Source organism: Antechinus flavipes, chromosome 4, assembly GCF_016432865.1.
Source record: "Antechinus flavipes isolate AdamAnt ecotype Samford, QLD, Australia chromosome 4, AdamAnt_v2, whole genome shotgun sequence".
Lineage (NCBI taxonomy): Eukaryota > Metazoa > Chordata > Mammalia > Dasyuromorphia > Dasyuridae > Antechinus > Antechinus flavipes.
Genome location: NC_067401.1, coordinates 303,267,495 through 303,411,673, shown reverse-complemented (window position 1 = coordinate 303,411,673; position 144,179 = coordinate 303,267,495). Strand labels below are relative to the sequence as shown.

Genomic DNA, 144,179 nt, shown 5'->3' with positions numbered 1-144,179 from the left:
TCAATTTCTATTTCTTTTTATTTCATGTACACATAGTTCATCATCACATCTTTGGGACCAATAACTAGGAACAATGGGAATCATCTGATAAACCAGTAGGTATTAATGCTTTCATAACCTTTAGTGAGAAAAAAATGGTATAATATTAAACTGTTGTTTCAAAGATAGAAAACAAGTATATTAAATCCTTTTAATTCATAGAGCAGTATTCCTGTTGTTCTGTCTCCTGGCATTCTCAGGAGAAACTATACCATCTCCATACCCCATTCTTCTGGTACTTGGTCTCAATTTGACCTTTCCTTTTACAGGAAGAACTTTATTAGAAGTCTCTCTCCAGGAAACAAAGCTTTTTTTATAACCAGGGCCACATAGAGAAAGAGGAACTTTATCCTTGCTCAACTCTAAGTCAATTTAGTGGAAAAGCATTTTATGGGATTTCAATAGGATAGATCATACCATAGATGGATCAGCCAAGAGTGGGGAAAAGAAATCAAGCTAAATGAGTAACTTTGTCCCTAGAGATTTTTTCTGAGCCTTCTTTAAAATCTTGGAAACTTCTGTATTTTGTTTTTTCATTTTGATCTTTTATCAGTCCTGCTTGAGGATGAATGTACAGAATGGCACAATTTTAATTTTCTCTGTTCTTGATTGTCCAGACTTAGTCCTTAGAAATAGTGTGGGTGGCCATTAAGGTCTTTTTAATGCCACAAAATGTTCCCTTTTTCTAATGGGATGATAACTACTAGCAATCATATTTAACCACACAAAGTGGTTAAAATGAATAGCTATGGGGTTATTTTATTCAGAATAGGTCACAAGTGCAAGGTTAAATGGGAAGATATTTTAGCAGGACATTGAAAGGAAGAATTCTTTAAAATAATTACTAACAGACAATATTATTGCTTGGTTATGAGATTTTCCTTTTTTGTTAAGCTTACCAAACTAGATTTTACTGACCTAAAGGACACAATGTCTGCAAGTCATCACAGAAAAGCTAAGGAAGTTTATGTGTTCTTGCTCTGTCTACAAAGTGTTTTCATGATAAGAGAAATGATTGGATCATTAATCTTATGAATATATGCAAATAATGCATTTTTTCTCCCATATAGTCTCATGGCTCTGTTTCCTATGAGGATGGTGGTAGGAGCCAGTTGTCCTTAGGTTCTTTCCCCAAACTGTAGCTCATCTTTCTGATCTTTTAGTAAGATAAAGTTGGAGTGATACTAAGTCATATGTGATTGGAGGTTTCAAGATCATTTAGAGGCGGTTTTGGCAATGCTAAAAATGGTATGGAGAGATGACAAGGCCCAGATCTTAAGGGAAACTGGAAAATAGGATTGACCTCTATGCCAAGCACAAAAATATGTATGAGATGGTAAAAGGCTTGAGGATTATTTTGAGCTCTTTGTGAAACTTAAACCTCCCTTGTTTTCTATGAATTCAGTGTAAATGAGAAGTCAATGTACTGGCTTGGAGTCAGTGTATTTGGGCTCAAATCCCAACCTTGATAATTACTGTGGACAAGTCACTAAGTTTCTCTGAGGTTAAATTTACATCTGTAAAATAGGAATGATGAAAATGTTGACAATAATAATGCTTTTATTCCAGGTTTTTTTTTTCCCAAAGACTATATAAACTTCTTGAGGGTAGGGTTGTTTTTTTGTTTTTTCTTTGTATCCTTTATTTCCAACACACTCTTGTATATAGCAAGGACTTTATAAATGTCTTTTGGATTAGATTATTTTATTTCTCTCACAAGGTTATCATAAAGATAATACTTTATAAACCCTAAAAAGTATTAACAGAGTTGATTTTATCATTCACCCAAAGGTAACAAAAACATAATTTGACACTAGGCCATTTTATCTTGGAGTGCTCATGATAAACAATTTTTTAGCATTGCCATACTAATGAGCTACTAATGAGCCAATATTTGACACATTTGGATTTGAACCCAGATCTTTCATTCTAAATCTTCCATGCCACACTATTTCTCTTCAAACACCCCATTTCATTGACTTTTTGCTCTCTGTAATTCTTCATTCTTTATTTTCTTTTGTTTGTATGACATTTTCTTTAAATATAAGTGCTTGTTATTATTTGCTATTTAGAAAGTAGAAGAATAGATATTTAAAGAAAGATCTTTATCTGAAAGGACTATATGAGTTTGAAAATTAAAGAGTAATACTAAATTGGAAGGAGCTTCCAGAAATCTTTCAATTCCAGGTAAAACTAAGATCATACTAACTTCTGATAGCCCTAAGGATTCTACAGAAGAACTATATAATATCTTTGTTTATTTCATCCTAGAAAGGACTAACATTAAGAATGTGTCAATATCATTAGGGTTTAGTGAAAAGACAATGACTAGATTTTTTTTTTTTGTCAGAAGCTCTGTGTTCAGAGTTCCAGAATTGCCATGTACTTGACGTGAGGACAGAGGCAAATCTCTTCAACTCTTTGTAATTATTGTAAAATGGGGATAATAGTCATTATACTCTATTTCTTACAGAGTTATTTTAAGGAAAGTTCTTAATAATTGCCTTATAAATATGAATTATTATTTGGCATGTTTGTCTGTTTCATGGATCATGTAGCCAAGATAAAAAATCCATCATGAGCCGGCAGTTTTCTGGTAATAAACTCCACTTTACTTAACTAGTTTAGTAGTTGGTCTCTTTTTAAAATGTTTTATTTTTCCCAGTTACATGTAAAATACTTTTTATATTTGTTTTTAAAATTTTGAGTTCCAGATTCTCTCCTTTCCTCCCTCTATACCCTCATCACCACATTAAGAAGGCACATGTGAAGTTATGCAAAATATTTTTATAAAAGTTATGTTGTGAAAGAAAACAGATCTCCCCTTAAAAAAACTCAAGAAAAAGAAAGTTTAAAAAATATACTTCAATCTGTATTCAGACACAATCAGTTTTTCCTCTGGGTATGGATAACATTTTTTATTCTAAGTCCCTCAGAGTAGTGTTAGATAATTTTATTGCTGAAAATAGCAAAATCATTCATAGCAGATCATCTCATGTTACTATTAGTTTGTACCCAGTACATTTCACTTTGCAAGAGCTCATGGAGGACTTTTCAGGTTTTTCTGAGAGCATCCTGCTCATCATTTCTTACAGAATAATAATATTCCATCATAATAACATACCATAATTTATTCAGTCATTCCCCAGTTGATGGTAATTCACTCAATTTCCAATTCTTTATCCTGAGAAAAAAGCTGCTATAAATATTTTTGTACATATAGGTATTTTTCCTTTAAAAAAATCTCTTTTGGAATACATGCCTAGTGGTGGTATTATTAGGTCAAGGTTTTTTTTTTTTTCTTTTTATAATCTTCTAGTCATAGATTATATCTTCTGATCATTTGTCAACAGGAAAATGGTTCATTCTCTCTCTGTCTCTCTCTCTCTCTCTCCCTCTCTCTCTCTCTTTCTCTTTCTCTCTCTTTCCCCTCCTCTTCCTCCTGCTTTTTATTTTCAAAACATATGCATAATTTTTAATATTCACCTATGCAAAATCTTGTGTTCCAAATTGTTTTTTCCCCTCTCTTCTGTTTCCCCTCTCCTCCCCTGCCCTCCCCTACATAGCAAGTAATCCAATATGTTTAATATGTGCTCTTCTATATGTATTTCCAAAATTATCATAATGTATAAGAAAAGTCAGATCAAAAAGGAAAAAAATGAGAAAGAAAACAAAAAGCAAGCAAACAACAACAAAAAGGTGGAAATACTATGTTGTGATCTATACTCAAGTCCCATAGTTTTCTCTCTAAGTGTCTATCATATAACCACTCGAACTGGCTTGAATCATCTCATTGTTGAACAGAGACACATCCATCAGAATTGATCATGGTATTATCTTGCTATTCCTGTGTACAATGTCCTCTGGGTTCTACTTACTTCACTTAGCATCAATTTATGTAAGTCTCTCCAAGCCTCTCTAAAATCATCCTATTGGATATTTCTTACAGAACAATAATATTCCATAACATTCATATACCATAATTTACTCAGCTATTCTCCAATTGATGGGCATCCATCCACTCAGTTTTCAGTTTCTTGCCACTACAAAAAGGGCTGCTACAAACATTTTTGTATATATGGGTCCCTTTCCTTCCTTTATGATGTCATTGGGATATAGGCCCAGTAGAGACACTGTTGTATCAAAAGGTATACCCAGTTTGATAGCCTTTTGGGTATATTTCCAAATTGCTCTCCAGAATGGTTGGATCAGTTCACCCCAACAATCCATTATTGTTCCACTTTTCACACATCCCCTCCAACATTCATTATTATCTGTTCCTATCATCTTAGTCAATCTGAGAGGTGTGTAATGGTACCTCAGAGTGGCTAAGACATATTTCTACACCCATATTGAGTGTGTATGCTATTTCTTTATTGAAATGAATGAAAGTAATGTTTACTCACTTTCCTCGTCTGTCCTAATTCCTCTCCAATGTAAAAGCTTTTTCTTGCCTCTTTTATGGCAGGTAAATTTATGCCATTCCATCTCTCCCTTTCCCTTTCTCCCATGACATTCCTCTTTCATTCCTTAATTTTTTTTTTAGATATTATCCTTTCAAATTCAACTCACACCTGGGCCCTCTGTCTATATATACTTCTTTTAACTCCAATAATAATGAAAGAATTCTTATGAGTTTCAAGTGTCAACTTTCCATGAAGTAGCATAAACAGATTAACCTATATTAAGTCCCTTATGATTTCCCTTTCCAGATTACTCTATGCTTTTTCTGAGTTCTGTATCTGAAAGTCAAATTTTCTATTCAGCTCTGCTCTTTTTATCACAAATGCTTCAAAGTACTCTATTTCACTGAATTTTCATCTTTTTTCCTGAATGATATACTTAGTTTTTCTGGATAAATACTTCTTGATTATAATCCTCACTCCATTGCTTTCTGGAATATCATATTCCAAGTCTTCCAGTTCTTTAATGTAGAAGCGGTTAAATCTTGTGTTATCCTGACTGTGGCTCTAATATATTTGAATTGTTTCTTTCTGGATGCTTGCAATATATTTTATTTGACCTGAGAGTTCTGGAATTTGGTTTTAATATTCCTGGGAATTTTTATTTTAGGACCTCTTTCAGGAGGTGATTGATGAATTATTTCAATTTGTAATTTACCCTCTGATTCTAGAATATCAAGATAGTTTTCTCTGATATTTCTTGAAAATGATGTATAGGCTCTTTTTTGAATCATGGCTTTCAGATAGACCAATAATTTTAAAATTATCTCTCCTGGACCTATTTCTAGGTCAGTTGTTTTTCCTTTTTTTTTTTTTTTTTTAAATTTAAATTTTATTTTATTTAATAATAACTTTGTATTGACAGAATCCATGCCAGGGTAATTTTTTACAACATTATCCCTTGCACTCTCTTATGTTTCGATTTTTCCCCTCCCTCTCTCCACCCCCCCCCCCCCAAGATGGCAAGCAGTCCTATATATGTTAAATATGTTGCAGTATATCCTAGATACAATACATATTTGCAGAACCGAACAGTTCTCCTGTTGCACAGGGAGAATTGGATTCAGAAGGTAAAAATAACTCGGGAAGAAAATCAAAAATGCAAATAGTTCACATTCGTTTCCCAGTGTTCCTTCTTTGGGTGTAGCTGTTTCTATCCATCATTTATCCATTCAAACTCAATTAGGTCTCTTTGTCATAGAAATCAACTTCCATCAGAATACATCCTCATACAATATCGTTGTCGAAGTGTATAATGATCTCCTGGTTCTGCTCATCTCACTTAGCATCAGTCCATGTAAGTCTCTCCAGGCCTCTCTGTATTCATCCTGCTGGTCATTTCTTACAGAACAATAATTTTCCATAACATTCATATACCACAATTTACCCAGCCATTCTCCAATTGATGGGTATCCATTCATTTTCCAGTTTCTAGCCACTACAAACAGGGCTGCTACAAACATTTTGGCACATACAGGTCCCTTTCCCTTTTTTAGTATCTCTTTGGGGTATAAGCCCAATAGAAACACTGCTGGATCAAAGGGTATGCACATTTTGATAACTTTTTGGGCATAATTCCAGATTGCTCTCCAGAATGGTTGGATTCGTTCACAACTCCACCAACAATGCATCAGTGTCCCCGTTTTCCCGCATCCCCTCCAACATTCATCATTATTTTTTCCTGTCATCTTAGCCAATCTGACAGGTGTGTAGTGATATGTCAGAGTTGTCTTAATTTGCATTTCTCTGATCAATAGTGATTTGGAACACTCTTTCATGTGAGTGGTAATAGTTTCAATTTCATCATCTGAAAATTGTCTGTTCATATCCTTTGACCATTGATCGATTGGAGAATGGCTTGATTTTTTATAAATCTGAGTCAGTTCTCTATATATTTTGGAAATGAGGCCTTTATCAGAACCTTTAATTGTAAAGATGTTTTCCCAGTTTGTTGCTTCCCTACTAATCTTGTTTGCATTCGTTCTGTTTGTACAAAGGCTTTTAAATTTGATATAATCAAAATTTTCTATTTTGTGATCAGTAATGGTCTCTAGTTCATCTTTGGTCACAAATTTCTTTCTCCTCCACAAGTCTGAGAGATAAACTATCCTATGTTCCTCTAATTTATTTATAATCTCTTTCTTTATGCCTAGGTCATGGACCCATTTTGATCTTATCTTGGTATATGGTGTTAAGTGTGGGTCCTCAGTTGTTTTTCCAATGAGATATTTCACATTTTTTCTATTTTTTTCATTCTTTTGGTGTTACTTTATTGTATCTTGATTCTCATGAAGTCATTAGCTTCCACTTGCTCACTTCCAATTTTTAAGGAATTATTTTTCTCAATGAGCTTTTGTACCTCTTTTTCTATTTGGCCAATTTTGTTTTTAAGATACCCTTTTCCTCATTAATTTTTAAAAAAATATTTCCTTTTATTTCATTCTCATTCTCTTCCCAATTTTTCTCATCCACTTTTAATTGATTTTCAAATTCATTTTGAACTCTTCCATGGCCTGTGACCAATTCTTATTTTTCTTGGAGCTTTGGATGTAGAGTTTTGACTTTATTATCTTATGAGTGTGCATTTTGAGCTTCATTGTCACCATAGTAACTCTCTATGGTCAAAATCTTTTTCTATTGTCTGCTCATTTCTAGCCTATTACTCAGCTTTTAACTCCTTGTTAAAATAGGATTCTGTTTCCAGAATGGAGTGTGCAACATTTCAAGATTCAGGGTTTTTGTGCAGCTGTTTTAAGAGATCCTTCTAGGAAACTGTACTGTGAGCTAGCAGTGCAATTCAGATCTGAGTATGAGAAAAGCAACAGAATCCTACCTCAATGTTAGCAAAGAGATGCCTGTAATCTCTTTATGACCAGCTGATGTCTTTCTTACCTTTGGGCTGAGACCTCTACTGCTTCTTCTTCTGACGCTGTTATTGTTGTTTCCATTGTTGATTCAGTGGCTCCCAAAGCCCACTCTTGGTTTGGTAGGGATCCTCTCACACTCTAGTATGATAAAGCTTTCCTGACAATCTTTCAAGTTTCCCTTGCATCTATGGATTGACAGGTTTGGAAACCACCATTACTGCCACCAATTTTAGAGAGTCTAAATTCTTCTTCTGATTTGCTGGAGCCAGGATTGTTCTATCAGGATCTGTACCATGATTATGTTCTAGTCCCCGCCTAAGGTAAGAGATATTTTCTGCTGACCTGAATTTTCTTTGGCTGGAAAATTGTTCCACTTTATCTTTTTGTGAGTTCTAATTCTCTAAAATTTATTTAAAGGTATTTGAAGGGTTTGGGAGGAGAACTTGGTGGAGTCCCTGACTTTATTCTTCCATCTTGGCTCCATCCTCACTTCTGGGTCGATTTTTAAGGCTTTTTTAGCTTGATGGAATGTGACAAAGTTTCTGCTTCACTGCCATAGTTTCTGGGAAATTGAGGTCTCTCCCATGCTATAATGAAGCATCAGAGTAGGTCTTCTAGAAATCAAAATAATATATAATCCAAATAGACCAATCATTTAATAAATCTTTGAACATTAATATAGTGCCTACTGTATGTAAATTGCTCTGCAAAATACAATAATAAGATAGGTACTTGTATAACAACTAGGCCTGGAATTTCATTAGTTAAGGGATCTTCTAGGTGAGGAAATTCTGCCAATTCAGATCAATACTTCCTCTGCTAATTGTAATCTTAGGGAATTATCTGAAATCCTTAAGACTTTGAGAGAGTTGTCCAGAGTTGAATAGCCACTTTGTGTCAAAGGCAGGACTTGAACCCAGGTATTCTTGTCTTTAAAGAAAGCTCTCTGGTGATACAAAGAAAAAATGAAAGTAAACAAAAGTATAATACTATTCTCATTTCTTTCCTAAATAATCTTCTTTGGTTACTTATTAGATGCTTCATGAATTTCCCTAAAGATGAGGTAATAATTTCTATAGTGTTTACTTCATAGAACTGTCATGAGAATTATCTGACTTAATAAATTAAAGAATTTTGAAAAACTGAAAGTACTTTACAAATTTCAGTTGTTATTACATCTCTAAAATCCAGTCTTTCTCTATTTTTATTATCATCTTAATACAAGTACTTGACCACTACTCACCAAGATTATTAAGATAGCCAATTCTTTCCTCATATCAATAATAAAATATTTCCTACCCTTTTAATTACATCATTCTTTTAAAAATATAGTGTCTTTCAATTGTCCACATTGAAATAAAAATCCATAACTGGTATCACCCCTCTTTACTAACCTTATTTGATGTTACTATCCTCCATATACTCTATTTTCCAGCCCAATTGAACTAGTCTTTGCTCCCAGAAGCATATTCTGTTCTTTCCTGTCTCCATGCTGTTCCTCATACTGTTCTCTATGCTTGCAATATTTTCCCTTTTCTTCATTTTCTATTGAATTTCTATGCATCCTTTAAAACTTAATTCAAATATCTTCACCCCCACAAAGCTTTCTCTGATATGCCGATGAAATTTAATGGGAAAAATATGAAATCCTTCACTTGAGCTAATAAAAAAAAACTACAACAAATGTCCTCAAGTATAGGATGGGGGTGATATGATTTATCCACACTTTGTGTGAAAAAGAACCAAATAGTGCAAAGTCAGTATATGAATTTGTAATGTGAAGTTACAACCTAAAACTTTGTAGTTTGGCTTGAAATAATGTACAATAGTTGAAGGGAACTGAGGGTATGGCATAGTGGTTTGAGTGTAGGATTTGGAGTTAGAAAGATTGGAGTTCAACTCTTGCCTCAGAGACTTAGCAGTGTGACCCTTGAAGAGTTAACAATTAAGCTTTATCAGCCAGTTTCTTCAATTGCAAAATAGGGATAATAATAGCACCTACCTCCCAGGGCTGTTGTGAGGGCAGAAATTAAATAATATATGTAAATTACTTTGCAATTCTTAAAGTGAAATATAAATATATAGAATGGAAATGCTAGCTCCTATTAACTATAATTACTGTATTGGCATAAAGTTACGGCAACTTTAGGATAGAGTGCACTCTTGCTGTGAGTTACCTTTGAAGAGTAGATATTATACATATATAGTATATATGCAAATATATCTATGTGTATGTTACTGTTCAATAGTATTTTTAAACATTTTTCAATTAAAGAAAAGATATTTCATTCATTTTTGTCATTATTGATTTCACAATCTTCATTGCTTTCATTGTTTTCTTCCCATTCTTTATTTCCATCACTTTCTTTCTTGTATTATGCCCTCTTCACTAACAATGCATTAAAAAAAACAGACCTTATTCCCCGTTAAATAGAAGTTCTTCTTCTTTTCCTCCTTCTCCTCTTCCTCCTCTTCCTCCTTTTCCTTCTTCCTTCTTCTTCTTTTTCTTCTTTTATTCTAGGAATTATAGGTAGCAGGGAACTTGGAAATTATTTAGATCATCACTTTATTTTATATATGTGGATAAAGGCCTTTCAAAGTTAAGACTTCTACTTTGTTTTACATCTTCAACACTGTATCTGAGAATAATTTGTAAAACCTTCATTAAGTCATTCTTTGTGCAGATCCCATCTGCTTTTGGACCATGTAGAAATGACCCAATATATTTGAAAATCTAATGACACAAATGTAATTTAATATGCTTTAGCTCTTAAGTTGGCCATAAGTATCTCAAACACCTCTGTTATTTGCTTTTGTAGCTCCAAGACAAAATCCAGACATCTGTTTACTCATTATATGACTTGATAAGCCATCTGATGATGATTTAAAAGGTCTAAGATACTAAGTGCTTAAGTGGAGCTTTAATTAGTAACTGGAAAATTTCAAAAAACTTCCATGTTTGGTTTGGATAAACCCTGATTAGCTTGAAGGCTTGGTTAGTATTTCACCAGCATTTCCCTACTTAGCATCTCATTCTCATTAGTTCACCAAATGTTTCCATAGAGTAAGAGTTGTGTGCTTAATAGACCCATCAAGTAATTCATTTTATAAGCAAATCTCTGCAAATCAGGTACACTATCTGACTTTCCAGTTATTTTTCGAAACAGTTGCATCCAAGTTCCTTGCTCATTCATATTCATTTCTTTGCCTTTTAGCACAGAAATGGAATTCAACATTTTCATTTCACAAATGAGGAAACTGGCCCAGAGAAATGGTAACTTGCTTAAGGCTACATAGATAGGAGGTAGCAGTCACTTATTAAATGTCTACTGGGTGCTAAGCACTGTGGTAAGTGCTGAGGATATAGAAAAAATAGTCACTTCTCTCAAGGGCCCCAGAATCTAACAGAAAAGACAACATGGGAATGACCATAAATGAAGAAGCAATATATAGAATAAATCGGAGATAATCAAAGTACTAAAATTAAGGGGGATTAGATAAGGCTTATTCTTCTATTTAAATGATTTATTTATAATATTCTGTTTTTCCAAATACATGAAAAGGTCGTTTTTCACATTTACCTTTGCAAACCTTGTGTTCCCTCTCTCCTCTTCCCAAGATAGCAAGCAATCCAATATAGGTTAAACATATGCAATTCTAATAAATATATTTCTATATTCAACTTGCAATGCAAGAAAAATCAGATCAAAAAGAAAAAATAGGAGAAAAAAAACACATGCAAACAAAAATAAAAAGGTGAAAATACTATGCCTCTATGCAATTCTTTCTCCATAATTCTCTCTTTGTACGCAGATAACATTTTCCATCCCAAATCTTTTGGATTTTCTTTATGTCACCTCATTATTGGAAAGAGCCAAGACATTGTAGTTGATCATCACATAATTGTGTTGTTACTACTTTCAATGTTCTCTTGATTCTGCTCACTCAACATTTCATGTTAAGTCTTTTCAGGCTTTTCTGAAATCAGCCTGCTCATCATTTCTCATAAAACAATAGAATACAATTACATTCATATGTCACAACTTATTCAAACATTCCCCCAACTGATGGGCATCCACTCAATATGAAAGGCTTCTTATGGAAGGTGAGAGTTTTAGCTGGGACTTGAAGGAAGCCAGTGAAGCCAGAGGGCAAAAGGGAGAAGGGAAAACATCCAGGTTCAGCCCTTTTTGTTTATACCAATAGAAAGGAAATGATACTCTCATTACACTTCCTTGCTCCCTTAATCTTTCCTCCTCCCTGCCTCTGTCTCAGTCTATTTACCTCTGTATTTCTTCGTCTCTATTCTCTCTGTCTCTCTGATTTCACTCTGTCGCTCTATCTCTGTCACTCTTTTTGTTTCTGTCTGTTGTTTCTGTCTATCTTTATGTCTATTTGTCTCCTCTCTTTGTCCTTTTTTCCTTTTTTGTCTTATTGCAAGGGATTTTTTCCCTCCATTGCTGGCAAACTTCATTTTTCTGGGGTTTCTTACTCAATTCTAATGGTTCTGTTTTATACATTTATTATAACAATTGCATACACAGGTTATATATTTCACAGAATCACAGAATCTCATTTGGAAGGGAAGCCCAATCTAATCCAACCCACATAGAATCTCCTCTTTTTCACTCATTCAAAGATTCTGCTCTAATGGAGATGCTATTAGATGCATCAGTGATTGGATATAGGACCAACAATTCTTTCAGCACTACATTTTAAGTAACAAGCATTTATTAAACACTTGTGTTCCTGGAACTCCTAACTACCAGAGATATGTGACATATGCACATTTATAAAATTAAGTATAAAGCATATTGCATGTATATTACAAATTTATTATATTTATATACAAGACAGTTTTGGGGTTAAAGGTGGAGGCACTAGCAGCTGGGGAAAGGATCGGAAAAGGTCTGTGATTGTGATTATGATTCTCTGGTTTATGTCTGCAGCTGCTGCTATATATCTACCATTACTCTTTGTTTAGTTTTTTTCTCAAATAAAAAGCCACACCATCAGTCTGGCTATGTCCATTAAATTCATTGACTCAAATATTTTAGGCCACACATATGTTTGGTGCCTATTGCCAAGATAGCAATTCAAACATGTCTACTATTTTAAGATGTTAGAAAGAAACTTATTATGAACTAGCAGATTGAACTAGCAGATAATTAAAATAATAATTATGATGCCTCACTGTCTTTTGAGATTGATTGCAAGGTCTCTGAGAGCAGGATTTTATTTTTGTCTTCATATCTCCAACAACCTTGAAGTCCCTGTCACTTAACAGTAGGTATTTAATAAATACTTATTAGTTGATTGATGTATATGGTGTTTTAAAAGCACTTTTCTCACAAGAAAATCCTGAGCTAGTATGCCTATCTATAACTGAGAAAAATCAAACTTACAGGAATTATATGACTTGCCTATGTTGACAAAATTAGTAAGTGCTTGAGTGAGAACACAAAACAAGGTTTCCTGACTAAGACCAGTGAATATAGGAACTGGGAATTAAAATCCTCCTTTAATGCTTCAGCAGGTGATGATGGTGTCATAGGCTCTTGAAGACAATACTAATAGATTAAAAGCCCTTATATCCTACCAAGTTAGAAAGGCATTCAAGTATGGATCTGACAGTGGGTTGTTATCTGGGAGTCAATGGTCATCAGATCTGCATCCTTTGCATGCTAATATCAGAGAAGATGGCATGTCAGTTAATTTTTTTAATTAAAGATTTTTATTTTTAAAACATATGTATAATTTTCAACATTAGACAATATCTTGAAAAACCTTGTGTTCCAATTTTTTCCCTCCTTCCCCCCCACTCTCTCTCCTAGATGGCAAGTAATAAAATATATGCCAAACATGTGCAATTTTTCTAAAAGTATTTCCACAATTATCATGGTATACAAGAAAAATCAGATTGAAAAGGGAAAAAATGAGAAAGAAAACAATGCAAGTAGACAGTAAAAGAGTAAAAATACTATATTGTGATCTACACTTAGTCCTCACAGTCCTTTCTCTGGGTGCAGATATCTCTCTTCACCACAAGACCATTGGAACTGGCCTGAATCACCTCATTATTTAAAACAGCCACATTCACCAGAATTGTTCATCATATAATCTTGCTATTGCCATGTACAATGTTTTCTTAGTTCTGCTCACTTCACATAGCATCAGTTCATGTAAGTCTCTCCAGACCTCTCTGAAATCATCCTGCTGATTTATAGCAAAGATTATAACAATAGAACAATAATATTCATATACCATAACTTATTTAGCCATTCTCCAATTGATGAGCATCCATCCACTCAGTTTCCAGTTTTTTTGCCACTACAAAAAGGGCTGCTACAAACATATTTGCACATGTGGATCCCTTTCCTTCCTTTATGATCTTATTGGGATATAGGCCCAGTAGAGACACTGTTGTATCAAAGGGTATGCACAATTTGATAGTTCTTTGGTTATACTTTCAAATTGCTCTCCAGAATGATTGGATCAGTTCATAACTCCATTAACAATGTATCAGTGTCCCAGGCTCCATATATTCCCTTCAACATTCATTATTATTTTTTCTTGTCATTTTAGTCAATCTAAAAGGTGTGTAGTGCTACCTCAGAATTAGCTTAATTTTCATTTCTCTGATCAATAGTGATTTAGAGTGTTTAAAAAATATTCATGTCAGTTAATTTTGAAGGGATTTGTTATGGTAAGTTGATCACCAGGTGATGAATTTTGAGATTTTAGCAACATATGAAACTTTTCTCCAAAAGGTGAGTGTTTTGATCTCCTTCAGTGGAAATCATATTGATTAATTCATGGATCTTTAGAAATAACTGAGGCATCTGTCTGTAATAGATTTCTTTCCTTACTAAATAGGTAACTCTTTTTTTCCCCCTCCTTTGTTCATTATGTGGTATGTTAGTTTGGCCAGATTTTGAACCCCTGTGGTTCCCGTCTGTACATTTAGCACTTTGTGAGCTATAAAAGCTTTCATTGTTTCAGTGCCAATATAGTCCAAAGATCTTTATACTTGTATATAGGTCACAACATAAATTAAAGTCTCTTACTTTAATGTTCAAATAATTTTTAAAGTCTATGCATATTAAGTATGTGAAAAAAAATTCCTGAATTTTTTTGGGGATATGTGTAGCATAAAAAGGTATGTTTTTAGTAGTGTTGGTAACATTATGAATTAAACGGTTTTTGGCTGTCAATATTTACAATGATATTTGTAACCTGAATCCAGCTAAAATTCCCCCTTTCACAGGAAACCCTTAATTCTAATGTCTTCCCTCTATTAATTATTATCAATGTATACTATACATAGCTTAATTGTAAATAGTTCTTTGAATGTTGTCTTCTCCATTTAATTGTGAGTTTCTTTAAAGTGGGATTTTTTTTTTTTTTGGCCTTTTTTGGGTATTCTCAGCATTTAGCACAGTTCCTGGAACATACGAAGTACTAATTTATTGATTGTCTGGAATGCAGTCATACATTTATAGGAGGGGACAAGAAATAAAAAGATTTCCTAATTTTACTATGAAATGAAAAATAGAAGAAAGTTATACCCGTCTTCTAAAATAATTTTAAGCTAAATATTCTTTGATCATTTTGCCTAATCTTTTTTTTTTTTGTTAAGCAAAAATAATTTCCAAGTGGTAATTAATTTCAAGATTTTATAATGTGGATATAATAAAAATGATTTATAAAGACTGAATTGGAAAGAAGGAATATATAGAAATTAGTTATAGATAATGTAGTGGCTGGGAGCACTTCTCCCTCTTCTCTAAGCACAGCTTATAGGAGAGGCTTTCCACATAAGACTAACCTAGTTTCAAAATACTCTGTGGGTCCGTATAAAAATATAGTTAATGAACCTCTATTTGAATGTTAATAGTGGATATAACTAGTTTAAAAGTAACTATATTTAATAAAATTGTGCAGCAACAAAAGTAGTTTAAAGGTAACCCGAGAGAGTATGACAATAGTAATGAAATATTTTCTCCACAAACTTGGGACACACTTTTCCACAAAACACAAATAAAAAATAGTTAACACAATTTTTATCTCACTTTCCAATTTCATATGATCTTCACAACAGAATCACATAGCTAATTGGTGTCTGAGGTTGGATTTGTAATCAGGTCTTCCTGAATCCAGTCCTAGTGCTCTATCCACTGCTCTACCTAGCTATCCTGAATATGGTCAATGGGAAGAGTGGACAGACACATGTAGTAAACACAACAGGGAAACACACAGGTAAGAAATATGTGAAGTTAAGGTGCACAGAGAGGGTAATTCATGTCTCTGCTGATGTTTTCTTGTAATCTGCTCCCTCTTCATTTTCTCTCTGCTGTTTCCCTATGCTGACAGATAATGTTATACATTGTTCTGTTGAACCTTCTTTTTTCTTCCAGCTTCTGGTTTTAGCTAAACTCTTTGATTATTTCCTCCTCAAGAGAAGAGTGGACATAGAGATAATTTCTAAAAGATCCAGAGACTTTTTCAGAAGCTGTTTAAAGAAAACAAGACACTATTGCCTTAGGATTTACAATAGTCTTAGAGGGGAAAAAAATGCCACAACCTTCTCAGTCTTCTTTTTCCTTCTCAGAGTGACCAGCTTTGTTCATCTCAGAATCTTGGCTATTGAGCCACTCAGCTCCAATTGGAGAGTCTCAGTCAGATGTGCCAAACTCTTTGAAAGAAAGAACAAAAATATCCCCTAGTTACTTTGCTAATGTACTCAGGTTCAAATCTATCTTTTCTTTGGATTAAACTTCCTGGTTGCTAGGTTCAGAGTATCTCTGGGTTATTCATTCTAGCACATGATAAACATTTTAATTTCAATCTTTGAAAGCAATATCAGATGGCTATTGATGTAAGGGTTTTTTGCCCAGTAAATAATAAATAGTTGTGGGTTTGCAGTTCCCCTGGTGTACACACACACACACACACACACACACACTTTCATCTTCATTCTTCTTCCAGGTAAATGAGTAGGTAGGGAAAAGACATAGAGACAAAACTAAACCAAAGAGGTGAAATCTATCCCTTCAACTCAGTCACAATCCTGGTATTGTTCAATGACAAAACCTGAAAAGCATTTGAACTCAGCTTTTTATTGCTCTCAAAGTTGAAACACTTGCAATGAGGATTTGAGTTGAAGTTCAGTCTTTGTCTTTTATTGCCTCTGTGATTTTGGGTAAGTCAGGGAACCTTTGTTTTATGAGGGGCTCTCTAATTCTCTAGATTGCATAGAAATTGCTGATTAGCTTTAACAGTGGAGTTTCCTCACCAAGAAGTCCTGTACACCAATAAAATCACAGATTAGTACCTTTCTCATTTCAAAGTAGCCAGTTTTTTATAATCCCTTAAGATTTCCAAAGAACTCTACAAGCAGAATGATGGCCTCCCTCAACCTATTCTCATTGTATAGGTTAAAAAAGCTCTGTTCTCTTTTCTTTGGATTAAACTTCCTGGTTGCTAGGTTCAGAGTATCTCTGGGTTATTCAATCTAGCACATGATAAACATTTTAATTTCAATCTTTGAAAGCAATATCAGATCACTATTGATATAAGGGCTTTTTGCCTGGTCTCTGTCCTCTAGCAAATAGATGGAAGTGTCTTTCAAGTAGAAATTGACTAAAATTAAAAAAAAATATCTAAAGTATTAGATTTAAAAATGTTAAACTAGGCAGAGAAAATATTAAATCTTGTTACAAGTTTGAAAATTTTTTTAACAAAGAGGAAAATAATTGTAATGGAGATAAATCCACCCTTTCCCCCCTTTCCTTCTCTAATATCTCTTGAAAGGTGGGACTGGAGAAAGCTAGGCAAGAAAAACATTTTCGTTTGTGGTATTAGGGTCCTCTCTTTGCACAATCTACACTCACTGATAAGTAAACTTTTGAGAGGACAAAAAGTTGAGATAATGTAGTTGACCTAGGTTAACAGTCACATAAATAACAAATGTAGGCTAATTTAGGGTACAGGTACAGTCACAGGAAATTAAAGGGCAGAAAGTTGGAAAGAGTTCTATGTTAATGACCATGACTCTCAAAGACCAAGAAATTTGATGAATTTTGGTCATCAAAAAGGTTATGTGAAACTCTAACGGCAGTGCATTGGTGTCCAAAATTGATGATTAAAGTATTCTGAAACTTTGTTGTAGAAGTTTAATGATGTGTTATTTTAATTTCTTTTAGAGAAGAGTTCAAGTGGAATTCATAGGATGTAGAAGCAAAGAATTCAAGAAATCGAGTCAGAAAAGAATTCTGAAGTCATTTAATCCAATTTGCACCTAAATTATTAATTTCTTCTTAAGCATTAGCAACTAGAAATGAGTAACTCAGTACCTCTTGGAGCAACACATCTGTCTTTGGATAGTTTTGATTGCTGGAAATTGCTTTTCCTACTCACATTCAGTCAACATTTCTTTTTTTATATTTTCTACCTAATATTTGCAAGCCCTTCAAGTTCTTAGGATGTCAGTATTTAGAGATGGAAGGTCCCTCCTTTTACAGAGACTAGGACTTTATGAGAAACTGTGATGGAAAGAAGTGAGAAGATTTTCTCAGGCTAAGCTTATCTAAGTTCCTTCAACTGTTGCACATATGGCATGATTTCTAGTTCTCTTACCATCTTGATTACCTTAGTGGCTATGTGTGCTAGTTTGTCAGTGATCTTCCTGAAATATGTTGTTAAGAACTGAATAAAATATTGTAGATGTAGTTAAAAATGAACAGGTTAGAGAAACCTATTACATCTTTCTAAATAGTTTGTTTCTATTGATTCTGTTTAATTTAGCTACTTTGTAATGTTATTGATTTATATTGAGCTTGTAGTCCACTGAGATGCACTTATAGAGTGAACAATCTAGTGAATCTGAAATATATATATATATATATACACACACATATATATGTGCGTGTGTATATGTATATTTATGTATATATGTAAACACACATCCAAGACAAGACAAATGACCACCTTTACTATGATTACCACTTTCTCACATCCTAATGGAGATAGCTTAGCACTCTTTAACCCAAGAGCATTGAGAATAGCACATCTCTCCCTTCTGCCCCTGACTTCTGGTTCTGCTTTCTGCCCAGCATTCATAGCTATTATCCTGAAAGCAACCTTCATAGTGATTATGCTTGTCAACTTCTTCCATAAGTACTATAACCACAGTGACTTAAGAGCTAGAAAAGAAAATTTTTATTCTCAAAATCCTTGGAGCTGTCAAATGTTCAATACCAGAAACTAATATTAATGTATTATTATTTGTTTTGCTACTGTACCCCAATGACCATGGGACCTTTTATTTTAGCTTGCAACTGAAACTTTATATGACATGTATTGTCTCTTCCATTAGAATCGGAGCTTCTTGAAAGCAGAGAACGCGTTTTCCTATTTCTGTTCCTAAAGCTTAATACAATGCTTTACACATAGTAAATTTTTAATAATATTTTATTTATTTATTTATACATTTGACCTGTAGATCTTTTTCATGAATTTCTGTCTAACCATGCCTCCTTTACCTTGTACTAGTACAGATGAGTTTTTGAAGCCATGTATGTTTTTTACATCTGTTCCTGTTTTATTTCTTATTAGATTTGTCCTATTTTTACATTTAATAACACTTGGTTACAAACATGTATAAAGTATCCATTCCAGGTTTTTCTAACTGTTTAAGTGTTTTTGGCTTCTAACTATCATTCAGCATGTTAATCATTATTTGAGTTTTGTGTCCTCCATAGATTTGATGAGCATGCTATCAATGCACTGGAATAAACCATTGGTCAAGACATGGAACAGATCTGGGATTAGGACACCTGGAACACTTCATTAGATATCTCCTCTAGTTTGACTTAGATTCAATTATTCAACTAATTGTCAATTTATTTAAATGTATTGTCAATAAGTCCATTTTCCTCTTTTCTCGTTCACAAGGATAATATAAGAGATTTTGTCAAATACTTTGATGAAATTCAATGTCTATGCTAGTCCCATGATCTTGAACTCATACTGGCTTCATCCTCTTATGTTTTTGTTCACAGAATAAATTACACTAAGTAAAACTTTATTTTGTTATGGGTCTTCTTATCTGAGGTAGCAACATTGGCATTTCTAAAAATAGTGCTAAGGATGATTTAATTACTTCAATTTTATAAAAACTTCAAAGTAGTAATATTTACATATTTGTAAAGTCAGTGGCAACATTTATGGTTAATCTTGATGATCAGTATCAATCTTCTACAATGCTGTTATGCTGTAACTAAATGGGTCTGATTTGTTTAAGTGCAACAGAGTCCATGGTTCCAATATTGAAATGATAATAGAGTAGAGATTATTTTAATAGCAAATGCATTTATAGAAGTTGTCTCTTGGGTGCTCGGAGAAAGTAGCAGCAATGCCAGTAAAGGAAGTCTTCTCCATTTGTTTCTTAATGTATGAATATTTGAATTGTTGCCAAGCCTACTTTGTTTACAGGAGTTTTAAAATAGCTTTTGTAGCTTATATGAAATTGATGATTTGAAAGAACATTAATAATGTGGCAGAAGGAATTTCCAGGTTAATTTGGAGATGCATTTATTATAGCGGTATTCAAGACAAAGAAAAATTTCTTTGACCTTTAAAATATTTGACTGTATTGTTCTGGAAAGTTCTACCTCAGAGATAGCCATTCATTTATAGAAATACAGACTTTCCTTAGAAAACTTGTCTTAACTCATATCTAAATACCTTCAAGGAAAGCAGATATACATTGAGCCAGAATCTCTTCATGTAGAGATCATTCTGATAGGAAGCTATCTTTGGAACTCTCAAATAGGAAGTTACAACATGATGATCTAAGGTTGTTATTGTTGCTGTTGAGATTTGTTTTGCTATTATTGTTGCTGTTTGTCTTTCGGTCTTGAAGTGGACCATGATTTCAGGTAGATGATGCCATGACATGCAAATTGGGTTTCAATGAGAGGGCTGTGCAAAATCATTAGTCTCATTTTCTCTTCTGAAGTCATCTGGGTTCAGTGACAAGATATAGATCAGAGGACTGAAGACCTGAAAGAGTTAATGGCACTACTAGTGGTGCTAAAGCATAGACAAAAAAAAAAAAAAAAAAAAAGTATGGCTTAGTATTTAATATTGCTGAGTTTATAGTCCTCTTCTGCTTTAGTCTCAGAGAATGCAGTGACTTTTTTCCTTTCCAAAACAAACTTCTCCATATGTGACTCCTTTTCTCCTGATTCCTCTAGCAACTGAGCTAATCTCTCACAATTTTAAATCTTTTTAATAATAATAATCTCTTTTCTTTTATAGGAAATAATATGTTTGGGTCTCTGATACATCAAAAAAAACAGAAAAACAATAAAACAAACAAATAAAAACTTCCCTTAACTTCAATATTTCTTTAGGCTATCATACTATATATCTCTTTTCTCCTTCTTTGCTGAAGCTCTGGAAAAAAAGTTTATATTTGCTGCTTCTACTTCTTTACAGCATTGATATACTCTTAAACCCCTTTCTAGCCTTACTGAAAGTACCCTCTTATAGGGTCAGTGATATTTTAATGGGCAAATTAGTGATATATTCTTAATTATCATTCTCTTTGACATTTTTGATTAAAGTTTTTTATTTTTCAGAATATATGCATGGACAATTTTTTAACATTAGCCCTTGCAAAACCTTGAGTTCCAATTTTCCCTCCTTTCCCCGATGCCCTCCCCTAGATGGCAAAGAGTTGAATATATGTTAAAGATGGTAGAAATATATGTTAAATCCAATTTATGCATACATATTTATACAACTATTATGCTGCACAAGAAAAATCAAATCAAACCATTAAAAAAAGAAGAAAAAGCAGAATAAAATGCAAGCAAGCAACAATGAAAAGAATGAAAATGCTATATTGTGAACCATATTTAGTTCCCATAGTCCGTCTCTGGGTGTAGATGATGTCATCACTGAACAATTGGAATTGGTTTGAATCATCTCATTGTTGAAGAGAGCCAGGGCTATCAGAATTGGTCATCATATAGTCTTCTTGTTGCCATTTATAATGTTCTCCAGGTACTGCTCATTTCACTCAGCATCAGTTCATGTAAGTCTCTCCTGGTCTCTCTGAAGTCATCCTGCTGGTTGTTTCTTATAGAACAAAAATATTCCATAACATCCATATGCCATATTTTATTCAGCCATTCTCCAATTGATGGGCATCCATTCTGTTTCCAGCTTCTTGCCACTACAAAAAGGGCTGCCTTTTTTGCACATGTGGGTATCTTTCCTGCCTTTAAGAGCTCTTTGGGATATAAGCCTAGTGGAAACACTATTGGGCTAAAGGGTATATACCTGTTTGATAACTTTTTGAGACATAGTTCCAAACTGCTCTCCAGAATGGTTGAATCCATTCACAATTCCATCAATAATGTATCAGTGTCCCAGTTTTCCCACATCCCCTTCAACATTTGTTATTATCTTTTCCTGTCATCTTAGCCAGTCTGAGAGGTACGAAGTAGTATCTCAGAGTTGTCTTAATTTGCATTTCTCTGATAATTTGGAGACCTTTTCATTTAATTAGTTTCAATTTCTTCATCTGAGAATTGTTTGTTCATATCCTTTGACTATTTATCAGTTGGAGAATGGCTTGAATTCTTATAAATTTGAGTCAATTTTCTATATATTTTAGAAATGAGGCCTTTATCAGAACCTTTGAATATAAAAATGTTTTCCCAGTTTATTGCTTTCTTTCTAATCTGGTATGTATCAGTTTTGTACAAAAAAATGTTTAACTTAATATAATCAAAATTATCTATTTGGTGATCAGTAATGAACTATAGTTCTTCTTTGATCACCTAGTTTCTGCCATACTAGTTTCTAATTTTCCCAGCAGTTTTTGTCAAATAGTGAATTTTTATCCAAAAAGCTAGAGGCTTTGGGTTTGTCAAACACTAGCTTACTATAGACATTGACTATTTTGTCCTGTGAAACTAACCTAGCTCCTTGGAGGCCTCAGGTCAGCCAGAGTCAACATAAGCAAAAGTCCTTGGTCTTTAGGGGGAGGAGTAAAGGAGACAGACAAAACTGCCAGGAGTTTTGCCAAGGATGTCTCCTTGATTCTAGAGTCCAGAATCTCCACACTTTTTCTCTAAGTGAGTCTGGCTTGTCTCCCTCCACCTTTTAAACTCTCCTACAATTATCTGTATACATCAAAAGATGGAGCCAGCACGGAATAGTGGAAGGGCTATTTGTCCAAACATATGTTAATAGAGTTATTGTCCAATAGGTAATTAGCCTTAAGTGCTCTGTTGTCTGATTCAAGAACACCTTTTAAGAGTTTCAGCTCTTTACACTAACCTATTCCACTGATCAGCTAATTTATTTCTTAGCCAGTACCAAATGGTTTTGACAACTGCTGATTTATAATATAGTTTTAGACCTGGTACATCTAGGCCACTTTCATTTGCCTTTTCCTCCCATTAATTCCCTTGAAATTCTTGACCTTTTGTTTTTCCAGATGAATTTTGTTGTTATATTTTCTAGGTCAGCAAAGTAGTTTCTTGGGAAGTTGATTGGTATAGCACTAAATAAATAGATTAGTTTAGGTAGTATTATCATTTTTATTATACACTCAACCTATCCATTTCTTTGATTTTTTTGGGGGGGAGGTGTAATATTTGATATTTTTGACCCTTCTTGTATATTTCCTCTTTGCTTCTCTGATAATGTTTTATCCTTTTTTTTTTCCTCCTCCTATCCATCCAACCATTTCATAGTCTATTTCAATAGCTCATTTCTCAAACATTATGTAAATATCCCCCCATCTGTTTTTATTTCTCTCTTCTCTCTATGCTCTGTACTGGGAATCTAATTTTTTTTTTTATGAATTCAATTATTACTCCTATAAAGATGACTTCTGATATATGATTATTATTTTTTATTTGTAAAAAAGGATATTTTTAGAAAATGTGAAGACTTTAATGAAGTACCTATGAGCATGAACTTCTGTGTTAACTTTAACAATCTAAAAATCCTAGGAATGCTGCTGAGGATAAATGACTTTTCCTATTCCCATTAGGCATCAGAATAACTTAAGTGTGTTTCTCTCTAAGATTAAATACATTCTGGCCATAATATGGAAGGGCATTTCAAAAGATTCAACTTTTCATATTATTTGAATGCAAAGCTAGAGGAAATGGATGACTTGGTTAGTGTCATCACTCTTCTTGCTGAAGTAAAAAAAAAAGAAAAAATTAACTTTTTTAAAATTTTCTTTAGTACTTAGTCTAGGTGACTTTGCTTTGGCTCAGGATTTGTTCCAAATTGATTTTCTTCAACCTCTTGGGAGGCTAAATTTAAAAAGGAATTTTACCTTCTTCCACCTCCAAATTATCCTACATTTATAATTTTCCTTCCTTCCTTTCTCTCTTCTCTTTGCCTTCTGCTTTTTCTCTCTTCCCTTCCCTCTTTTCCTCTCTTTCATTTACTTTCCTTCCTCTTTTTCTTCTATTTTCAATCTCTCCTTTCCCTCCCTCCCTATCCTCTCTATCTCTTCTCTCTAATTTCTTTTCATCCTATGCTTCCTTCCTTCCTTCCTTCCCTCTCTTTCCCTGCCCTCCCTCCCTCCTTCCTTTCTTCCTTCCCTCCCTCCTTTCTTCCCCCCTCCTTTCTTCCCTCCCTCCTTCCCTCCCTCCTCCCCTCCTTCCATCTCTCCCTCCATCCCTCCTTCCTTTCTCCCTCCTTCCTTCCCTCCATCCTTCCTTCCCTCCTTCCCTTCCTTCTTCTTCCATCCCTCCTTCCCTCCCTTCTTCTATCCTTCCTTCTCTGCTTTCTTCCCTTTTTCCTTCCTTCCTTCCTTCCTTCCTTCCTTCCTTCCTTCCTTCCTTCCTTCCTTCCTTCCTTCCTTCCTTTCTCCTTCCTTCCCTCCCTCCCTCCTTTCTTCCTTCTTTCCCTCCAAATCATATAATATTTCTGTATATGTTGTACTACAAAAGGAGACCATGTAGAACATCAAACTTTAATTCTATATTGTGTAGACCTTGCTTCCTTTTTTAAATAAATGGGTCAAAAATGTAACCAAAAATAAATCAGACAAGATTGAGGTTAAGTTGGAAAGAAGTTAGAGCAGGAGAGAGCACTGTCCTGGAAAAAACCCCAAATATCTAGAAAATTATCAAAGGACACAGACAATTTAAGAATAATGAAAATTGAGAAAAATAATTTGATAATGAATAAATTAACAAATCAGTGGCAACTTTTGAGATTACATTTTCAGTTAAGTGGTAAGGTAAGAAAGTGAGAGGAAAAGAAGTAGGAACCCCAAGTAAACTTTTTCAAGGAGTTTCACAGGGTAAAGAAAGTAAGAGAAGGTGACTAAGAAGGTAAGATCAAGTGAGGATTCTTGATTATAGAAGAGATTTTGAAATGTTTGTAAGCAAGAGAAAAGGAGTAAATAGGTGACTAAAGAGTGAATATTGGAAAGTAGAGATGAAATTATCAAAGATGGGATCAGTGGTACATGTAGAGTTTGTATTTAGCAAGGAGAAGGACTACCTCATCATAATATATTGGAGGTAAGGAAGAGATGGCAAAGAATATATCTGAGGGATATGAGATGAGAAAAAAGTTCTTAGTAACTTTTTTTTAAAGTATGATGGGAGGGTATGATTGAGAGTTGAAAGCTTAGGAGAAGGTATAATGTGGAGGGCTTAAAGGATAAGAAAGTTTGGAATATCCTCCAAAGTTAGGGGTATAGAGATTATAGTGGTTTGGGAGTATTTTCCCTGCTTCAGAGAGAGTCCATTTGAGATTAGTCAGATACATTTATAGTAGATCTAATCAGCATGTTTTTTTTTTTTTTTTTTGAGTTTTTTTTTTAGCTCTATTTAACAGCACATGGTGTCAATGGCAGGTGGTAGAAATAATCCAGGATTGGCATTTGGCAAGGTGTGAATGACAATAATTTAATAGAGCAAGGGATTGAGAATAAAGGATAGTATTAAATCAAACTGGTTCAACTAAAGTTGGATACTGGTAAGAGAAAAGAGTTTAGCCAGTGCAAAAATGTCAGCCTGGAAATGTATTGTGAAATGAAGATACTAAAGATTCTAGTGAGGATAATAAAGACAAAGAGGAACAGGGACTAATAAAAGACTGTTATCACATAAAAGATTATCAGACTTTAATCATGGAAATGGGACATTGTGTGATGTTAAATGATATCTGGATTAAAAGTGTGACTATGGCTGATGTGGCACAAAGGAGTAGGTTGTAGAAATTGAATAGACTGAGGAATTGTAAATTTAGGTATTCGAGGGAACACATACATGCAAACATATATACATAATACATATTATTTCTCCTAATAGGAAATAGGAGTTGAGGCACAAAGAAAGACAATGAACCAGAAATTGAGCCCTCTGAAGAATAAGGAAAAATAAGCTGGGATTTGGGGGATAATAGCCAAAAGAGTCTGGATTGAGTGATAAATTTTGTTATCATGAACCTCAACAAAGGAAAGGCTGCTAAGTATAAGTGAAAGAAAAGGAGTTTGGTAATATTAATAAGGAACAAATAATATTCTGAATATAAAGGAATTTGGGTACAGAATCTGTCAGGATTTGAGTCCAGGTAATTTACTTCAATTCAACTCCTACTATGCCAAGATACTTCCTTAAATTAATTTTTAGTCATATTATAAATCTTCACCCTAATTTTGATTTTCTTTTTTTGCCTGTTCTTTCCCTTTTGTTCTTTCTGTTGTTTTAAGTTTATTGTTTTTCCCCTCCTTTCTTCTTGCAGATGACTTTTATGAATGGCCTAGTTCTGATGCTCAATTTATACTGTGCTCTTTAGAAAGGTTAGATTGATGTGTGGCTCCTATCCCAACTTGTTCCCCATCCCTTTTCTTGGTGAAAGTGGGTATTTCAAAAGGTTTGGCAGCTAGAATCTTCAGATGAATCACATTGTTTACAAGAAGAGTCTAGCAGTAGCTGATGCTAATAATAACCCATTTGCTTTATTGGCAAGGAAAGCATACAGCATATACTTAAGCTGCTTGAAGAGGATGCTGAGATGACAAGTATTTTTAAGGTGATGCCATGGAATGAGGAGCATAGAAGAGACAGTAATACCATAAGAGGAAATGCTTTGAAGGCAACCAAGTTTCTGATGTAGGCTAAAAGGCTTACCATTTTAAATTATTAACCACTTGAATTGTTATTCAAATGAATTAAATCTGTTAGCATAACAGAGCTGCCAAAAATTATTAAAAACTCAATGAAATCAGGATTTACATTGCCAGAAAAATTCTCTTAACCACTGCCTACTGCAAATCTTTCATTTTAAATGTCAAAATATTTGAACAGAGAAAGTATAAAATCACAGATCAAATTTTTTTTTATTGAAAAAAGAGCCAAATCACAATTTATGACTATCCTAAACTCTAATGCAGTTAAAAAAAACAAAAAACCAAAACTAAACCTAGAACAAAGACAACGCAGACAAGGTCTCTTAACAGTATTAAGACGATCTTTTTTTCATAGGGTAGGCAAGGAAATTCTATTGCAAACATACTCCAGAGTACCAAAAACTGGCTCATTTTTAATAGCTTTTACAAATACCAGAATATTTGGAATAAAATAAAACAAAGTGCTTTTCCTCTTCAGTTGTATTTCTAAAACCCAGAGGTGTGAGGCAGAATGAAACATTACAATCTAATGAGGATTTTATGAAGGTTATTATTTAATTTTTATCTATTTGGAACAAGTAAGTAAACTTTAAAATTATTATGACAAATTAGGCAATATTTATAAGAAATATTCATTAATTAAGGTTACAGATTGTTAAAGGGAAAAGAGAGAGATGGGGGGAGAGAGGGAGAGAAGAAAAGGGAGAGAGGAGAGAGAGAAGGGATTGTCTGTTCCAATTCCTTTATTTCACAGATGGGGAGTTTAAAAGATCTTGATTTTATCCCCTTTAAACAGATTTTTTTTTTTTTTTTGATAGCAAGGTTTCAAAGTAGCTTATTTTAGGCACTTAATCTGTACAATATGTGAGACTCACTACCAATTCTGACTTTTTCTGAACTTTTTCTTGGTTCATGCAGAATGCAAGCTCTTTGAGGTCAGAAATTGTTTCCTTTTGTCTTTGTATCCCCATTGCACACCATAGCTTCTACCACAGTAGGAATTGGTGCAAATGATAATAACAAAAATGAATTCAAATCATGTAAATTAATTTATATTATTATAAGTACCACATCAATACTGCTTACTTTAAAAGATAAAAATGCAAACCTCTATTAAATATATCTTGATTCTTAAAAGTATATAATAAATTTATGTTTTAGTTTTAAAGCTGTTTTGCTTAGCTATATCTCCCTCTAAATTTTCTTCTGTTCTCTTCCATGCATTAAAAAAATAAAAAGCTTGGGGGCAATTAGATGGCTTAGCTGATAATGCACTGGGCCTAGAGTCAGGAAGATTTGAATTCAAATGTGACCTCAGTCACTTAACACTTACTGGTTGTATGACCCTGGGCAAGTCAATTAACCCTAATTACCTCGCAAAAAATTAAAAAAAAAATGCTTCATTAGTTCATCAGTGCTCTTTTTTTCTTTTGTTATTATTATTATTTTTTTGTATCTTATCATTAGCTCAACTTTTCCTCCGAATTTTCTCCCCATCTCAAAAGATTCTCTTATAATAATTAAGCAGTCAAGCGAAACAAATTCTTGTTATACAAGCCCCAAAATATAGTTTTAATTTTGTACTGGAAGTTCTCATCTTTACATCAGGAGGTAGCAAGCATAATTTATCACTGATCATCTAGAATTCTTGTTAGTCAATACATTAATCAAAGTTCCTTGGTCTTTCAAAGTTGGTTTTCTTTTTACTATTATAGACATTGTATACCTTGTTCTGATTCTGTCCACTTCTTTCATTATCAGTTGATACAATTTTCTTGGTTTTCTTTGAATTTATATATAAGGTATTGATATTATTTCACTGTATGTTGTAGTTTTAAAATGATATGTTTCACTGGTTTATTTTTTTAAACTGATTTATTTATTAAATTTTAAAAAAATTCTATTTTTACTGTTGTCTTATGTAAGATACTGATTACTACCCCTTATTCTTTTGCGTTACCTTCAGGTAAACCAAATTTTGCTTCAGTCCTTTATTTTCATGCCATGTAAATTTTCTTATTTCCAGTATAATTCTTTTCAACAACTTACTGCTTTATTTTGCTTTTTAATACATTCTACAACCCTCCTCTATTTTATGAATGTGTTCAATACAATCATTTTCATGAATATGATTATTTATTATGGTCTTTCTCCCATAATATCCTTTTATACTTTTCTCTCTCTTTGCCTTTATTCTCTCTGTACAAAGAAAGTAGCAAAAGTGAAGAAATACTTGTAAGCAAAAGAGAAAAATACTTATTTGTAATAAGGTGATCTACTTCCATTTCACTGCACCTCTTCTCTTCCCTTCCAACCTCCCTGAATTTCATTATTGACTTTTCCACTTTCATTAAAAAAAAATCCCCATGTTATAATCTAATCTCTGAAGCAGAAGTATGTTTTACTTGTGACTCGTTAGTTGGGTGGTTGTTGTCCTTTGTTCCCAAAGAGGATCAAAATGACATCATTATGTTAGAATCAAGTTAGCATGTACTATTGTGGCTGATCCAACCCATGGCAGAGCATTCCGAGCTCATATTGTCTGCGACTATTCCCTACCTGATTTTACCACATCTCTTAAATATTCCTCTCCCTTCTTTGTGTCTTCTTCCTTGTTTCCTTGTTGAGTTTGTTGTTTTTCTAAAACTCTGTGTGTGTGTGTATGTGTGCACACGTGCACATGTATGCGTGCATGTGCGTGCACGTGTGTGTGTTCAGCCCTATTTTGTCTGGTTCAAATGAATGAGATTCATTAGCTACCTACTCACTGCCATCCTTTCTTCTAAGTTTTTTATACTCTTCAAATAATCCATTTAGGAGAAATAGCAAATTACACCAGTTCTTTCTCATTCTTTCTGTGTTTACTTTTTCCTTCCTTCTCTTTCCTCTCTTCAGATTATTAAAACAAAAATACATGCCCAGGCAATCTGTATTGTTTCGCTTTGTGACTTCTGTGACTTTTGAAGAAATTAGGATTGTGAAGCATCTCTCTTTTCTTCTCTTATTAGAAGGTAAGCACTGCACAATCATTTATTGACTTCCAATTGCTCAAATAATTTACTTTTCAAGGTTTCTATTGAAACTGGTCTTTGCACTTCAAATTTCTACTCAAATCAGTGCTTTTCATTAAGAATGCTATATTTGAAAGAGAAAATATTTTTCTCTATTAAAGCTCCATTTCTTCCTGCTATCGGAGTTTTTCTTAGACTTTCAAAGTGAGTTATTTTTGATTGTGAGACTTTATCTTTTGTCTTTTAGCATATTATTATCCCAAGATTTTTTTTTTTCCTTTTGTCAACAGTTCTCAAATATTTTATAGTTCTGACTGTGTTTACTTGGTGTTTTTTTTTTTTTTTTTAAAGGTTTTATTGCTTGGCATTTGTATGCTTTCTTTTCCCACACTTATTTTTCATTGACCTGGAAGATATTCTAGATATTTCTATTTCCTTTTTCGTGATTTTTTTCAAGTTGTCACTTCTAGTTTCTTTCTATTTTAATTTTCTCCTCTGCTTTTAATTGTGTGGCAAAGTTTTTATGATTTCTTGAAACCATATGATTTTTTTTTTTCTTGGCCATTTTTTCCAGACTCTGTTTCTTAAATTATATCTCCTTGACATCTTTCAAGGTTAATTATTTTGGAGAATAGATATTTACCAATTTCTTCTGTTTTTTAAGTACTGGATTTTATTCCAATATCTCTTTGTTTCATTAAATCATTGAATTCTGTGTAATTTCCTGTGTGTGTGTGTGTGTGTGTGTGTGTGTGTGTGTGTGTCTGTGTGTGTGTGTTTGTGTAGTCTGATGCTGGATGAAAAACTTCTTTGGATTTTTTCATCATTATTAGATTTGGTTCTCTTTCTAGATCTCTGCTAGGGAATATGTAGAAGAGTTGAATTCATTTGACTTTCATACTAATATTTAACAGAAAGTCTTATGTCATGATTTTTAAGAAATTCTCAACTGATGATAAAAAATTTTGTTTCCCAAATAGATCAGCCAACTTTAATTCTTAGGTTGATTGCCTATGAAATGACTAAAGTGTACTATCTGGAGGATTCATTCACTTAATTAAGAATTTGTTATTGTGGGAGTTTATTAAGGACAGTTGGAGGCATTGTAGATAGAACACTAGATCAGGAAGATTTATTTTTAAATATGGTCTGACAGTAGCTTTGTGATCCTGGGCAAGTCATATTATTTCAGTTTTCCCATCTATAAAATGGGGGTAAAAATAGCACCTATATCCCCATGTTGTTGTGAGAATAAAATGAAGTAGTGCTTTGTACAGTGGCTGGCCTATAGTTGGTGCTATTTAAATGACAGTTATCATTATTTTTGTTATTGGGCATTAAATAAATATATACAGTAAAACTTATTCCAAAGAATTTTTAACTGCAGCAGTTTTATAAGTAAGGTTGTTCAGTCATTTCAATTATGTCCAACTTATGACTCCATTTTATTTTTTGTGGCAAAGATACTGGAGTGGTTTGTAATTTCCTTCTCCAACTCATTTTACACATGAGGAAACTGAGGCAAGAATGAGGACAAAGAGATCCATCCAGATAATTCCTAAGGTTACTTCTAGTTCTAAATTCTATAACTCTATGTCGCAAAATATTTGAGATAAATTTTTTTTGGTTCACTAAAATTTAATCTTGGGATTCAAAGCATGTTGGCAAATTTTCAGTCTCTACTCTTCCCAGTGAAAAGACTGAGTTGTTTTCTTGAACCAGATTAGGAGGATCTTAAGAAGAAAATAGTTTTTGTTATCCTTGTGGTGTATTTTTTGGAAAGATATAATTCGCCGATTAGTTGACTTTCTCAGGGTCACATAGCTAATCAGTGTCTGAAGCTGAATTTGAATTCAGGAAGATGAGTCTTCCTGATTCCAGGCCTGCAGTTCTATCCATTGCTCCCAAAATAGTATTTTCCAAATAGCTAAAACTCCTAGTGAAAAATGTAGTGTATGTATAAGTCAGGATCAGGATCTGGGCCTCCTGACCTCAGGTCCAGCACTCTTTCTCTTTTTCACACTACTTCTCTCATGAATGTCAGAAAAATTATTATCTGATCTATAACCCATGTTCAGACTTTTTCATTTACATTCTTGGATATGTTCCAAAGAGATAATTTAGCTAAGGAAAGTAGCTGTTGGTTGTTCAAGTCACACAGCACTTGGTATTTAAGAAAAGTATCAGAATATCAGAAGCTTTTCTTTCTGGCATATGTTCATATCATCTAACAGATGTCAAAATGCAACAGGTGTGATACCTGCTCTGTGTTTCAGACATTTGAAAAGTAACTATAAATCTCTGGAAAGCCAGATCACCTTATGGAAAGGCTAGCCTTTAAGCCAGAAAAGGAAATATAAAAGTTAAAACAAGACCAAAACTAGAAAAAGAGAAACAATACAAGTAAATTAGACCATAAGTAAATTATGTATTTTGTTTTCTTTAGCTCATTCTTCATTTCTCTCTCTAGCTTTGATAATCTGTGGCACATCTATAAATGCCTATAGGTTTCATGGTAAGAGAAACTGATTTCTACTGTTAGAGTAACTATTTTTTTTTTTTAATGTGGTAAGAAAATTCATAGCCTGGAAAAATATAGATTCTTATTTTACATGAAGAAAATAAGTTGCAGGTTTTGACATTCGATTAATAGCTTATAATGAAAGAGCTCATATTTATACTAGTCCCTAAATTGCTTACTGTTGATTTTGGATAATACTTTCTGTATGACCCTGGGCATGTCATTAACTTCTATGGACAAGGAGATTGGGCCAGATGATCCCTAAGGTTACTTCGAGTTCTAAATCCTGCAACCATGTATCTCAAAATATTTGAGATAACTTTTTTAGGTTCATTAACATTTAACCTTGGGGTTCATAGCAATGTTGGCAAACGTTCAATCTCTACCTTTCCCAGTGAAAAGACTGAGTTGTTTTCTTGAACCAGGTTAGGAGGACCTTCAGAAGAAAATAGTTTTTGTTAGCCTGGTGGTATTTTGTTGGAAAGAGATATAATTAGTTGATTATCATCATCCTTATCATTGCTAAGCAGGATTCACTTGAGTCAGTACATTCCTGACATCCTTTAAAGGTTTGCCTCTCAAAGTAAAAACAAAATAAGTATCTATGTGAACAACCAAATAAATAATAGCCTGGAGATATGAACATTTCATATTACATTCAATTTGCCTTATAAGTCATTTTTTATAAGAAACATCAGAAAATAAGACATTCTAGTGGGGGCGAGGCTATGTCCTCCTCCCCAAAAACCAGTATTTCTTCATAATTTAATTTCATTGCTTGAGGCTAAAACAGCAAGACATTCTGCAGGAGAGAGAAAAGGATGAGTGTGATAGGTAAATCAAATCACCACCTCCCCTTACACTTCCATGAAAAAGGCCCCAGACGTTCAGCCCGAGAGTCTTGGAAAAATGCAGTTCCCCCAACCTCACTGAACTTAGTTTGAACCCAGCCCCTGCAGCCATTATCCAGGGGAACAAATCCTATGAAGAAGATAGAGTGTGAAGTCTGGAGTCAGGAAGTCTCATCTTTTTGAAATCAAATCCAGCCTCAGGCACTTACTAGTTGTGTGATCCTGGGCAAGTTAGCCTAGACCTAGCTGAAGCAGCAAAGCTTTTTGAAGCAGATACAAGAGGCAGGATATGACAGATCTGTCAAGTCTACCACCCTTTGACCATTATTTTTTCAGGGAAAACAGACCCTGAACTAGAGAGCCCTGTGAATAGCAGTGCTTCCCAGATCACTGGGCTTACTTCCAATCCAGACTAAATCACCTGGCAATTTCTTTTGCCAGTGTTGTAGATACTGAAGACCCAGGGGGAAAAAGTCCTCATAGCAAAAGTGTTTGACGCTGTCAGATGGTTCATCATAGAAATGAATATGATTCTACTGGTAGAAGTGATGATGAAGAATATAGTCCTCTTTCACTGTATCCTAAGAACCATAAGCCCCTTCCATTTAGTTTGCAGTTTAAACCTCCTAAATTTATTTTTTCCCTTATAAAACTGTAACTTGAAAGCAGGGACAACCTTGCTACATCTCTCCCCCCCCTCCCAATTATTCTATTTTTAGATTTTTCTATTTCTATCTAATATTTTTTATCTTTTCTAATTTTGATTTTAAAAATATCTATCACTGGGGGCGGAGCCAAGATGGCGGAGCAGGCACACACGACTCTCTAAGCTCCTTTCCTTCCCCTCATAACCAACTATTTAATCCAGCCTCAAAAATAGCTCTTCACTGCTTAAATTTATGAAGATGAGAAGCACTACAACTTACCAGCCGATCAGGAAGCTCGCCAGGAAAGGTTTATCCTGAGGGGCCAGGAACAGATTAGCACAGGCAGCGAGAGGCTAGCGTCCTGAGCAGACCAGGGGCGGGGGTGATCTCTGTGGCTAGAGAAGTTATAGAGATGATTCTGCTATAGGCTAACTGCTCTGCCTTGACTACAAAGCAGTAAACTGGCAGAGAAATTAATGCCTGAAACAAAGGGTCCTCTAAAAAACACCAGAACCTAATGAGATCTGGCTGTAACCCCTCAAACCCGGAAGTGACTCAGGCAGACTTTACCGCAGCCCGTCAGCCACATCCGGCAGTTCGGGGCTTTTGCTGGGGCAGTTACAAATCTGCACGGCACTGGGCAAAGCCTGGGCAGCCTCTGATCGGCAGAGTGGGGGGCTCAGCCTGGGGCAATAGAACCTCCCCAGCTGACTGTGCTTCAGGGCAGACACTTCCAGTCCCTGCAAATTCATTCACTGCTCAGCTGCTAATACCCACAGCCCCAGGGCAGGATTTGGCTTGGGGCAGTGAAACTCTCACTACTAAGTGTCTAGCCCTAGGGCAGTTGTTATCTCACACAGCAGGGGTTCTTTGCAGGACACTTTTCCAGCCCGGCCCTGCGGGCCTGAGTTACTTTCAGGTGGGGAACTCTTTCCCAGAGCATTCCAGTACCTCGCTGCTTTTTGTAGCCGGCTGGCAGGACAGCTACCCAAACATATACCTTTCACTGCTCTGCAGAGGAAGCTGGTAACCGCCTGGCCCTGAAGGCAGACCTTACAGTCTTTAACAAAATGAGTGAAAAAATCAAAAGAACGATTGATAGTTTCTACACAGAAAAAGAACAGCTTTTCAACCCTGAAGAGACTAAGAGCAGACAGTCTCCAGACAATTATTGGTCTCCAGTACAAAAGGCTCTCCTAGAAGAGACTATTAAAAACCTTAAAAGAGAACTAGAAGAGAAATGGGGAAAGGAAAGAGAAGCTATGCAAGAGAGCAACAACTTCCTAAAATGTGAATTGGAAAAGATAATAAACTCCCAAGAAGTGCAGGGAAACAGAATTTGCGAATTGGAAAAAGAAAATAACTCACTAAAAAAAAAAAAATTAGTGAAATGGAAAAAAATTCCATAGAGCAAAACAACTCAATTGGACATATACAAAAAGAAGTAAAAAAAGCTAATGAAGAAAATAACTCACTAAAAATCAGAACTGAACAAATAGAAATGACTGATTCATTGAGACATCAAGAATCAGTCCAGCAAAACCAAAAAAATGAAAGATTGGAAAAAAATGTCAAATATTTACTTGGAAAAACAACAGACCTGGAAAATAGATCTAGGAGAGATAACCTGAGGATCATTGGACTACCAGAAAATTATGATGAAAAAAAGAGCCTAGATACTATTTTACAGGAAATCATCAAAGAGAACTGCCCAGAAGTAATAGAACCGGAAGGGAAAATAGGCATTGAAAGAATTCATTGAACACCTTCTGAAAAAGACCCTAAAATAAAGACTCCGAGGAATATTGTAGCCAAACTTCAGAATTTTCTGACTAAAGAAAAATTTTTACAAGCAGCCAGGAAAAAACAGTTCAAATACTGAGGTGCCACAATAAGGGTCACGCAAGATATGGCTGCCTCAACATTAAAGGATCGAAGGGCCTGGAATCAGATATTCTGAAAGGCAAAAGAACTTGGAATGCAGCCAAGAATAAACTACCCAGCTAAGCTGAGTATTTTTTCCCACGGAAGAAGATGGACATTTAGTGAAATAGAGGAATTCCATCTGTTTCTAAGGAAAAAACCAAACTTAAACAAAAAATTTGATCTCCAACAACAGGAATCAAGAGAAGTAGAAAAAGGAGAAACTAGACAACATAGTAAAGTAAGAGAATACAGTTCAACCCAACTCCTCCTACAACTACTTCAACAAAGATGAGAAATTGAAGGATGCACTGCAAGAATCAAGTGTTTCATTCAAATCCTCTATCTTCAGAGTCGATGTTCTTTTCAGTTGCCATTGTGCTTCCCATGGTCAGGCACACTGTAACATGCCCTTGACTCCTGTGCCTCCAAATCCTGTATTCGGAGTGACCAAATAAATGTCTCCTCCCCAACCCACTCACAAAAAAAAAAAAAAAAAAAAAAAAAAAAAAGAGATAGAGCACAGGACCTGGAGTCAAGGAGAACTGAATTCAAATCTAGCCTCACATCCTGCCTAGCCCTGGACAAGTCATTTTACCTTTGCCAAAGTGGATCCACTGGATCCACTATGGAAGATCTCTGCCAAGAAAAGGCCAAATGGGGACAACAAGGGCTGGACAAGGCTGTCACAACTGAGCAACAACCAGAGAGAAGTTTTCCTGATGCCAGGACCAGCCTTCTAGCCACTGTGCCACCCAAAATGTGCCACCCAAAATGCCTTTATTAATATGCCTATTAGCAACCTTTGTGTTATATATGTTTATTTTAATATGTGCCTATTAACACTTTTATGTTATATATTATGTGTTAATTTTAATATGTGCCTATTAACAATCTTTGTGTTATATGTTATATATTAATTTTAATGTGTGCTTATTAACAATTTTGTATTATCTTAATTTTTAACATATGCCTATTAAAATTTTTTGTTTTATTAAAAAAAATAAAAATAAAAATATCTATCACTAAGCTTATTGCTTTGTACATAATGTCCTTAATAAATACTTTTTGATTCACTCATCCATTCATTCTTAAAGTCTAGTGGTTTATTTTAGAATCACAATATTATGGAATCCTAATGTTGGAAGAGAATTCAGAGGTCATCTAGAACAACTTATACTTCAAGCAATATCTATATTTTATTCAGAAAGTGATTATCTAGTTTTTGCTTTTAAGACTTACAGAGATGGTAAACTCATGTCTTCATGGGTCAGCTGTCTCTATTTCTGAACTGTCCTAATTGTTAGGAAGCCCTTCCTTATATTGAGTTGAAATCTGCTTCCCTGTACCTACATTTTACTAGTCCATGTCTGCACAAAGAGACAGATAGAAGCTTATAGGCACTAGTGAAGGGGTTCAGATAAAAAAAAAAATTGAGCCTGGGAGCTCAATTTATGGAAGCCTTCCACTTCTTGAACTAGGGTAAGCTAAGAAAGTCTAGAACCTGAAGTTATAAAATAGGGACTTGTATCTAGTTGTCTCTGTTCTGCTGTTTGGGATCAAACAAAATAAATCTATTTCCTTTCCACAACTCTCTAAATATTTGAAGGAAATGGCTAAAATTATGGCCTGCAGAGCTTTCATTAATAAATGTATATGTTTAGAAAATGAATGACAGTCATGATATAAATCCAATAACCATTCAAATATCTTTCCTCTGTCTCACCTTTTTTTTTACACATACATTGAACTTCTAAAATCGTTTTCTAGTACTTTATCCTGTGTCCATTGCTGTTTGTCTTATTTCTATTACTATTCAGGTATTTTTCAGTTATGTCTGATTCTTCATGACTCCATTTGGGGTTTTCTTAGCAAAGATAGTGAAGTGGTTTGCCATTTCCTTCTCTAACCCATTTTACAGATAGTGAAACAAAGGAAACAATGTTAAATAGATTTGCTCAGAGTCACATAGCTAGTTAAGTGTATGAGATTAGATTTGAATTCAAGAAGATGAATCTCCTTGACTCCAGGCTTGATGTTCTATGTACTGAGCAATGAAATTTCCATTTATTCATTAAATATCATAATAGAGAAGTTTGGTTTTCCCTCTCATTACTTTTATCTTCCTTTTTGCCTTTGGAATAGCCCATCTTATCGTGTGTTGATGTTTTGGTTTTATTAACCATGAAATGATCAGTGATAGGGTGCTATCTGCTCATGCAGAGGCAAAAAGTGGATTAGAAGAAAAAAGAATCTGAGGAAATGAAGGTGATGTGGGAAAGATTCCTTTCTAGATTCCCACCCTCTCCTAGATAATAATGTAAATGGCCCTTTAACTCATAAATCCTGGTCCCTTTGAATTCCAATAGAAGATCTGACCTGTTCCCAGCCCCACCTGGATATGAGCCAACTTTGGGGCTACACCTGAAAGCCCCTAGAGCTAAGTCTCCTATTATAAAAAGGTCACGCTGGGAATCCCTCTTTGCAGAGATTCCAAACATGGCTACCATGTGAGGACCCTCTGTCCACTGGACCTCTGTCCAGTGCCCTCCTTATCTCTACCTTCGCCTATACTTTAACTTTGCTTACCCAATAATAAACCTCTTTTATCAAACTAGCTCTCTGGGCCAATAAATGCTTTTATTGGGAACTCGCGCCGCTACTAGACCCCCTTGCGCCGAATTTGTACCCCAAGCCTGCCACTAGACCTTAACCCTAATTTCATTTAGGTACCCCAAAGCTAGACCTCAACAAAGAGAAAACAAAGTGCTGATTAAAGCATGTTTATGCCTGATCCTGGCTTTCAGAATTTATCATTATTTAGGTGGAAGACTTAACCCAGGTATGGAAGAATGTCTGGACCCTGGATCATTTAACTTTTACTTTGTCATGACAACTTTATCTGATAGTGAAGATAGAGAATATTTCAATTTTAAAATGCTCCACAAAAAATGCCAAATAACTGATAAATTTAAAACTTGTTTTTATGAGAAAACACATGGGAAGCTTCAGGGAGTACCTTTCAGTAGAAGGGAGTGAACTTGAAGGCAAAGATACTCATTTCATATCATTTTATCACTGTAGTTTGAAAGTTGAAAAATAGCCTTTCCCTTCTCTAGCCTGTTTCTTCATTGTTGCTCAGTTACTTTTCATCAAGTCCTAGATGCATCAAATGTGTGTGTTATTACAAGGAGCCCACGTATCCAAACAAACCAAACCAAACACACAAAAACCCTCAACATAGCCTTCTCGTTTGTTTCTAAATGCTAGCAGAATTTTGAAGAGGAGGAGCAGAATAATATTTTTTGACTTGTCCTCTCAATATGGAAAGAAAATAAAAAATGCCTCCTCTTCCTTTCCCTGAAAAGTCACCACTTTGAAGTGGTATGAGTGCTGCTTCTATTCAGTTAGATGAGACAAGTAATGGGATGATTTGATTCCTTATATTTTAGGGAAAAAAAAAACTTTTAGGAACTTAACTGATTTGAATGGCTGCTAGCTACTTTGGGAAAAAATTAACACTAACATCCTTGCCTTGCTGTCAGAGACAATAGAGTCCATATATTATTTTTAGCTTCTAGTATGATTTAAATATCTTTTCTTTATTAGTTTTTCTCTTATCCTCACTCTTCATTTGAAAAAAAAATTAAAGTTGATTGGAATGCATTTTTATTGCAAATTTTAAAATATTTTGTATTATTGAGGAAATTTTTACACTTTGCACATATTTTAAATGCTGTATTTTCACAATAGATTCAAGATACAATATATAAGACCTATATAATGTATTCATAATAAAATTACTCCTGTGATTATAATGTAGTTTTTCATTTTAATAATGTTTAAAATTTTTATCATTTTATTTTTATTTTTATTATATTGCATTCATTCTTTTATACCATAGCTACATATATAATCTTTCCACACAACATTGTGTCCTCTAAAAATATATGAGGCAAAGTATCTGATGTGCCATATCTTTATTAAGAGAAAGGGATAATGCTCCAAGATCAGCCATCTGTAATCAATATTGACCTTTGCATTTGATCTGATGTCTGTTCTCTAGTATTACATACATATGCATTATTGCAGTCATTGTGTATTCTGTTTTCTTGGTTCTGTTTTCTAGGCTATGCATCATTTTATATAAGCCTTTTCATGTTTTCTCAATTCCTTACAATCATTATTCCTTATAGCATACTAAAATTTCATTATATCTGTATACTTAATTTGCTCATTCATTCCTCAATGATATACTCAACTTTATTCCCCAGTTTTTGTTATTATGCAAAATATTGTTGTTAAGAGTTTGATGAGTTCATTTTTTTCTCTTCTCTCCAATCACAACTAGAAAGACTGTGCTGGATATCAAACAGTTCTTTTAGCTGGACTGAGAGAGATTGGATTAGTAGCTGATAATATACCTCACTAGAAGAAGAGTTTATTGAAAAACAAACATTTTTTTTTTTTTTTTTGGAAAGACATCTGAAGAGGTATCTTTTAGAAGCATCACTCTTTGCATCATAGGTGAATGCCAGATACATGTTCATGAAAAGTATTTTAGATTATAAAGCATAAGGAGTTGTAAATTGTTTCTTTACCACATCTGTATTCTACATCTATAACTCTTGTGATTCAAGTTTGAGTCTACTCTTCCCACAGACTTGGGTGTATTTGTGGGAAAGGGTGTCTCAAGCTTTTGGGGAAATGGTTTTATGCCAATGATTCCTATACTGTCTTATTAAATACTATTGTTAAAAACTATTGGCTTAGTAAATACTATATTGTTAAAAGCTAAAAGTGTCCTGGCTAATTATCAATAGAGGTATCCTTGTAGGGATTCACGATAGATAATACTAGAAACTTAAGTCTTGAGGATCACTGTGAGAACCCTGGGAGTGATAGTAGCTTCCCTCTGAAGACATCAATCTAAGAATAAGAGTGCAAATTAGAGAAAGCTCTTGAGAAGTTACTATGATTGTTGATAGATTTTTAAAAATTGTTCATAAATTTTAATTTATTGGAGAATGGTGTTTAAAAACATTGGGTTTTTAGAAAGTCATCTCCTTAAGAGACTCAAAATAATATTATTTCAAAATATTTAATTAGTTCTGACAGTTGTAACTTGGGTCAATCATTTGACTGATTTTGGAACCACTTTCTTCATTTGTAAAATGATAGGATTGAACTTTGTGACCTTCAATATTCCTTTCAGCTTGTGCATGAATATAATTGGTAAAATAATATAGTAATATACTATATAACATATGATATATAATAATCATATAATAAATAAATAAAGAATAAATTATAGAAGACACTCATTTCCATAGAGAGGGAATTTTCACATTGTAAGTTCCTCATACAAATATATTCACAAATCCAGATGGCCCCAATATCTTAATAAGACAACCTTCTCCCCTGCTTTTCACTTTTCATTTTGCAACAAAATAATTTAAATCAGGAAAAAATTCCATTCTAATAAATGTGGTTTAAAATGAAATAATCTTTTTAAAATAAAGATTATTTGATGGTGCTTGAAAGCCAAATAACATATGAAAAAACCCATTTTCCCCAAAGTTTAATTGAACACAAATCCTTTAAGCATTGATTAAGCATTTGAGATATTAGTGTTATTCTTGTCATTCTTGTTAAGTCATTTCAGTCATATATGCCTCTTCATGATTGATCCCATTTGGGGTTTTCTTGGCAAATATACTGGAGTGGTTTGCTATTCTTTGTCCAGCTCATTTTACAAAGGAGGACATTGAGGCATAGAGTGTTAAGTAATTTTGCTAAAGATCACACAGTTATTAAATATCTAAGGCTGGATTTGAACTTCCTGACTCTTGAATTGAGGGCTTTATCTGCTATGCCACCCAGATGTCCTATTGTTATTATTATCTATAAATTAAACACTAGTATTTTAAAATATGTCTAAAATGAGAAAGGATTTCTATGAAAACTGGTAATGCAATAATGGCAATTATTTTCAAAACTTTTTTGACATATTTTCAAACTGAGTTTTTCAAATTTTATTACCCAGGAAGTAAGTTTTTCCTTTTCTTGCTTACAGTGCATTTTGAAAGATGATTGCAGATGTCTTTTCAGTGGGTTTTGGTTTGGCCTGCTGATTGATCCCTTTCTGCTCTATTTCCATTTAATGCTCAAAGAAATTCTTGTCCAATAACTTATGTAACCAATTTGTTATAAAACTCATTAAGTTTGATTCTTTCTTCCTTCTATTATTCCCCAAACATTAGAAATCTCAGTCTTTTCTCATACTGTTTCCAGACAGAATTTTTTGGGAGCATATTAAAATATTTGAGATAATGATAGCATTTCTTGAAAATTTGGATTTAAAAATTTACAGTTATCTTATAATAAATATTTCAAGATTTACCTTGTAAATGTAATTGATTGCTGTCATTTTCCCCTTTCTTTATTTTTTGTTTTCTGACCTGATTTCTGGGAGTTGTGGTTAGAGATGTTCCCATCATGTAACCTGTTTTGAGGCTTTATTCTATTGCCTTAGTTTCCAGTTTGATTGAATTGGACTTTTTTTTGGAGTGCTTTAAAATGACTTTAAAACATTGGGGGCTCGCTCAAGTTCCAGATGTGTTTAGTCAGGCATTTCCCCCATTATTTTTTAAAGGAATATGTAAAGGCATTAGAGATTGATGAGTATGCCTGTTTTTCCTCCTAGCTCTGTGTGACTGGGGGTTTGGGAGAAAAAATAATTAGACTTGGAGAAAGTACCCCAAACTGTGGTGTCTTCAAGAAAAATTTAGGTTTGGTGAGCATCAGAAGATGGAAGGAATGTAAAGAAATAGATCTGGGATCATAAATTTGGATCTAGAAGGGAACTTCAAGATCATCTATCCATTCTCCTCATTTTACAAATGAGGGAACTGAAGCCCAGAAAGATGACATAATTTGCAAAAGACAATGCTGAAACTCAGAACTTCTAACTAGAAATCCAGCCATCTGTCCACAAATAAGGGTTTTAATGAGTGGAATGGAAAAGGAAGGCAAAAGAGGGAACTAAGGAAAGCTAGTTAGTATGGCTAATGATTAACTAGGGGGAAGGGAAGCAATTGCTCATATTTCTAGTTGGTAAATGGTGTCATTTACCTCTTATCCTTTCCCATCCTTAGCTGATACTTGTTATCCAGAATCAAGCAGATCCCTAGAACTAGCACATGAAAGGATGGGAAATAATTCACTTTACCTATGTCTTGGAAAGAAAGGACCTAGGAGAGAAGAGATTGACTGCTGTGGGACTATAAAGAATGGGCAGGAGAGTAAGGCAAGAATCCAACACAGGATTGAGAAATGCCTATGTAGACATCTGGGGTGAAGCTCTGGTAATTCAGTCAGAATTGGCTCTAGTACATGGACCTAGTACATTCCTAGTATATGGATCTCAGTATCAATCTTGTCCCTAAAAGACCAATTCTTCTGGGTATTTATAATCATGATGTCTCAATCAAATGGTTGACACTTTTATTAATGTTATCTCACATTTCTTATTTCATGTATGTATCTTTTTCCTTCTACTCACATAGAAAGTTCTTAAAAGAATAATTGTTTTCAGCCTTAGGCAATCTGGTGGAGAAGTGAATAGAATGTTGGACTTGGACTCAGGAAGACTGAGTTCAAATTATTCTTCAGATACTAGAATGGTGACCTTGGGCTTTTTACCTCAGTTTCCTCATCTGTAATCTAAGCACAATAAATAATATCTGACTCTACAGTTGTTATGAAGATCAATGAAATATACATAAATATTTTGGAAATCTTAAAGTACTATATAAATACTAGCTATCATCATCATCATTATTATTTTTAATCATCATATTCCCCATAGAGAATCTAGCAGAGTGCTAGATAAGGGGGGTGGGGTTTACCTCAGTAAATATTTTCTGAAAATTTGATTGAAATTAGTCAAATAAACTTAGGCAGTGTTCTGCCTGCTGCTCCAGCATGTGGCTGTTATTTTTCTTTCTTCCTGTCTGAAGGCCAAAGGTTACCATTTGTTTCTGAATGTGAGCTGTGTGACTTAATTCAAAGCTATGTGTTGTGAGCTGGCTAAAGCATTCTTAAAGACAGTTTCATCCTGTCAAGCAGTTTAACAAAAAATGCACATTACTGCCATGGAGAGCCTCAGGGAGGATCAGTCACTCCCAATTAGCATGAAGAGAGCCTAGTTTTTCCAATCTGAAGGACTGAAAAGGGTTTTTGCTTGCTTTCTGTCAAAATGAGCCTAGCTAGATGGACTCAATAAATAAAGACATATTTTCACTTATTATCACTGACTGGTCACACTTACTGATAACAGGTAGATTAATAAGTTAGAAAGAAGGAAGATGTTGAGTTTCAATCTCCAGGGTTGCAAGTTATTGAATCAAATATGATAACAATGGCTTTCTTTTTGCTAACATTATAGTATTATGGACCTAGTCAGAACTTCAATCACACTTTGAGTTCTGGGTCCACTATCTAACCTTGACTCCAGTCTCATATGAGAACTATATCAGAACTGTCATTCAGATAGACACAATAACTGAGACTCTTCCATGATAGCTTCCTAGATACAGTGACACTGGCCTCTTTGCTATTTAAAAGTCAAGACACTTAAGCCATCTTTTGGTTTCAGGCCCCATTCCTGGAACACTTACCTACTCACCTCCTTGGTATCCTTTAAGTACCAACTAAGATCTCATCTTTTATTAAAAACCTTTCTCAACCTCTTTTAATTCTAGTTCTTCAAGTTCCTATATGATTCTAAATATAGCTTGTTTTTCATATAGGTCTTTGCCTGATGTAAGCTTCTTTAAGACAGAAACTATCTTTTGCTTCTTTTTGTATCCCAGCTCGTAGTACAGTACTGGGCATATATTAAGTGCTTAATAAATGTTTATGGATTGATTGCTCCCTGTATGTGTAAGGAGGCAGCACTTTTAAGGGTAGGAAGATTATGACTCAGAATTTTAAACAATAATAAGGAAAAAGCACAGTCAGGGTGTGTCCTACCTCCCTCTATTCTTCCCATCCTCCCACAGTTCAAGTCTCAATTTCCTCAAGTCCCGAGAATTCCCAAACCCAGATCACAAAGGCTTTAGATCAGTCACCTTAAGGCTAATTTATGCTTAATACTTTTTTCTTCTCATGTTTTGCCATACATATCTAAGAACACAGATTATCTACTGTCATGTTCTTTTTTTTACCAGTGTCAGGAAAACACCTTTATACTCTTTAATAACTCTCTAAGGAACAGTTATAGACAACTTAAGTCCCCTTTGCCTTCCATAATGGCTGTCACCAATAGTCCAAGATATAATAGAAGAGGTTCAAGACTAATCCTAAAAGATAATACTTTGATGCTTAACCCAAAGATCTTTGATGATTAAAATAAACAAACAAAAACAAAAACCAGGCAAGATTCAGTAAAAAGTTGTAAATATTAAATTGATATTAATATTTTAGATTAAATTTTCTTATGAATTTTAGGTTTCATTCCTTAAGAACTATATTTTTCTCATTTCTTGTTAAAAAAGTGCATTTCTTAGAAACATAGTTCAACAACTTAATGGATGTGGGATCTAATTGATGGGGGGTATTTTTTGAATAATACAAATTGGAAATCAACCACAGAATTCTCATCTGGGTTCTCCATATATCTCCCAAATGCCCAGTGTGCTGGAGACTACCTAAAAATCTTTTTGTTAACTATCAGGTACCAATGCAGTCCTTGGATTTACTAGATATTTGACCATGGCAAAACATACCTTGTAAGCATAGATTAATACAATGTGTTAATCAGGAATCTCAGTGGAATCGAAAAAGAAAAGAAAACAAACGAAATGTAGAATGTATCTCCTCTTTGTGTTTGAAATTGTTGCTGTTTGCTTCATCTTATTGTAGACAATGTATTTGTAGAATGTCAGATCTATTTGTGTCCTTTAATTGTATATAATAAAACTTAACACTGAGAAGAAATAACTTAGGTCATTGGAAATAATAGTGGTATTTTCTTGAACATTAAATTTCAATAGCTGTCCTGTTTATACAAACAAGCTGACATGTTTAGAAAAGAAGCTACATTTATCTTCACATGCAGTCCAAATTAGCTGCCAGTATTCTGCAACATAGGAAAGCTTTGAGGTGCTTCATGAGTGTTCCCACATTAGTTTGACATGCTCATAACTCTCCACCTTCTGATATTCTTATAAGAATTCAGAGAAAAGATTGAGCTTTAACTTGATTAGTGACCTTAATTTTAAAACTTAGAACTTGGAAATGTTTTGACTTATGACTCATAACTAGGACTTAACTAGTTTTACCTACATGCTTCCTTTTGATCATATTTTGAGAGCATCATGCTATTATCTTGTATAGCAGTTTGTACCCCAACATCTTGATCACACATTATGACAGAATAAAAATTTAATTTTGCCCAATTAGAACTCTGATTTGAAACCAACATTTTATGATTTTCATATTTCACCTCTGATGATTTTAAATCTGTGTCTAAGATATGAAAACTCTGCGTTGGAAATATTTCAAACTACATTTCAACAGCAAAGGAGCAAAGGCGAATAAGCTTAAGAAAAAAAAGATTCACTTTCTATACTTGGAATGTTCACATCAGGCAGTATTTGTTTTATTTCATTCACTTTCTTAAACTATGACTGAATAGATGAATGAAGCTGTCTTCTATATTTATTTGAAAGACTTTTCAAGTGTTTTTCAAGTGTTACTGTGAAAACATTTAGATGCTTGAACCCTTAACTTTGGTTGCTTGAGTATTTTACTAAGAGTCAGCGTATAAGTTGTGCTCAGACTTGGGATGTAAGTTTTTTTCTGTTACTTAAGTGGTATGATTGTATTTTCTACTTATTAAAATAGAATTGGTGATAAATCATTTGACCCATTTTCCTAGTGCTTCAAATTGATTTGGTGCTCTATTTAATAACATACATTTGAATCATATATTTTAGTATAATCATGAAAATAAAACAGTTAGTCTGTGGGAGAAAAAAAAAAGAAGCAAATTATACCAATACTCACTTCCTTCCCTATACTGTGATGTAGCCTGCAGAGTAGAAGGAGGAACAGTCGAAACCTTTAAGTTGATGTTTTTGGTACAGATTGGCATGCTATACTGTATTGTCAGATTGTAGTATCCTAAAGGGCGGGAGAAGAAGAGAACCAAATGATTTTATTTGATGGCAGAGCAGTATGGTTTTGTGGGCCCACATTTGTGGGTATCTTTCTCTATATGTCTCCAGTTTTGATTTGTTATTTGGTATGTGTTCTGGAAAACTCTTGTGTTCTAAGCAACTGATATCCTATTTCATTTATATAAAATAGGACCTTAGAATTGGAAATAATCTTAATGATTATAACACAATTCCTTCATTTTTACAAATAAAGAAATGGGTAACAAGCAGAGAAATGATTTGGTTCATACAGTTAGTAAGTGGAAGAAGTGGGATTTGAATAAAATCCTTTTATTGCAAGGCCAATGTTCTTTCCACTATATTATCTATCTGAAAGGCTTGAGAATAGAGATAACACAAATGGTATGGGCCAAGATTATTTTGTATTATAAAGTCTGCAATAGCTATTAATGTGAAACAAATTTTGTCTCTTTAATTATCCTTTAAGCTATTCCTGTGTCTGAAATTACAGGAATATGCTAAACAGATACTGAAGAATCCTGCCTTTATAGACTAGTAATCAAGAAATGAGTTTTGTCCATAATTTCATTGGTAATTATTCATACTTACTTAAGTGATATGGGGACCAGTGAATTGTTTGATCTGTTACTAGCTTATTTATCACTTTCATCAAATGACATAGCATCTACTATCACTTTTTGTGGTTTTGACCTCTTTCTTTGTGTGTATGTATACATATATATCATGTGGGTTTGTGTGGACTATGCTATTCATATGTATAGATACATATACAGATATACAGAAAAAATACAAAACAATTTAATGTAGACAAAATATATTTCTAATATACCCCAAGGAAATTTTATATATCTCATTCTGCTTTATTCTATTGTTAGCCAAAAAGTTGCATCTAAAATTTATTATTTAAAGATTTTTGAATTTTTATAGATAATTCTAGGAGTCAAAAGCATAGAGAAGAAATATTATATTTGTGACCCAAAGCTGGCTGCTTTTGATATTATAGCAAAATCAATTTATTATAGGACCTCTATTACCTTGTCTTAAACTGACTAATTCTATGATCAGTGTTTTCATCAAGAATTGACTAAAAATTTAACTTTGATCTTTGCAAGCAGTGAAGGAATATGCTTGTTTTCCACTTTCTCCTCATTGCCTGATTAAAAATTTGTCATATTCTCAGAAGAAATAGGTTCCTTTTGTGCTCTTTCTACAGGTCCTTATAGAACCTGTTTCTCATTCATATGCTTTTGTAAGACTGAATAACTAATGAATGCCATCATTACATATTCTTGTTTTGCATTTTACTATATACAACAGTGATCAAATTGCTTGTTTATTCATCCAACAAATATTTATTAAACACCCTGACTGCAAAATTAAATAACCCTTCCATTTTTACTTTTGTGAAGCTGGATGACAATTTGATGGAGGTATTTTATAGGGAATTCCTATTTAAGTTACAATTTTGATTAAATGAACTTTGAGTATCCTCCTAATTCTGAAATTTTATTCTAAATTGTATCAATAAAAGATAGAATAATCCATGATTCAGATTTTTGATTAAACTGTTATATAAGACACTTTACTAATAAAATGTTATTTATTGGAATTATATGTTAAGTAAAAATCATTAAAATTGCCTTGTGGTAGAAATTTAGAAATAACAAAACGACATTATTTTGTCAGAGAAATACAAAATAATTCCTGTCTTCAAGAAAATCCTCTGGTATTCCTCAAAACCAAAGTATTTAACTTTATGACTTCATAAGACTGACTATTATTTTCAGCTCTTCCTTGCCTTCCATGGTTCCTTTCTCTTTTAACTATACCAGATTGCTGTGGTGTTTGCTGGATATCATTAATTGATCTTTTTTTTTTTTTTTTTTTTTTTTTTAAACTCATCTTCATTCTCTTAGATGATCAGGAGAACAGGAAAACTGATCTATGTAAGAAACAAAGAGACAAATATTAAAAACAATACTCACTTTTTTTTTTCTGCTCTGAGATGACTTGCAGAATATTTTGTTATAGGTGGTTCATTATACTGTATTGTTGGATTGAAGTGCCCCGGAAGCAATACAAAAAGAAATGCTTTTTGCCACATGTGTTCTCAGTCACAAAGTTCAATAGATTCAAATAATAACATTTGGGATGTATATGATAGTACTTTAAGGTTGTCAAAATATTTGAAATATTTTCTTATTTAATCTTCATAACCATAAGACTTTGGTGCTATTATAGTTCCTGTTTTAGTATGTGTTGAAAATGATTTGAAATCAAAATGTGTCAAATCTTTTTATGATACCCCTAACACTTTATCAGTTACTACATTAAGTAGGTACATAAGTAGCCAGTGTAAGGTAACACTACATAGAAAATAAGAATTAAGAGTATAAAGGGAAACATAGAAATTACTTGCCAAAACTGCCTCCTAAATTAAATTAAGGCCATGTTCAGAAACAATGTGCTAAATTAGAAGAAACCAGCTAGGCCCCAATAAATGGCACTCACCTACACTCCAGACATGTGCAGTAAAACCAGAAAAATAGTGTACTAATAAGGGATCCCCAAAGTGCCTTATTAAAATGTGAAATGATGCATCGCTCCCTGCTTCCTGCCTGTGTGATCTCTCCCAGAGAATATGCAAAGAATTGGACTTGTTTTCCCTGACTCAACCAGGTTCCCCTTTGTGTGTGTTTTTTTTTTCCTTGAGGCATAAAGCAGGTACACAGGCTGGGCTTAATTTGTTTTGCTTAATACCTCCTAATGGTTATACTAGTGGTTGTGCATGGCGCCATGAATTCAAGGGTAAAAGGAAACATGTGAGTCTCCCTGACCCTTCCGATGTACAGACCTCCCCTTATGATTGAACTTACTAGAACACATAAATTTGTAGCATTTATGCTTCCACAGTTATTAAAGCTTAAAAATATACCAACATTATAGATGTCTCACTTGGCATCTTGTAGTCTTTATCTTTTTGTCAGGAGGTAAGTAGCTGGATTTAGTACTTTTTTTTTTTTTTTTTTGGAAGTATAACTATTTTCATTGATCAAAATTCTTAAAACTTTCAAAACTGTTTGACAAATTATTCTCCTGATTCTGTTCACTTCACCGGATCAGTTCGTGTAAGTCTTCAGAGTTTTCTTTGAAATAATCCATTTCATAATTTTATATGGAATTCAACACAATTCAACAAAAATTTATTAAGTTCCCATTGTATCAGACATTTTATTAGACTGGTGAAATTAAGAATTATGTCTTCAACAGGTTTATAATCTCATAATGTTAATTGTTTTTATTATAAAAATTTATTATCAAATCCCAGAAAAATGGAGTCTCCTAAATGAATATTTAATCACTGAAAAGAGTTTGACTTAACTGTTCACAAGAGAAAAACCAAGTTGATAAAGATTGCTTCTTGTCCAGAATATGATAATCAAGTTCAAATATTCAGCTCATGGAGCTGATCCATCTTGGACAGATCTTGTGGATTGACAATGAGCTGGGCCCAGGATTAAATAGATGGAGGATTTCAAATCAATTACATTTGGCAATCTGAATAATGTTTTTAATGAACCGCAATTTTTTCCCTAATACAAAACCCCATCTTTTAAACATCACTATTCTGTAGATTTATGGTTCTAAATGATGGATTATCATAGTCTCTAAAGATTTGGTGTTGTAGGTCATATTAAAGGTGATTGAGAGTCACAATTGGGGATGAGTACAAGGCAGTATGTTTCCCATGAAGAACTGTACAAATGCTGCAAAAAATAATTCATAATGACTGGAAAATGAATTTGACTATTCCTGTAATCGGGGTGAGAGATAATTAGTGGTTAGCATGAATGCTCCATTGGTATACATGCAATGGCAAGGTAGGTGAAGGAAGGCTCCAGTGTGTTGGGCAGACCTACTTTATGGGAATTACAAATCGGGTTGACTGATTCCTTCCCATGTTCTAACAGAATGAAAGGAAGCAGATATAGGAATATGCTGCTAAATGTTTAGAAACTTGCTCTCTTAGTAAACAAAAATGTAGAGAGGTCATACTTTTAAGTTCAATCTGAGTTAACGTTTTCCTCTTAGTTTTCTTAAGTCTAGACAATGAACAAAAAATAAACCAAACTCTTAAGTATCATGTTTTCTGATTTTCAAGATATAAATGCTCACACCGAAAATTTAACAATGAGAGTCAGTTATAACTGGCTCCCATACCAACAAACTGGTCATTGGATGGATTCTGATCTCCTCTCAGAGAATGTATTTATAGAACCAAATGCAATATCAAGATATGAGACATATTTACCAAGCTCCATTTTTCTTTTAAAGATATTAGGCAACTTTGCCTGATCTATTTTTCTACTGACATAGAAAATGTCTGGTATATCTGGAAGTTTATATTTTCCATTTTCATTTCAAGAAGAGGGTGGTTCCTAAAATGTTTTTCTTTTTAGAAACTGATACTCACCTAAGCTTCCAGAGTCACCTTGGAAACTTGCCATTGTTGTTCAGTCTTTTTTTAGCAATATCTGATTCTTCGTGACTGACCCCATTTGGGGTTTTCTTGCCAAATACACTGGAGTGGTTTTCCATTTCCTTCTCCAGCTCATTTTACAGATGAGGAAACTGAAAAAAGGTTAAGTGACTTGTTTGGGGACACACAGTAAGTGTCTGAACTCAGTTTTGAACTCAGTTTTGAATTTAGGAAGATGAGTTTTCCTAACTTGAAGCCTGGAACTTTATCTACTGCATGACCTATTTATCCAACTTGCCATTATATTCTGCATAGTTTTCATGTAAGACAATTGAACACTTAAGAGCAGCTGTTATAATTTCTTGCCTTTTGATGAAGCTTTCAGGCAAGTTTGCTGACAGCCAAATTGGTGCTTTGCTGATGGGGTTTTCTTTTTAAAAGGTCCAAACTTCTTATGATTGATTTTAAGCTTACTACTTTCAACAAGACTTAATATGCTAAACTTTTTTTTTTTTGCATCATCAGTCTATTTTTCCACATTGTACCATTTGTTGATAGGTTTCCTTGCTCACCTGACTAAATAGTGAAGAAATATTTAGGGTAATTCTAAATAATTAGAGAAGTAAAAATTTAAAAAGCAAACAAACCTGGCAGAGTATTTTTATTACCTCTTTTGTTTTGCCTTACAAATTTCAAGCTGAATTATCAGAAGGCCACATGTTAACATCAGTTTGGGATAAAAAGAATCACAACAGCTGTAAAAAGAGTAATACTAATATTTCAATTTCAAATTTTACAAATTACTTTTTCATCACAATGTATTTGTGATGGTACACATTATTATCTTGATTTCCCAGGTAATAATATCTAGTTTAGTATATCTATCTATGTATAGCCTTAGATGCCTCAGAGGAGCAAACTGAGAGTTGAAGAGGTTAGTTCATATGTTAAGTCTATGGTCATGTGGTAAAGTAGCATTTTCTGTGCATGGATGATCAGAAAATTAAATGGATCAAACATCAGTAATGAAAAACAAACAAGTCATGAGAAATGGAACACCAAAGAAGTACATTGACCTTCTCCCTCCATTCCCCACCAACATTACAGAAAACCTTCCAATCCATAGGGTAGAATCTATATGGAATATTTCTGAGACAACATTGACCATGATTAGGATTAGAAGACTTGGAAGAATTTTAATGGTAGGAAAATGAAATCTCAACTTTACTAACATACCAGATAAAGATGATCTCAATATGTTTTTCAATAGGTGTCATTATTTTAGTTTCTGTACTTTTCACATTTGTGTTTCAAATAGATTTATTTCAACATTTTTTGAATGTAGTTTATTGGCTCCTTCACAGATATGTGCATTTTTTTGCTTATGAAATATATGTGCATACCATACATATGTTTATATTATTGAGGGTTGTAAAAAAGACCATAATTTGTGTATATTTGTATGTATGTAAGCCCAGGAACCCTAGAATATGGTTTTTAATGGATGATTATTCTATCTTTGTGATCTTGGGCAAATCACTTAATCTGGACTCAGTATTAACTCATCTATCAGAAGAGGTAATTGGATAAGATGGCCTCCAAAGTCCCTTTTAGCTTTAAATATATGATCTTATAAATTTAACTGTTGCAAGAATGAGGTAATTTTTTGTGAATGGGTGGGGCTAATATCCCTCAAGGAAGGTCCTATGAAGAAATGGGAACTGGGTTAGTGTCAGTATTTATCCCTTTCTCACACTCTACATCCTAGCCAAACTAGTATTTTTTGGTATCAAATATTTTGTTTTGTCTCTATGCCTTTCCATTGGTCATCAGAGAGGTTTGGAATTCATCTCCTCCTCAACTCTGCAGAATTTGAGAATGGTAAGGACCCCACTACACATAGAGCCTATGCATGCATGAAGAAAATCTCCACTAGAAAATGCCTGATAATTGGTTATCCAACTTCTGATTGAAGACCCCTAAGGAGAGAGAACACTAACCTCTCTCAAGGCACTCCATTTCGTAATTAATTCTAATGAATAAGAACTGCTTCCTGACATCAATTTTAAGTTTTCCTCTTTATAAAGTCTATCTATTGCACCTATTTCTTCCCTTTCATGCTAAACAAAAGTCAAAATTATCTTCTCTATGACAGCTCTTTGAAGACAACTACTATCATATCTCTCCTTCTCTTCTCTGGGCTAAACATACCCAGCTCCTTCAAATGATCTTTAAATGATAAATAGGTCTCAGGGAGCTAGAATCTATAGGAAAGTAACAGATGAAGTAACTAGAAGGCATGAGTAGGTGGTAGGCAAAATGATGGTCTAAAATCAGGAAGATTTGAGATCAAATCCTACCTCAGTTCTTTACTAGCTATACCTTTAGATGCATAAGCCATTTATCCTCTACCTGTCTTAGGTCTTCATCTGTAAAATGGGAATTATAATAACACCTACCTTTGAAGGTTATTGTGAAGATCAAATGAAATGATATTGGTGAAGCACTTTGCAAATATTATAACAAATGCTGACAATTATTAAAATTAGAGATACTATATAGGATTTATTTATTTTTCTATGTTCTGTTAGAATATAAAGTCTTTGCAAGGATTGTTTTGGGTTTGTTTTTGTATGTTCTAGCACTGCCATGTGGGGTATAAAGAATGGAGTACTGCAATGGTTATATTGCGTTTCATTTTCTGCCATGCTATGAATAGCAGTTGACTTTGAGTCGGATTCCAGGATCACTACATCTGAAACAGAGAGCAGAAAATTGTCACCAATTTTTTGACATTCCTCATTTGTTATTGGCAATATCTAAAGGTAAAGAGATGAGTGCAGAAAGCTGTGTAGGTTTTTCTTACAGGTTGATTGAGATGGTGGGTAGAAAAATAACATTCCTTACAAGAAGCAAAGGCTACTTAAAGACTCCATCTCTGCCCCAATTATTAAAGGAATCACTTGATAGTCTTCCAAAATGGAAATTATATTGTCTTATTAAGAAAAAGGGTGCATAAAGATGAATGGGAATTCTTTGTATTTCAACATATGGCTTCTCATTGGATCCCTTTGCTTCCTTATCTGTAATAGGATGCAAGGAACATCTCATATTGAATACTCCTTGAGAGAAGAGATTTTTTTCTTTTCCCTATTTCTTTCCCTAGTGCTTGGCATAATGCCTGGGTACATGTTAGGTGCTTAATAAATGCTTATTGAATTGAATTAAAGAACAGTGAGGTGCCCTTCCATTTCATGGAACCTGTAGCCCTGCTTGTCCTAGAACAGAGGTTCTTAACTTATGGTCCATAGTATATAGATAGATACATTTGAGGGATCCATGTATTTGGATGAAAAAAAATTACATCTTTACTTTCACTAACTTCTAATCAAAATTTAATATTTTCTTCAATTATTTTCAAACAGTATTCTGAAGAGTCTATAGGTTTCACTAGTTTGCCAAAGGGGTTCATGATACAAGTTTGAGAATTATGTTTTCCACATGTGTTGTAATATGGCTGCTTGTCCCAGAATGACCCCATAATTGTCAATGCATTCCAATTCCATTGTCTAATAGGAACCCAGGCTCTCTCTGTCTGGAGGTTATTTTCACTAGGAGTATGGATGAGAGAAAACATCTTGGCTAAACCATACTTAGCAGTAAGTATTTTACTCCACCTGCATTATGGTTGGCTTGTATACCTTCAAAGTAAGACTAGAGCTTGGGGTGACTTGTTCCAAGAAGGACATAACCCACTTTCCAGGATCTCTGGGAACATACTCCTTTCTCACGACTGCCTGCTGCTGGAATGCTGTTAAGTACAGTATATGGCTTTGTGTTATATACTGTCAGAATTTCCTTTGTTAGAGAGGAAGCAGTGTGATAGAGCAGAAAGAGTGTGTTGATCTTGAAGTCAGAGGATCTGGATTTACCTACTATCTTTGATGACACTCTCTGTGTTACCTTAAGCAAGTCATTTACCTCCCTGATAAAGTTTTTTAATCAGTAAAATGAAGGAAATGGACAATGGCAATCCCTTTCAGTTTGGGATTTATGGGTCCGTGAGCCGATAATGTTAAATTCCTATCACATTACCCCACTTAAAGATAATGAAGGAAAGAAGATACATGAAAGTAATAGGATGATTAGAAGAGATAATGAAGGAAAAGACTCTCCTCTTTATAAGCCAGAAAAGGGATTGTTTCAATACTGCAAACAGAAGCTCAAAAATATAAAGTCGTGTGTAAATTTCAGGATATTTGAGTTATAGCTGACAATTCCAGATGCTGTACAATGGTAGTGCATATATAAATCATAATGAAGAGTTCTACAAATAATAGCTAATGACAAACTGGTGATCATATCAGAGATAGCCACATTTTATGATGGGTCTGTTAAAATAGCTACACAGACATTAATTTAAGCTCCAGAGGTACACTTCACTTCACATGGGTACATAACTACTTACAGCACTGCAATTTTTCATAATGCTTGTGTATTTTACATGATATCAAAAGGATGGATTTTTATGTAAACCAATGTGGCTACATTGCAGCCAGCACACATAACATAACTCAAACTGGCTTCCCATGAAACTATTCATTCAGGGAACAAGTAATGAGTATATTTGAAAACATTGGACATATTGTTTGGCAAGGAAAGATAAGGGATAAATCTTTTAACACACCTTGGGGTTTCATACATTTCTCTCTCAGTATTCATTTTTCAACTGGGCTTGGTTTTCCTTGCCAGTTGTAATCAAAGATAATTGGAGAAATGATCTCAGAACCACAGAATTTGAGGGTTGGAATGGACATTAAAGAGCCTCAAATTCAAGAGCACTTAATCTAAAATTCATGGGTCATTTTTTGGGGCACAGTTTATCAAGTTGAATGGGAAAAATTACATATTATTTCAATATAATTTGTTTCCTTTGTTATCCTATATATTTTATTTTATGCATTTAAAAACATTAGTCTGAGAAGGGATCCATAGGCTTTACTTAAGTGACAAAGGGTTCTATGACAGGAAAACAAAACAAAGCAAAACATTCAGAACTCTTGTCCTAATTCAACTGAATTAAAATAGAATGAGATCAGAGATTTTGAGTTGGAAAAGACCACTTAAGTCATTTAATCCAAATCCTAGCATTTTGTTGTTAATAAGTTTTATTGATGCTTTCTGTATTTACATCATACTCATTTCTATTCCATTCCCTCCCATCCCATTGACAAAGAAAAATAATTAAATAAAATATCTAATAAAATTACTGTCCTTGCCAATGTATTTGATTTTTTTCCCCTTTGAAGTCACTCACCTCTTTTCTGAGAGAGAAGTACACTTCATAATCTGCAATTTGGGACCTTCATTGTTCTTTCCATGATTCAGAGTTGGACTTTGAGTGATGTTTTCATTTGTATGGTGTTAGTTTAGCCAAGTGCATATATTATCCTCTTGGTTTTGCTTTTTTTTTTTTTTTTATTCTGTATAACTATATACAAATCTTCCTCCTTTTCTCCCAATTCTTTATATTCCTCATTTTTTTTACTAATATCATCCTATTACTTTCATGTATCATAATTTTCTTTACTTGTGTCTGAACAAATGGATACCTACTTTGTTTCTAGTTGTCTGCTACTACAGAGTGCTGTTATGACTATTTCAATATATGTTGAACATTTGTTCAAAAACTTCATTTGTTTTCATTTCTGTTAATATTAGTGATTTGGAACATGTTTTCCTTTACAATTGGTAATTCTTCTTTAGAAAGCTGTTGAGACAGCTAGATAGTGCAGTGGATAGAGTACCAACCTTAAAATCAGGAGGACCTGAGTTCAAATGTGACCTAAGAAACTAAACAACCCCAATTGCTTCAGAAAAAAAAAAGAAGAAAGCTGTTTATATCATTTGAACTCTTATCTATTAAGTCCATTTTACAGAAAAAGAATCTTAGGACCAAAGAGCATAAATGATATATTCAGGTTCACATAGGTAATGTGGCAGATCTGGAGTTGAAATCAAATCTGATTCCATGTCTAGCATTCATGATGGGACAATAATGAAACTGATGACTTCTTCCCCAAATTTTGACTTTCCTAAGTTTCTATTTCTTTCTTGATAGCTGAGACAAAAACCTAAATCATCTAATACCCAATTTTGACAAAATTACATTGCTGCTATGAAGCAGATGCAATACAAAACATAAATTTAGGGACTATAAAAAACAGAATCAAATGGATTAGCCTGGGGGTGCTGAGTTGAGAAAAAATGAACCACAAATTATGCCATATCTTTAATTTTGCCAGGCAGAACTGATATAAACCAGTGATTAGGGGTCATTAGCAGACTCTGAGGGCAAGAAACCTCCTGGAGAAAAACAGCATGGTCAAATTTGTGATCTAGGACAGTAAACAGAATATCTTTCTGGGTCAACAAGATTCAATGGACAACCAAATATAAGGGTTAGGCAAGGGTCAGACTCCACCATAGAGCTTGTTTTGGTGTTGAACCAACTCGACTTTTTCTTCCTTCCATTCCCTCCTACTTATGTTTAAATAGTGAGATCAGTCTTTCATCTCCATTTCTATGCCCTTTGGTGCTAGGATATTGAAAGCTGAGGTAGCCTGAAGAAAGAGGATATGCTTTGCTTTAACATGCTCAGGCTGTAATAAAACAAGGAATCCTATTTGATATATCCTGTTTGATGAAGGAGTCTGGAGAATTAATAGTCTTGGTGGAGTTGGAGGAAATTAGACTGAATCTTAGCCCTGCCATTTAGGCAGCTATGTGGTACAATATGATCTAATCCATACCTAAAAATAATCTTTTCTAATACATACTCCATGAGTGGCCATTCAGTCTTTCTTTGCTTGAGATCTTCCACTCTGGATGAAATTGTGACTTCCCATGGCTTTGTTGCTGTTGAGCCATTTTTTTCAGTTGAGTCCAACTTTCAGTGAGACATTTTGGGTTTCTTGGCAAAGATACTAGAGTGGTTTGCAATTTTCATTTCCAGGTCTTTTTTACAGATAAACAAACTGAGGTAAATAGAGTTGTGACTTGCTAAAATTCACATAACTAATAAGTGTCTGAGGCCAGATTTGAACTCTGGAGGGGGAGTCATCCTGACTCCAGGCCCAACATACTAACCATTGAACTATCTCTCTCCTAAGGTAACCCAAGATATATCTGGATAGTTTTAAATGTTAACAAAACATATCTTAATAGTAACCCAAAATGTACCTCTTAATTCTCGTAGGTCTATTTGTGAAAAAAAAAGTAAATTCATTCTATCTTCCAACTAAGAATACTTTCAAAGATTTCAAGATGTTTATGATAGTCCCATTGAATCTTCTCTTACAGAGACAAAGATACCTAATTCATTGCTCCCTATTTGGGAAGATGATTTTTTTTTTTTAATCCAAGGGTAAGATTTATATTCATTTTATTTTTTTACATTTCCATCTTTAAAATTTTAAGTTATTCATTTTAGCCTAATATCCTAGTCTATAAGTACTTTTTTGAATCCTAAACTGTCATTTAGTGTATTGACATCCTTCTCAACTTTGTGATATCTGCAAGTTTCATAACTTGCCATTTTTGCCTTGATCTAAGACATTAATAAAAATACGAGAGCGCATAGGTACTTAAGGCACTTTACTAGAGATATTCCAGGTTAATTTCAAAACACCAATGGATCTATTATCTTCTTGATGAAGGCATTTTCTCCAGTAATAAATTATCACAATCATTCCAGTCCTGTCCAATCTATTTTTCATCAGCTTTTGTTTAATTTATCAGCACCCATTTTGTTGTGAGATGTTGGTTTATATCTATTTTGTATTTTATTGTTTCCTAGTTTTTCCTTCATTTTTTGTCAAATAATGAGTTTTTATCCCCAAAGCTGGGCTCTTTGGATTTATCAAGCACTAGGTTATGATGATCACTGACTACTCTGTGTTCTCTGTAGATAATCTACCCAACTTATCCACCACTATTATTTCTTATTACTCTAGTACCAGATAATTTTGATGATTACTGCTTTATAATATAGTTTGAGATCTGGTATTTCTAGTATAACTTCCTTTGTGTTTTTTCATTAATTCCACTGATGTTGTTGATGTTTTCTTCTTTTAGGTCAATTCTGTTATGTTTTTCTAGTTTGATCAAATAAATTTTTTGATAGTTTGAATGGTACAGTACTGAATAAATAAATTAGTTTAGGCAGAATTATTATTTTATTATATTGGCTCAGCCTGATTATGAGTGACTGATATGTTTTTAAAATTTCATTCCCTCAAATTCACCTTATACCTGTATCCTCTGCCTGCATATATTCTTTCTAGCTGTTCCATGATCTCTGATCTTTTTATGTTGCAACTGCCAAATTCTGTACAATCCTTATTGTGGCTCCCTGATATTTGAATTGTGTCTTCCTGGCTACTTGTAGTATTTTGTTCTTGACTAGATAGTTTTGAAATTTGGCTATAATGTTCCTTTAAGTTTTTCCTGAGGTGATTGGTGGATTCTTTCACTATTTTACCCTCTGATTCCAAGACCTCAGAACAATTTTCCTCAATATTTTCTGGAAATATGTTCTCCAGCTCCTTATTTTCATTATGGTTTTCAGGCAGTCTAATGATTCTGATATTATCTCTCCTAGATCTACTTCCAGGTCAGTTGTTTTTCCCATGGTATATTTTACACCTTCTTCCATTTTTTCAGTCTTTGAATTTGTTTGATTGATTTATGATGTCTCAGAGAATCATTAGATCTGTTTGTTCAATTCTAACTTTTAAAACCTTGTTTTTCTCAATTAGATTTTGTACTTTCTTTTCCATTTGGCCAATTGTTTTCTTTGGTGGATTTTTGTATCTCTTTTTCCATTTGTCCAATTCTACTTTTTAAGCAGTTGTTTTCTTTTTTCCAAATTGTTGACTCTTTTCTCATAATTTTCTTGAATCACTTGCATTTCCCCAAAATTTCTTCTGGCTTTTTTACATAGATTTTAATCATCTTTTTAAACTCTTCCATGAGTTTTTCCTGGACTTGACACCATTTCCTGGTTTTGTTTGGGCTTTTGCCCAGAATTGTTTTGACCTTGTTGTTCTCTTCTGAGTTTGTCTGTTGAACTTCCCTGTTATAATTTTCTATAATCATATTCCTTTTTTGTTTTTTTCTCATTTTTTGGCCTATTTCCTTTCTTTTAAATTTGACCACTTTTCCTGGGATAGAAAGAACCCTGTCTTAGGCTCCTGGTGCCAGGGGCTGCTAGTCTTGGCTATTTACCTGAGACTGCACAGATATTGCCTTGAGGCCCACTTAGGATCCTTAAGTCTGGTGCTGGCAGTTACCTGCTTAGACACTCATAGTGTTGGTGATTACTTGTTTTTTGAAGCCTACACTGAAAAACAAGGAGGTTTGGCCCCAGGATGTATATTTCCCTAGGGTTATGTTGAAGCATGTGCTGGTTTTCAGAGTGTCAGTGGAGTCTGCCACTTTCATTGGTTATGCTGAGGCATGTAGAAGGGTCCTGTTGTTGGAATTTGCCTGTTCTATTGCAATGGGGCTCAGGACCTCCCTCTGGTTCGCTGAAGTGGGATTTGTAGCTGGCTTGCTGGAATGCTTCCTTTCCTGGACTGTACATCCCTTTTATCTGAGACAAATCTTTCTAAACAATCTTAAGCCTCTTGGGCTGAAAGATTGTTTTTGCTGGTTCTGTAGTTTCAAGATTTGTTTTGGTTATTATTTTATAGTTGTTTGGAAGTGACTATGGGATAGTTATGATGATTTATTATTTACTCCACCATCTTGGCTTCTCAAAAAGCCTATTTTACTTTTGTATAATACTTTTACTTTTGTACAACGATCAATAGGAAGTTTTTTCCTTATGTTTATTTTATTGCTCTACAACTTCCATCAGCTCTTTCCAGATTTACCCTCTAGAAATAAACAGAACAATTTAATCATTTTGGTCATTTTTTTGGTCCATCTTATTAGAACATAACTTCTGAATGGGGATTGTTTTGTTTATTATATTTGTGTCTCTAGCACAGCACAGTTCCTAGTATATAGTAGTTATTTGACAAATGCTTGTTGCTTTCACTTAACTCTTCAAATATTTGAAAAAAATGATATATACCAAGTGAAATTTTTCTTTTCCAGATTGAACATTCCTACTTCTTTTAATGAACCATCAAATAATACAGCTTCTAGTTCTCTCACCATTATGGTTAACTGCCTTTGGATATGTTTCAGTTTACCTTTGTCCTTCCTGAAAGGTGGTACCCAGAATTGAACATATTATTTCATATTTGGTCTTTCCAGACATAAGAAGAATGGAAACATGAAATATATAAGGATTATGTACCCTACATGAGCCCTTGTTTTACACTGGAATGAGATTTTCTAGAATAGTACTACTTTGTTTGTTGAAGTTTCAGGGTATTATATTATTGTCAGCTAAGCATGTAGTCTTTTCAAATTTATTCAGAGCTTACTATCTGTATAATCTTTGCAAATGGCACATGAACTAATAAAACAAATGTGTATTTTCCCCATATTTTTCTCTTTACACATAAGAATTTCCATTCAATAAACTTGTCTTACTTTTCATATCTTTTTATTTGATTTGTTACATGTTTGTAAAAGTGTTGACATTCCATAATATTAAGTAATAAAGAAATACACAATGCAAACTGTGATTTGTATTTAAGCTTTTGGCTTTTTATCTTACTTTATTATTTGAGGTATAAAAACATGACATTGTTAGGGTTTTGTTTTTGGTAATTTATTGTTCCTTTTGCCACAATCTTCTGTCTTTCTTAATGTTTCCCATTTTGGATTTATCTGCTGACGCTACTCTCCCCTTTTTTTGAACTGGATACTTCATTATAAATTTTAATCATGTTTATAGTCTTGCTTTTTATATATTTTTATTTTAAATGTTTTTTCTATAGGCAAGTAACCAATGAATTTATAATATTTATTATTCAATTTATCAAATTTGGCTTATTTCTATTTTTTTTCTTGATCCCAATTTATCTTCAATTTTCATGTTAAGAAAAGTGTATCATTTTGAAGAACTCCCACTCCTATCTTTCCTTGTCTTCTCTTTAAAAATTGCTTAGATATGTTTTGTTCTAATATTCCATAAAATGCCAAATATATCCTCTCCTCTGTCTATTTACTTTTTTCAAATCTTTTATCCATTTTCCTTGTTTTCAAAATGACTATGACAGTAGAAATTATCAAATTGAATTGAAGAAAATATAACAATGTTAAATTTCTCTTTTAGAGGTTTATAAATATTAATTTATGATCACAACTCTAGTTTAGCATGTTCTAAGAACCTTTTGTTGAATATTTTAAATTACTTATCCACCCAAAAGAAATATCACTGCACCTCTCTGACCTTAGTTCTTTTCAATTGAAGCCTTTTTTTATGGAATTCCTTAAAGAATTGTTTTTAAGTATTATTCTTATGTCTTCAAAAAGAATGGTAAGATTTGCTGGACAACTAATTCTAGGAACCAACCCCATTTCTTTTAGTTTTAAGTTCTTGATCAGCTATCTTGTTCTTACATCACTTTTTCTGTAGAGTCTCAAAAAAATGCTGCTTGGCTCTTTCTAATATATGATTTATTTTTGCTTGAGATTTGAGTGAATTAAAACAAAATCTCTAGTTTTGGAGTTTGATGCCCTCCAGAGACTTGAATTTTAGGTTTCTTATTAGAAGTATGAAATTTTCTTATTGCATTATGTTCTTAATTATTGGAAAAATTTTTGAATTATTTCTTCAGGTCCTTCTTATAATTGTCTTCTGGAAAGCTAATTATTATAAAGTTTAGTCTCTTGAATTTATTTTCAAGGCTGTTTATTTTTTTCTGTAATACCATCAGTTGGTTTTCTAGGTCTGTTACATTCCAGTTTTTTTCTTCCACTTTGTTTTTACATTCTTCTTCTTTATTTTTTGTTATCTTGTGACAGGTCTCATTTTTACTGTGTCTGCCATTACTTTATTCATGTGGTGTTCATTTCTATACAATTTCCATGTAAGTTTCTTTGACCAAAATGTTTTTTTAATGCCTTCAGAATACTTACTATCCCAGTTGATCCTTTGCATTTCTTTTCCTCATCTGGCTTCTTATCTTTTATTTTCATTTTGTGAGGTCTTATTTTTTTGCTTACTTACATTTAAACAAAAAATTAGCATTCATTAAAAAAATTGAGTCACAAATTCTCTCCCTTTTCCTTTCCTTTCCTCCTTGGGAAGCAAGAAATTTGATATTTGCCATGTTATAAAACAAAAAGCAAACTAATACAAAAACAAAAAAAAAAGAAAGAGAAAGAAATATACTTTATTCTTTTATTTTGTATTCAGACTGTCAGTTCTTTCTCTGGAAGTGGATAACACTTTTCATTCAAGTCTTAGATCTGTTTATTGCTGAGAATAGCTAAATCATTCACAGTTGATTTATTGCTCTAAAATGTTTTCTTGGTTCTGCTCACTTCACTTTGCATCAATTCATATAAATCTTCCCAGGTTTTTCTGAGAACATCCTTCACATCATTCCTTATAGCACAATTGGATTCTATTACAATCATATACCACAACTTATTCAATCATTCCTCAATTAATAGGCAGCTTTTCAATTTCAAATTATTTGCCATCACAAAAAGAACTGCTGTAGATGTGTGTCCTATTACTTTCTCTTTAATCTCTTTGTATACCATACCTGGTAGTGATCAAAGCATATGCACGATTCTATATATCTTGGGCATTATTCCAAATTGCGCTCCAAAATTATTGGAGAGAGTTCATATCTCCTTAATTCATAAATCCTTTTTCATTTCTTGAGGTGCTTTTGGTACAATTTTATTAGGAATAAAACATATTTTGGACAGATGTAGGAGTCCAAATTGAATTCAGTAATACACATTTTCTCAGATATGTTGTACTTCTTTATACTGTTGTATTCACTCCAATCAATTTATCTTTGCAATTTGGTATTGGTAAGAGTTGTACTGGGATTTCATGAAAATTGTAATATCCCCTCATGGTTATTATGGCACAAATCTCAAGCTCAAGCTGCTCCAGGGTTGTACATTTATATAGGCCACAAGAAGTTGCTAAAAGTTCTATACTAGCAGCTCAAATGTTTGAAAATGTGCATGCAGTTTTATGTCCTAAGTCCCTTTGCACATATATTAGATAGATTACCTCTGGATTCTTTGACTTCCACTTTTTTCTTTTGGTGTCTTAGCTTGGGGTTCATATCAAGGTATAAGCATAGAAATAACTATGATAATTCATAAATGTTGCATGACAACCCCCATGTTGTTGAAATGCAACTTTCTTTGCCAACTTTGCTTACTGCTCTTTTACATGCAGGTTAAATAAAGTATTTCAATGAAAATAAAATGTATAGTCTTGTATTTAAAAATTTCTTAGTGCCAAGCAATCTATTGTTCCTAGTGAAGTTTGAAATTTCAATTCTTGTAGCTATTTCTTCTGTCTGGATTTCCACAGACAAGTCCACTGTATAGTATCACCCCTCAAATATTTTGATCTCATAATTAAAGGATTTGGGACAGTCTGTATGTTAGTTCATTAGACCCATTCATGTTGGGTCTTTGAGTATTTCTGTATACCAAAGGGGAGAATTGCCCAACTGAACCAAAATATAAAGGCTTAATAAATGCTTTCTCATTTATTCATTTATACTGTTTTTTCTCTCTCATTTAATCCTGGATCCAAATCACTAACCATTTTTTTATCTTCAGGTCCTGTTCTAGATATATGTACTGATAGAATATTTAGAAGACTGCACATCTAGCTACAGATTGTAAATGAAATAATATCTTATTTGCCCACTAAATTTTTACTATAGGGATTGATTTATTTTAAGTGATCACAGATCTTGCAGAAATAAACTAGTCTTAGATGTCAGAGAGGGTAGATTGAATAATTTGGTGCTAAGCAATAAAAAATGAATAAAAATCAAGAAGAAATGAGTGAATAATAAAAATATACAAAATAAGGAAACAGAATAGTTCATGAAATTTTGTGACTTGTACATTCTTCAGGATATGCTATTTGATGCTTTTGAGTCAAGTGCTTTTCCACATCACACAATCTAAAAAAATCACTCTTGTTATCTTGATTTTGTTTAAAAATATTTTGCTTTAGTGTTTCCATTTTTGAAAGAAGCAGTGATTTTCAGTGGGCATGGCAAAGAATTATTCCTCTATTTCATTATTCACAGATGGAAAATACTACCAGCTTGGACAATTTCACTTTTGTGAAGAGTATATATTTTTATTAGAATTCTATGTATAACAGCAGAAAATATTTAACAAGTAAAACTTTCAGAATTAGAAGAAGTTTACACGATTGCTAATTTGATTGAATTAGGCATTTTCGATTGGAGAAGTATTAATGTTTTGAGGAGAGTGGTGGAAACATCATTCTTTGAAATAATGAAAACTGGCAAGATAGAATATTAAAAATAATCTTTGATAATCAAAAGTATGGAACAGGGAAGCCAAGAAACCTATTTCATCTTTCACAGAAATTTATAGTCTATCATGCTTGTATGGAGAAGATAGGGAAGTATTGCACTTCTTCAAAAATATACTTACTATTCCTGTCTATTATTGTAGACCTCTAGGATTTAGAATGGTAGGAAAAGTTATCAACTTTAATGATGTCATATATAATGCAGTATTTTTTTGTCAAAAAAATGCTATAGAAAGGGACACCAAATCCAGCTTCATCTTTGGCCCATCTTTATAAATGTGAATTGAACCATCTTTTATAGATTAGTTTTGCTTGGATGCCTCAGTGGTCAAAGGAACGCTGTTTAAACTCCAACTTTAAAAATTCTTTGTGCTTTGGGAAGTAGAAGCGGAGGAAGGGAACACTTTCACTTGAATGGTTTACCAATGACCTTGACATTGGTAATTATTTAGAAAAATGACTCAACAGTATTTTAAGATTGGGAGCAAACATCTCAGATGGGAGGGTAGAAAAAAACACACCATGTACATTGTAAGATGATAGGATATCTTTTGTAAATTCTGTCTTATGAACATAATTTGTCATTTGTCAGACAGGCAAGAATCAAAGAGATTTTATCATAGGAACCTCTGGCTCTGGTTCTTTAATGAGGATGCATTGAGGCAGTTTTCTTCATTTAGGTCTTAGTAACCATTGAAGAGATTTAAAAATCTTTCTTTAATTATATTTTAGAGTATTTCAGTATTCCACTATTCAGTGACACTGGCCTCTTAGCTATTCATCAAACAAGACAATCCATTTCCCACCACCATGCATTTTATCTGGCTATTTCTCATGCCTAGACTTCTGTGCTTCCTTATCTCTGCCTCCTGCCTTCCTTGAATGCAATTCTCACTTAAAATCCCAGTTCTATAAGAAATCTGCTGTGGTCTTCCTCAAGGTTAGTATCTTTACTATGAGATTGCTTCTAAATTATATGGTTTATCTTTGTAAGAAATTTTTTACACGTTGTTTTCCTCATTCATAATCTCTTAGAGAAAAGGTTTTTTTTTTCCTTCCCCAAGTAAGCTATAATATTTATTGATTGACATGTCACCAAAATAAACCAAAATACTAGGAAAAGAGTAGAGAAATTGTCTGTATTTAATTTAATCCCAAAACAAAACTTAAAAAAAGGGAATAAAAAGATAAAAATGAGATCTCTTATGATTTGAAACAGCCACACACTTAGAGAAAGACTTCTTTGTACAAAGCTCACTACTGCTGAGGAAATGAGTAGTTCTCCAAATTATCTTTTTTTGGAGCCTTTGTGCCCTCTCACAGAATTAGCTGAAAATCAATTAGCAAACTCTATGCTGCCACTAAAAAAGTGTCAAGATGTGAAAACAGACAAGCCACTCACAAGGAAAGGAAAAAAAAATCTATTCAAGGCTCAGATGAGCTTTGGTCCTTGGTTTCTTTATTGCACTATAATAAAGAATTCAAATTTTCTTAAATAGTCTTTTTTTCTCACTACTCTGAAAATGGTTAAGGGACATAATTTTACTTTTGTAAACATATGTATTTCCTCAATTTATGTTCTCTGAACAATTTTAAACATTAAAACAGAGAGAGAGGCAAAGAAAAAATGGGAGAGGAGAAAGAATATTTGTATTTTCTCTGAGACTTATGGAACACCAATATCAACGTTGTTTTCTTCATCTTTCACTGAGCTACTCACATTATCACCCTCACTTCACTCATCCCCAAACCACAAAAATAAAATTTATAAATTTTATTGTGAATTCCCCCTGGTTCCAATTAGAAGATAAGCAAATCTGTAATCTTAGTCACAAAGTTTAATGAACACTCTGATTTTTCAAAGTATTTTGGGGCAGCATAGGTTAGCTTTGAATTTTACTTCATTGTTCAGTTGTCATTGATTCCAGTCAACTGAAACAAATAAAATGAAATCCTTTTTAACTCTGCAATTTTGTGATTATGTAAGATTTTCATTGTTTTCACATTTTTAACACATCCATCGTACCTGTCCAGCATTTCCTCCCAAGTCTTCATATAAAAGCTTTTATAAAATAATAAAAATCTCATATACTACTAAATTCCAAAGTTAGACAGGATCTCATGTTTTTCTACTTCAATGAAGTAGACCTGGGATCATTTTACAATGGTTCTGACAAATGATCAACCAGCATCTACTTGAAGATCTTAGATTATGGGGGGAGGGGAAAGAGAATAAATGAAAAGGCTACTTTAAATAAATAAGTATATTAAGTACTTACAATGTGGCAGGCACTGTACTAAGTAAAGATGGTACAAATGCAAAAGGGAAATAGCACTTGCCCTGAAAATGCTTAGGGGAATGATAGTCAAATGATATTGGTTTGGTCTAGGGAGTCACCAGACTAATAAAGAGAACAAAAATCTAATCTAATGAGGCATCTTTTCCAGAAGCAATTATATTGTTGATTGAATAATAGCATCTTGGATATCAAAACTCAATCTCAAAGTTTTCAATGGAGCTTTCTAAGATGGTAAATTATTGAGAAATTACTGACCTTGCTTGGGAGAGGAGCCCTCACCTGAACTCTGACATCGATGAAATAACAGAACTAATCTTTCCTTCTCCCAGAACACAAGGTGACAAAGAATGGGGGGAAACAGAGAGGAAGTCATACATGTGGTCGTAGAATGTTTGATATGGTCATTCAGATACTCAACAAGCATTATTTTACTCTCACTATGTATCAAACATTGTAATAAGTACTGGAGATACTGAGAAAGACAAAAAAGTGGTCTTTGCATTAAACAAACTCATTCTGTAGTGTAGACAATATGTAAAAAAATTATAAATATATATGAAAACATAATTCTATATATAATGCATTTCATATGTAATTATTCTTTTATATATGTAGTACATTATACATGTACACAGGTCTAGTACATTTCACACACATTTCACACATTTAACTTACATATATTTATGAATACATGCATTGTATTTTATAGGTGAATACATATACATATATGTAGTATATCATATTGAAACTCACATTCTTCATTTTTAGTGTGGGGATATTTATACCACCTATCATTAAATCAGATCAAATGAGATAATGCATGTAAGGTGTTTTGCAAACCTTAAAATGTTTTATTAAATTTTAGCTATTCTTATTATTAAAAATCAGTAGGCAATAAAAAATAGCATACAGCATCATAAAAAATGAAATTGACAGTGAATGCCCAGCTAAGTCATGTCTTTTAAAAACTATTTGTTTTAAATATTTTTCTTTTTAAATTTTGAACTTCAAATAATCTCCCTTCATCTCACTCCCTCATCTACTGAGAAGGCAAGCAATTATTATTTGTGCAAAATAATGCAAAATATATTTCTATAGTAGCTACATTACAAAAGAAAGAAAAAATAAGATAAGAAATATAGTTCAATTTTTAAAATTAGAGTTTATCACTTCTCTCTCTGGAGATGGATAGCATTTTTTCATGAGTCTTTTGGAATCATTTTCTATCACTCTATTGATTATAGTAGCCAAGTCCAAGAGTTGGAGTGGTTTTCTATACTTCATTAGTTTACTAATTTTCTGTCATCCTCTGTTTGATGTAGAATATTTTTCATGTGACTATGAATAGTTTTGATTTCTTTTTATGAAAACTGTTTATTAATGTATTTTTACTATCAAACTGGGGAATGGCTCTTATTTTTATAAATTTGACTCAATTCTCTAAATTTGGGAAGTATGGCTTTTATCAGAGAAACTTGCACCATGAGAGCTTTTTATGGTCAATTTATTGTTTTACTGTTTACTCATTTTCTCATTTTATTTCCTCATTTTGAACTTTATATTAAAGTTGGGCTTTATCCATCTAAGAGTAGGGAAACATTGTCCCAATCTTTGGGCTTTTTCATGCTGCTGTTTTAAGAGTTAGTTCTGGGGCTCTGTAAATTCTCAGTGTTTCTAATGTGATTTGATCTCTAAGGAGGTATAATCATTCTCTCCTGGTCTCTGTTCTAATCTTTACCCAAGAGGGATCCTTGCTCCCTTGCAGCCACAAACATCAGCACTCCTTTTGGCCCTGGAACAGTCACCAGAGTTAGTTTCATTTTGACTATTTTTTCTTTCTTTTGCAATGTAGCTACTATAGAAATATATTTTGCATTATTTTGCACAAATAATAATTGCTTGCCTTCTAAGTGGATGAGGGAGTGAGATGAAGGGAGATTATTTAAAGTTCAAAATCTAAAAAGAAAAAATATTTAAAACAAATCTTTTTTAAAAGACATGACTTAGCTGGGCATTCACTGTCAATTTGAGCATTTAGAAGTGCTCCTCTCTGGCTTGAACCTGTGACTCAGAATTGTGTATGGGCTATAGAGTTGCAAACAATGACAGCTGTACTCATTACTAGCAATGAGTCCATCTTATTAGCTTTCTGTTTTAATGTTTTATTTTTTTCCAACAACACATAAAACAAAATTTTAACATGTCTTTTTTAAAATTTTGAGTTCCAAATTCTCTTCCTCTCTTCTTTTCTTGACTTTTTCTTGAAAAAGAAAAGCAATTTCATGTAGATCATGCATGTGCAATCATGTAAAACATTTTCCCATATTAGCCACATTGCAGAAGAAAATACAAACAACAAAAACCCCTAAGAAAATAAACAACAATAAATACAACAATCACACATACTTTGCTCTGCATTTGGATTCTATCAGTTCTTTCCTTAGAGAGAGAGAGCATTTTTAATCATATGTATTTCAGAGTTATCTTGGATCATTTTATTAAAAATAGCTGTCATTCACAATTTATCATTATACAACATTGTTGTTACTGTGTACATTGTTCTGGTTCTGCCCACTTCATTTTGTATCAGTTCACTTAAGTCTTCTCAATTTTTTTTTTTTCTGAAAGCATCGGACTTGTCATTTTAAAAAAATAGCACAATAATGCTATACCTCCTGGATTTGCTGCCTTGACATAATGGAGAAACTTGTGTAACTCAATGAAACTATGAACTATATTATTCAGGGTTACCCAAGATGGACAGGTCATAATGGAGAGTTCTGACACAAGGTGATCCACTGGAGAAGGAAATGACAGTTTTAGTATCTTTGCCAAGAAAACCTCAAGGACAGTATTAAAATAATAAAGTTATGACTGGAAGATTAACACCTCAGATTGGAAGGTGTCCAGAATGTTACTGGGGAAGAGCAGAAGACAACTACAAGTAGATCTAATACTAATGAAGTGACTGGGCCATGGCCAAAAGGAAGTTTAGCTGTGGATATATCTGGTGTCAAATGGAAAATTGTTTTAAGAATTAATATTGCATGTATAGAAGAACTGCTCATATTTAACATGTATTGGATTACTTGCGGTCTAAGGAAGGAGTGGGGGAAAGAAAGGGAAAGAAAAATTTGGAACACAAGGTGTTGCAAGAGTGAATGTTGAAAATTACTATGAAAATAAAAAGCCTTAATATAAAAAAGAGAAAAAAAATTAACATTGCATTGGAATCTAGAATGTAAGATCTATGACCACAAACTGGATGTGGTCAAAGAGGAGATGGAACGATTAAACATTTGAATCTTGAGTGTCAGTGAATTTTAATAAATGGAAATAGATATTAATTCAAGTGATCATTACATATGGTATTGTATCCTTAGAATTTATTTTATTGCCTGATAGGCAATAAAATGGTGAGAAAAGCAATACTGTAGTACAATTTTCCAAGTCAAAAGATTCAAAATCACAGTAATCCAAGCACTACTGAGGCTGGATGCCAAAGTTGATCAGATCTATAATATCTTTTGTAAATAACAATATAAAAGAAGTTACATTTATCACTCTATATTGGACTGCTAAAGTAGGAAAAAGATAATTGGAATAATAGGCAAGTTTTCCTTGGACATAAAGCTGTCACAAATTTGGACAATATACTAATAAGCAGAGACATCCCCTTGTTGACAAAGGTCCACATAGTCAAAACTGTAAGATTGGACTATAAGGAAAATTGAGCATCATTATTTACATATTATTTACATTAAAATAATCTTTTAAATTGTGGGGAAAAAGACTTTTGAGAGTCCTTGGAACAGTAAGGAGATCAAATCAGTCAATATTTAAAGAAATTAATTCAAGCTATTTATTCAGTGGAAGGTCAAATACTGAAGCTAAACGTTAAGTACTTTGAGAAATAGACCTCAATGTTGGGACAGATTGAAGACAAAAGAAGAGGTTGGCAGAGGATAAGACTGATAGATACTATCATGAATGCAATGAATTAAGATCTTAGACAGATTTCAGAGATAGTTAAGTATAGAAGATTTGGACATTACCAAATGATAAAACAACATTCCATAACAATTATAAATTACAAAACTTGTTAGGCATTCTTCAGTTGATGAGCATCCCCTCATCGTTCAGTTTTTTGACATCACAAAAAGAGCTGCTTTAATTTTTTTTTAATATATAGATCCTTTTTCTTTTCTTTCTTTCTTTCTTTCTTTCTTTTTTTTTTTTTTTTTTTGATCTCTGGGATATAGACCTAGTAGTGCTATTGCTGGGTCAAAGGGTATGCACAATTTTATAGTATAATTCTAGGTAGCTCTTTGTAATAATTGGAACAGTTCCCAACGCTACCAATACTACATTAATATCTCAATTTTCCCACATCTCCAACATTTGTCATTTTTCTTTTCTGTCACATTAGCCAACCTGATAGGTGTGAGGTGGTATCTGTTTTTTATTTGTATTTCTCTTGACAATAATGATATTTTTTCATATGACTATAGATAGTTTTGATTTCTTTTTCTGAAAATTGTTTATATCCTTTGACCATTTCTCAATTGGGAAATGATTCGCATTCTTTTAAATTTAACTAAGTTCCTTATATATTTGAAAAAAAATGAAGCCTTTATCAGAGAAAAGTTTAATCCCCCTCCCGTTTTCTTCTTTATATTTAAGTTTGGTTGCATTGGTTTTACATGTGCAACCCCTTTTTAATTTAATGTAATCAAAATTATCTATTTTATATTCTGTAATTATCTTTATCTCCTGTTTGGTCACAAATCCTTCCCTTATCCAAAGATCTTGCCAGGTAATAATATTCTGCTGTCAATTAATTTGCTTCTGATCTTGGTCCTAAAGATATTGTTGCTGTTGCTGTAGCCACGGTTTCTGCTTCCATATGTGTCCACTTCAGATTGGACTCTTCCCTGGTGTCAAAGATCTCTCCTGTGCACTCCTATGTTTTCTAAGACTGGAAAAATGCCTCACCTTGAACTTTATTTTTATTTTTTTTATTTTTGGCTCTGCTCCTCCAATATCTGATTTAAGGTGTATTTTAAAAAATTTGTTTAGAGAGGGATGTTGAAAAAATTAGATGTTGAGGTGCTGCCTCTAATCTGTTATCTTCAGTTGTCATTTCTGGATCCAATTGTGTGCATTTGGATTGGTTACCTATGGCAGAGGCAAATATTTACTTTTAATTAGAATGAAATATAAATCCAAGAAAACTCTATTACTATAGCAGTTGACCCCTTGATTACTTAACCGTGCTATTAAATAGAAAATGGATAAAGCATGTTTATTCAGTTTATATAAAGCTGTTATCATAACGTGTAACATGATAACATGTAACAGGTTAAAAGAATTGTGACTATCTCATCAATCAGACTCTTTGCCAAAGTCAGAGACATGACAGCAGTGAGTAAAATTGGTATTAACTACTATATTTATTTTCAAAATATAACAGAGGAGTATGGAACAAAAATATAAACAGTAATAACTCACAAAATAGTAGAAAACAGTGAGATATAAATGCATCTGCAGAAAGGCCTAACCAAATGAAAATATCTGAAGAACATTAACAGATGAAGTTTGAATTATAAGAATTAGGTGCAAAATGGAAAAGATGGCTAGAGTTTTTAATAGAGATAATAGAACACCATAGTCTTTGAAAAATAAAAATTGAGAGTAATCCAAACAATAATGGAAACAGGATGAGTGGTAATTAGGGATTAACATATGATTTACACACTAAAAAGTGCTTCAGAGATAACATAAAAGACTTGCATCCAAGTTATAAGCAGGTAGATTGTTTATATAGTGAAATGAGAGTGAAAGAATAAAGAGACCCAGTGCCACAATCTTCATTCCACCAATAACTCATCCTACTAATGCAAATAATTCAATACCTTTTAAGTCCTATATTGGAATGCATCACAAAAAGATTATGGATTTTTAAAAAACATCATGTTTACCAAATCTATTACTAAATTTAAAAGAATTCTGAAATAGAGCCTTCTACCAAGAGTAATGCTGGCAAATGTTTGACGCTCTATCTAAAGAAAAGAAAGACAAAAAGAAAAAATAAAGAAAAGAAAGAAGAAAAGAAAAATGATGTATCTGTGGCATATTTTAAAATTTAATAGGCATCATTAACATTTTCTCTATCACTTTCTTAAATCTAGACAATCAACAAAACATCAAGTTCTGATTTGTAGTATTTGCCAATTTTTGAAATATTTGCTGTGAAAAAAACTGAACAGTTGGCTTTTGTGAGTCACTTTGATATGGCTCCAGCACATCTCTCTTTCTACCATCACAATAATCTGTGTATGCCCTTTAATAGACATAATTCTATTTATAAAGGATCTTATATTACCAGCATATTATTCATGATTAGGAAGCTCTTCTGATGTCAAGGGATTATTTTAATTTAACTTATAATTGATTTCATATCTTGCCTCCATAATAATACTATGCAAATGGCTCCTTGTGGTATAGAAGCAACTGTTCCTTGGCAAGGTTTATACTAATAGAGTGAAATGATGGTTTGCATTTAAGAAGTGTCATAGATTGTTCCCAAGTCTATTGAACTGTGCATTAAACACCAGGAATATTACTATTATGCCTATACTCTAAGGAGAAAAAAGAAAGAGTAAAATGCTCCATATATACAAAAATATTTATAGCATCCCTTTTTTGGTGGTAAAGAATTGAAAACTTAGGAAATATTCATCAATTGTCGCTGAATAAGCAAATTATAATATATGAATATATGGTAGAATACTATTATACTGTTAGAAGTGATTAAGAAGATGATTTCAGAGAATTCTGGAAAACCATACATGAACTGATGCAAAATGACCTAAGCAGAATTAAGAGAACAATTTATTCAATAGCAACATTATTGTAAAGACAAAAATCTGTGACTTAGGAACTGTATTCATCCCTCACTAACTACAATTCCAAAAAACTCAGGATGAAAGAAGCTATCAACATCTAGACAGAGAATATATATTTGTAATTGGTTTTGTTTTACTTTTTGGGCGAGGAGAAAGGAAAGATAACACCTATACGAACATTTTAAAAATTGAATTTAAAAAAGAAGAAAAAGAATTAGAATAGAAAATATGATTGAAGACATCAATTATTAGAAAAGGAATTGGGCTTATCAAAGAGGAATAACAGGTCAATATGAGCATTAGAAGAATAAAAACCCTTAAATACTTTTTTTTTTTTTTTTTTTTTTGCTGAGGCAATTGGCATTAAATGGCTTGCTCTGGGTCACACAACTACAAAGTGTTAAGTGTCTGAGTCCAGATACAAAGATACATTCTTTATAAGCTTTCCAGAGTATCTGTAGAAAGCCATAGATGAGAATCACATAGAATTAAAATGCATGGGGGAGTTACAACCCCTTGTATTGTACCAATATTGAGCATATCTACTAATAACGATGGGATCAGAACCATAGAAGTATTCTTAACCACCAGGTGGTGCTATTTATTATTAAGTGATCCTATTCACCAGAAAGAATCAGCAGCTAAGCTTGTCTCACAATCATCTTGGTGGTTATAGTGCTCTTCTCCATTGAATCAAAGTGCTAAATTCTGCTAGGTTCTCATAGAGTAATCCACCTTTTAATCCCCTAATTCTACATATTCCTGACTGACTAGAGGGTGTTGCTGGTCTGTCAATAAATGTTTATTAAGACCATGCTATATGTCAGTCTGTGATTTTTCTTTGAGTAGGATTTGTAAACATTGGGGATACAAATAAAGCAAAAATAGTAAGTGTCCTTGGAAGGTACACCATAATTAAAGTAAAATAAATAAAAAGTAAAATTTTAAAAATTAAATAGGCAAAAAGAAGTAGGAGTAAGTCATTAATCACTTTGGTCAGTTAACCATTAGATAGTCAAATTGGGTTATTCCATTAAAATGCTTGACCTTTTTATAATGTGTTAAAGTTTGCTAAGTGCTTTTTACACACTTTCTCATGTTGTGTCTCATAATTGCCTATATACTGTCAATGCTACACAATTTAAGAGTAGGACTCATTGATTACCAAATGTAACTCAACCTTAGAAGAATCCCCACTACTATAAAACCAATAAGCCATTATGCAACTGAAAATATCCAATAAAGGTATCCAATTACCTCCAGAGGGAGCCCAACCCATTCTACTTTGGTATTACTCAAGTTGGGTTTTCCCTGGTATCAATCTTCAATTGACTACTCTTTTTTTTTTTTTTTTTAGTCACTATATCTCTATTTATTTATTTATTTGTTAATAGGCACATATTAAAATAAACATATATAACACAAAGGTTGCTAATAGGCATATTAATAAGGGCATTTTGGGTGGCACAGTGGCTAGAAGGCTGGTCCTGGCATCAGGAAAACTTCTCTCTGGTTGTTGCTCAGTTGTGATAGCCTTGTCCAGCCCTTGTTGTCCCCATTTGGCCTTTTCTTGGCAGAGATCTTCCCTAGTGGATCCAGTGGATCCACTTTGTCAGAGGTAAAATGACTTGTCCAGGGCTAGGCAGGATGTGAGGTTAGATTTGAATTTAGTTCTTCTTGACTCCAGATCCTGTACTCTATCTCTCTTTTTTTTTTTTTTTTAATTTACTACTCTTTAATTTCTACCTATTGCTCCTAAGTTGATCTCCACTCTGGAACCAAATAGAACATGTCTAGTTTTTCCTCCATATAATAATCTTTCTTTTTTATTTATTTTTAAAAGCTTTTTATTTACAAAACATATGGACGGGTAATTTTTCAACATCGATCCTTGCAAAACCATCTGTTCCAAAATTATCCCTTCCTTCCCCCCACCCCTCCCCTAGATGGCAGATAGTTTAATACATGTTAAATATTATATCCAGTTATCTTTATACACAAGAAAAATTGGATCAAGAAGGAAAAAAAAACTGAGAAAGAAAACAAAATGCGAGTAAATGATAACAGAAAGAATGAAAATGCTATGTTGTGATTTATACTCAGTTCCCACAGTCCTCTCTCTGGGTGAATATATAATAATCTTTCAAATATAGATTATAATAAATTAATAGTTAAAGACTTCCAAAAGAAAATGGGTTTCTAAATACATACAATAATAATAGATGGGAGTGGGAGGATATACTTGGAAGCCGTATTTAAAAATAATAATCCACAACAAAACAAATTATTTAAAGGTAAACAGCAGGAATGAGGAGACTATTTCTGTACAGAGCCTTTTTATCACTTCTTTTTTTCCTTCTTTCCCTGAAACCTTATTAGTTAAACATAAGTTAAAAGAAAAAAACCTTTTTTCTGAATTCTGAAAGTACACTTTGATGGAAAATTTTAGTAATAAATGTTTTTGGCGATTGAGATTTTACTAAATGCTTTAGCTGTGAATTAATCTATATAATCTATGGCTTCTTTGAAGAAGCTGATACATGAAGCCAAACCCTAGACAGACATCTTTCTCAATTTAGGCTTAATGAATATCACAGGGACCTGGGAGTTAATTTTCTAGGCAAGATCTCAGTATACCATTTTAAAAGTTTAGTAGCTTAGTATGTATTATATATGATTTCACAGGTAGACGCTAGGTTGAAATTTCATTATTTGAATCAATGGCTGATATATGAACAATGGATTTTCACTGGTAGTGTTAGTGGTGATAACTGTGAAAATTTGGTAACATTATGGCACTGGGTATGATAGAGCATGCTTGTAATCTCTATTACCTGGAAGGCTGAGACTGGTGGATTATTTGAATTTATGATATCTGAGTTTTAATAGACTAAGCTGTTTGGGTGCTTATTTATATTCTATTGAACTTCTGAAGGTGGTGGTGGAGATGAAAGTTGCCCAGGGAGGAAGAAATGCCCCAGATTGAAAATAGAGCAAGTCAAAACTCCTGTGCTGGTCAGTAGTAGAATTAGATGTAGGAACAGTTGTGGCACTATCATATATCAGTGTTGGGACTATAGTCAGGAAGACTCATTTTCATGAGTTTAAATCTGGCCTCAGACACTTACTAGCTATGTGACTGTGGACAAGTCACTTAACCCTGTTTACCTCAGTTTCTTCGTCTATAAAATGAACTGGAGAAAGAACTGGCAAACCCTTCCAGTATCTTTGCCAAGAAAACCCAAAGATGAGTCATGAAGAGTTGTAAACAACTAAAAAACTAAATAAGAGGCAGCTAGGTGGTGCAGTGGATAGAGCAATAGCCCTGAAGTCAGGAGGCCCTGAGTTCAAATTTGATCTCAGACACGTAACACTTCTTAGGTGTGTGACCTTGGCCAAGTCACGTAATCCTAATTGCCTCAGCAAAAAACAAACAAAAAAACTAAATAACATGTCTCTGCCAAGAAAACCCCAAATGTGGTCAAGAAGAGTCAGCTATGAATGAAATGATCAAACAACCAATACGTATAAATACACACACATTTATACTTGTGATCATATATAGAGAGATATATACATATAATATGTATATTTATCTATTGCCAATGTGTGGAAAGATTATTGATTTCTTATTTTAAAATTTAATTTTTTGTTTACATTTTAAGTTCTGAATTGTCTCTCTCTTTCCCTCCCCACCCCATACTAGAGAAAGCCACTATTTAATATACATACATACACTCATACAATATATATTTTTACTCTTCCTGGTTTAGGCATCAGCCCATATTTGTTTCATGAAAGGAGTTTGGTAGGACTTCTTTGCCTATTATTCCAAATAATTAGTTGATCTTTAAATTTTGATAAAAAAGATTATGGCTATCAAATTGATACCCTTCCCCTATTCTCAGATATCACATGGGAACACAGAGATAGTTTTAATATTTGAAAAGAACAAAAACAACAAATATAAAATATCTACTAAATATGTGTGTGTGTGTGTGTGTGTGTGTGTGTGTGTGTGTGTGTGTGTGTGTTTGAGGATTATCAAGAGAAGTGACTAAATGCATTATAGCAACTCTTGTTTTGTTGTAGCTGACAAAGAAAAATGTTGATCTCTGACTTTACAACTTATCTCTAAATTCCTATGTCCTATTACTTTCTTGTGAAACAGGAAGACTGACTAGTGGATGTTGAACCCTTAGGGAATGGGCAGGGCTCTATGCCTTTACTGCCAGCCTAGTGATGGTTTGGGGAAGAGGAAGAGGAAGATGGCAATCCTGCTTCTGGATGTATATAATAATATATAATAGAGAGGCCCTGCTTGTAAAGCAGAAGATGCTTAGATAATGGTAAAGAAGAATCTTTTAATGGGCTACTGTGCCAGAAATGAGTTTACATAAAAAAGATGCAAACTAGTTAAATTGTCTTTTCTTGGTGATATTGATAGTAGTACTTCTGTAAACTTAAGATTAAGGGAAGAAGCTTGATCTGTTCTGTTCTCTTTACCTGAGTCAACTTATAGACATGAACATATGGTACATTTCTTGGTCTGTATTTGTCTTTTCCAGAGCTTTAGTGAATGAATATCAAGACAGAACAGATTAGACTGCTATCTTGTGAGCTTAAAAGATCAGAAAAGACAAACAAGGTCTATGACCTATTCTGGGGAAGAACGTGTCCTGAGAAATGACTTATATGATCTAGCTCAGTAATGGGGTAACTTTGCAGCTGAAATATTGCTGACTCAAAAGTAAGGAAGCAACTTATCAGCTATTATGGACACTCTAACAGTTAAAATTAAGATAGACTTAGGCACAAAGTTCCAAGCATGATCCATTTATTAGTAAAGCATGAATTTATCAGTAAATAGGATCTCAGCTTTCCTAGCAGAGCTAAGGCTCTGAATGAAGGGGAAACCCTTTTATAGATTCAGGAATTTTAGAAAATAGGAAAGTAACATCACAGTTGGAAGAAAATATGATTGGATAGAAATTGGGAATAAGGGCTAGCCACAACCCACTTCTTTCCTCTTGTGACTAAGAGATAGTCATTGTTTGAGTACAGTTGCATCTGTAAGTTCAGAGACAGCAAGCCAGACTTCTTTGGATAACAAATCAGGCATCCTTGAAGAATAGCTTGGTGATGTAAAAGATACTATGCCACACTCCCTAGTATCCATCTGCCTCTTTCAAGGGTAACATATTTTCTTGATACAAGAACAGAACGGTGATTAACAAATTAAACTTAACTCATAGGACAGCTGAATTTCTGGACTAAGTTCAGAGACAAAGAATCATGACAGGCAGTTACAGGAAAAAAATCAATTAACTGTAAATAGAATGAATAAGAAAGACACATAATCAATTTGACTATTTCAACATGGAGTGAATAGGATGGTGGAATTTTTTTTTGTGTGTTTGGGATGGTTTTTGTAGTTAATTTAATGTTTGAGCCCAATCTATCTAGGGACTTATGGTAAAATGAAAAATGTGCCCTAGCTTAAGGGAATGTTTTTTGAACTTGGCTTTTGCTATACCTTTTCAGTAAATATCTCTTCAAAAACTAATATAAATTAATTAATTGACAAAGAGGAAAAACAACTGACAAAATGATCATGTTGTCCTAATCATGATATTAGTACTAAAGATATATTAGGTGGTAGATGTTGGTTGGGGTGGGTGTAGGGGAGATGCACATTGAATAGAAGACTGAACCAATGACTCAAATTTACCTCTAGAATTATAAAAGAAGATATAACTAGCAAAACTTTGAGGATCTAGCCTATCAGTATGTATGGCTTAAGAAAGTTGATCCATAAATCTAGCCATGATTGAATATCTTAATTATCAAAAGATCTGAATTTCTCACTTTTTATTTATTATTAGATAAGACTTAGAGAGACACCCTAAATTTAAAAAGATAAAAAAAATACTTATGGCCACAATGTACTAAGTAGGCAGTTAAGTGATCTGGTATATAGAGTGAAGGCCTACAATTAAGAAGACCAGAGGTCAAATCCAAATGTTTACTAGTTTTGTGACTCTGGAAAAATTATATAAATTTTTTCAGACTCAAATTTCTCATCTTTCAATAGAAAGAAAAATAGTACCTGTCTCACAGCATCATTATTGGGAGGATAAAATAAAAGAATGTATTAAAAGGCTCTGCAGACCTTTAAGAGCTATATAAATATTAATTATTATTATAAATGTCAGGTGGGATCTAATCTTAGGGTTTTTTTCTTTTTACTTCAAGGAAAGTTATATATTATAACATACTGCTTCTCTATTTAAATAGTATCTTATTAAAAATGAAACAAATAACTTATTTATTCCCAAATGACAGATGCTATATAATTATATCTTTTGTTATGTGTTCAAAGAATTGGAAATCAACAGTTTTGATAATTCATTTTAATTAATGTACCCTTTGATCTATTGATGATTACCTCCTTTCTTTCTTTTCTGTTATTCAAACAAAGCACTCTTATTTGCCAATCATAGGCATTTCCCTTGTTTCCCTTGTGCCCTATGGTTGGAACTCTTTTTTCCCTTGTCATCTCACTTTTTGGGCGTTGCTTCCTTCAAGTCTCAGTTAAAGTTCCATCTTTGCAAGAAGCCTTTCCTACTACTCCTTAATCTTAGTGCCTCCTTTCTTGGACTGTTCCAAAATTATCTGTTAATATATCTTGTTTTTAATATAGTTGTTTACATGAAGACTTCTTCATGAGACTGTGAGCTCCTTGAGGGCAGGAAGTTTTTTATCTTTCTTTGTGTCCTGGGCACACAACATAGTTACTGGTAAATAGAAGGAATTTGATAGATGGTTGTTCACTGACTGATTAGATCTAGCCAAGAGGAATACTGTCCAAAGCATTGAGTTATAAGTTGTCAGAATTGGAAGGTTCTCATAGAGGACCCATTCAGTCCAACCTGTTTTTGAACAAGAATTCCTTCTTTAATATATCAGACAAGTGGTTGTTTAGCTTTTGAATAAAGACTCTGGGTGGGGTGAGTTTTTTTTTTTTTAAAGGAATGGTTAAAAAAAAAGAAAAGTAATTTTAGAAATATTGGCTATTTAAGTTTCTCTTAGAACTCTTTGCAAGCCTAGAAGGATGTTTAGAGTTAGGTTTTAAAAACAGTGGGATTTAGTATAACAGGTTTGGCAACAAAATCAGCACAGTTCATGAAGCTGATGAATTGATGTAGGCCCAGCTGACTAACATGTACCATGTGTTTGCTTTGGCAGCCAATATGGAAAAATCATTTGGAGAAAAATTGTATTATTCAACAGATTTCTTTTGTTGTTGTTGTTTTGTGGTTTAATTTTAAAAAAATCTAATTTCCTAATTGGACTTACAAAGGTAGAATTTCTATGAACCCTCTTAGTGATTGGAAACATATTTGGGCCCTTTATGGAAGTAAAAAAATAAAGATAATGGAATATAATTTTATTTGTCTGATAAATCTCAGTTACTCAACATACAAAGATAGAAGATTTCATATTGGCAGTGTCTCAGCTATTTTTATATTTATAACTTTATTTTGTCTAATAAAAATATAAAACTTTCAAAATCTTCTCCTCAAAAACTTTAATAGAATCATGAGATAGAATGAGTCTCAAGTAAAAAGTGAAGAGCCCAAAGCACTATCATTCTTTGCTGCTGTGACTAAATATGATGTTACCAGTGTTTGGAATTTATTTTTCTCATCAACAGACCTGCAAATTTTTGTCATGTGTTACATGAAATCTCAATTACTTGTATGTAAGCAACCATGTAATGTATTTAGCCATTCCTTCAAGTGTCCAGATAGACGATCTCATTCCCTGTGGTACAGAAATTTTCATTGCTTACCCAAAACCCAGGCATATTAATGATTAGATAAATGGAGTTGGAGAAGATCTTTTTTTCCATTTCATGTCAATACCATCTTAAATCATTCTTATACAATATTGCAGCTATAGATATATTGAAAACACTTTTAGTTTGGTCTTAGAAGCCAGACATGCCTTCCTTTCTATCCTAGATTAGTCAGAATTTCTGGGTAATTTTGCCAAACCATGAAATCCAAAGATGATATATTTTCCTAAAGGAAATAAAGAAAACCCAAATTAGAAATACTTTAGGGCAAAATATCCTAAATATGTGTTGTTATTACATAAAGAACATTTGTAGAACATTCTCAATTTCTGTAGAAGGTACATCAGAGCTACGTAGCTACTGACTTGATTAAAAAAAAAATCCTTTCTACATGTCAGTAATATGTATGGGGTAGGGTCAAATGAAGCACCCCTCCTTCTTCCAAAATGAAATGCTAATATTGCCTAATCCATTCAACAGTTTAACAATAGTTTATTAAATAAATCAGATATTGACAAAGTACTCTGATGGGAACTGGAAATATAGACAGAAATGAAGTAATCTACTCTCAAAGATGAGACATTAGGGGAAAACCTGTACCAAAGACAGGAAAGTACAAATCATAAGCTTAAGTATATATGAAACCTTCTTGAAGAGATTATCAATAAGTGAGTGTATCAGAGCTGGCCTTTTGTAGAAGGTGGCATCTAAACTCAGTTTAAACTATAAATTCCAAGAAGCAGAAGTGAGAAGGAAGAGCCAGTCCAGGCGTAGTGTACAGCTTGGTATAGAGATAGGGAATGAAATATTGTGTAAGTGGATCGTTTTGACTGGTAAGAAAAGTTGGATCCAGATTGTGATACCTGTAAATATCAATTTAAAGCATTTAAAATTATCTTCTCTTAGAGGTTATAAGGAATTGTTGAAACTTCTAGATTACAGAAGTGACACAATCAGATGTGTACTTCAGAAAAATCAATTTCTAAAGTATGGAGAAGATAGATTAGAGAGAGGTGAAAAGGTGTGTAGGGAAATCAACAGAAGGCATTGGAAATAGTCCAGTCAAGAGATGATTAAAGACTGAACTGCTGTGGTTAAGTTTTGAGTGGAGAGAGGGAAATATTTTGGAATCAATGATACTTGACAACTGATTTGATGGGAAATGAAAATGAAAAATTAAGGATGGCTGAGATCTTGCAAACCTGGTTCATTAGAAGGATGCTACTCCCTTTGAAAGAAATAGGGAAATTAGGAGGAGTAAGTATAAGAAGAAAGATGAGTTCTGTTGAATGTGACTTCCATTTGCATTCTCATTTGAGTATAGACTCTTTGAGAACAGAGACTATTTCACTTTTGCTTTTGGATCTCTAGGCTTAGCTTGCTGGTATAATGGACAGAATCCTGGTCCTGGAGTGAGGAGGACTTAAGTTCAAAACTGTCCTCAGACCCTTACTAACCATGTAACTCTAGGCAAGTGATTTAACTCTGCATGCCTCAATTTTGTGTGTGGGGATAATAATACCATTTACCTTCCTGGTTTGTTGTAAGGAGCAAATGTATAATAAATGTTTTTTTTAAAGCACAGATCCTGGTACATAGCAAGTGTATCCTTCCTATCTTCGCACAAATGCTTGATTATAATAATCTTAACAAAGGCTTGTTGGTTGAGTAGTTGATTTACGTGAAGGTGGTACAGTAGCTAAATCAAATGACGTGCTTTTTTGGGTCTTAGTCAAGGAAAATGATAATTTTACATAATATTCAGATTGAGCTGATTATTGTGTCCTATTTTCATTGATTGTGATCATCTAGATGTGGCATTGGCTAATGACAAGAGAAATTATACAAATTTATGCTATCCTACAGTCCTTGATCTCAGAGAAATTTCTTTGATAGTTTTGATCCCTTAGCAAAAATTACAAGGTACAAAGAGATAAGATAAAACAACTAACATTCTTTCTTTTTGAAGCAATTGGGGTTAAGTGACTTGCCCAGGGTCACACAGCTAGGAAGTGTTAAGTGTCTGAGGCTGGATTTGAACTCAGGTCCTTCTGACTTCAAGGCCTATGCTCTATCCACTGTGCCATCTAGCTGACCCAACAATTAACATTCTTTAATTTTCAAAGAATGGTTATTAGCTCCAAGTGGGCACTAAACCTACATTAAGTGATAGCTAAAATATTTTTAGTTTTGTCTTATACACCTGTCTTCTTTTTCCTGTTTAATTAAAAAAACAAATAAGAACACTTCCACGAATATCCTTCCACAACCACCCCAAAGCCCTCAGTATATTCAGTCAAAATATGAGGTGAGTTTATGTGTGTGTGTGTGTGTGTGTGTGTGTGTGTGTGTGTGTGTATGTGTGTGTGAAAAGGGTCAGGTGATTTTATCATTTCAGGGAATTTCATATGAGAAAACACTTTTTCCACAGTGGAAATTGCCCCCACCAATGTGCATATGGTACCCATCTGTAATTTATAGTTTTAAAGAATTGCTAATATATGTGGAAGTCAGCATTTGAATTCAGGTCTTTCTTAGTCCAAAGTAATCTCTCTTCCATTGCAAAGGCTAGCAATACCCATATCAAGTAAAAAATCTAACCCCAAAGCCCAGATTAGGTCCTGAGGAATGAAGGAATTTGTATCTTTCAGTTGTGTGATTTTACTGTAAGAACTCCCAAAACTAGAACTAATCATTGTGGAATTACAGGGTGTGACTTGTGGTAAATGGAATGGGCACTGCCAAATAAAGAATCAAACCTTATTTCCAGGTCAAATTTCCTTTTTTGTGTAAATCTCTATTGACACCTTGCAATGACATCCTGTTTAGGCAGTCACTAGTTCAGTTTTCACTTCCCCAAATTCTATAATATTAATGAAATCTTACAATATTAGAGACCACTTCTTATCCATGTTCCAGTCAAATCTACAGAGAGTAACATATTTCAAACTATTAATTTATAATAGTTTTGATTAATTACACAAATGAAGACAAGTAAATCATCCTTAGCAAATTTAAAATGAAGTCAGATGGGATAATTTGTACATTAACACACTGGATGATAATTAGGGGCCAAACAACAACAACAACAAAATCCCCTTCTCCATGCATCCCTTATCTCAAAAACTTGTCAGGTTTGAATATTGAGCTTAATCAAATTAAATGAAATTTAATTTGGACTAGTATTAAAACCTTGCAGTTTGGTTAAAAATAGGTTCACAAGTAAAGACAGGAAATAGAGTAGTTTTCCTTAAAAAAAAAAGAGAGAGAGAGAGAGAGAGAGAAAGGAATAAAAACAAAAACAAACCACAACAAACAAACAACAACAAAAAAAAGTTCTGAGGATTGCCATAAACTATAAGCTTGAAATGAATTAGCAGTGTGATTACGGCTGTCAAAACACAAATGTGATCCTGGGTTGCATTCAGAGAGAGGCATAACTTCTAGGAATAAGGAAAATATAATCTCTCTGCATACTGACAAATCTTGTACTTTCTATCTCTATATCTTTTTATATGTGCTTTTCTCTTCACATATGCAACCATCTAGGGAACCAGAATGACAAAAGGCCTTGGAGTCTATGTCATATGAGGATCTAGTGAAGGAACTGAAGATGCTTATTATAGAGAAGAAAAGACTTGAGGGACCATGATAGCTAAGTTCAAGAATTTTCGGGGTTATTCTGGACAACTTTATTGGGATTTTCAAGCAGAGAATGACTGATCAAAAATCAAAAAGGTTGGAGTAGGGATTCTTCTTTATGTATGGGTAGGACTAATTATTATTGAGAACACATATCATGATAGGTTGTAGATCTAGAGCTAAAAGTAGAGGAAATATGAATGGGATATTTGTAGTTAAGGACCTCAATTCAAATCCCAACTTTTCAGAGAATTTCTTATTGTTGATCTCTAACTTCTTTGGGCTTAGTTTTCTTATCTTTTATTAGATGAGGGATGAAGATAGATGACCTATGAGATCATGTTCGGCTTTAAATCTACAAACATTAGCAATTATATGGTCTAATCTGTCATTTTGTAGATAGGAAACTGAGGACTAAGCAGGTTGAGTAATTTATCCAGGTCCCACATACAGCAATGAGTAAAGTAAGAACTAGGATCAAAGCTTCTTGGTTCCAAAACCTATATCCTTTCTGCATCAATTCTCTCCTATTGGAAGATTCCTTCTAAAACCAAAATTTTATAATCCTGTGTGTTTTGTTAGTTGAGATTATTTTTCGGGCCTCTTTACACTGTTTTCTTATGAGCCTTATAAGAAAGGCTGTGTGGAATAGCTCTAACAAAAGACTTAAGATTTAATTCTCAGTATTATCATTTAAGAATTGTGTGCTCAGAGTCAAGTCACATGCTCATTAAGTTAATTCCCTTTTCTGTAAAAGGCAGATGGGTGGCACAGTGAAGAAAGTCCTATGCTTGAGTCAGGAAGACTCATCTTCCTGAGTTAAAATCTAGCTTTAGATACTAAATAGTCATGTGATTCTGGGCAAGTCACTTAACCCTATTTGCCTCAGTTCCTCATCTGAAAAATGAACTGGAGAAGGAAATGACAAAACATTCCAATATCTTTACCAAGAGAATGCTAAATAAGGTTATGAAGAATTGGACAGATGAAATGACTGAAGGACCACAATGAATATCTTAGTGGTCTATTATGAAAAAAGCACTCTGTAACCCTTAAAATATTATATGGGCTGTTATTATGGGTTGGAAAAATAAATCCAGAGTAATAAATAGCCATTTTTATGCTTGTGTAAAGTGATGTCCATTACCCACCTTAAGATAGTAGCATAAAATGTTCTGGGATCAACTGAAATTTGAAGATAAACTGAATACTATTTTGTGGTAGACAAACAGAATCTCTAAGACACCCTATGGGAGAAATTTTTTTTTTTTTGATTCAAGATGCATTTAAAGTTATTGCTCTTACTAATTAGGTGCTATGATATATTTTTTCTATGTTCCTGAAAGATTTAAGTCCTGTCAGCACCCTTTGAATTGGATAACCTGGGCAATAGTCTGTTCATCTTGACCTACTTTTGTCTCTGAATAGGTTTATTATATTTAAAACATGCAAAATTTAATTTTTCTTATGATTTGTTTTTTCTTTTTGACAATCAATCATTGAACTTTATTTGATACATAAGTAGGTCATGTTAAATCACTGTTGAGTCTATATCAAAAAACAAAAAAACAAAATGCCGAGGTAGCAATTATCTGGTAAATCTAGATTATTGAGGATAAGAAAAAAAAAAGTGTTGTTTGGCCACTGTCAGATACTCTAAGAAATTGCCAGTTCTTTATTTTGCCTTGTGCTATGTTGATTAAAGTGAAGCACTGACCTGTGGTAACCAAGAACAATCCATTAGAATCATTAATATTTGTCTTTGAAATATAATTTGGGTCATGGTCTCATAGTTTCATGAACCTCAGACTTAATGTTAAAAATTCAAGATTTTTTCTATTGTAATTCTTGGTCAATTGTCAACACTTGGCTTGAGAACCAAAGTCCAACAACATGGGCTTATGCAGTTAACAAATGCCTCCAAGTTGGACTGTTTCAAAATGTGTACTTGGTCTGGCATTTCTGTCTTATTTGTTAAACCCACAAAATGTAGATTCTTATCTCTTACTTCTGTTCACTTACTTGTGGCTACTTTAGGAAGTAGTTGTTTTTTCCTTGAACTTCCAGAATAAAAAGTGCAAGATCACTGTTGGTATAATTTAGCAGCTCCTTCATGGAAGCAGCTTGTTCACATTACCTAATGAATTACTTTTTAAAAGGTCAGTTTAGAATCCTACAATAAGGCCTATACAATAATCCTCTTTTTTATTTGGTCAGTGGGTGTCTTTTTTTTTTTTTTTTTTTTTTGGAGAGTGATGGTGGTGGTGGTAAAAAAGAGACTGCAACAACTCTCAACTAGGTCACTCATTAAAGAAGAAGATAATAATATATTTATAGATTGAAGGAACTTTAGAGAACACTAAATTCCAACCTTCTCATTGATGAAAAACTGAGCCCCAATGAGATTAAATAACTTGCTTAAGATGACATAACTAGTAAGTGAAAGAACTGGGACAAAGGTATATTTGTTGTTATCTTTTTGCATTAAACACCCAACAAGAATCAGAAAGATTCATCTTGTTATGTGGTGCAGTGGATAGAATACTGGACTTCATGTTCCTGAGTTCAAATCTGGCCTCAGACACTTACTAGTTCTATGATCTTGGGCAGGTCACTTAACCCTGTTTGCCTTAGTTTCCTCAACTGTAAAATGAGCTAGAGAAGGAATGGCAAACGGCTCCAATATCTTTATCAAGAAAACCTCAAATGGAGTTACAGAGAGTTGAATGTGACTGAAAACTACTGAAGAACAATCAAAATTTATTTAAAAAAATAAAATCCAATAGTTAAGTTTGTTTATCTATAAAATTCACTTATGTAGAACATGTTATTTCCTCTTTTATGTTGACTCAAATCCCAGCCCATCAAGAGGAACAAAAGTAACAATTTGACAATAAGGTGGCTGCCAATATGCATGATCTTAGCAGCTATCTAGGTTATTAATATTGTTCTTCTCCCTTAAGGTGGCATTTCATTCTCTGCCTCATTATTGTTCAGTCTTGTCTGATTCTTCATGATCCCATTTGGGGTTTACTTGGCAAAGATACTGGGTGGTTTACCATTTTTATCTCCAGCTCATTTTTACAGATGAGGAAATTGAAATAAACAAGGTTAAGTGACTTGGTCAGGGCCCACAATTAGGAAGCATTTGAAGCTAGATTTAAACTCAGGAAAATGAGTCTTCATCTTAGAGATGGGAATCTTAGAGTGGGAAGAGATTATAGGAGTACAGATTTAGAGATCAAACAGGCCTTGGAGGCAACTTAATCCAACCCCCTCATTTTTTTGAGGAATCGAAGTTCCAGGAAAATTGTGACTTGTCTTAGGTCACACAGATTTTAATTGCATCTAATTTATTTCTACCTGAAAGATAATCTCCTCTACAATATAGAACCTTTGCTTAAAGATCTCCCTTATGAAGTCCGCTCTTCTTAATTCTCAAAAGACTAAACTTTAAATTTAATTTAAATCCTATGGAGTGGAAGAAGAAGGGTCTCCCTTTACCTTAAAAATGTGATTTGTCTTGCATTAGCAGTTAATTAAGATTAAGGGTTACAGCAACAGGCAGAGTCTTTAATAGCTCATTTATTTTACAGAGAAGGATAGGGAGTATCTAGAGTACCTATCAGCTACAAAGTTTGAAAGCAATCCCGTGTCATGTTTATGAACTTGGTATAACCTTGAGCTGATATTTTTCTTTTTTACTAGTGATTTTCCTCATCTTTTTAGTCAGGGAAAGGCACTGTGTGGAAATTGTTTCGGTAGCTTAAGGCTTTTCTATTTTAATGTTCTTAACTCATAAACAGGTCAGTACTTTTCTCAGCATTTTTTATATTTTCATGGTTTGCAAGAATGGTAATGACTTCAAAACTGACATTTCTACCATGCAATGAGTGGATAGCTTAAGGTATTTAGTTCTTATTTAAGGATCATGTCACTTTTTCCCTGGCAGTGCTCTTCCTTAAAGAACTTTATATAGAATAGTAACTGCCTTAAATCGTCTCACAGAATCCTAGCAAACAAGAATCTATAATTGAAGATGTACTCAGTTGAACATTTTGAGATACTTAATAGTTTTAGGTTGTCCTGCAACTTTTCTTATAAATGTTATGATGGTCCTATTTGCTTCTAAATCACTTCTTCTGGGTAAATGCTTGCACAAAAGCAGGTTTAATGGATTACCTTTTGAGAAAAATTGGAAATGGGATTGGATATAGGATGAAATCTGGATCCAAATCTAGTTCTTCTGTCTTAATAATATCAGTGTACCTGACTAATTTCAGTTTGATTGAGCCTCTGTTTCCTCATCTGTAAAATAGCAAAGAAACAAGTATGTGGATATCACATATGCGTTTATATATACATTCATTTATTTATAGTGGTTTAATTGTTTTCAGTAGTATCTGACTCTCTGTGTCCCATTTAACAAAGATATTGGATAATTTGCCATTTCCTTCATCTTATAGATGAAGTAACTGAGGCAAATTGGGTTAAGTGACAAAGGTGTTAATTATCTGAGGTCAGATTTAAATTCAGGGAAATGAATCTTGCTAACTCCAGGCTAGGTACTCTCTCTACTGTCATTTAGCTGTCTTTGTCTCTCTCTTTTTCTCTCTTTCTTTACACACACACACACACACACACACACACTTGCACATGTGCATATACAAACACACACATACTATATACATACATATATATAATGTATGAATTGTTAATAATTTTGTATTTCTGATGATAGTACAATTTAAAATAATATTTCAAATCAAGCTATATACAAATTCAGATTTTGTTTATATATTGTGTTTAGATTTTATTTATTGTAATCAAATTTTGTTTCTTTATTTTTCAGATGTTGCATAGGGATTGAAAAATTGCCTTAAATGTAATTAGATCTAGATTCATGTTTTGCCTCTGACACATACTAGTAGTTACCTTCCCCTGTCAGTATTGTATATAACTGTTTCAAGTTATAAAGAAGGTATCAACCTACATTTATAGAAATTCCTTATAACTCTCATTTACCCCATACCCATAGATATGTGAATGTACACATACATACATTATACATTTTACAATACATATATATATATGTAGTATGTGTGTATACTTGTATATATATACACACACATGTACACACACACACACCTTACTCATACTACTTCATAAAATTGTATGGAAGGCACTAGATAAGAAGATGTTTGGATTGGATAGGTTGCCTTAAAAAATATTAAGTTGCCTGATACTGAGGGTGTTCAAACAGAGACTTGTTAAGAACTTACTGGGTATGCTGTAGAGATGATTTATGTTTCCAGTAAAAAGTTGGAATACATGGACCTTTTACAACTTTTAAATGCTAAGATCTTAAGCCTGTAATTCTTAAAATGTCTGAAACTATGTCTAAAATTATGTTTAACTTTCTATTTATACTCTTTGTATCTTATTCATTTTTTTCTTACCACTAACCCATAAATCCTCCCTATATGTGGATCTAGTTGTTCAGTAATTCTCAAATTTGTAGGAGTCTCCCTATCATATGCTAGATTAAAATAATACCCTTTTGCTTGATTTTAAAAGCTCTTAACAATTTGGACTTTCCTATCTTCATATTCTTCCTTATACTCTTACTTTATATTCTTCCATAGATTCCAGCCAATTTGTATTTCTGTCTCCAGAATATACTCTCTATACACACCTTTCTCTTTGCCTTTGATCATGTCACCCTTCTTAGCCTTTACCTGTTGAATTCCTGATCATTCACTGAAGCACCATTTATCTGTTTTCTTCTCTAAGAAGGCTCCCTGGTAGGACCTTGCTCTCCTCAGGACCTTGCATTGCCTTTGGTTTCACATTCTCTAATGAATACCACTATCTTTCTTAAATCCACCTCTCCAAATTCATGTTATATGGGATAAGTAAAATCTTAAGCTTGGTCTTTAACCTCACAAAATGAAATTCTAAGCTATTTAATTTTATTAATTTAATTTTAATTAGACTATACTAAATAATAATTTTATCCTGTTTCAGATTATTGCATTTTTACCTCTGTACTTTCAGAGCCCGGTAGTATATTCATTGTTGCATGCATTCAATGTCTAACATTGAAGCTATTCAGCCAACATTACTATAGGTTAGACAATCTGCTATATAATGGAGGGAAAAGTATTGGACTGAAATTCAGGAGATCTATGTTCTAGTTCTGGTTCTTTTGTTAACTAGCTATGTGACAACTGATGAGAAGCACTTCTTTATGCATTAGATTCTTATGTATAAAATGAGTATGAAGTTTAATTAAATGAGTTCTAGGATATAATATTCAAATAGTCTCTAATCTCCTTTAGGGTAAGATCCAAGTTTCTTGTATATCCTGAGAACAGTTTTCAGATAATGTTCACTTAATATGTATTTTTTGTTGTCTCTACTAAAATATCATCCTCAAGAATCTACTTTTTGGTCTTCTTCTCTTTGAAAATTATCTACCTGTCTTTGTGTTTAGATGAACCAATTAAAAAAAAAAAACTTTAATATCAACTCCCTCCATGTCTTCTAGGAGAGATCTAATTTATTTCAAACTCTCAAATATTTTAGTACTTTGTGATTTTTGTTGTGTTTATTTCAACTTTTGGAACTGATTAAAATAAGAAGTTTTCTTTTCCTTCAAAATTCTGGAATAAATCATGATTAGTTCTTATTTTTACATACTCTGATGTTTTTCCCCCCACAATCCTTTTTTTCCCCTCTTTACCATCGTGAATAATGCAACATGGACAAATTCTTTCACAAATGATTGGGTATATTTTTAGCTAGAAGAACCTCAATTTTAGTTAAGGGAAAGCAATTCTTACCTGTTAGAATTCTTACAAGGTGCTAAGTTAGTGGAATTGATAGAGACAATAGTTGCTTAACAGTTCTCTAGATGTACTTAGTACTTACAACAGTTCCACAAGATTCACACCTTTAAGAGAACATATATAATCTAGGAGCCTCAACCAGGATTCAGTCCAGGAGATTCACAAGACAGAAGCCCACAAGTCCATTCTCGGAGGTGGAGTCAGATTCATTCCAACTTCCACCTTTGTGCTGGCTGGAGATTCAAAGGAAGAGAGGCTGAAACTGGCAGAGACAAAGGACTAGAAGCAAGAGCTCTTGGAACCAAGAAGAGAGATAGGCCTCTAAGAAAGCTAATGGGGCTATTTTAAAGGAGACAATAAAGGATCTGGACTTTAACTCCTGGCTTCATTTGAGGTAATTATTACCCTGAACTGAAAGGAAGGCTGCCTTCAAAAGCCCCCCAAGAAACCTGCTCCAGGAGAACACTATATTTTTAGAGAAGAATATTACACTTACCAAAAAAGGAATTAAATTTCTATTTCATTTCCCCATGTAACTTTAAGATGATCATAAATCAGATTCATTTGTATGAAGGGGATTATTTTTCCCTTGGGTAATAAGATTCATCATCAAATTAGCCTAGTCTGGGCCCAGTTTTTGTGAATGATTACTATTTTTTTTAATCTAGTTATTTCTTTATGGCTCTCTAGTTCCTTTCATCTATGTTCAGACATATACAAATAGATTCTCAGCCTAGGATTCTTGCTATTCTAGGGTGGTAAAGAATTCCTTCCAAAGAAAGAAACATAATTATTAGAACCCAGATCTGTATGGACAGGTATTTTTGAGGATCACGTTATGACTTATACAAATGTCTGTAATTGGGAAGATTCCCAACACTTTGGATACAATGGAGGTAGGTGCTAAGAATTGATTCACTAAATAAAGTGAATCAAACAATCCTCCATTATAAAGAACTGAGAAAAAAAAATGTAAAATTGTGATTCAGGTAAATTAAAAAAGATCACTCCCTTTCTTAATGATTTTTGAAATTACTCAGATATTTATTTATAATTTGCTTTCTTTATGAATGTTCTACTCTTAGTTAATGATGTTATCATTAGTAAGTGAAGCTTTAATTACATTAGTTATTACTATACCATGTGCCAAAATAAAGTGATGGAGAGTCTAATAAATGATATTCTTTGATAACATAAGAAGAGACTCATAACTATTTGCATTTTTGTTTTTCTTCCTGGGTTATTTTTACCTTCTGAATCCAATTCTCCCTGTGCAACAAGAATTCTCTACATTTCTCTCTTAACTGCTGGGTGAAAGTTATTGCAATTTAGTTGTCAAAGTACAAGGTCACATATAGCAAAAATAATTTTTTTTTCATCAAAAGCTTCCTAGTTTCATAACATTCTATCTCTTTGGAAAACTGGTCTTTCTTATTATTTCTTATATATCCACTCTCCAAGTACTTTTCGGGTCTAACTCCTCTGTGTATTCCAAGGCCACTCAATCTTATTATTATTATTATTATTATTATTATTATTATTATTTTGCTAGGCAATTGCAGTGAAATGATTTGCCCAGGGTCACAGAGCAAGTAAGTGAATGTCTGAGATTAGATTTAGACTCAGGTCTTCCTGACTTCAGGATTAGTACTCTATCTACTGTACATCCAGCTGCCCTGACCACTCAGTCTTCCAAGATGTCAACTAGTCAACTTGGTAAGTTTACAATCTTAGAGTGCTAATTCCAGTTGATTATATAGAGACTCTTTGAGGCCTTTTCTCTAGTTTTTAAGTTAGACATGTACAATATGATATGGATCTTATGGACATACTGCTTTATTAATATTTGGTCTTTTGTTGTATTAATTCGAATAAAGTAAGTATAATAAAATATACAAAATAGGACAAATGAAGATGGTTTAATTATTTTCACTATATATAAAGATTAATGTCAGTTTTAAATTATATTCTCAGAATGTTATAAAATTATTTTTTGTTTTTAGAGAGTGGACAATAATCTTCCAATTCTCTTCCTTATGATTGCAGAATGTTTGAATTGATAAAGCAAAGGCGATTGAGGAATGAGTTATAAAGGAAGAAAAACCAGAACAGAGAGACTTTTTACAACAGGAAGGATGAGTTGTCTATGAGGAGAAGGTGATTAGTATCGCCAAAATCTTCAAAAAACAAAAAGAAGAATAAATCCATACATTTAGAGATTCAAAGATTCTTGGTAACATTGGAAACAGTAATTTCTGTAAAGTGATGGATTTGGGAACCAGATTTTAAGAATTCAAGAAGCAAGAGGATTGTGAAGAAAAATACAATTACTATAAACTGATTTTCTAAAAAAAAAAGTTTGGCAGTAAAAGGGAGACAAGATATGAGATGATAGCACAAGTGAATGGTATGGTCAAGTGAAGGACTTTAAAAAAAAAAGGGGAATATTTAGGCATGATTGTCAGTAAGAAAAAGGAGCCAGTGAATATAAGGATATTCTAAATTAGAAAAGGTATTGGGGGAAGGAGGAAACATAGTTAATTGCCCTAGGTTTTTTTGGGAAAAAATAAATAATAAGGGGAAAATATAGCTCCCCAAATCCCAAGATACATTGCAAAGTATAATTCATCAAAAAAGGAGGAGATAGAAGAACAGAAAGAGGAGGAGGAGAAAAAGGAGCAGTAGCAACAACAGCAGCAGCATCAGTAGCAGAAGAAAGACAATTGACACAAAGTGGAACAAATTTTGTCAACCTTTTTTCTTTTAAATAAAATTTTTTTCTATGATAAGGTCTTTTCATAATCGGTAATAATAATCAATAATAGCAGAGCTACAATATTTGTTGTCTAATATATAGGTCAAAATTTGAATTCTTCATTCTGCTATCAATGTCACCTTAGGAAATTAACTTCTCTTCACTTGGGCCTCAGTCCTTGATATGTTATATAAAGAAGTAGAAACATAACTGAAAAAAGACAAAACCGGGAAGAAAAGCTGGACTAGAACCACAATTATAGAGAAAAATGATATTGTGGGTGATACAATTTTGAAATAATTAAAAGATCAATTGAGGGAATAGATCAGAAAATCTTAGAATTAAAAGCTGAAAAAGAATCTAGAGATCATCTAAACCAAACTCCTCATTTTGAAGATGAGGAAATTCAAGTTCCAAGAGGTTAAGCAATTTGCCCTAAATAACATAGAGAACAAATAACAGTAGGAATTTAAAGCCTGTTCTTCTTTGGATTCAGTGCTCTTTTAATTATATTATATTATCCCTTCATCTTTAAGATGTCTGAAATAGAAGATACTGTACAATTCATATTTTTACTAAAATTTGTATTTGGGAAGATATTGATAACGACTGAGCTATATGCCCATTTTCCTATCTCTATATAATCTTTATAAGAATGATTTATACATGCATACATTGAGAATAGCCTCAGTGAAATTATAAGTAGGGAATATATTAGTATATGCACACAATTTTCTATTGAAGAACAAACCTTATGCACACAATTGACCGTTCAAAGAATACTAGATCCCAACAGTTTGTTGTTTAATTATCTTTTTAAAAGCATTTGATTTGGTCAAGCTAATACAGGCTTTAGGACAGTTCAATTTAATAAGTCTTATTTAATGCCTATTAAACATTACACTCTGTTCTGCATTTAGGATACAATAGTATCTATCTTCAAGGGAGCTTACATCTTGGAGAAAGTGGAAAGATACTTTCGAGTATACAAGTAACAAAGAAGGAGAGAGGGAGAGAGAGAAAAAAAGAGAGGGAAAGAAAGTGAACTAATGGGATCAGGACAGATTTGATAGTGGTTACACCTGAGTAGAAGGATTCTAAAAGGTAGAAATGAAGAGAGAAAGGATTTCCTGCAGGATAAAATGCCATAGATAAGGTATCATCTGCTTTCTCAAAGAAGTGTCCACATCATTTAGATCAACAGATCCATCAACATACTGAAGTCCTCATGAGTATAATTTAATAATAAATAATAGCAAGGGGTCCAAATGTTCTTTCTGTTTGTGTCTATTGTAAAATATAATTTGCTGAATCACTCTCAGTCTTTGCCCACTTCACTGACCTCAGGCATGGTACATGTTTTTATTAATGTAGAACATTAAATGGCGCCACTTATGTTTACCACTATAATTATTAGGGAGGAGGAGGCGTAGGGCAGTGGATTAACTAAGATATATTGCTTGAGCTAGGAACCTTCTCATCAAAAATAGGATTTTATTTCACACAATTTAACTTTCCTCCCAAAGAAATTGTTCTCAAAATCATTCTTTGCTTCACAGTGTGGTCTCTGTCTCTTTCTCTTTCTCTCTTTCTCTTTCTCTCTCCTCTTTTTTTTTTTTTTCTGAATGACAGAAAGTATCTAAATGAATTGCTTAACAGTGGCTGGATCAGACACACACTATTTCTTTTGCCAAGACATTCCTACTGGGCAATCAGTCACTTAGCATCAAAGCCTTCTGCAAGTCAACAGAGAAAAAGCTCACCCATTCCTTTGTGTGACTTATTGACCCTTTTAATATAGATAGAAGGTTGTTTTAAAGAATTGAGTACTTTTTTTTTCTAGATTCATTTGTTCTTACACAATGGTATGCCATAACTGAGTTGTCTTTTTAAAAAATATAAAGATACATTGAATTATTATTCTATTTTAAAGTTCTGGAAAGGCTTTTTTTTTTTTTTTGTACTTTTAAAGAAAAGCTTTAAAATTTCACTTGTTTTTCCAAGGTCAAGTAAATTGTATGTGTTTATAATATTCACTTTCTCTAGTTGCCTCCCAACCATATGTCCTCCAAACTCTGTGCCATCAACTTATTAAACTACTATTTAAACAGCTCTTTATCTCTAATATTTCATATCATTTTCTTTGTAGAGCCTTCCTTGGCCAACTTTAAACAAATTACCTAATTGCCTCGTACTATCATATGCTTAAATCAGAAGCTCCTTTTACTATTCTATATGATGGATGAAGTCATTTATAAAAAAATCAACACATTTAGAATTTAATTCACGCCTAAGTTTTTGTTCCACATCAATAACTGCTAGCTGGTAATTGCATCTTTATAGCACTTAATACAACATTTTTACATTGGTGATCACTATTGTTCCAGTGACTGGCCCTCAAAATCTCAATGCACTTTTAAGCTTTCCTGTTCTTTATTATCCAATATTATCAGTATTACCAGTCAACAAGATGTTTACATTTTTACCTTCTTAATGTATCTGAAATATATCCTTTCCATTCATAATATCTTAATTCAACTTTTGTGTAAAGGCTAAAATTCTTAAAAGGTATGCTTGAATCAGATAACCGAACACTTAAGGCTAATTACCTATTGGACAATAACTCCATTAGCATATGTTTGGAATTTCTCTTCTCTCAGTTAATGCTGGCTCAATGTTTGGGGTTAAGAGAATTATAGGTAAGGATTAGAGGGTAGAGTAAGAGGGGAGAGAGAACTTCACTTTGCAGCAGGAACAGGAGAAGGGAAGTTGGTGGTGAGCTTGTGGGAGCTTTGTCCATCTCCTTCACTTCTCCCCCTAAAGATCAAGGACTTTTACTTATCTTGACTCTGGCTGATCCTGAGGCCTCGAGGGAGCTAGTCCGGACTTCACATTTTGGCACCCAACACCTTTGAAATCTGACAGAAATAAAAATGGGACTTAGTGTTCCATGCCCTTCTTCAAATTCTACAGTAATAATGACAAAGTGTAGGGAAAGGAGAGTGATAAGAATCATATACTTTGTAGAATATCTGTAAACATTAACTTAGTTCCTGGCAGCTAGGTGGTTCAGTGGATAAAGTTCCTGGCTTAGAGTAAGGAAGAAATTTTTCTGAGTTCAAATCTGATCTCTGACAGACACTGACAAGCCATGTGACCCTGAGTTAGTCACTTAACCCTGTTTGATTCAGTTTCTCATCTATTAAAATGAGCTGGAGAAGGTAAGTCCTTTTAGTACCTTTGCCAAGGAGACCCCAAGTGGGATCACACAGAGTCAGACACAACTGAAATGAATGAAAAACATTCTGAATATGAAATCCTCCCATAGACTGCCTTTAGAAAGAGATCAAAATAGCTGCCATCTTTTCATTGGTCACCGAAAATGCCCTGCTAGTTTTGACTTCATCATCATCTACCAAGTCCCCTTGCTCAGGTTATCTTTTGGTACTTCATCCCCCTTTTCAGCTTTCTTTTGTGTATTGTCATTGGATTGTAAGCTTCCTGAGGTTAGGATCTATATTTCCTTATCATTCCTAATATCTTCAGGTTCCTTATACATAGTAAGCACTTAATAAATATCTATACTATCAGAGCATAAAATGAAGATAATAAAAATACTTATTTAAAAGGTTGCTATGAGGATCAAATAAAATAATGTATAAACAGGGCTTTGTGAACTTTCATGATATCACTTTAATGATATATTCATGCTACACAAATTATTAATATTAATGAATATTATGAAATATAACAGCAATAACAACATAGCACAAAATGAAAAGGCACAGATAGCTTGTTACCTGAATCATTAGAAGTATCTGTGTTATAGATCCAATGAAATATGGAAATATCTAAATATCATTGATATATTATAGTCTAGTCTTACCATAAAGTCAAATTTCCCTATTATGATGTATTCAATCAGTTTCCAGAAAGCACCCTTGCAGAACCCTCATGTTCAGCTTTCCTCTTTATTTTCCCCTAAGTTAATACAGAGAGATATTGAATATTCTGCACAACCAATTTATTAATTTGCAGCTCTTTGCATAACAAAAGGCATCAAGTTCTTTACTCTTTCTTTGTGCTTCTGGACCACAAAGGAAAAAGAGAACATAAAACATCTTGAGATTTTTGTGTGTAGTGTTTGAACTAAATTAGGTAGATTCAAAGTTACTGTCCAGCTCCTACCTCTTTTCCTCTAATCTCTTGAAGAAGGTCACCTGAGGTGAAGTACCAGCCATAGCTGAAAGTTTCAGAGGGATATATTTATATTTAATTTAAGGAAACTTCCTTAATGGTTAGAACTATCCAAAATTTGAATAGATCTTGTTTGCAGCCTCTAAGTTGTTCATCAATGGAGGCCTTCAAATAGAGCTAGATGGCATTTTTGTCAGGAATGAGATTTTGTAGAATCATTCCTATTCCAGTACATACACTGGGCTAACTGAATTTTGGAGTCCTTTTCAATTTTGTCTCTTTTCTCTCCAATTTAAATTTAGGACAAAAGGGTCATTTTCTCCAAAGCATATTTTTATTGCTGCAAAGAAGGGAAGCAGAAAGTTGGGAATGGAGGCCATTCCATTCCTCAGAAAAAAGTGAGGCCAATTTAGAATTTTAACTCTCTGCTGCCTTAAGTATTATTAGTTTAGGGTTCAAGGTCAATCTAACTTCTGATTACTATTTCTCATTATTTAAGGGGAAGAAGTCCCCAAGATCTATAGCTAAGGCTTCACTCATTTTTCACTAAATATCATTTTTACAGTGAATACACTTAACACATCACAAAGAAACCCATTTATGAAAGTCAATAGCAAAGCAGGAATCTGGGAGTAAATATGAGAATATATGCTAGCTAGACAATATAGATTGAATGAGCTTTCCTACTGGAAGTGAGATAACCCATTTAACAGAGAGTTCTAGATCTCATCCAAGAGGAAACTGCCGGTAATCCCTATAGCAAAGCTTCTTAAACTGTAAATCATGACCCCATATGAAGTTATGCAACAGAATGTGGAGATCATGAAATTATAATTTATTATTGACATATGTTTGATTTGTATATCTATTTTATATACCTATATACCCAGGGTTGTGTAAACATTTCTTGGATGAAAAGGGATTGTGAGTGGAAAAAGTTTAAGAAGCCTAGACTTATTTCTGAAAAGTCTGGATAGACTTATATGAACTAATACTGAGTGAAGTGAGCAGAACCAGAAGAACATTATACACAGTAACAGCAAGATTATATGATGATAAATTATGATACATTTAGCTCTTCTCAGCTATACAATGATCCAAGACAATTTTAATAGACTTGAGATGGAAAGTGCCATCCACATGCAGAGAGAGAACTATGGGAGACTGAATATAGATCAAATAGAATTTTTACCTTTTTTGTTTGCTTTTTCGTTCAGATTTTTCTTTTTCAATATGATTAATATATAAATATATTTAAAATAATTGCACATGCATAATACATATCAGATTGCTTGCTGTCTTAAGGAAGGGATGGAGAAAGAAAAATTGGAACTCAAAATCTTATAGGAATGAATATTGAAAACTATATATGTAATTAGAAAAAAAAGAAATATAAAAAAAGAAAAAAAATAAAAGAAATCGAAGAAAAAAGGAAATAATAATAATAATAAGAAAAGTTGCTCTAGAATAGTAATCAGGGAATAGAGACATGATAGAGACTGCTTAATCCTCTCATGTTTTCTTAGAGTCTTTTTCTTTAGCCATCTGAGGAAGCATTGGCTTCTTCCATCTTCCATCTTCCATCTTGAAGCTTGAAGCCAGTAATGCCTGAAGCAACTTTAAACTTAAGGAAGACTTGTAGAAAATTTGAAGCTTAAGGAATTGCAAAGAGGATAGAGGAAGACTTCAGCTCTCCCACTCTAATCACTCTACCCCAGCTCTCACAAAGGGAAGGATATCCATCTTAACTAACAAAGAGAGTTTCATATCAATGGGCTTTGGAACAGGGGTTACATAAACTTTATCAAGTTCTTTCCTCCCAATAACCCCTCACGATAGGTAACATATAAGACAAACAAAAGATTATGTGCATGTGTGGGAAGTGATAAATGTTTTTGTTTCCAGGTCTTTAACACTGTCTGTGGAGCTGTATTGTGCTATTCTGTTAAATTCTGTAGCTTAACTTTTTAACAGCTTCTCTAAGGATGCACCAATTATTGACTGTTATCTTATGCCAGGATGATCTTAGTTACTGTTTTAAGAATGATTTTGAATTATTTGGAAAGAACACTGAACTTGGACTTGCAGAACCTGGGTTCACATCCTGTCTCTGAACAATTTATTACCTGTGCATAGTAAATTAAGTGATTTAGAAAGCAATTTAATCTTCCTGGTTTTTAGTTTCCTCATGAGAGTAATGAGATCGATGACCTCTGAGTTTCTTTTGATATGTAGATCTATGATTCCATGATTTTATGATCCACATTATTGCAATGGTAAAGTAGACGTCTGAATTAAAAAAAAATGATTGAACTTAAAGATTGGTGATGGCTGAAAAATGTGAGATTCACATTTAGCTAATGTTTTGAAGCATTTGGAGATACTAACATACTCTAATATTCAGCAAGCCTTTTCTTCTCCCCCATTAGCCCTTTCATTGGAAGAAATACTCTTGAATGGAAGATAGCCAATGACAATAAGCTAGATGATATCACATTCTTTCTTTGGAAAATTGGTTAAACCAATTTAGAAAGAGTTTTCTCCTGAAAAAAAAACCAAATTTCTATTTAGATCTGGAAAAGCCATTGTATTCTATCTCCCAATGCTCGAGTCACATTAACACTACTTCTAACATTTGTTAGGTGAAATCCAACATACTTGCTAAAGCAAAAGTGGCCTTAAGGTTAGCTAACTTCAAGCTAACCACAAGGGTTTTCTGGTGGCAACTAAAAATTGCTTTGCCAGACCAAAAATAACTCTAGTATTGTTTTAATACAAAAATCACCTAATTGACATTAATTTCCTAAAATTCTTCAAGAGGTATGTGGATTTTGGTGATAGAATTTTGTCACAATTTAGAAGAAAATATTAAGGATTCTAATAATACCTATCCCATGTATGCTTCTTCCTGAGCCCTCTTGACAGGGGGGAAGGCTCTCCTCCTATTGTTTGCTTTCTTTTCCAATTTGCCTTACCCTTGTCCTGGTCATAAAGCCCTGGTGCTGATTCTATTCCAGCTGAAATTCATGAGGTTGGGGAAGGGAAATCTATCACTCTTAGAAAAGTTGACTGAAATTTTCCAGATTATATTGCAAAAAGTAGTTATGCCCCAGGAGTTCAAGGATGTCTTCATTGTCCATTTTTATAAAGGTAAAGGGAATAGATTTTCCTATGACAATCACAGTGGTGAGGTCTCTCTCTTAGTCTTTGCTAGAAAAATTCTTGCTAGAGTTCTCTTTAATAGACTGACCTTACATCTAGAAAAAGATTATCTACCTAAGAACCATTGGGGCTTCAGAAGGGCCAAGAAAGAGATGATAAAGTGTTTACTGCTAGACAATTCCAGAAAAAAATTCCAGGAGCAGAATAGAGATCTGCAAAGACATTTGTAGATCTGACGAAGGCTTTTGATACTGTCAATCATGGGGGCTTATGGAAAATTATGTCAAAATTCAGTTGCTCACAGAAATTCATCACTATAGTGTGTCAATTTTCATGATGGCATGCTTTCTCGGGGCTCATTCTTTCTTAAGTAGTCTAGAGATTTTGACCTTGTGGTATAACAGGATATACTTCTTCCAGTCACTGAATCCCACATAAATCTTTTCACAAATGTATAGAAACCTTGCAGCAAATGAAGTGGTCTCTTCCCTTCCCTATTTGTCCAAGATACAAAAATCATAAATTATGGCTCTAGGTAGGATTATTAGCTTGAATATTGAGGGAAGGGAGGATACAGATTCTTGAAAGACACAGATATTTTAAAAAATCTTATTTGCTTGAACTTATTTTAACTTTTCATAGGGCCTATATGGGATTAGTCAGATTACCTGCCTTGAGTTTTTCCTTTTATCCTTGTTTACTTGAACAGAAAATATACTAAACAAAATATGGAAAATAAACCAAACAAGGAGGTCTTGGGTATTTCTCAACATATAGCACTAGTTACTGAATGATTAAGAATAAGAAATTGTGAGATGTAATGGAAAAACATAGTATTTTAAATTTAGAGAAACTAGCTTCAAATTTGAATCCATCAATCTGCTACCAGTGTTATTTTAGGAAATTCACTTCACTTGTCTGAGTCTCAGTTTCTTTATCTGTAAAATGAAGGGATTAGATTACATGACTCCCAAGGTCCCTTCCAGATCTAAATTTAGAATACTATGAGATCTGGCAACAGAGTTTGGGATAAAAGGTTGTTAATATCATTCCAAATTGGAGTTCACGAGTGTTTTTTGCAAAAAAAAAAATTCTGTGTGTGAACTTTTCCTAGAGTCTGATTCAGACATAGTTCAATGTGTACTAAGGTAAAGAATAGATATTTATCCTTTGGTCATAATATAATTCTTTTCCTTTGTATTTAGACAATTTATTGTTATAGATAGAGCATAAACAACAGCATCATTCATGAAAAAAGAGAGGGAGTTAACTATTTAAATTTAAGCTAGCTAAATGATAAAATTTTGGTGCTTTTCCTTTGTCTTAAAAGAAAAAGATTAAAAAGTCATATGGAAAATCAAGTGTGTAAGTGCTATCTGATTATTGCTGTGGCTGCATTTCTTCCATAAATGTAAATGAACTAAATATTTGGGAAGTTCAAGATAATCATTTCAGGGAGAGATTTCCCAATGCAGCATTTATTTTGTCTTTAATTCTCTTTAGCAGAGAGCCAAACTTTAGATGGAAACATCTTTTTATTAGAAGAAACAAAAGGAACATAAAGCATCCCTACTCTTGTTGATTGGCAATATAGTTTTAGTTATCTCTTGCTATTAATGCTATTTTGTACTTAATATCCTTCCACTGCTTGGCCATAGACATTTATTGTCTCATATTACTATGGCTCTTAGAGCCAAGGGAGAGGATTTAGAGTCTCAGCCATTTGTGATGTTAACAACTTAATGGAAAGTTAGTTTCCAGGCAATAGGACAAAGATGCCTTATTACTTTATCCTCTCCCCCCATCTCCATTCTTCATGTGGTTTTTATGGGATGCCATTAGGTGTTATTATTCAGAATAAATTATAGTATAGTATGACCATTGTTAGGGAAGTCTGATGTTCAGTTTCAATGAGGTCTGGAAATAGGTTTTGGAGACCTGGACATGGAAAAAACTACAGTTCATAGAAAGGAATCTACTTAATGAAAAACTAAGATTTCAGAACTGGAAAGCAGATATTGATTAAGGTCAACATAGGTCAAGAAGTAATACTGATTTGGGACTGCTTTATAAGTAAACTACTGGTGTGTATTTTTTGTTTCCTCCTGCCTAAAATCAAGACTGATCACTTAATTTGCAGGTAGAGATTAAGTAGTTGAATCTGAAGTTAGGAAGACTGGAATTCAAATCTGGCTTCAGAGATTTATTAGCTGTGTGAACCTGGGCCTGTCTCTTTATCTCAACCTCACTCAATTTCTTCAACTGTAAAGTAGGGATGATAATAATAATACCTACTTCCCAGAGTTGCTTTGGGCATCGTATAAGATAATGTTTCTAAAGCATGTAGTAGATGCTAAATAAAACATCCTTCTTTTTTTTCTTCCTTTCTTCCTTCCTTCCTTCCTTCCTTCCTTCCTTCCTTCCTTCCTTCCTTCCTTCCTTTCTGTCTGAGTGATATGTGCCAGATCTGTCTATACAACTATACCTAGACCTATCACAAGGTAGGATGTTGTAAAATTGCTATGGGGAATTCTGCTTTTTTCTAATCAAATAAACAAATGTCTGTTGAGTTTCTATTTGCGGAAGATTGGGAGGCAGCATGCTAGAATGAAAACAGCAGAGGATTCAATTAAAGCATTTTGGTTAAAGCCTTTTCATTATAAATTGCAATTGAAAACTTTTTCTAAGTTTTTTTTTTTTGGAGGCTTCTAAGACTTCATAAATTAGATATTAGACCTTGAAGGTGAGATATTGAAGGTTGCTTGTGGTAGAATTGTCTTGTGCAATTATTGGGGAGAGATAGAGCTGAATGTTCATGTAGTTTTTGGTATTGTACTTATAACATACAGTTTCAAAATCTACCCTCAAGTGATAATTAACTGGTGAATTATTAACCTTTTCCATCCTGTTACTAAATCTTCATTTCGTGTTTGAATGTAATGCTTCTTGGTAGCTTCCTATAAATTACCCAAGAGATGTGAATACTGTTCATGGGAAGCAGGAGGAGAGGAAATCCACATTCTTTCCCTTCTAAGTGATCTTGCTCTCCTTGCTGACATTAGGTGGCATCCCTTTGCCATAACGCTCAGTACTTTCCAACTCCCATGGGGAGCTAGAAATAGGAAAGCCTTCCTAATCAAGGACATGCAGATCTTTTTAGGACAACCATAGTCAAGGCAGACTCACCCAGGATTAAGCAATGGATGCCATGCTGTGATATCCTGGCACTCTATTACTGACAGAACAGCTTTCCTAAGTAAATGCAGTACTTTGAGGACAATTCTAGCCCTGGTATGAGATGTCTCAGCAGCACACAGAAACACATGTCAGAATTGTTGCTCACCCTGAGGTTGTCTGTATATCCTTGACTGCAAGAGGAGAGGTGAGGGTAGGTGATTTTGGTTCAAATAGTTTTTTTTATTATTATAACTGGTAGGGCCCACTTGGGCTAAATTGAAAGGAACTGTTCTTGTTGCTTGAAGAGCAAAAGCAGTAGATGGAGAACATCTTTTCTCTCTAGAGCAACAGACTCTTATTTCTTAAGTGAATTAAAAGATATCCAGAGGCCCCAGCCAGCAGTAAATTCAGAAAAAAAAATCTCTTTTCTGTGTGTAAAATGAATAAATTTCTCTAAGCTATCTTTTGACGGATTCTTATAGGGTCATCAGGGAAGGAGGCTTTATTTATTTGAGTTCTCATATTCCTTGGCAGTTATTACAAATCAATTTCTCTCTTAAAATCCCTAATAAATGCCAAATTTTTCTCAAAATTCAATTCAAATGCTTTCTCCTACATGAAACTTTACCTGATCTCCTCAACCATTAGAGCTTTTCCTCCCTCACTTTCTATTTATTTTGCTTCTACTTATATTTATATATTTTATTTCTCTCTATAAAATCCAAGTTCCTTGAGGTCATAAGTTTTTTCCTTTTTATCTTTGTAATCCATAGAGCCTAATACAATACCTGGCAAATGTAAAGCACTTAAGAAATTCTGTCCATCTTGTAGGACATGTTTTGCTCTTGAAGGCTGAAGTGGGCCTCTGAGGACTACTAAATGTTTTCCTTTTTTGCCTCTCAGTTTTCATTTTGAACACAGTATTGTTTCTTAGTTCGACCCTCTTTCTGGAGAGACCATTATTATTTATTTCAGTCTCAGTGTCTTTCTTGAGTTTTTTTTTTTTTAATCTTATTTCTGTTTCTCTTTTTATCCCATTGTTGATGATTCCTTCTGTGATTTTAATTGTTTCAATGACCCTCTCTTTGTTTATTTGGCTTTTTCTTTTGGTTTTCACTATTGCTACTTCCTCTGTTCACTTCATTCTTTATCAGTTCATACTTCGTAGCATTCTCTGAAATCATCTCCTTTGTCATTCTGTATGGTAGAATATTTTTCATTACATTCAAATAGCATAATTTATTCACGCATTCTCTAATTGATGGATATGCCTTTATTTTATTTAATTCTCAATTCAAGGTTAAAATTTTGTTTTGCTTGTAACTATTCTCTTTCTCAATATGTTCCTCCTTCTTAACCTCTCTCCTATATATTCTAAGCTTCTTTTTCTATTGAGTTTAATGTATTTCTATATCAAATTATGTGTATGTATCTTATGTGTGTATGTGTGTGTGTATGCATGTGTCCAGATCATCTGGTTCCACTCCCCTCTATCTTTTCTATATTTGTATTATCTCTTTTTGCATCATAATTCTGAGAATCAATAAGTCCCCCCCCTTTTCCCCTTTTTTTTCTGAACTACCACATTCCTTTTACCCCTTTTCCTCTTTTGCATCTTCAAATCTTCCCTCTTATTAGAATGTTAGCATCATATAGCACATTCCATTTGCTCAAATAAATTTACCTTTCTAGGTTTCTCTGAATTCTTGTGTTTATATTGAAAGTTTCTATTCAGCTTTATTAATTTCATTAAAAATGCTTGAAATTCCTTTATTCCATTAAAGGTCTATTGTTTTCCCTTTAGGATTTCTTTCAGTTTTGGTAGGTATGGGCAATTCTTGATTATAAGCCTATATCTATTACCTATTGAAATATGGTATTTTTCTCATTTAAAATAGGAACTGCTAGGTCTTACATGATCATGATTTTCAGGAAAGTTCAGTGATTATTTCTCTTTGATCTGTTCTCCAGGTAAATTGTTTTTGATAATAGATAACTGATATATATATATATATATATATATATATATATATATATAATATATATATATATATATATATATATATATATATTTTACCCTTTTAGTGATTTCATTCTGTTTAATTCACATTTTGGGAGTATCAGTTACTTGGGTAAAATTTACTATTTTCTTCTCTAAGCTACATAATTTAATTTCCTGCAGGGCTTTTATTTAATTTAAAAAATCTCTTACTTCATATTTCCTAAGTATGCATCCCCCTGTGGTGAGCTTTTTCTTCTCAAAAAGCAGCCAGGTGATAAAAGTTCAGATCTTTTATTATCCCAATATAGCCCGGTTAGCTTAGAGTTCTATCTCTCTGCTTGGTTCCAAGAGCTCTCTCCGAATGTCACCAAATCCAAAGGTCTGGTCCTTCAGCCTCTGCCTCTGCTTTCTTCAGCCTCCAGCCAGCTCCAACTCTTCATGTCATTCTGCTGAAATCTCGACTTGTAGCGTCTTCCTCTCTAGAACCTCTTCGACTGGCCCATTGGCCTATTTATGCTCCTTCCAGAGAGAGGGATTATGGGTTTTCTCCCATAGTGCTCTCTGGTCCAAAGAGCTTCAAGGGAGGTATGAACTCATTGAACTCCAATGAGTAAAGGTGTGAACACAAGCCTTGTCTTGATTAGTTCTACTTAGTACCTTGTTTCAGGTTCTGGCCAAAACATCTTCTTGTAAGATTAGATCAACTCTAATTACTTAGCAGTTAGTAAGGATTCCAACACCAGAACTTTGTAACAGATATACATGGTATACATAAATCCATCAATATGGGAGGCATTATACATAATTTACAAAAGCACACAGCAATATAACACAGGCTAGTGGTAATGTAACAAATAACATGAATCAACATGAAAATTTAACTACTGCAAAAGTCTCATCAACAATCTTTCATCTCAAGAAATCCAATGATTCTTGCAATTGCTTAAAATACATAAGCACATAGTAATATAACACAGGCTAGTAGTAATGTAACAACATAAATCGACCTGAAAATTTACAAATGTCTATAAGTCCTAGAAATAGTCCATAAGGAATCCATTGTCCATTAGTTCATGTGCCAGGAATCTAATAATTCCTGTAAGCTCTGAAGTACTGCAAAAGTCTCATCAACAATTTTTCATCTCAGGGAACCCAATGATTTCTGAAGATTTTAAGAATCCTTTTGACAGTCTCATTGTCAGCCATCTGATTCTTTCTTCATCTGTGGAAATATAAGCAGATCCTCTTCCCCAAGCACTTAACCTATCTAATTCTCTTCTATTTACCACTTTTGGGATTTCTCCTCATCATCTGGTAATTACATTGGAGCTGTTTGCATTGGATATTGTCTTGTTGTCTTAAAAGGCCTGTATTCTTCCCAACTGTAATCCTGATTGCTTTTCTGTTGGTTGATGACATCAGAGTTCTGACTTTCTAAAGTCTCTCTGGGTGTAACCTCAGCTGCTATCATGTCCCACCTGTCCTTTGATTGATACTTTAGAGCTGGGCCCTGCCTCTCATTCCTCTGGGTCAATATACATTTAGAGGCCCAGTGAAAGCCTCGGTTACATTTTGGACATGGGGTTTTGGGTTTTCTCTCACCCTGTCTTCTCACTCTATCTCCATATCTACAATGAGCTCTCAAATGTCCAACTTTTCCGCAGTGAAAACATCGACGAGTTTCTCTAGAATTCCTCTGCCAAGAAGGACCTTGTCTTTCCATGTTCATTATAGTCTGGGCATAATAAGCATTTGTGCCCACTGTGGCACAGCATCTAATGATTTCCTCTAAAGGAGCATCTTTGTCTAGCCCCCATATAATTCTTTTGCAAACCTCATTGGCATTTTCCTTAGCCAAATGTTTAGTCATTATTTCTGTTGCTGCATTGTCTCCAATGGTTCTTATTACAGCTGTTTGTAAACGTCCCACAAAATCTGCAAAAGGTTCATTGGGACCTTGCTCTGTTTTTGTGAAAGCATTATTTCCATCTTTCTGTCCAGGGAGAGAATTCCAAGCTTTTATTGCAGCCTTAGAAATTTGCTCATAGACTGTTATGGGATAATAAATCTGTTCTGAACTCTCTGCATACTGACCTTCACCAGCTAGTTGGTCAAAAGTGATTTGTACAACAGCTCCTTTTTGCCTATTGCGTCCCAAATTAAAAGGAGTGTATTTTCTCTCTTTTTGACCTGAGGAGTTGAGCTCTTCAATCACAGGATATGCATTTATAAAATCAGATATGTCTTCTCCTTCATTTTTTGCTTTAATTAATGCTTTTTCTAATCTTGTCAAATTCTGCTTTACAGGAGAAGCTGACTGTGTTTCTGTCTCTCTCCCTCCCCCTTGTTCCACCCATGAAGGGTTAATTGCGGGGGGAGGGTCATGAGATGTGGAATCACCTAATTCCTCCTGCTGTGAAGTATCATACTCAGAATTGTAATTAACTCCATTCTCATCTGATTCATCCTCCTTTTCACCTAGTAAAGTTGGCACTTCCTCCTGCACTTTCCTTTTCATCATTCTATCACTTAAATAACTTCTTATAGCCAATTGTATTACATTATATGTATTAATTATTGAGTTAGGCCCATTTTTATCATAGAATTGACAAAGATCCTCTCCAACCAATTTCCATTCATCTAGATCTAATTCCTTATCAAGAGAGAAACAAGGACATATGTCCTTTACAGTTTGTAAAAATTCAGTGATTTGCTGTAAACTTATAATTAAACCTTGGCTTTTCATAATTTTGACAATGCTCTCTAAACATTTTCCTTGAACAGAAACAGGCTCTTTTCTAAATATCTGTCCCATCTTAGCTGAAATTCTACTTTAACTCTTTTAACAAAATTTCTTTGTTGTACTCACTCTAATTTCTGGGTTGAAGAGTCTTTTCCACTGGATCAGGATCAGAGGCTTTTCCACTTGAATCAGGATCGTAGCTTTTCCACTGAAATCCACTGAGGGGTCTGTTTGTCCCACGTTCAGGGCGCCAAAATGTGGTGATCTTTTTCTTCTCAAAAACGCAGCCAGGTGATAAAAGTTCAGATCTTTTATTGTCCCAATATAGCCCGGTTAGCTTAGAGGCCTATCTCTCTGCTTGGTTCCAAGAGCTCTCTCCGAATGTCACCAAATCCAAAGGTCTGGTCCTTCAGCCTCTGCCTCAGTTTTCTTCAGCCTCCAGCCAGCTCCAGTCTTCATGCCATTCCGGTGAAAATCCCCACTTGTAGCGTCTTCCTCTCTCCAGAACACTTCTGCCACCAGCCAGCCAAGTGGAAAATATTCTGCCTTGCCTCGGAGAGAGGGCTTCTGGCGTAACTCTACTGAAATCTGACCGAGAGCTTCTGTCTGTTTCTTTTATCCAAGAGGGAGGAATTGTGGGATACGAGAGAGAGGGATTATGGGTTTTCTCCCATAGTGCTCTCTGGCCCAACGAGCTTCAAGGGAGGTGTGAACTCATTGAACTTAGTTCTACTTAGTACCTTGTTTCAGGTTCTGCCCAAAACATCTTCTTGTAAGATTAGATCAACTCTAATTAGTTAGCAGTTAGTAAGGATTCCAACATCCCCCTTTTTGTTGTTATTCCTTCCAGTTGTCATGGCATAATTCTCTACCTTACATTTATTTAGTTTTAGTATCTCTCTATCTACAACAATTTTATACAGTGACCATTTACTCAAAATATGGTGGTTCCCCTCTCAAGGATAATGAAAATACTCTGCTATCTTCTGTTAATAGTTAACAAGAACTCTGGCAGATCTGTTCCATTTCAAATCTTTTTGTTGTCCTCTTTCCCGTTTTATCTATAAATGCTCAACTTGCTAAATTGAATCTCATGTCAAACTTTCTACTGGCTCATTTCTTCCTCTATGGAATTTAGCTGCTTTGTGAAGCAATATTTGTAATCTGCCATCTTCTTTTATTTTTTTCTCAAATGATCTTGTATTTTAAACTTGTGTTACCCTGCCTCTCCACTTGGCAAAGAGAGTAAGTATTTGCTGGCTGAAGTGATTTCTGGTCTCTGTTGGTTTTGTCTCTCTTCTAAAGATTAACATTCCCCAGAATATATTGTCTTGCTGCCAATTAGTCTGTCATTCCTTCATGGCAGAGCCAGTTACTGGTTGAATCTTATCATCTCCTTCCTCATAAAAATTCCTTCAGGCGAATTGATTCTTTTCTAGGATCATACATTAAGAGCTAGAAAGAACAGCAGAAATCTTATAACAAACATAGGCAACAAATTGGATGCATCTAACTGACAGCCAGGGAATAACGTCTGTTTTTTTGTTTTAAATCAGAGATGCTGCTTAGTGAGGCAAACTGCTGAGGAGTGATGGGTTGTTGTATAGCTTTTGAGACTTTGAAATTGAGGAAAATGAAAGAAATGATATATTAAGGACATTTTGTGGTTTGGAAAATGCAACAGTGAAACAGACTTTCCTGGCCCCCACCCCCATCCCAGCATCACTTGTCATGATGAAGGTAGATTAATGGGTCTGTTACACACCCACTGCCACCACCCACACACATACACTAAGCAGACTAAAGTTAGTTCTCATTCTTTAGTTGAACAGATTTGGTTGCAAATTAAATACATATGAATCACGAGGAGAGAATTGCATTATATTTGCAGCATTATTACATGGGAAGGATTTATTTTTATACTAAGAAATGAAGTATAGCATTATGAAATGTATGAGTTATTCTACTCACTCAGTATAGAAGACACTGGTTTAAGGGCGATTGACAGTTACTAGTGTTAACCTGAACTTCAACCCCTCCCCCAACTTCCTGCCCTATCTTATCTATTTTTTAACTCATCCATGAAATCTTCCCAGACTAATCTCTAACTCTACTGGCTCCAGTCACTCATAAGTAGTCTATGAAGAAATCTGTTTTCTGTTTATTTTTTGTTTGTTTAACTAGAAGTATAATTGTTGTGTTAAATAGTTTAACTATATTGAACATATGTTAGTTGTATTGCAAAATAGTCTGGCTCTTTTAAAAAGTCAGGTTGTGGAGTCATGCTGAGTCCTTTACCCAGAGTAAACTTGAGAGAGGAAACTAGAAACAGCTGGGAGAGACTGGGTAACAGCACACACTTCCATTATAAAAAGCAGATCATCAACTCAGTTCAGGTTTGTCCAGAACAAGAATAGAAAGGCTATTACAGATGCTGAGACTTGACAGGCTATTAACTTTAAAATTAAAGAAGGAAATAGATGAAGTGAATTTGAGAAAGTTTTTTGAGAAATTATTCCTTCATGTAAATAATAGATGCAAAGTGATATTTAAAAGTACATCAATTAGTTAAACAGATTTCCAAACTTTAAGAATAAAGCAATGGCCAGAATTATTGAAAAATTTCAAGTACAACTTCCACTTAAAGTATCAGGTTTTTTTTTTTTTTTCAATAAAAGCAAAGTTCAAATGAGAGTTAATGAAACCAAGAGAAAATTGCTCCAATTGATGGAAAATGCAATAGAACAATTATTTGTTTCAGTATGTGCAAATGGGATAAGATTTCATTTAGCATCCTCAGTTTCAATAGGCTCATGAAAAAATGAGTTTTGTTTTGCATTGCTTGCATTGCTTTGTTTGAAGTGAAATGTGTAAACTTGAAGTTAAACACTCTTTGTATGGGAAGTTAAATGTTATATTTCTTAGCTTTCTTTCTTTAAATATATAGAATCCACCTAAATGGAAATAATTAAAAATAGTTAAGGTGATTATTTAAAAATTCCAATAATGAATTTCAGTTGAATACTTTCATTTTTAAAAGTGTCTCTAATTGAAAAAAAAAAACACTTTATGATAGAGAGAAAAGTAAAAATATGGGTCAGTAGTTGCTGATGATACCTTATCAGGCTGAAGAGAAAAATTGAGTCAAGCAGCTAAAACTAATACAAAGAAAATTGAAATAATTTAAAAAGTGAAAAAAAAAAACAAAAAACAAAAACAGAGAGAAATCCAAATCCAGAAAATAAAATCTATATTTGTCATTGAGAATCACAAATATCATTATTGATGGAGAAGAAAGATTTTTTTCTTCATATGCATGTTTAGCTTTAGATTGAATGACATTTAATAAATTGAAATAACATCTTGAGAAGTATATATGCAGAATACTTTATCAAGAAAAGATAATTGTTTTCCAGAGGAAAACATGATGCTTCAACTAAAAAAAATCTTATTTTTGTGATATAAAAATATCTGTTAAAAATAAAAAAAAATCTATTGATGAAAAGGTAAATAAAGACTTTTCTGGCTTACAAAATAAAATAATATGAATTATGCTACCATTTGTGACATTTTATTTGTGTTACGTGAGATTTTCTTTTCTAGTTGTTAAAATATCAATTTTGATTAGTGGTTAAAAAGTATGATGTTATGATCATCATGAAATCGTATTTTGAGAAATTTTTCATGAAAGATCAAATCTACCTTTCATGTCAGTATGATTAAGATAATTATTTTCACAAGTATGAAAAATTAAAAGGATTTTTATCAATAAATATCTGCATATCATGTTAATTTAGAGGGCTGACTCAAAGTTATAAAGACCTAGGCCCAAGTTCCACCTTTGATACAAACTGACTCCATGACTTTCAATGGATCAGTTCAGTTCTTATATTTTGTCTAAATAACTCTCTAACTTGCAGAAAAAATACTGAGCTGCATTGATAGAAATAATTTTCTCAGCCAGAAATTCCCTATAACAATGAAATCATAAGTCCAATCCCTACATCAGTTCAAACTGTAGCCCTAAAATATGAGCTAAGAAAACTGTATAAATTGTTATAGATAAGTACTACTTAAAAAAAAAAAGACTAAAAATATAATACCATTGAGAAGGCCAAAACCATGTGAAGTACTGAAGAAATGTGTAAATGGTACTGGGAGTATTGAATCAGATGTTTAAATATATATCTGTTTCTTAGAAATATATATGTGTGTGTGTATATATATATATTTGATTCTTTTGATTTCTTGGCTTAATATCTAAAAGTTAACTTGATTTGTTATTTGAAAAATTCTTTTTTGTTATGAGAACCAACAGGAATATTAGTCATATAAAGTAGATTATAATGTAAAATAATTCTTTAATTTTTTATTTATTTTGGAAACTGAGACTCCCTATCTTTCCCAGGCTGGAAGAGCAGAGGACATTCAAGGACCTGAAATCACTGCTGATTTTCATGAAAGCTTTGACAAGCTTTATATTTTTTTTTGACCTAGACCATGTAAGAAAAGATTCAATCCTCATTGGGTTGACTAATGATCACAGGCACGTGGGGTCTCATCCCATGGTCTTGTACTTAGTGCTGAAACCTGCTTTTCTGTAATAGATCAAAATTCCAAGCACTAGTCATTCACTGACTTACCCTCTCTGGTAATTGGCATTATAGGCATATACCACCAGGCCTGTTGACATTATATACTTTTAAAATAAGTAAATTAATGAATTAGATCTTTTGCTTCTAAATGAATTTTCTCTTTAATATATATATATATGTATATATATACATATATATATATACACACACACACACATACTTCCGTGGCTATACACTCATTTTATTCTCACAAAAAGAGTCATAAAATATAAAAGTAGAAAGGGCCTTTAATTTAATTCACTATTTATTGTAATCATTGCTTTTTTTAAGATCCCTGATAGATGGTCATCTATAATGTATATAAACATTATATGTAGTACATTAGTACTGAATAAGGAAACATTTTTAGATAGCTAAAAATTTTAAAATATTTTTATAGATTTGTAGAATAGTAGAGTTAGGGAAAAAAAACGACAGGTAAGAGGCAAATATATAGATTTGCAGAAAAGGAAAGAGAATGGAATTTGACCAGTACTGGCCAATGAATTTTGTTTTGACTTTTTAGGAAATTCTAGAACAGATTATTAATGATATAGTTAATGAATTTCTAGAAAAGCATTGATTACAAAGAGTCAGTATGTTTTAAATATGGCATTAAAGACTAAAATTAGAATTCCTCTTAAAATTTATATTTATTAACCTTTCAAAGCAAGGGAATGTTGCAGCTATTGTTTACTTATGTTTTAGAAACATTTGACAAACTATCTCATTTTACTCTTATAGTAAATATGGAGATTAGGCAGTATGGACTATAGAGAATATAGTGAATGGATTATGTATAGTTAATGGATGTAGTATTAGGTGTACCAAATATATAAGAACTAGCTATTTCCCCCCTAAAATTAATTCTCTTGCATAGAAAACTACAATTTTCCTGGAAGAGAACTTGAACTGAAATGCTACTGCTATCTCAAAATGTAGAGGTCATTTTATTATTGTGTTTTTGCTACAAAGCGTTTATGATGTAAACCCTATATAGTTTCTGGATATTATGGTACTATAAAGTAGAATAAACTCAAACTTCTTTCTTTTCTTTTAATTTTTCTAATTCACCACATTTTAATTTTATTTACTCTTCCCAACCCCCCTCCCACATCTCTAGAGTCCCAGAAAGGTCTTATTAGTCAGATGTAAAAAGGAATTTTGGTTGACTTTATTTGTCATGGAAGGTCACCTGTTTCAATTGAATCAATGACATTGGAGAAAAATGAATTTAAAAAAATGAATGCTTGAACTCAATTACTGAACTCCAGTGAAGGACCATAAGCTTTTGAAAATGGTCTTAAAATATTTTTATAAAACACAACTATCTCAGCCTTACACTGCATCTCCCTTCAGGATTCCCAGAAAAAGAGTGCCCTCTCTTCACCTTCTAATGGTGAAGTTCTTCTTAATTGGGGAATCATTTTGCTTGCTGACTTTATTTTCTCATTTACTTTTCTTCTCAGTTGGCATCTAAAAATATTATCTCTCATTACAGAGATCAAGAAATAGCAATTATGCATATAGAACAAGTGGGAAGTCTCCATTATTTTAATATAATGGTTTATCCTTTCCTGTAATATAGATGATAATAGTTCTTGGTATCCTTGTGGGAGATTCTGTAAGGATTAATTAGTCATTATTTGTGTAGAGCTTTGAAGATGAAAAGCACTATGTAAATGCTAAGTATTATTATTATATTCTTTGATGGTCAACAATGCTTTCCCCAAGTGGCTCATTTTGTTCTCAGAAAATATATTTATTTCACTTTTATTGTCCATTTTTCTCTCTGAAAATCTATTATTCTTAGCTGGCTTGGTACTTTCTATTCTTTAGAACAAAATTGTATTGTTTAACAAAGGCTTAGCAGAGGATACTTTGAAAAAGCACAAAACATCCAAGTGTGTGGCCCATCTTCTTTTTGGCCATTGTGTCCTCTTTTTTCTTGTATCCTTATTAAGTTAGCCATTGGATTTATGAGGGAATGAGCAGGAACAGATCAAGCCTTTATGGAAATCCAGAAGCACAAACTAAGCCCAAGTTAAGAAAAAAATTGGCTCACGCTTTATCTCTCCTTGCTCTGATGTTACTTTTGCCCAGGGAGATTGACTATTAGGGATGAATTATATTGTCTTTCTTAGAACAAAACTGACACTAAAGTTCTATAGTATTGCCTAGATTGTGCAGACTTTAGAGCTATCAACTTAGAGGTCAGATGATGGCCCACATGGCCTTTTCAAAAACAATTTGATATAAATTATTGATATTTTAAGCAGGAACGATCGGCCTGTACTTGATTAAAGTATAGAGTTCAGTTTCTGTTCTTCACTGCCAGAAAGAAGTTGTTTCCAGATATGGTATCAGGCCTCTAGATCAATTTTCAGCATTACTGTTTATTGCTATTTAGAACTCTCCTTATCTCTATTATTCTCTGACTTACTCATCTAATATTTCAGAAAACAAAATTATTTTAATTTTTGAACTTTTTTCATGAATCAATTCAAGACACTTGACAAGGAACCTCAAGTGTTTCTTTGTGGTCTGAGTTATAAACACAAATCCTTTCCTCTCAGGATAAACCCCAAATACGGCTCTTCCCATCATTAAAGTAGGAGTCATTGAGATATTATTGATTTTGGGCACTAAGTTATATGCCCTTAGAACTTACTTGAAAATCTTATGATATGTTCTAGTAACTTCTAAAGCAAATAAATGTTCTAGCATCAATGTCATGGTCACCAAATCAGGGTAGTAAAAACTCAATAATTAAAGCACATGAGGCTATTCTAGATTGATTTTTACACTATTCTGTGGTGATTTTCTTCTTTTAAATATAATATATAGATGTTTCTCTCTGGGAGAAAGCAGGTTTCTCGGGGAGGTTTTCTGGAGGCAGCCTTAGTATCAGTTCAGATCAATAATTACCCCAAACGCAGCCAGCTGGTAAAAATACAAATGTTTATTTCTTCTTCCAAGTCTTGTCTCATTCCTTGGGCCCGGATAGCTAGATTCTTAGAGGCCTATTTCTCTGCTAGGTTCTGAGAGCTCCTGTAACTTTGTCCTTTGCTTCTGCTCCCTTCAGCCTCCAGCCAGCACAAAGATGAATCTGTCTCTCTTGCCTTCTGAAGTAATTCTCTCCTGGCTCTAGCTCAACTCTGACTCGTGGCTTTTTCTGACTTGATGCTCCCCTCTCCATGTCATTTAGTTGAATTTCTCTCTATTGGGCCTCTGCTTTTTTCTTATATACCAAAGAGAGGGATGATGGGTTTTCTCCCATAGTGCTCTCTGGCCCTAAGAGCTTCAAGGGAGGTGTGAATTCACAAAGTTACAAAGTTTACTTTGTGAATCTCCCATACTTGTGAATTCCAATGAGTAAAGGTGTGAACACAAGCATTGTATTAATTAGTTCTACTTAGTACCTTGTTTCAGGTTCTGGCCCCAAACATCACTCTAATGAGTTAGCAGTTTGTAAAGATTCCAACACTATCCCATCATCATATACTTCGTATTCCAGTCAACCTGACCCATTTGATATTCCGCAAATATTGTATTTCAACTCCTTGCTCTATGTTTTTTTCACAGGCTGTTCCTCCTTCCTGCCTCCCCCTTGGCCCTTGCCACTTACCTTCTTACAGAGATCAGATCGGTTACTGCTTACTATCAATAGTAGAAATTCTTCCAGTGAACGTTTAATGAATAGAGGCAACAGTTCTAGAAACAGGAAGATAAGTTCAAATCCAACCTTAAATACTTAATTTCTGTGCCACTCTAGCAAGTCACTTTATTCTTGTTTACCTCAGGTGCCTCAATTGTAAAATGGCAATACTAGCATTTGCCTTCTAAGGTTTTTGCGAGAATTGAATGAGATGATATTTGTAAAGTATTTAGCACATTGTTTGATATATATAGTAAGTGCTTAAAAATTTATCTTCCCTTTCAAATTCCCATAGTTCTTAGTACTTTCCCTCTACTCACATTTTTCTGTATTTATCTGTATCTGTATATTGTATTTGTCAGGCAGGTAGTCAGGCAACATAAATTTATTGAACATTTACTAGGTGACTATCTTTATTATATCATGTTCACAAAATTGGGTGTCTAATTAATAAGATTCATCAAGGAAGGAAAGAAGACTGATAGAATTAACTCGTATCAAAATTCTACTTGGACACATAAATACTGAGCACACCTTCCTGGGTTAATAAAAACATTTAACATTTATATTTCACTTGAAGATTTACAAATAATTTACATATATTCTCTAATTTAATCTTTACAATCCTATAAGCAGATGCTATTTTTCTCCATTTAACAGATGAAGAAACTGAGGTTGAGAGATTAAGTGACTCTGAAGCAGAATTCATTAGTCTCCAAATCCAGATAATAGGACATGAATTTGTAGTAGATCCAATCTGCAAGTTTCATTTGATTTGTTGAGCAATCCCTTATTTTGGAATAAGAATTGAGAAGGGAAATGTTGAAAGTTAACAAAGAGTTAGAAGGTAACAGAGAACAAATCATTAAACAAAGAGAAAAGGAGTCGGAAACTAGATGAATATCCTTCATTGAAATTGCAGTGAAAACAGAAAAGTACTAATGGGTCATAAGACAGTAAGTGACAAAGAGACTGAAAGTCATGATGAGATCAAAAAACATATTTGGAAGAAAATGTTTAAATGCAGAAATGCAAAGGATTGTGGCAAGTGAAAGAATATTAATTCCAGGTGTGGTGTGGACTAATCCAACTCCATTGGGTGGATGAAATACAGTGAAGCTGGAGATTTTAGGAATTAAGTAGTACAAAGAAAGGGGGGAAGGCAAGATGCTATCAGGTCAGCATGTTGAATAAAAATCTTTCTGAGACGAATAGCAGAGGAATGGATGGATAAGAAAGCTATAAACCTTTTAAGGTCTTCCAGTGTTAGTGCAGTGAAACTATAAATGTTCTCACTGTATTACAGAGATAATTGACTTTTTAAAAAATCTTCTTCATGTTGTTCTTGAGCAGTCTTCAGTTTCTCTAGTCTTCTTTTTTGGGTCTCACACCATGCTTGCTGGCACTGGGTTCTTCCAGGAGATGAGATATCTAACATCCGCTTAGTGAAGACTTCATTATGTTGATCCTATCCCTTTTGTTAATCATGATTACTACCTAGAAATGATATTTTTGCAAGGAACTTAATATTCTGATAGGTCTATGAAACTTTTATGTTTTCAACCATTATCTTTACTTCACAATGTTATAAAGTAGGAAGGAAAATAAAGAAACAAATACACTCAAGTTCTAAATTCAGCAGCAGATGAGGAATTTTAAAAAATGAAGCTACTTTTGATGAATATATAGGAAAAATGTCCTTTACCTTTTAACTAGTATCTACATAATCTCTTAAAGACAGTGCTATGTCCTTATAACTTTAAATATTTTATAAAAAGTGACTCTATTCAAATGTAACTCTGTTTCTAAATTGAGCAGAGTCCCTTTATTTGTTGAAGTTTGGGAGAAGAGGAGCAGTTCTGAGCTTATTGTCTTGATATATCTTTGATAAATGATATTATTGCTGGTAAATTGAAATTTTAGGTTATAATTTCAGAAAGAGAAAAAGAATAGTACAGCAGATCTGCCTCATGATCAGGAAGACTGTTCAAGTTCTTTCTCTGACACAAACAGACTTTATGACTCATTAACTCACTTAACTTCTTAATACCTCAGAATATAAACTACAAAGAAAATACAAATATTGATCCCAAATGATAGAGGAACCTGTTCATTGGGAATTCTCTTGAATAATTAAACCATAGATATTGTTAAGAAAGAAAAAGAAAAATTAAGTAAAATTCATAAGTTTCACTAGTTTTTAGGTATTATATGCATTTAATAGGAAAGCGTTCTTATTATGGGCCAGAACTCTGTACTTGAAACAAGGATTCTTACAAGGTGCTAACTCAGTGGAATTGATAAGACAATGGTTATCTTAGCAGGGTTAGCAATAGTCCTCTAGTTCAGTACATGTACTTAGTACTTAAATAGTTCTGCAAGACTCACACCTATGATGTAATTAAAATAGAGCATATAAAGCTGGGACAAACTCAGCCAGTGTCAGACTTGGAGAAGACAGAGGATGGAGGTGGAAGCTCAAGCTCTCGGAGCCAAGGAGAGACATTCATTCCATCCTCATCAGCCTTATGGTGGCTGGCCTGTCCCTCTCTTCCCCCCACTGAGACCAAGGCCTATCTGAAGGGCCTCTAGAAAGCTAACCAGGCCCCAGGCAAAGAGACTTTGGACTTTTAACATGTGGCTCTTCTTGTGGTGATTACTCTGCTGAAATGAAAGCTGGTCCCAAGACCTCCAGAAAACCAACTTGAACACTATAGAGTCCTCAAGGACATTCAAGAAAGTTTAGGGGTATTATTCTTGTATTGACAAAACCTTTATTGATTCTGTAGTTAGAAAATCTCTCACCAATCTATTCGACTTCATCTATGTAGAAGGAAAAGCAGAAGGAAAATTGTATTTGGGGACATATGAATTGGATTAAAATCCTGGTTCTTATTACTTCTGTCACCTTGAGTAAGTCACATATCTATTCCTCTATTCTTCATCCATAAAACAAGAGATTTGGACTTATTTGGAACAAAGGTCCCTTCCAAATCTAAATCTATAGTTCCATATTCTTGCAATTCATATCATAATTTTTTGTAGATGTTTTATTTATCATAGTATATAGAGCTGAAAGTAACCTTAGAGATTATTGTTTAATCCATCATTTTATAGATGAGAAAACTGAGGTAAGAAGAAGATAAATAGTTTGTCCAGAGTCATACAGAAAGTAAGTGAAGTCAAGATATGAATCTAGGTTTACAAATATAATTCTTTTTGTTATTATATACAAAAGTAATGATTATGTTATTTTGCAGTTCTGTATTCACAATACTTAGAAAAATTGCATTTTGTCAATAATTAGAAATATTTGTTAAATTGAAGTTATTTATGTTTTGCTCCTTCAAGTACAATTCTTTTATGTTCATTGAATTAGTGAATCATTGCTATTCAGTCATTTTCAGCCATGTCCAATTTTTTGTGATCTAATTTGAGTTTCTTTTTAGCAAAAATTCTGGAGTAGTTTGGCATTTCCTTTTCCAGTTCATTTTTCAGATCAGGAAACCGAGCCAGGGTTAAGTGACTTGCCCAGAGTCACATAGTTAGTGTTTTGAAGCCAGATTTGAACTCAGAGAGATTAGTCTTCCTGACTTCAAGCTCAATACTCTCTATTGCTCCACCTAGCTATCCTATAGATCACTGAATCTGACTGAATTAAGGAGAAACATTTAAGGTTAATTTGTAGTTTCCCTTTAATTTCTCTATTGATTTTCAACTAGCCATACTCAGTATTCAACTGGAAGTCATATGTTATGCAAAGCTGAAAAAAGATTTGCATTTTGTAATCTGTATATATCTTCATGAATATGCCATTAGGCAAATATTTCAATTTTGAAAATAATCATTGCATTTATTTATATCATTGTCATCATTTTTAAAATGGAGCTCAAATAGAAATGGTCTCGGGACAAGTTATACTGCTAACATACTTTTATATTTAATATCCAATAGATTATTGCACAAATGTACAAAAGTTTTTTTTTATAATTTAATTAAAATTTTGGAATATAAGCCCTTTTCTAAGCAGATTGGAAGAATGTTTAGAATAATTCAATAGAAAACAAGAAGACAGAAATATGTGTTGGCATTTATTCCCATGTGATTTTGATTTCTTCTGCTAGGTCTTTATATGTTAAAGGTGATTTCCACTTTAACATATAAAGACCTAGCAGAAGAAATCAAAATCACATGGGAATAAACTACAATGTACAATCCAAGTTTCTAATGGGATGGAGGTATTGAAGAGTAAGACTATAAAGAGGAGATATTTTAGGTACATAGAGGTTGGGATCCCAGTAGGATAAAACAAAAAGCTAGAGAAACCAGTGGTGAAATTCAAGTCATTGGTGGAATAAAGATGATAAAAAATTGTATTGCTGAGAGATGCTAATTATTTAAATGTATTCTTTCTATTGAGCTTTGATTTCAGGATGCTGGCAAGTATCTTAAAATACCTTCACATGTTCAGCCACAGCTTTCTCAATTCTCTGATGTGAGATTTCCAGAGAAGATGAAGACAATTGCTTTTACTTTATCTCTGATTCAAGCTTGACACTTTTTTCTTTGGCATATATTAAAAAAAAATTTACACAGATCATTTCCAAATGACCTTGTAATATTGTTGAAGATTCCAAAATGGAGAAGCTATTTACCTCATTCTTTGGTGGCAGACATATGACTTTTTGTTAGCTATATAAAAGAATGAAAAAATGGAAGAAAATGTGAAATACCTTATTAGGAAAATAGCTGAGCTAGAAAATAGATCCAAAAGAGACAATTTAAAAATTGTCGACCTACTTGAAAGTCATGACTAAAAAAAAAGCCTAGATAGGATGCTTCAATAGATCATTAAGGAAAAACTATCCCGATATTTTAGAACTAGATCAGGAAATACTCATTGAAAGAATCCATTGATTACCTTGTAAAAGAGATTCTACAAGGAAAACCCTAAGGAATACCCCAAGGAACATTGCTAAACTCCAAAATTACAATCTCAAGGAAAAAATACTGAAACCTGCCAGACAAAAACAATTCAAATACCAAGAAGCAATTGTCAGGATTACCCAGGATCTGGCAGCTTCTACAGTAACAGATTGGTGGGCCTGAAATATCATATTCTGGAAGGCAAAGGATCTAGGATTACAACCAAGAATTAACTACCCAGTAAGACTTAGCAACATCTTTCAGGAGAGATCTTCAATGGAGTAAGAGACTTTCAATCATTTCTATCGAAAAAAAAAAAACAGAACTAAACAGAAAATTTAATCTATAAACACAGGACTCAAGAGAAAGATAGAGCAATAAACAAGGGAAAATATATATTATTTAAAGGTTGAATTGTTTACATCATTAAATGGGAAAATGATATCTATAACTCTTGAGATACCTGTCACTGGGGCCAGCAGAGGGAGGCATCACATGGAAGGAAGGTGTGGTTGTGAATGGATTCTGATGTGATTATATCAAAAAAAAGACATTAAAGGGTGGGAAAAAGTCTGTACTGAAAAAAAGAATAAAGGGGAGGTATGATGGGACAAATTTGATCACACAAAGGTGCAAAAGACCTCTTACAATTGAGGGAAAGAAGGGAAGGGAATAAATATAGTCTGAAGCTTGATATAATCAGTTTTGGTGCTAAGAGGGAATAACTTTATCATTCAATTAAGTATAGAGATTTAGCTATCCTCATAAGGAAGGAGGAGGAGAAAAAGGAAAGAAAAGGGAGGATTAGGATAAAAGGGAGAGCAGAAACACTAGGGAAAAATGTAAGAGAAGGGGGAAATGGATGATAGAAGATAAGGTAGTAGTGGAGTGGGTTAAAAAAACAATAATAAGAGAAAGTAGGAGAGGTGATAGGAGATAAGGTAGTGGTTGGAATGGGTAAAAATGCACTACTGAGTTCAGGGTGGAAAGAGAGAATAAAAGTATACACAGGAGAGAAAATAGGATGGAGGAAAATACAGAATTTGTCATAGCTGTGAATGTGAATGGGATGAACTCTCCCATAAATCAGAAGCAAATAGCAGGGTAGATTAAAAATCAGAATTCTACAATATATTGTTTACAAAAAATACATTTTCTACAGAGAGACATATAGAATAAAGATAAAAGAGTAGAACAGAACTCATTATGCTTCAGCAGAAGGAAAAAAAAAACAAAATAAAACAGGAGTAGCAATTCTGATCTCATACAAAGCAAAAGTAAAAATAGAAATAATTAAAAGAGATAAGGAAGGAAAGTATATCTTGATAAAGAGTACTGTAAACAATGAAATAGTAACTATATTAAATATATATGCACCAAGTTGTAGGGCTGCCAAATTCCTAGAGAAAATTTTAATCCAGATTCAGGAAGAAATACATAGCAAAACTATGCCAGTAGGGGAACTCAATGTTCCCCTCTCAAAATTAAACAAATCTAATCACAAAATAAACAAGAAAGAAACTAAAGAAGTTAATAGAATCTTAGAAAACCTAGATATGATAGACCTCTAGAGAAAACTGAATAGGGGCATAAAGGAATACACCTTTTTTTGGGGGGGGCAGTAAATGGCACCCACACAAAAACTGATCGTGTATTAAGATATAAAAACTTCACAATCAAATTCTAGGCAGAAATAGTAAATGCTTCCTTTTCAAACCACAATGCTATAAAAATTAAATTCGATAAAAAGGCAAGGAAAGACAGACTAAAAACCAATTGGAAATAAATAATCTACTTCCAAAAAATGAGTGGATCAAACAACAAATCACAGAAACAATCTATGATTTCATTCAAGATAATGACAATAATGAGACAACTTACCAAAACCTATGGGATGCAGCCAAAGAAGTTCTTAGAGAAAATGTTATATCTCTAAATAACTACATGAATAAAGTAGAGAAAGAGGAGATCAATGAATTGGGCATACAACTAAACAAAGCTAGAAAAAGAACAAATTAAAATTATGAAACTCAAAGGAGAGATTAATAAAATAGAAACTAAGAAAACTATTGAACTATTAAATAAAACTGAGAATTTGTTTTATGAAAAAACCAACTAAATATTTGAAGTTAATTTGATTAGAAAAAGGAAGGGAAAAAAAAAAACAACCAACATCAAAAATGAAAAAAGTGACTTTACTATCAATAAAAAAGAAATTAAACAATAATTAGGAGCTATTTTGCCCAACTGCATGGCAAAAGTATGACAGTCTAACTGAAATGGCTTAATATTTACAAATATATAAATTTTCAGATCAGCAGAAGAGGAAATAAATCACTTAAATAGTCCCAATTTAGCAAAAAATTGAACAAGCCATTAACAAACTTCCTAAAAAAAAATCTCCGGGCTAGATGGATTCAATTCTACTAAACATTTAATGAATAATTAATATAAATATTTGGAAAATAGGTAAAGAAGGTATTCTATTAAATTCCTTCTATGACATAAATATGGCACTGATACCTAAACCAGAAAGATCCAAAACAGAGAAAGAAAATTATAGACCATTTTCCTTAATGAGTGATGATATGAAAAATTTAAATAAAACATTAGCAAGAGATTGTAGCAACTTATCAGCAGGATAATACATTATGACCAAGTGGGATTTATGCCAGGAATACAGGGCTGGTTCAATATAAGGAAAACTATTACCATAATCAACTACATCAATAACAAAACTATATTTTAAAGCAGCAGTTATAAAAACCATTTATTACTTCCTAAGAATGGTGCATCAGTGGAATAAATTAGATATACATGATATAATAATCAAGGCCTATAGTAATCTACTATTTGATAAATCCCCAAGCAGAAATCATATGATAATACCAATAGATTTAGAAACAGCTTTTGACAAAATACAGCATTCCTATTAAAAACACTAGAGAGCATAGGAATAAAGGGTGCTTTACTTAAAATAACAATATCTATCTAAAACAATAGCAAGCACCATTTGAAATGGAGAAAATCTGAATATATTCCCAGTAAGATCAGGGGTGAAACAAGGATGCCCATAATCACCACTGCTATTCAACATTGTCCTAGAAATGTTGGCCTTAACAATAAGAAAAGAAAAAAAAGAAATTAATGGAGTTAGAATAGGTGATGAGGAAATAAAACTATCATTCCTTGCAGATGACACAATGACATACTTAGAGAATCTTAGAAAATCATCCAAAAAAAATCTATTTAAAACAATTCATTGCTTTAGCAAAGTTGCAGGATATAAGCTTAACCAACAGAAATCATCAGCCTTTTTATATATTACTGACAAAGACTATCAACAAGAGATAGAAAGAAAAATTATTTTTAAAATAACTGTAGCTAATATAAAATATTTGAGGGTCTCCCTGCCAAGGTATATGAACACAATTAAAAAGTACTTCTCATACAAATAAAATCAGATCTAAACAATTGGAAAAAGATCAATTGTTCATGGGTAGGCCAAGCTAAAAATGACGATTCTGCCTTAATTGGTCTACTTGTTCAGTACCATACCAAACTGCAAAAAATTATTTTATGGGACTAGAAAAAATAATAGCAAAATTCATTTGGAAAAATAAAAAAAATCAAGGAAAATAATAGGAAAAATACTAAGGATGGTGGCTTAGCAGTACCAAATCTAAAACTATATTATAAAAATCAGTAATAATCAAGACCATTGGATATTGGCTGAAAATAGAGTGGTGGATCAGTAGAGTAGATTAGACATACATGAGACAATAATCAAGACATAATAATCTAGCATTTGATAAACTCTCAAACTCCAGCTTCTGGAATAAGTACTCACTATTTGATAAAATTTGCTGAGAAAATGGGAAAATAATATGTCAGAAACTCTGTTTAAACTTACCTCTCATACTCCATACCAAAATAGGGTCAAAATGGGTACAATATTTGGGCATAAAGTTTGATACTATAAACAATTTAGGAGAGCAAGAGATAATTTATGTATTAGATTTTTGGAAGAATGGAAGAATTTATGAATAAAAAAGAACTAGAGAACATTATGAAAGGCAAAATGGACAACTTTGATTACATTGAATTAAAAAGTTTTTGCACAAACAAAATCAACAGAAAGAAGATTAAAAAGGAAGTGCAAAGCTGGGAAAAAATGTTTACATCCAGTGTTTCTGATAGAAGTCTCATTTCTAAAATATATAAATAATCATGTCACATTTCTAAGAATACAAGTCATTCCCCAAGTGATAAATGGTCAAAGTATATGAGTAAAAAAATTTCAGATTATGAAATTAAAGTCATCTATTGTCATATGAAAAATGCTTTAAATCACTATTGACTGGAGAAATGTAAATTAAAACAACTCTAAAGTATCACTTCATGCCTCTCAGATTGGCTAAAAGGACAGGAAAAGATAATGATAAATGTTGGAGAGAAAGTGGTAAAACTGGGACATTAATGCATTGTTGGTGGAGTGGTGGTGGAGCTCTCCATTCTGCAGAGCAATCTGGAACTAGGCCCAAAGGATTATCAAAGTGTGCATACCCTTTGACCCAACAGTGCCTTTATTAGGTCTGTAGCCCAAGGAAATCATAACAAAGGGAAAAGCACCCACATGTGCAAAAATATTTTTAGCAGCTATTAGGGTAGCAAGGAATTGGAAAATGAGTAGATACCCATCAACTGGGGAATGGCTGAACAAGTTGTGATATATGAAAGTAATGGAATATTACTGTTCTATAAATTATAATGAACAAGCTGATTTTAGAAAGACCTGTAAAGATTTACATGAACTGATGCTAAGCGAAACAAGAAGAACCAGGAATACATTGTTCACAGTAACTGTCAGATTGTATGATTATCTACTATGAAAGACTTGGTTCTTCTCAATGCTTTAGTGATCCAAAGCAATCCCAAGATTCTTTGAACAGAATATCTATTTAATATCTGTTTTGATATCTGCATCCAGAAAAAGAATTATGGAGACTGAATGTATATCAATACATGATATGTTCACTTTTTTCTGTTTTTTTTTTCCTTTCCCATGGTTTTTCCTTTTTGCTCTGATTTTTTCCTCTCCCAACATGATTCATAAAGCAATGTGTGTTAAAAAGAAATAATTTGTAAAAAGAGAGAAATTATAATGATTTTAATACCCACGAAATTGAACTATCTCCTCAAAATATATAGGATTCTATATAAATTGTTCTTGCTCTTATTTTATTTTTCTCATTTTTTTTGTTTATTGGATTTCAGATAAAAATGTCTTAGATAAATTCTTAAACTGCTATTGTTCTTTTATCCTAAATGTTTGACAACTATTGTCCAGGTGGGCAAAATAATTGATTTTGATAATTTTTTGGACATGTTGGAATGTAAACTCATATCTTATAGGTTCACTGAAAATGCCTTTGAAACAATTTGACAAGATTGGGAGATGATATATAGTCCATCCTATTCCCAGATGGTTTTGATTTCCTCTCTTAGAACTCTATTATTTTGAAATTAAAAAAAAAATCCTGGTTAGGAAGTTAAGCCCTGGAGATGATGTTATTTAAAATCTCTCTCTCTCTCTCTCTCTCTCTCTCTCTCTCTCTCTCTCTCTCTCTCTCTCTCTCTCTCTCTCTGTGTGTGTGTGTGTGTGTGTGTTTCATTTTATTTACTTTAAAGAAACAAATAAATAAAAACAAGGCTTGTGAATTCATTGATTGCCAAGCTAGCATAGTGGATAGAATACTCATCCTGGAGTTAAGAAGACTCTTCTTCCTAACTTCAAATCTGGCCCCAGATATTTATTGACTGTGTGACCCTGGGCAAGTCACTTAACCCTATTTGCTTTAGTTACCTCATCTATAAAATAAGTTGAAGAAGGGAATGATGAAATACTTCAATATCTTTGCTTAGTAAACCCCAAATAGGGTCATGAAGAGTAGGAAAAGACTGAAATGACTGAACAACAAAAAATAAGCTCCTTAGTCTTTACATCTCCTGGTGAGGACCTTCTACTATTTCAGTGTGACAACTGTTGTCAGATTTATTGCTTTGAACTAAAAAGTTAAATAATTATACAGAATTGCATAGTCAGTCTATGTCAAAATCAAGACTTGAATATAAATTTTACATGACAGCTTTCTGTTCACTTCAGTATGTTGTCTTACTTGTTGTAGGCTACTATTATTGCTATTAATATTTTTCAAAGATCATTTTATGAAATTCATTAAGAAATAGTCTTGAGAAGTCACTAATCTGCTATTGTCTTCAGAGTGACATATGAGTGGAATAAATAATTTCTTCTCATAGTTAAAGTATTAGAAGGTACAAATAGTAACATGAAGCTCTTGCTTATATTTTGTAAGATCTGTTTCTAATTTTGTTATGACACAGAACAGACACATAATGAAAGTATTCATGTCTTCAGTCCATTTCATGTGCACTTGTGGTTTGCCTGCTTTTAGCAGTCAGTTCCATCTGCATTGTAGAATTTCCAACAGGTGGGATATAGATAGTTATGATCTTTTCCATTTTAGCTTGCTTTCTTGTGGTTCTAGTTTACTCATTCTGTGTCTAGGCTAATCATTCTAACATTTTCAAGGAGGGCTAGCTTGCAACTTTGTGCCTTGGTATTTCTTAGATTCACATGGGTAGAAGTCTTTATTGTATATAACCACTGCTGGAATTCCCCTAATTTATAGCTCTTTACCACACCTTCATAGTCTTTGACCATTCAACTTCCTATTTATAACATGAATGATAGGTTGTGTTTTGAGACAGGTAAGTTTTTTATTATTTATTGGAATAATGATGATAACTTTTAATCTCATTCTCATTTTTAATAAAGTTCAGAAAGCCTGTCATGGGACAAATTGTTATACTGTTTTTCTCCTATATTTAAAATTTGGGAGATTTTAGCTTAAAGTATACAAAAGTACTGATTTTTTGGTAGGTTAACAAAAGTTTTATGAGCTTAAATGCTTATATTTTATAAGGTCAATGAAAATATCTTATATATCATTTCAAGAATGATGGAGTATATCTCTTTTGTTTTCAAATGATTTTGAAATTTTCTATGAAGTCTCTACATTTTAAATGCTTTTGTCATGTGCAGTTTAGAGATTATGAATATTTGGTATGGTAAATTATGTATCAAATTTGTATTTGGGAGATTTGTGGGAAACACTTTATGATAATGTTCATGTTAGAATACAACTTATTGGTTGAATTCTTAAGGATATTTTGAGTTTATTTTTTGAGATTAATTTTAGGTTTTCATAGATATTAGATTTTTATGGCCTACAGTACTAACATTTTCTACCACTTTTTTTTTTGCATATTCTGATTTAATCACTAAATTTAGCCTCCTTAAAGATAACCCATCTATAATTTCTAATGACTATGACCCATTCCTGAATTTCTACCATAAACATCTCCCTTTCCATAAACAAATCTATGTGACTGAGCCTTTTGTTCAATCTTTCTTTGTCAATATGCTGTTTGCTGAGTTTTGTGTAATAGTTATCCTCGGAGGATCTTTTTATTCAACTCTTGGATCTTAGTCACTTCATCAAAAGTAAACCACTTTTTGGTTACCCTTAATAACTTCAATGATTATACTTTTTATTAGTGTTTTCTACTGCTCAGTGAAATGATGCCTATTATTCTAAAATATTTTTCTTAATTTTGAACCTGTTTAGCATGACTTGTGGTGTTAACTAAATGTCCTTTTTCTCTTTTTTGACTAGGAATGTTCATCTTTCTAGAGTTGACTTAGGATGATGTCCCATGTATTTAATTTTTTGTATTAATTTTTGTTGAATACTATCCAAATCTATTATGGTCTGTTTAACAATTTAAAAATATACATTGATTGCTATTGCATAAGTGGAGATTTAATTTCAGGATTATAGAAGGTATCTTAACATACACAGTTTTTTTCCTCAATAGTTATATACTTCTTGTGCCTTACCTGAAGGAGACTAAAGTTGTTATCATCATACAGGGTACCAGACTGAATTAAAAAAAAATCAAACCAAACCAAAAAACAACTTGAATCTAGTTCTGCTACTGCCTATTGCCATGGGAAACTCAATGAACTTTTACAAGCCTTCATTTCCTCATTTATGATATTGAGATAATAATACTTGTAGTATCAACCACATAGAATTATTGTAAGGATCAAATTATACGATGTGCATAAAGCACTTGGTAAATTGTAAAACACTATTATTAATTACTTACTATTATTAATTCTACTTAGTTAACTGATTTTATATACCTGGTTTTATAAATTCTTGAAATTATTTTGAAATGTATAGTTCTCAGTCATTAAAAAACAATTAATTGATCAGTCAAGTATTGAAGAGTTAGAGTTAAAAAAAAATCAGAAACCATCACATCAATCTTTTTCATTTTACAGATGAAGAAACTGGAAAAAAATTAAAAAAAAAGAAATTGAGGCATAGATTGGTAAGACAGTGACTTTCTCCAGCATCACACTACAATTCATCATCTGAGAAAGGATCTGGACTCTTGTCTTCCTAAGTTTGAAGTCTAGTACCCTAACCATTCCAAGGTGTCAGACTATCTTGCAAAATGCTCTGAGTAAAGCCCAAATCAGATTAAAATCAAATTAGGAAATGCTAAAATAAATAATAAAAATGCAATATAACAGAGCAGCTAGGTAGTGTAGTGGATAGAGCACCAGCCCTGAAATCAGGAGGATCTAAGTTCAAATCTAGCCTCAGACACTTAATACTTCGTAGCTGTGAAACGCCGGGCAAGTCACTTAACCCCAATTGCCTCAGCAAAAAAAATGCAATGTTACAAAAGTAATATTAATTTGTTTCTCTCTCTTTTTTTAGTTTGTGTTTTTCAATTTGATATGTATTTCAGTAAGAATCCTTTTCAATTAGGTTTTGACACTACTGCATTATTACCTCCTCAATGATACTGAAAATGCAAACAGTTGGATTATTGTTAACTAAATTGTGGGCCACATAGTTCTATTGACTTTGGTTTCTTATTCTAAGACATTTGGAATCAGTGGAATTCATAAGCAAAATATTTATACCTTGGAGATTAACTCTCAAACAGAATTTCAACTAACAGGGATGGAATTGGGCAATTGATTGTTTCTTATACTTTTAGCCAGATATTTATCATGAAAACTCAATCATATTGTGATTTTGAACCAAAATGATTTGCCTTCACTGGCTACCTTAAATATTTTGTTTTCTGACTAAAACCTGATTACAGTGTTATATTTCTAAATATTATAACTTGTTTAGATATGAAATACATAGCATAGGAGAGAAAATAACTGAAGTTTAAACTTCACATATAAGATTCAGTAAAGGGAATATGGTCCAGTATTAAAAAAGTACATCACTTTATGACCTCTTTGTATGGAAAATTTGAATCACTTCTTAAAATAGCAAAGTTGGACTCGAGTTATAGAAAATGACAAACACATTGAGAATATGGAAGAAACTCCTTAGGAGATTTCTAAGAAATATCACAGGAAAAAATCTAGTCCATTGAGGAATAAAGATTATATTCAATATCTTCATGAAAAAATGAATTGTAACATGAAAGAGCCTAAGAAATTTTGAACCATGAAAATTAATAGAATATTTGCTGAAAAGAAGAAAACCAAAAACAAAAACAAAAGAGGAAAACAAACATCCAGAAACAGCCTTCTGGGAATATGGGGGGATATGATTATAATTTAATGTAACATGGGAGAAATAATTATAATTTGATGTCATACTTTGCTATGTTATTCTAAAAATATTTTATTTCAAAGAATATTTCATGCCAGATGCATAAAAGAACAATAAAGAATCTCTTTTACTAAAGAAAACTATTGCATCAAGAACACTGTATGCATGATCTAAGGAAGTTAAAAGAGGGAGAAAATTTTATAGAAAATGTATCTTTGTATCTTGGGTTGGTGCTTTGGAATTAGTGGACAGTGGACAGCTATTTAAAATACTTTCCAGGGCATCTTTATTGTTTCTTATTTAATTCACAAACAAAACACAACTGAATATCAGAATTCCCTCTGAAATGTGGATTATGCAGAAATGACTGCCTAGAAAGCATACCAAACACACAAAGAAATTGTCAGCAAAGTGATCTTAGATAAAACTCTATCTCCTAAAACCAGAAGATCTGCATTATGAGGCAAGGCAATCTTTTTTAAAAAATCCATTTGAAATAATTATTTATCTTTATGAGTCTTTGTGTTCTATGTCTCATACTTCAGGCATATTGAACTGGGATGAGAGAATGGTGACTAGATTTACAGGTTTAATAAATGCATGGGGAAAATTTACATTAAATACGATGGATATATCTTTTTTTACAAATGAATATTTTTCAATTAAATAATTTCAAGAGTCTTTAATATATAACTCCAGGTTCAATATTTAAATTAGTGTGAATTCCAATGCCACATCCATCTCTTGGTTTTGCTCATTATCAGGAAAATACCCTATGTGAAATGGAGGTGATAATACTATGGAAAGGTAAAATACTATGTCTGATTTTGTGATATAGAAATGTCAAGGACCTTAAGATTAAGTAGCCCTATCTGGAAAAAACAAAATAAAACAAAAAACATGTATTTTGTTTTAAAGTGGCTAGCTTTTTTCTTAAGAGAAATAAAAATAGATTTCATTTAAATCATGTTATTTATCATTTATATTAAGGCTACACACAATGAGCTTTTATTATTTGAAGCATCTCCATAGTTTATTTTTTTTAATATTTAAACTTGCCTATTGGACATAATTGAGGCTATCAGACTAAAATTTAAAATAAATAGTGGGAGACTTTGGGTGAATTTGTGTTCAAATATTGAACAGATATGATGAATCTGTTTTCATTTCTATGAGACACTTTGGAGATCAAGTAGTTTGTGCTTCTGGACTAGTCAGATCTCCTGGAGCTGTCTCAGTGTTCTATTTCTGGTAATTGAATTCTTCAATGGAGTACATAAAAGCATCTGGAATAACCTATAATGAAGGACAACTACTTTAAATTTTAGAAGAAAAGGATGACCAAAAAGCCATCTCTTTGAGAAATAATAGTACTAAAATTGGGACTGTGGTAAGGAGACTTGGAAAAGTTACTTTAAAAAACCGTTGCACACACTTCAGTACTCCCGTCAAGTTTTTACTCCCTTACAGGACTTGTTTCAAGAAATGTCAAGGAAAAAGGATAGGGATATATACATATATAATAAATCCAGGAGAGTATGAAAAATGCATACCTAAATTATTAAACTGTTAAGTCTACTGGCTTTGAATTCAAGTTCTCATATCTTATTCAGAAATTGTTCAAATTATATTCATTTTAGATTAGAGGTAACCATTAACACCACTGAAATGAATAAGGTCTTTAAGACATAGAGACAGAGACAGAGACAGAGAAAGAGATACAGAGAGAGACAGAGAGACACAGAGAGAGAAACAGAGACAGAGAGACAGAGATAGAAAGAGAGATACAGAGAGAGAGAGAGAGAGAGAGAGAGAGAGAGAGAGAGAGCAGATAGACAGACAGAGAGGGAGAGACACACAGAGAGTGAAACAGAGACAGAGAGACAGAGAGAGATAGAGAAAGGCGATAGAGAGACAGAGACAGAGAGACAGAGAGAGAGTGAGAGAGACAAAGACAGAGAAACACTTAGAGAGACAGAGACAGAAACAGAAGCAAAGGACTATTTAACTCCTACAATTTGGGGCATATAGAGAATAATCAAAAAAGAAGAAAGAGAATGAAGAGAGATACAAGAAAAGAATCTAAATAGTAAAATGTCATGGAAACCTGAACCTGAAGAAGTTTTATGAAAATATTTTGGTTGATGGAGAAAGGCCATTGAAAATAGGACTGAGAAAAGATTGCTTAAAGCAGAAACAACAAGGAAGAAAATTGGAAACCAAGGCCTTAGACAATATGAATATAATTTGAACAATTTCTGAATAAGATATGGAAATTTGAATTCAGAGGTAGTAGATTTAATAGTTTTAATAATTTTTGTATGCACTTTTCATACTCTTCTGGATTTTTCATCTCATTGTTCCCATTCCTTTAAGAATATAGATCATTATCTATCCATACTAGCCACACTGGATGATTTTGATCCACATAGTGCTTCTGTAAATTATTCATGGGAACAAAAGATCCAATTATAACATATTAAGGGCTTTCCTCTAGAATATTTGACACTGGATAAGTATCACAACAGGCCATTTGCTGACCATTTACTATCTCACATTCTCCTCATCTGACCAACTGATCTCATTTTTGAACAACATGTCTTTTTTGATGGTAGCCTTTAATACTATTTGTGCAAGTTTTTCTTGGTAATACCTTGCAGCCTGATTATGTCCACTAGATGTCTCTCCATTGCTCTTTGCAACTTTTAACTCTGAGTATTCCATGATTTGTAGCTATATAGCAACATCAGAGGAATATTGATAAAGGGAGATTCCTTCGTTTTGGGGAGAAGTTCAGGGTCACAAAAAACACTTTCCCAAACATAATCTGGTTCACTTTCTTCCTCCTATTCAATTCTGGTCTTAGTACATTTTCCAACTGTAGTGTCTGTAAAAACTTATGTGCTGATGGATCAGTTCTATGGGATTGTTCACCCAACTACAAATCATGGTCTGAACAATAGTCATTCTTCAATGACTTGATTTTTCCTGTGTAGAGAAGCATATGTAAACTTTAAAAAATTGAGTAGGTTTTAAAAAAATCTATGCATAATGGTTTGGCCTGTCTTTGCTAGTAAAACAAAATTTCTATACAGAAAAATAATGATGAAGTTCACTTGTAAAAAACCTATTACTCAGTAATACCAAACAACATCAGTGAAAATTAACCAGAATGAATAAAATTGAATCAGATACCTGAATGCATGTAAAAATCCCCAAGTCATGAGATTTTTTTTTCTCATTATAATTCACTTTTTGCAAATGTTCTGATGGAACACAAAGAAAATGCCAAATTCAGTTAGAGGCTAGTGAAAATAAAGTTATTATATGTGTATAATATGATGAAAATAAATATGTACTGAAATATATGTAGTAACTATAATAGGTGTATATTATATATTATAACATATAATAAATGATATATTTAAAGAAGGTGTGTATATACACATATAAACTTGTAAATATATGTGTATATATATATATATCCCTTGTTTTTACTAACCCTTCTAATTGAATTTATTTCCTCTATTATTTAAAAACAAAATTCTTCGTTATTTAAAATTTTCTTCATTTCCTTCATTATTTAAAGCAAAAGTCTGAGAAATAAGTCAGACTTACAAATAATCAATGACAAAAAAAGATTAAAAAGATTAGAAGCTCTGGTCTATAGACTAATTCCACAATAATCGTCTGTATAGCTTGAAGAAATTTTTGGAGAGATCAGATTGTTCAGTGCCCCCATTTCACAGATGAGGAAACTGAGTCTTATAGTGGCTAAGTAATATATTCATTCAAAATTGCTTAGGAAGTAGATGGCACATATAGGATTTGAATCTGGATCATTTTACTACCAATCCTGCTAATTGCATTGTCCATATCTATCTATCTATCTATCTATCTATCTATCTATCTATCTATCTATCATCTATCTATCTATATATCTATCTAGAATATTGTATGATATGTATATGTGTATATATGACAATCAGGTTTAAGTGACATGCCTAGGATCACATGGCTATTGTCAGGCTGGATTTGAACTCAGTTCCTCCTGACTTCAGGGTTGTGTTCTATTTGCTCGCAAAATATTTTTAATTATACTCTTCTATGACCTACATGATCAGCCTCATTGCAGACCTATTCCAAGTTTTATATTTCTTTTTTTTTTTTTCATTTCAAGATAATCTTTTATTTCAATTAGGGGATGTCTCATTGGAATAAAAAATCTTTCAAGAAAAAAGATATCTCAACTTATTTGTGGCATGTTCCATTTTTTACCAAAACCTGTTTCTGAATTTTGTAATTCATGATCCCTACTAGACTTTATATTTGTGGGTAAAACAAATTTATTGTCCTTCAAAGACTAAGTGTCAAGGTGTGGATAGAAAGAGGCTTTGAAGGAAAAGGAAGAGGAAGAATACAAATAATCTTTGGGTCCTGGAGATCCAATGAGGTGGCCACTATGGAACTTTGGAGTGTTTTTGATGTGAATGATATGCAGATGCTGCAGGATATCACTCACAAAATATATCCTGTCAAATCAAAGTATTTTGTGCAATATTCTAGTAATTTATTTCTCTCTTGATCATCATGCAAAGGTAACTTGGAGAGTATCAGAGGGAGGGAACAAGAGCCAAGTTTTGAACCTTGGACATACAATCAAAGAGAAAAAGGGAATAGGTGACCTGGAGTTTCATCCTGCCCCCTATTAAAAACTTTATATCAACCCGGTTTTAAGACAACAAACTCAAAAATTATATGGAAATATAAAGTTTTTGAGTTCTTGAGACATCAGCTCACATTATGCACGGACTCTTCACTGCTGACATTCTGTACATGTCTGATCAGGTAAAGGCTAGTAAAGAGCCTTCCAAAATGCTCTGTGTGCTTCAACTGTATTTTCTCGACCCTTAGCATTGAGTATCTTATCCCTTGCCAAATGGCAATGGGGGCTAGAAACAAGTCTTTGGCTAAGGAGCTTGGTTATGATTAGAGCTGACTCAAGTTGTAGGTATCAACCTGTTAAGGAACATTCTTAAGTAAAAGGGCAGGTCAATACTCTGAGAGCCTCCACAGCTATGAATTATAACATTTGAAGGAATTGCAAAGCAGGCTTTACTAATGCAGATATTCCTTGAGGATTGCGAATGAAATAAATTGCAGGAAAGAGGGAATAGGAGAGAGGTCAGAGAACGCAACTGCCTCTCAGTCTCCTCATATCATCGTCATCATCCTCTTGCATGAAGAAATCCATTCTATAGGTCTGAGTTAGACCTTCAGCAGCCACTGGCAGGTAGCTCCCATATTGCAACATCAACCCAATAACATCTCATTGTGTAATTTCTTTTCTTTGGGGCAGCGTGGGAAGCACAACTGGCAAATATCTTTAAATGAGGACAGTTGGATTGTACATTGAATAAAGCATCTGGAATGGTATCAGAAAAGCCTGAGTTCAAATCTGGTCTCAGGCACAAGCTGTATGATCTCATAGAAGTTATTTAGCCTGTTTGCTTCAGTTTCCTATTGGATAAAATGAGAATAAGAATAGCAACTACTTACTAGGGTTGCTGCAAAGAAAGAATTTAATATTTTAAAGTGCTTAGCTCCATACATGGCACAAAGCACATGCTATATGAATATTGTGTTTGTGTTTAGTCATTTCGGTCATGTTTGGCTCTTTGTGGCCCCATTGGGGTTTTCTTGATAAAAATACTAAAGAGGTTTGTCATTTCCTTTTCCATCTCATTTTACAGAGGAGGAACCAAGTCAAACAGGGTTAAGTAACTTGCCCAGAGTCACATAGTGCCTGAGACCAGATTTGAACTTAGGAAGATGAATTTTCCTGACTCTAGACCAGATACTCTAGCCACTGTGCCATCTAGCTGTCCAATAAATATTAGTCATTATTGTTAGTACATAAAACTTTTAAGGGTTTTTTAAAAAAATGAATGACATTTGTGAATTCTCGTATTTCTGAGATAATTGGAGGATATTTTAAAACATTATGATATGATATATTACTTTCAAAGAGCTCTTCCACTATTGTAGCTCTGATATAATTGCTCAAAAATTAAAGAGAGATAAAGTCAACCTTCTCCCTTGCAATTGATATGTTGGTTACCAATGGGCAGAGTAGCAGAGTGGTAACTTCATGAATTAAATTACATCAAATTTGTATTTTTTAAAAAATTTCTTCTCATTCCATAGAGGCTGGTGATGCAATTTTTTCCAGGAAAGCAAATAACTGCCAGGCAGATCCACACAACATTACATCCAAGGGGAAAATAAAATGCATTGTTTCACAATACTCCTATAATGGTAAAGGAACAATGTGGCCAAAGGTGAGGAAATGCTGACTGTTTTCCCATCACATAATTCCAACTGGGATACAGTCAATCTTCCCATAGCCTTGCCAGCAAAACTGCATTTATTTGGCATAAATTATTCAAGTATATTTTCTTGCTGAGTTAGTATTCACCTCTAGATTCTTGAACAAGTTTACCACAAACACTTTGCCCTGCCAGCTTAAATAATATATTCCTTTAGGGACCAATTCCGTGGTTTTGCTCAGGAAATACTTTCCCAGAAGTCAACTTCATACTAAGACTTCATTTTTAACTTGCTCTAATCTCTTCCCTTTCCCTCAGTACCAGTGTCCTTCTCAGACACAAATCCCTAATGGGAAATCTGAGACAAAATGATCCAGAGGCAGATTCTGTCTTTGAAATGTCTAAGTTGAAATTAATATTTTCAATGTACTTTCTGAAGTAATTTACTGAATAAATTCCTCTGTCTTCACCTTTTCTTTTTTAATGAGAGAATTATACAGTAAAAGATTCAAAATTTCTAAGTCTGCATATAATGAGAAGTGATAGATTACTTTTGGACCAGAAGACACACAATGGCTTGAATTAATTTCAGCTGCATCAGAGCAATTCTGATTGATGATGAGATACCTGAGAAAATCAGGTATTCCAGAGCACACCCCACAATGATTAGGAGGTTGGTTGAAAACAAAATGAGAAGAGCAGAAGTTTGCAAGGTCATCTAGCATTCAAGAGAAATTAAGAGACAGCATACTGCAATAGAAAGGAGTACCAGACTTGCAATGATGGGATATGAATTCAAATTCCAACTGTGCCATTAAAGACCAAATGTTTCCTGAAAGAGGTGCTACATAAGCATAGACTTGAAGGTAGATGGGATTCATTCTTGATAAAAATGAAAAGATATGCATTTCAATAATAATAATGATGATAATACTAATAGTTAGCATTGATATGGCATCTACTGTGTAAAAATATTGTGCAAAGTGTTTTCCAAATATTATCTCAGTTGATCTTCATAATAATTCTTTGAGGTAAGTACTATTATTATACCCATTTTATAGATAAGAAAACTGAGGAAAACAGAAATTAAAAGACCTCTATGACCTTGAACAAATCACTTATGCTTTTTGAACTTGTTACTCATATAATGAGGGAGTTGAATTCAATGTTTACTAAGGTCCCTTTCAGTTTTAGGTCTATAGTTCTCTGAAATAACAACCAACCCCAATATAAGGGCTTGTGACATGCTTGGTACTATGTCAGGTGCTGGAAATATAAATAAAATATTAAAAACAGATTCTGCCTTTAAGGAGCTTCCATTCTAGGGGAGAAATAACCTGTTATCACACAAATATATACAGTGTAATTTGAGGAGGGAGAAAGCACTAATAACAAGAGGGAAGAACACAAATTTCCTGTGGGAGGTGGTACAAGAGCATAGTATTAAAGGAAGATGGAATTGTAAAGATAAAAGTGAGAAGGTATACATTTCAATAGTAATAATAATAAAAACAAAAATGACAATTATGCTAGCATTTATATAGCACTTGCTACATTCCACTGTGCTTAGGGCTTTACAATTATTTCATTTGATCCTCACAATAACCTTGCAAGATAGGTGCTTTTATCAAGCCTACTTTACAGATGAGGAAATCAAGGCATACAGAGGTTGAAGTGGCCAATCCAGAATCACATAATATAAATAATGTAAATATATGAGATCAAATTTGAATTCATGATTTCCCTACTTCTGTACCTGCATCTATACCTATAAATACTGTTATCTATATGTATGCCTAGAATGAGAGAGTCTGTGTAAAGTTTATTTGCATGGGAACACCCCCTCTCATTGCTGGAAGACACAATGTCAAGTCCAAGGAACAGCAAATAATCCAGTTCAGTTGAAACTTGATGCAAAACTTTTCCATATGACTGTGCTTGAAATGAAAACTAAGGGTGGCAGATTTTATTGGAGGTAGTCTATTGTGCAAAAAAGGATGGATGCTTGGTCCTGTAGTAAGGATGATGAACAATGGATGGCTTTGACTCACAGATTAGATTCTATGGGAACTCAAAAAGAGGACTAGAACTTTGAAAAATTCAGTGGGATGAGCCAAACCATAAAAAGTCTGAACTTATCTTTATCTTACAGATGAGGAAATGAAGGCTTTGAATGTAGTAGTAAATTGCTAATTATTGCAGATTGCCTCTTTTCCCCATACCATCTCAAATTTATAAACAGTTTTGTGGTTTACAAAATGCTTCATATATGCAATTTTCATGGATTCTCACAATAAAACTTAAGGTTGCATGAATATTATGACCATTTTATAGATGAGGAAATGGACATGAGGCATGTCTTCACTTTTTCCCTCCCAAGAGCCATTCTTTTTCTTTGTAATTCTGCAACATTCACTTTTGACATTTGTAGTTGTTTAAACTTGTTTTAGTCATTGTGTTTGTTTTCTTTGCTCTGCTAATTTCATTCTGTATCAATTCATTTAAGTCTTTTATGCTTATTGAAATTTACCAAATTTGTCATATTCATGTACCACAACCAATTCATTTTGTCATTTTAAAATTGATGTGCATCTAGTAGCACCCATCGCTTCTTCTCTTGGACTGTGCTCTTCAAACATCATTCAGAGAGCAAACTCTGTTGCTTTTGTGGGGGTCAAACATTCATACCAGGACAACCACTATTGTTATCAATGGGACAGGCAAGGCATCCTATTCAAAATAGCAAAGTACCCCAAAGGATAAATAGGAGGCAGTCTATACCATATTGTCAAACCACTATGAGCAACTTGACCACTAATTCCTTTAGAACCTGGGTGAAGGCAGTTTAGAACTCAGAACCAAAGAACTTTGGAAACAGTCAATACTTCTTTTTTTTTTTAATTTTATTTTATTTAATAATAACTTTGTATTGACAGAATCCATGCCAGGATAATTTTTACATGACATTATCCCTTGCAATCACTTATGTTTCGTTTTTTCCCCTCCCTCCCTCCTCCCCCCCCCCCCAGGATGGCAAGCAGTCCTATATATGTTAAATATGTTGCAGTATATCCTAGATACAATACATATTTGCAGAACCGAACAGTTCTCTTGTTGCACAGGGAGAATTGGATTCAGAAGGTAAAAATAACTCGGGAAGAAAATCAAAAATGCAAATAGTTCACATTCATTTCCCAGTATTCCTTCTTTGGGTGTAGCTGTTTCTGTCCATCATTTCTCCAATGAAACTCAGTTAAGTCTCTTTGTCAGAGAAATCCACTTCCATCAGAATACATCCTCATACAATATCATTGTCGAAGTGTATAATGATCTCCTGGTTCTGCTCATCTCACTTAGCATCAGTCCATGTAGGTCTCTCCAAGCCTCTCTGTATTCATCCTGATGGTCATTCCTTACAGAGCAATAATATTCCATAACATTCATATACCACAATTTACCCAGCCATTCTCCAATTGATGGGCATCCATTCATTTTCCAGTTTCTAGCCACTACAAACAGGGCTGCTACAAACATTTTGGCACATACAGGTCCCCTTCCCTTTTTTAGTATCTCTT

General features: G+C 33.4%; 2 long non-coding RNA genes across 2 annotated transcripts; both read right to left on the bottom strand.

The window, feature by feature from the left end:
* Nucleotides 1-33,873: 33,873 nt before the first annotated feature.
* Nucleotides 33,874-57,166, bottom strand: LOC127562162 (uncharacterized). Its single transcript, XR_007953624.1, has 4 exons — nucleotides 56,516-57,166; nucleotides 51,193-51,350; nucleotides 46,585-48,660; nucleotides 33,874-33,983 (listed from the first exon to the last, which is right to left on the bottom strand). It is a non-coding gene; the product is annotated as an uncharacterized LOC127562162 (long non-coding RNA).
* Nucleotides 57,167-70,144: 12,978 nt separating this feature from the next.
* On the bottom strand, nucleotides 70,145-91,091 carry LOC127562161 (uncharacterized). The gene is made up of 2 exons (XR_007953623.1): nucleotides 90,613-91,091; nucleotides 70,145-73,197 (listed from the first exon to the last, which is right to left on the bottom strand). It is a non-coding gene; the product is annotated as an uncharacterized LOC127562161 (long non-coding RNA).
* Between the last annotated feature and the right edge of the window lie 53,088 nt (nucleotides 91,092-144,179).